This window comes from Homo sapiens, chromosome 21, assembly GCF_000001405.40.
Source record: "Homo sapiens chromosome 21, GRCh38.p14 Primary Assembly".
NCBI classification, from domain to species: domain Eukaryota; kingdom Metazoa; phylum Chordata; class Mammalia; order Primates; family Hominidae; genus Homo; species Homo sapiens.
In genome coordinates, this window is record NC_000021.9 from 23,789,274 (window position 1) to 23,933,452 (window position 144,179).

Here is a 144,179-nt window from a genome sequence, read left to right on the forward strand (position 1 = left end):
TAAATCTAATATGGAAATAGCTTTCGGTATTATAGATATTTTCACAGTATTAAGTATTTTAATCCATGAACATGAGATATTTCTTTCATATATTGTGTCTATTTGATATCTTTCATTGTGTTTGTAGTTTTCAGTGTACAATTATTTTACTTCCTTGGTTAAGTCTATTTCTATATCGTCTATTCTTTTTTGATGTTATTATAACTAAAACCTTTAATTTCCATTTTAGATGTGTTTTGTTAGTACATGGAAACACAACTGACTTTTTTATGTTGATATTGTATCCTGCAACTTTACCAATTCCTCTGGCTAGGTTTTCCAGTGCTATGTTGAATAGAAGTGGTGAGAGTGGACATTCTTCTCTTTTTCCTGATCTTACAGAAAAAGCTTTCACTTTTTCACCATGAAGTATAATGCTCCCTGTGAGCCTACATATATGACCTTTATTATGTTGATGTACATTTAATTATTACTCCCATTAATTCTCCAAAGATGGAGGTCTGGAATTGAAGAAATATGCAAAGGCGCGTAAAATGCAATTTACATACAATTATATGGTAGTAAGTAAATGCTATAAGAATAATGGAGAACAGCAGGGGACAAAAAAGGATAGTGTAGTTGTTGGGAGCTCTTTTCTTGAGGGTGGTCAGATTCTAATTGAACAGAAACATGATGGCAGTTAGGGGACAGGTCATGTGGAGAGCTGACAGAAACCTGTTGCCAACAAGGGAAACAACAAGTCCAGAAGTTTTGAGGAAGCTGTGTGCATGACATGTTTGATGAATAGCAGGAAGGTCAGTAAGGCTAGAGGTGAATGAGGAAAGATAAGTGAAAGGAGATGAGATCTTGCAGGTGGGAAAGTAGTTCATGAGGATTTTTAAGTTATGGTGTGAATCGTGAACTACTACATGCCACAAAAAACTTGCCCATGTGCTAGAGGCTTTGGCCAAACTTTAGCCCAGCTTCTACCTGCACTAGGCCTTGTCCTCACAGTGGCCATAAGCCCTGAGCAATGTTATTCTGCCAAACCACAAAATATAATTCATACCAACCCACATTGTCAAACCATGTTCAGTAATGTTTTACTCACTCTTCTTCTGTAATTTTTCATTTCCTGGTAGCCCCCTTTTTGGTTCCTCAGGCACCCTCTTTTCCCCATCCCTTTCTTTTTTTTTCACATCCCTGTGTCCCTTTATGTTCTCTCTCAGTTCTTCCTTTAAAAACCTTAGTCACCTTTATTTTAGTTGGCATTGAGTTCATTCCATATTGGACTCTGTCTTCCTGTTGTAGGCTGAATGTTTTGTCCCTCAAAATTCATAGGCTAAAATCCTAACCCCAAAGGTGATGGGGACTTTGGAAGGTGATTAGGTCATGAGACTTCTGCCCTCATGAATAGGATCAGTGCCCTTGTAAAAGATGCCCAAGGAATCTCTCTCTCCTGTTCCGCCATATGAGTTCAGTGAGAAAGTGGTATTTACAACATGGGAACCAGACCCTAGCCAGGCACTTAATTTGCCAACATCTTGATCTTGAGCTTCCCAGCCTCCTGGACGGTGAGAAGTACATTTATGTTGCTTATAAGCTACCTAGGTCATGGTGATTTTTTAACAGCAGCCTGAAATGATTAAGACACTTTTCTACTACAATACTTTAAATAAAATTTGTCTTGTTTTTTCACTCTGGTAACCATAAGGATTTTGACCTATATTTCACACAATATGGAAAGTCATTGAAAAGGTTTGGACAAAGAATGACATGTTTGGACAAAGAATGACATAACACAAAGAATGACATGTTTGGACAAAGAATGACATAACACTTGTGTTTTATACAAACATCTCTAGCTATTACAGGAAATAACAGGAGAGCTTCAAAAACAGAGAGACATTTTGAAAGACCATGGGTTTGCTGAATTCTCCTGAGCTAAGTCCAAGGCCTCCTTCAGACCCAGAAGAGCTTTCTTGACATTCAGTACTGAGGCTGGGTTGATTTAAGGAGTAAATACAGCAGAGATTTAGGAGAATTGAATTGCCAAATATAACTGTTCAGTCATTCAGTGTCACAAAGTCCAGTCTCTTCACTTAAGTTGATAAACTTGGGACCAAATTAGCACACATATGGTAAGCAAGATGAGCCTACTCCGAATGGGATTGTGTTTACCCATTGTGATGTTAGGGACACTGTGAAGGACACGTTCTCTTAAAATCTTTAGTCCTCAATTCCTAAAATTCCTCAGTTAGGTATCTATATCTTTGTATTCAGAACTGCTTTATCTACAGTCTACTGTTCTAATTTAAATACACCTAGAAGAATATCATGTAAATGTCACATCTCTTTACTGTGGATACATTTAGGAACACATAGGAAAAGCAGATCAGAATAAAAAACATTGATCCCTGAAAGATGGGAGTAAAAATATGCTGAAATAAGATACAAGTGTTAAAAGCTGGGGATGTCAATGAGTCACAGTCAATCTTTGCCTGCTCACAATTTTGCCAAGGGCTGGCCAGAGAGTAGAATAAAATCTTGAACTAGCTGTAGTCAAAAATAATTTTTTAAATAAATATAAACAGATGCAACAAATTATGAGAAAATTGACTGGAAAATTACTATAGAAAAAATATTTAACAAAGAGTTTTGAGGAAGAATTATAATAATAGCTGAAATTTATTAAGCAGAGCAATTCACATAAGCTAGTTACTGTTCTAAGGTATGTATACATATATTTATATAATGTGTACATGTATGTGTGCACACATGTGTATATATGTGCACATATATATTCATTTCACCTTTATGACAAGCCAATGAGTTAGAAAATATTATTTTACCATTCAATATTTGTAGAAAATAAAACACAGAAAAATTAAAGGACTTACCCAAGACTATGCAGCTAATACCTGACTTGGCAGAATTTGAACACGAGTCTCACTCCAGAGTCTATGAAATGTAACACTGCAAGCATATCTTAAAAGAGCAACATAACATTTTGTTTCCTGCAAATATAGAAACTCTTCATTTCATGTTAACACTTCCTTTTATGTAAATGCAGTCTTTGAGTGCAATTGATAGTAAAATCAGACACACACACACACACACACACACACACACATTCCAATTCTACCTCTCAGGTATCAGTAAAAAGAAAATAAATGTAAAAATGGTTAAGAATAAGATAATAACTGCACTGGGGGAAGTGACTCATTGTATATAAAAGAACTTTGGAAACTATTTGAAGTCTGATAGACCTGGGTTTTTGTTCTTCCTCAGCAAGTTAATAACAGTGACAATAAGTGAGTTCCTTTACTTTTAACAGTCTCGTTTTTTTGGTCTGTAAAATGGTAATGATAACCATCTAAAAATATTGTGTAAAACAAAAATAATATGTATGAAACAGCTGGCACTTAGTAGGCAAACAATGAAGAATATTTGCTGAATAAAAAGTAACCAGGAAAATTTGGTTTTGTTCTCTTTTTAAAGTGTTAATAATGCCACACTGGAAATGGGGATTTTAGTTCCGGCATTAGCTTTTTGATAACAGAATAGAATATCTACTGTGGCCTCTCCCACAAGGAAAGCCTATAACATACTTGGAAAGTTATAGGCTCTCTTACAATGAAAAAGAGAACAAAGAGCCCCAACTAGAAAATATGCCTTCATGTTCTCAATGCATTTTGAATTATAGTAGACCCAAAGGAAAGCAACACTTTACAACCACTCTGGGTAAGTCTCTATTTGTCCTATATACAATGTACATATAATATAATACTACCATTTATTCCATATATTTTAGCTTCTAGAAAACAATCAGGATCTCTGGCTTTAAGAGAAATGGATTTATTGGCAATAAGAGTCTGAATTATCAACTCAAATAAAATAGCAATTTCCCCACAAATCAATCACACACCAGGGAGAAAAACACTGTTCTAAATTATGTAACAAGTGTAAAAAGTGTTTCTAAAGGCTTCATTCAGAATGAAAGCTTTACAATTACTTATATTATCTATGACTTGTATAAACTTTTAGAATGACAAAGTATTTTCTAAGTTCTGTTCACACCCACAAGTTGCATTACATATCCTCAGAAGGATTTGGGTTGGGATATAGGAGAGTAATGTTTAGGCTGCTTGCATTTAATTATTCCATATTTCTTGTAGAAAAGAAAGAACCATATGGCCCTTATAGCAAAATACTGGTCCTTGAAGACCACCATTTGCATTTGTAACTCCTTCATAATTTAAAATAAGCAAAGATGGTCTGTTTCTGTGGAAAGTACACATGTCTGCCTGAATTAATTTTCTTAGATTCTGATTTGAAAAAAAGTACATTTTCTTGTTTTATTCCAATCTTCAATGAAGAAAGATAAAAAATGTAGGGCAAGAAATAAATGGACAAATTTCTAAAGGTGTGTGACATGATTTGGCTCTGTCCTCACCCAAATCTCATCTTGAATTGCAGCTTCCATGTTTCCCACATGTTGTGAGAGGGACCTGGTGGGTGGTAATTGAATCATGGGGGAAGGTTTTTCCAGTGCTGTTCTCATGATAGTAAATAAGTCTCATGAGATCTGATGGTTTTATAAAGGGGAGTTCCCCTGCATACACTCTCTTGCCTGCCGCCATGTAAGATGTGACTTTGCTTCTCCTTTGCCTTCTGCAATGATTGTGAGGCCTCCTCAGCAATACGGAACTGTGAGTCAATTAAAACGCTTTCTTTTATAAATTACCCAGTCTTGGGTATGTCTTTATTAGTATCGTGAGAACTGACAAATACAGTACATGTGTGATTTTTGGAAAAGCATATTGATTTACAGGATGGAGATATAGAGAAAATAATCAACAAGAAAAAAAAACTGAGAGTGTTGGCATTTAAAAATATTTATTGTTCCTCACCTATTTGCATTGGGAAAACTCCAAAAGTTTGAAAACATGCATTGTTGGTTAGGCTGTAGGGGAAGTACTTTGTCATACATTAGCTGGTGAGGATACAAAATGGTTCAACATCTATTATGGAAATTTGTTGATATCTAGCAAAATTGCATATGTTTTTCTGTTTGATCCAGCAATCTTACTTCTAGGAAACTATTCCCAAAATACAAAAGAACAAATACAATGCTATGTAGTCAATGAAACACTGATTGACATAGCAAAAGACTGGAAATAACTCAAATGTTGATAAATATGTAACTGGTTGTTAAATTATGGTAAATACCCAAAAGAGAGTACTGCACAGCTAAAAAAATTATAAAAAACTATTTCTATATAGTATTTAAGGAAAACTTCCAGGATATATTGTCAAGTTAACAAGTTAACTTCCAGGATATATTGTCAAGTTAACTTTAACATAAAGTGGAGAAAAATATTTTTTATTTACAATTCACAATGCTTCATTGTAAATTATATATTCATTTTAATTTTTTAATTTTCTATTTTTCTGGGTATATAGTAAGTTTATACATATGGAATATATTAGATATTTTGATACAAGCATGCAATGTGAAATAAGCACATCATGGAAAACTGGGTGTCCATCCCCTCAAGCATTTATCCATCATGTTACAAACAATCCAATTGTATTATTTTAGTTACTTTAAAATACGTAATTAAGTTATTATGACTATAGTCACCCTGTTGCATATTCAAAACATTTTATATTTTTTAATTTATCTTAATTTTTTTTCTCTTTTTATTATACTTTAATTTCTAGGGTACATGTGCACAATGTACAGGTTTGTTACAAATGTCTACATGTGCCATGTTGGTGTGCTGCACCCATTAACTGGTCATTTACATTAGGTATTTCTCCTAATGCTATCCCTCCCCCACCCCCACCCCCCAACAAGCCCCGGTGTGTGATGTTCCCCACCCTGCGTCCAAGTGTTCTCATTGTTATTATGTTTTAGAAAGTGTTTATTATATTGTCCACGTCTCTATTGTGGGGCTGAGCATAGTGTTTCATAAAGATCTCATAAAGATTTTTCCAATTATTTTGCACAACAAGAATTTAAACTTGAAAAATAAACTTATGAGATTCATTATATATGTCTTCATATCAGTACCAAGTTGGAGAGTTGTAATTTTCATCTTACAACTTTCATGTTAAAACTATACTAAACAGTATGAAATCTAGAATCCAATGTTTATGCCTAAGAGTTTTTTCCATTTTATACTTTTCTTTTGCTTTCCATTATTATCCACTTAGACTGTATGCATTATCTCTATCTTGTGTGATACATTTCTGATTTCTATAAGGAAATGCCAAATATATTGGCAAATGTCATTATTTAAACAGTCTTTATGATAAATTCAACTCAACAACCTAATTTCTCATTTGTTAGTATGACCAAGATTACAAGTAACAACCTTGCAGTTTGTCCAACCATGTGAATGCTTTTTAAAAATTATTGATTAGATGAGGCAATGTTTTATTGTTTTGATAAACAACATAGAAAAACTGTAAACCATAATAAACCATAAATTTGTTTATAAGTTCAATGAACAGCTAAGAGAATATATGTATAATGTAGATTACATATATTTTTGAAAATAGTATACCAATTATAATCAATTTGATTTTCCTTAATAATAATGTAATATAATAGATATACTGAAATAAACATGCAGCTGACAAACATTTCAAGTTTAAGCTTTGTTAAAAATGTCCTTAATGCCAATTTGTTTCAGTGGGAAGAGAAACATAGCAGTGTGTGAAGAGATTGTAAGAAATTACATTTTCTAAATGCTGATCTAGCAATAGTCACTGGCTTCCATCTGGAGCTGTCTGGTAACTAGAATAATCCAAAGGAGATTGACACTGACCATGTAATTTGACCAAATTGGGCAACAAAACAGTCTTGATGGTGTGCAAAATTTTTATATTTTGCTTATTGTATTAATTTTATCCAATTAGATGAGCAATGTGTTTACTGCATTGTCAAAATCAACAATTAACAAGTAATTATCCAGAATATTTTTTCAAATGAATGATTACATCCTCCAGGTTAGCAAATCACTTTAGTTAATTTGGTTATTTCCACTGTTCCACTGTATTTTACATTGCATTGACCAAGAGTGAATGTTTTTATGGCTAGGAGAACATTTAATTACATAACCATGGTCACAGCTACACCAGTGCCCAAAATTCTATTTTTAAAATATGGCCTTTTCTTTGTTCAAAAAACAAAATGTGTCCTGCTTTATATCAACAAACCATTCAAACATAAAGTTGAGCTTTGGATGACAGGCCTAACTAGCCCATAGGGAAAGGAAATGTATATTGTAATGCATGAGACACAAAATATTTTCTTTCTAGTTGAGTATTCGTTGTTGTAATCCTTTAGGGTGAACAGTGCTTCCCCTTACACTGACATTTGAAAAAAAAGTTTACTTTTTTTTTGCTGATGCAATAACACATTAATTCTGAACTAAATGCCCTAATTAGCAACACAAATGTGAGAATATCTGGCTGGTTTATTTATTTATTTATTTATTTATTTATTTATTTATTTATTTATTTATTTTTTGAGACAGAGTCTCGTTCTGTCACCCAGGCTGGAGTGCAGTGGCGTGAACTCTGCTCACTGCAAGCTCCACCTCCAGGGTTCATGCCATTCTCCTGCCTCAGCCTCCCAAGTAGCTGGGACTACAGGAGTCCACTACCATGCCCGGCTAGTTTTTTTCTGTATTTTCAGTAGAGACAGGGTTTCACCGTGTTATCCAGGATGGTCTCGATCTCCTGACCTCATGATCCGCCCATCTCGGCCTCCCAAAGTGCTGGGATTACAGGCGTGAGCCACCGCACCCAGCCCCTATCTGGCTGGGTTTTAAAGCTAAAGCTTGTGTGCTTGGAGAGTACTAAACCCAAAATCTTACCATAAAAAACTTTTGTTCTCATTCAGTAGGGCTATCTAGTAACATGGCGACCAGCATGGTCAGCCTGTGAAGAAATGAGAAATGATTCCTTAACACACTGGTTCTTCCTGGCGTATCCCACCAACTCAATAGTATTTTCATTCAGAGAAATCACTTTTGTTGGTTCTCTTTCCACTGCAATATGGCAACTGTGAAAGGTATTATCATTAGTTTTTTTGTAACTAAAACATTAAATTCCTACCCAGACGTGAGGAGTGGGTGAGGAAATTAATTCTCTGGAGGGAAAGAAACTGTTAATAAACTCATAGTGTGCCTCTTTCACTCCCAGAGATCAGTGGGGAGACATGATGTTCTTTCTGAAAACTTGACGAGTCCAAGAAAAAAGAAATATACATTAATTTCAGAATTTCTGCAAGGCTTTGTAAAACCAAGTGTCGATATCCGAAATTCTGAGACCTGCTGAGACATTTTAAAAGGCCTGCAGAGGATGAGCGCAGTGGCTCACATCTGTAATCCTGGCACTTTGGGAGGCCAAGGTGGGCAGATCACCTGAGGTCAGGAGTTGGAGACCAGCCTGGCCAACACGGTGAAAACCTGTCTCTACTAATAATACAAAAATTAGCCAGGCAGGGGCACGCCTGTAATCCCAGCTACTTGGGAGGCTGAGGAAAGAGGATGGCTTGAACCTGGGAGGCAGAGGTTTCAGTGAGCCAGGATTGCGTCATTGCACACCAGCCTGGGCGACAAGAGCAAAACTTTATCTCAAAAATAAATAAATAAATAAATAAATAAATAAATAAATAAATAAATAAAAGATCTGCATTTCTTTTCTTTTTTTTCCTTTTTTCCTTTTTTTTTTTTTTTTGAGATGGAGTTTCACTCTGTCACCAGGCTGCAGTGCAATGGCGCGATCTCAGCTCACTGCAACCTCCACCTCCTGGGTTCAAACGATTCTCCTGCCTCAGCCTCCTGAGTAGCTGGGACTACTGACTCACGCCACCACGCCCAGCTATTTTTTTTTTTTTTTTGTATTTTTAGTAGAGACGGGGTTTCACCATGTTGGCCCAGATGGTCTCGATTTCCTGACCTCGTGATCTGCTCTCTTTGACCTCCCAAAGTGCTGGGATTACAGCCTGAGCCACTGCACCCTGCCGAAGGTCTGCATGTCTTGTATCTGTTAAGTGACTTTTGGCATTGTTGAGATACACAAGAAAAAGAAGTGAAACGAATATTATCTCTAGGTTCAGGAAATTTAGGATTTTGATATAAGATTTAATAAAAGAAAATTTTTCCTTAAAATGAAATTAGGCAACTTCTACTATGCTGACTCATAGTTGTAGTTTTTTCTTTTTGACCTGTGTGCGTGCATGCACAAGTACATGCATTGAGACTGAAAATTAACACAAGGACACAAAGACCAAACGAATTTGGACATCCAGAGCCCAGATCATACAGCCTGCTGAAGTATGACATGGTTTCATTGTTGCCTGAAGTTTACCTCTAAAATTTACTAATGTGAAATATTTTTAGGTGTGGATGGCCTTGGTGGTAGGTAGGAAAGAATCATAAACTGAGAACAATTTCTGTGGTAGTGAACAAGGTTTCAAAAGAAGTTTGGAAATATGATTAGGGATGATTGATGAACAAAACTCTGAAATTAGGGAGAGAAGGGAAAACTACAAATCAAGAGAGTGACGCTAGAGACCCTCTGAGTAGCAGTTTATGATTTGTGTATGTGTGTTTTTTCCTTGCACTACTACAGTTTAACACAGGCTTTCAAATCGTAGCTATTTCAAAATTCCCTCTAGTTAACCCTAAGCTTTCAGTATTTACATTTGCAAGATTTATGTTAATAGAATTCTGTGGAATTAACCAAGCAGGTTGTTAACCAACAGTTTGAATTTCTTCGCATCACTCTTACCCTGAAACTAATGCCCATGGGAGAAACATCATGTCATGTGGACTTGAGTCCCAGAGTCACACAAAGAGGTAGATAAAAATGCAAAGAATGTCCAAGCAGATCTGAGAGCAAAAGGAAGAGGGACATGGCAGAAGCAGTCACAATATTGACAACTCTGTAGTATACCTGAGGCAAACTAGCCCATTAGGATGAAATACTTGTATAAGGAAAATATCACTTTGAAGACAAGACAGCTGTTTCTTTCTTGCCCACTGATTGTATATTTGGTGTTGAACTGTGTTTTATGATTTCCTCATGAGAAATTTTATCTCATGATTTAACCACAGTAGATGCCAGCTCAGTAGAGGAATAAGAAACATGCCTGTAGAAAGCTATAAACAATGCTGATTTTCTCCACGGCCTTTCCATTTCTATTATAATGCTCACCATGAGCCATTAACCAAAGATTAATACTTTCGATAGCACATAGTGGACAGAGACTGATCTGTTTTATGTGTGAAATTAAATTTCCTCCTCTTTTTAAACTCCTTTGCTTATTTTTGTTGCTATCAGATAATGCGTTAGCAAAATGCTGCAATATTGAAACGTCAATATTCATTTATAAAATTCATTGAGATGCTTTAAATGAATCCAAGTAGCACAAAATAATTTGTATGAAAAAAGCTCCTTGCCTAATCAGACTCATAAATTCGAGTGAACATTTAATCATTTAGGTTTATTTGATTTACTAGCAGTTTATAAGATTCTTTGATGATACAAATGCAGAATAAATAACAGTACAAAAATTAGGAATTTTTCAAATTAAACTCACTGAGTGAGTTTGTTGCACAAATAATGAACATGCAATTAATAGCAAACAATAAAGTATTGGGCCATATTCTATTTCTAAAGGCAATTGAAAAACTAATGAATCATAAGTTGTAAACAAAAATAATAGACTTTTTTATCTTAAAAATTTGCATTATTTCATTTTTGCCTCGTGGATACATGGAAAATGTCATTTATATTGTTTCTTAAATGATATACTCTAAATATATTACATTCAAATACAGCTTTAAGCATGCTATGAAATATTCATGTGATGATTTCACCTCCCCCATTTGTATCCATTAAATGAAATATAATACAACTGATGCTCAAGGGAAATAATTAAAAATCAATACTCTCAGGATTTCCTCTATAAATGAGCAGCGACAGACAATTTTATTTGATAGGTACTAGCAGCAGGGTAACAAAGCAGGATCATTATTTTGTCATTCAAGCACTGCAATACTGGGATAAATTTTGGAAACTGGCTATGTAGATGCTGTTAGAAACACCTACTGTTGTTTTCAAACAAAGACACTCAAAAAGAGCATTTTCAGTGCTGTATCCCCTCATTGAACTTTCCTCACATGTCTGAAAACCAGACAAGATGTCATAGCAGGAAGACGAGGTGAAAATAAATGGGAATTGTTTCATAATGAGAGGGAATGTAGTGTAATGAATAGCGGAGAGAATATTAGACCAAGAAAACCAGAAGTCTGGAAATTTTATCCCGGTTTTCCTGCTGAGTTTCTGTGAGGCCTTAGAAAAAAACAGATAAATCATAAGTTGTAAACAAAAATAATGGACTATTTTTTCTATCTAAAAATTTTACATTGTTTCATTTTTGCCATTCTGGGGCTCACTTTTCTCATCTGTAAAATGAAATGGTGAAATTAATGATTAACAAGGTACCTTCAGCACTTCCCTTGATAACTGCTACTATAATATTAAACACTGCAAAAATCTCATGTTTATAACCAATGCAATTTTACTACAGAAAATTCGGAAATAATGAAAAGAATCTTGGAAGGTTTGAGATGTGAGGAATGAAATTAATAAGGAATGATGTGGAAGAAGAACTAAACTTGTAGGGCAGGGGTCCCCAACCCCCCGCCACAGACCTGTACCAGTCCTTGGCCTGTTAGAAACCGAGGCACACAGCAGGAGGTGACTAGCATTGCAGCCTGAGCTCCTCTTCCTCTTAGATCAATGGCGGAACTAGATTCTCACAGGAGCACAAACCGTATTGTGACCTGTGCATATGAGGAATCCAAGTTGTGTGCTCCTTATTAGAATATAACTAATGCCTGATGATCTGAGGTGAAACAGTTTCATCCTGAAACCATGCCCCCCATTTTTCATGGAAAAATTGTCTTCCATGAAACCGATTCCTATGCCAAAAAGGCTGAGGACCGATGTTGTAGGAAAATATAAAGGATTGATAGAAGGTATTAGTCCATTCTCACGCTGCTATGAAAAAATATCCAAGACTGGGTAATTTATAAAGGAAAGAGGTATAATTGATTCACAGTTCCCCAGGGCTGGGGAAGGCTCAGGAAATGTATAGTCGTGGTGGAAGGTGAAGTAAACACTTCTCTCTTCACACAGTGGCAGGAAGGAGAAGTGCCGAGCAAGGCGGGGGAAGTCCCTTATAAAACCATCAGATCTCAGGAGAATTCACTCACTATCAGGAGAACAGCATGGAGGTAACTGCCCCCATGATTCAATTACCTTTCACTGGGTTCTTGCCATGACTCGTGGGGATTATGGAAACTACGATTCAAGATGATATTTGGGTGGAGTCACAGCCAAACCATATTATAAGGTAATAAGAATACCCTAATAATAGTAATAACAATAATATCTTCACAATAATATCAATGGTTGACTTTTGAAGTGAAAACAGGTCAAAATATTGGAAAATAACCACATATCAGGGAGAGGATGACCAATAAAAATTCAAAAATAAAGAGTTATAAAGTTCTCTGTTTTAAAAAAAGATAGTATAGATTAACTTTAGAGTCTTCTAGGTTAAGTATGGATAGTAAACAGTGGATAACAACTGGTCATCTATGTGAAAAAAATGAAAATGGATCCCTAGTTTCTATAATATACTATTGTTTATCTATAGGGAAAAAATAAAATTAGATCCTCAGTAAGTTCTTACATTAAAAATGGAAATTTAAAAGCAAAAATATTAATATTTTGTTGCTATATAACAAATTCTACAGTCTTTGTTGCTTAAAATCACATTGATTTATGATCTTACAGTTCTGTAGATCAGAACCCCAGGTGATCTCAGATGGTTTCTCTGCTTAGATTCTCACAAAGTCCAGATCAAGGTGCTGGCCAGGTTGGTCTCCAGTCTGGAGGCTCAGGAGAATAACCTGCTTCCAGCCTCATTTAGTTTGTCGGCTGAATTCAGTTCCTTGTGGTTGTAGAACTAAGGTTCCTAAATCCTCACAGGCTGTCAGTCAGGCACCAGTCTCAACTTCTCAATACCACCTACATTTCTCTTCATATGGACCCCCCATGGTCAAGCAACCAAAATCCATCACACCTTTCTAGTCCTTTGAAACTCTCTGGCTTCTTATTCTGCTGCTGCTCTTGCTGCTGCCACTACCTGGAGAAAACTCAGCTTTTAAAGACTTGCTTGATTGAGTAAAGGCCACCCAGCAGAATTTCCAAATATAAAGGTCAATTAAGTTGGGTCTTAAATGATATAGTCAAAATTCCCTCATGGCAATACCTAGTTTAAGGTTTGACTGAAAAAAAAAAGTGGGGAAGGGGCAGCAATGCTGGGAAATAAGCATCTTTAGAATTATGACTGCCACACAAACCTTTTAACATTTTTAGGAAAAAAACACAAGAAGATATGCATGTAACCTAAAGGTGATAAAGACTTTTTTAAAAACAAAAGCAAGCAAACAAACACAACTAAAAATCAACAAATAAATTAATAGATGACATTAAAATACAAAGTTTTTTAAATCTAAAATTTTCTTAACATGGAGAAGTCATTTTCAATATTTAAAACTGACAAAGGAATCATAGTTAAAATATAGGAAGAAGTCTACTAATTAAGTGGAATAAGTACAATAACCCCACACAGAAATGACCAGAAGAGACCATTAGACATGTTACCAAAAAAGAGATCTGAAAAGATTATTAACAAGTCAAAGTATAATCAAATTATTTAGTCACCAGGAAGGACACACTCAGTTCAATAACATTTAATATTACACCTATTAGATTGTCAAACTTAAAGAAAATTTAACGGCACTCATTTTTGGTCATAATTTAGAGAAAACCTTTCATGTCTTAATGATGGAAATCTAAATTAATATAACCAGTTTGTAAAGCGAATTGCAATTATTTTATAAAACTCAGCATAAACATATCCTGTGGCCAAGCAATTCCACACTTTTATGTACTATAGAAAAATTGCTGCCTAAGTGAAGGAGACATGTAAAATAGCAGATTTGGATCATAGCAACTTGTTCATAATAACAAAAATGTGGGTCGGGCGTGGTGGCTCACCCCTGTAATCCCAGTACTTTGGGAGGCCAAGGCAGGTGGATGACAAGGTCAAGAGTTCCAGACCAGCCTGGCCAACACGGTAAAACCCTGTCTCTACCGAAAATATAAAAATTAGCCGGGTATGGTGGCAGGCGCCTGTAATCCCAGCTACTTGTGAGGCGGAGACAGGAGAATTGCTTGAAACCAGAAGGCAGAGGTTGCAGTGAGCCAAGATCGCGCCACTGCACTCACTCCAGCATGGGCAAAAGAGCGAAACTCCACCTCAAAAAAAAAAAAGAAAGAAAGAAAGAAAAGAAATGTGGAAACACCCCAAATTGTACCTAAAGCAGAATGAAATATAAAATGTATTTTATATATGTGTGTGTATATATATATATATATATATGTATTTTTTTTTTTTTTGAGATGGAGTCTCCCTTTGTCGCCCAGGCTGGAGTGCAGTGGCACGATCTCGGCTCACTGCCAGCTCCGCCTCCTGGGTTCACGCCATTCTCCTGCCTCAGCCTCCAGAGTAGCTGGGACTACAGGTGCCTGCCACCACGCCTGGCTAATTTTTTGTATTTTTTAGTAGAGACGGGGTTTCACCGTGTTAGCCAGGATGGTCTCGATCTCCTGACCTCCTGAACTACCTGCCTTGGCCTCCCAAAGTGCTGGGATTACAGGAGTGAGCTGCCGCACCCAGCCAACGTGTAATATATTTATACAATGTGATATTATACAGGCACAATTCTAAAACTTTTGGTTTCAGGACAAACTTACACTCTAACAATGTATTAAGGAGTCCAAAATTCTTTTGTTTTGTGGCTCACGTGCATTGACATTTACTGTATTATTAAAACAGTGAGATTATTTTAATACCTATTCATTATATAAAAATAAGAAACTCATGATATGTTAATATCAATAGCTTATGTTTAAAATATATTTTACAAAAAATTGCTAAGTGGAGTTTTATGTATTTGCATATCTCTTTTATGTCTGTTTTAATAGAAAATAGCTGCTTTGCTTTCAAACTGTTTTTGACATATTGCTCTGGTTAAAGTGTGTGGTGAAGAAAATCTTGTCTCAACACAAATACGTTGTTAAAAATGGGAAGAGTATTTTAATAGATTTTATGTATAATTATTTATATCCTTCCTTGATACTATGTCAATGTCTATGTCAAAATTCTACTAGTGGTAGTTTCTTAAAAATAGTTGAATGGTTTTGTAATATCATGCATTGATCATTCAAAAAATTATTTTGCAGAATTTTTCAAATTTCCAAATTTTGACATATTTCATTTTACAATATAAAAAATTCACATTTGTAATATCTCATCAAAAATGTATCCAAGTATTGAGGTACTGTTGAGCTCAGAGTAGTGGATACATGTTGAGCTCAGAGCAGTGGATACATATTTTCCAAAATTATACATTTATTCTGGAAAGTTGCAACAGTCTCCAATCTGCTTTCCTTCCACTTTCACTCTGCTCTTCTGTTATACAGGGAAGTCAGAAAAATACGATTATATATATTAAGTCATGTCACTCTCCTGATCTAAGCCTACTGAAGGCTTTCCATCTCTCTCAAGATGAAACATAATGTCTTAACTGGATTCCGTCTGCACCCTCATCTGTAACCTATCTTACCCTTCTGTTCCTGTCACTCATTCTGTTTAAGAACAACCAAGTCCCACCCCTACCTTTAGGCCCAGGCATTTACTGTTCCTTCTGCCAAGAATGTTCCTCCAGGTTATCTCCTTCCCTTCATTCACGTCTCAGCTTAAATGTCGTCTCTTCAATGGAGAAGTCCCGATGACCTAATGGAGAATACCAAGGTAAACTATTTTCTGTTCTGTCACTTTGCTTTCAGTTTTTATAGCATGTCTATTTTGTAAATATTTTGGCATGATTACATGTACACATGTATTTTATACATTTAACTTTTCAAACAATATTACATGCATATGTGTATTAATTTTAAATTTATGATCTATGTCCCTCACTTAGTTTATTGGAATCAAGTTTGTTTCTGGTTACTTCATCTCAAATACCTCGAACAGTGCTTGCTCATTTTAAGCACTCATTTTAAGCACTCAATGTATTTTTGTGAATGAATGTGTAAATGCAAGAATGAGTGAAGAATTTCATAAGTGATATGTTTCTTTCAATCAACTTCTTTATTTTTTTCTAATTTTTTTACTTTCTCACTCCATTGCTGATTTTGTATGTGTGTGTGTATGTGTGTGTGTGTGTGTGTGTGTGTACAAATCCCCTCTCCCATTCACTTCTGCTTCCTGTGATTTCTACTGTTCACATTTTTTATTTTCCTGTGGGTCCTAATGAAAGCCTTCTCTCTTTGTGCCTTTCAGGTTTTATACCACTCATCAGCTCTGTACTTCTTGTCTTCTCCATTTGGTTCAGGAAGCTGAGACTAAGTCATAAGCCAGGCTGTGATCTATGTGGTAACCTGAAGCTCTGAAAACTTATAATGAAATCCTGCTCTTCAGCTGTATTTCTAAGAGTGAAAGTTATGGGGAAAAAAAGAAATTCAATGAAAAATAATGGGACAATTGCTAAATTATGAATCACAATGTAATAACCAATCATGATGCAAAATTATTACTCACAGTCTGGCCTTTAGTGCTGACTGGCAATTCCACTATATCTCATAGTCCATGTCTTCTAGGTGACAATCTGGTACTTCTTGCTCTACCTGCAAACCTCTAAAATCACCCTCTTAATCTCAATTGACACCCTCTTCTGATCAACTATAGCTGCATAGCAAACCACCAGAGAGTATGAGATGGAGCTTAAAACAAATTACACTCTCTAGTAACAAATTATTTACAGTATTCCCATAAGAAAAAAAATGGATTATTGTATCAGATGTGGTGGCTTATGTCTATAATCCCAGCACTTTGGGAGGAAGAGGCGAGAGGATCACTTGAGACCAGGAGTTTCAGACCAGCCTGGGCAGTGTAACCAGATCCCATCTCTACCATAAAAGAAAGAAAGACAAAGAGAGAGGAGGAAGGAAGGAAGGAGAGAAAGAAAGAGAGAGAGGGAGAGAGAGAAAGATGAAAGAAAGAAAGAAAAAAAGAAAGAAAGAAAGAAGAAAGAAAGAAAGAAAGAAAGAAAGAAAGAAAGAAAGAAAGAAAGAAAGAAAAAGAGAGAAAGGAAGGAAGGAAGGAAGGAAGAAAACGAAGGAAGGAGGGAGGGAGAGAGGGAGGAAAAAAGAAAAAAGGAAGGAAGGAAGGAAAAGAAAGAAGGAAGGGAGGGAGGGAGGGTGGGTAAGGAAGGAAGAAAGAAAGAGAAAGAAAGAAAGAAGGAAAAGAAAGAAAGAAAGAAAAAGAAAAGAAAGATTGATTCATTCTACCTTTCCAAGGCATGTATAAAGCCTCTGCTCAGTGTGCACTTGCTTGATGCCCAGGATCTCATTGAGAGGTGGCAGCGTGCTGGCAGTCCTCCCAGCCCTCGCTCGCTCTTGGTGCCTCCTCTGCCTGGGCTCCCACTTTGGCGGCACTTGAGGAGGCCTTCGGCCCACCGCTGCACTGTGGGAGCCCCTTTCTGGCCTGGCCAAGGCCAGAGCCGGCCCCCTCAGCTTGCAGGGAGGTGTGGAGGGAGAGGCGTGAGCGGGAACCCGGGCTGCGCGGGGCGCTTGCGGGCCAGCTGGAGTTCCGGGTGGGCGTGGGCTTGGCGGGCCCCGCACGTGGAGCAGCCGGCCGGCCCTGCCGGCCCGGGGAATGAGGGACTTAGCACCCGGGCCAGCAGCTGCGGAGGGTGTACTGGGTCCCCAGCAGTGCCAGCCCACCGGCGCTGCGCTCGATTTCTCACCGGGCCTTAGCTGCCTTCCCGCGGGTCAGGGCTTGGGACCTGCAGCCCGCCATGCCTGAGCCTTCCCCCGCCTCCGTGGGCTCCTGTGCGGCCCAAACCTCCTCGACGAGCGCCACACCCTACTCCACAGCGCCCAGTCCCATCGACCACCCAAGGGCTGAGGAGTGCGGGTGCAAGGCGCGGGACTGGCAGGCAGCTCCACCTGCAGCCCCAGTGTGGGATCCACTGGGTGAAGCCAGCTGGGCTCCTGAGTCTGGTGGGGACGTGGAGAACCTTTATGTCTACCTCAGGGATTGTAAATACACCAGTTGGCACTCCGTATCTAGCTCAAAGTTTGTAAACACACCAATCAGCACCCTGTGTCTAGCTCAGGGTTTGTGAATGCACCAATCCACACTCTGTATCTAGCTACTCTGGTGGGGCCTTGGAGAACCTTTGTGTCCACACTCTGTATCTAGCTAATCTGGTGGGGACTTGGAGAACCTTTGTGTCCATACTCTGTATCTAACTAATCTGGGGGGGATATGGAGAATCTTTGTGTCTAGCTCAGGGATTATAAGCGCACCAATCAGCACCCTGTCAAAACAGACCACTCAGCTCTTCCAATCAGCAGGACGTGGGTGGGGCCAGATAAGAGAATAAAAGCAGGCTGCCCGAGCCAGCAGTGGCAACCGGCTGGGGTCCCCTTCCACACTGTGGAAGCTTTGTTCTTTCGCTCTTTGCAATAAATCTTGCTACTGTTCACTCTTTGGGTCCACACTGCTTTTATGAGCTGTAACACTGACCGCGAAGATCTGCAGCTTCACTCCTGAGCCCAACGAGAGACCACCAGCCCACCGGGAGGAACGAACGACTCCAGAAGCGCCACCTTAAGAGCCGTAACACTCACCGCGAAGGTCTGCAGCTTCACTCCTGAGCCAGCGAGACCACGAACCCACCAGAAGGAAGAAATTCCGAACACATCCGAACATCAGAAGGAACAAACTCCAGACGCGCCACCTTAAGAGCTGTAGCACTCACCGCGAGGGTCCGCGGCTTCATTCTTGAAGTCAGTGAGACCAATAACCCACCAATTCCGGACACATCATCATCTAACTAAATTCAAGTGAGAATGAGGCTCTTTGATTATGGTTCTGGCAATGCAGACACCCTCCTCCAAATTCTGTGTCTTACAGTCTGGAGCACTACGAACTACAAAGAAAAGGTATCTGTCATGTCATACTCCCAACTTTCAATAACATGACAGGTATAGAGTAACCATGATAAAAACAAAACTTCCATTCAAATAGGAGAGCCGAGAGGGATGGAAGGCACATAGAATTCACAGGTTCATAGCAACTTTGAAATCCAGCCAGTCACGTTGACAGTTCCTTGATTGGGACCCAAGTATGTTCCTTAGGAATGATTCGCTGCGAGGTAGGTCCCTCTGCCTGAGTCATTCTCGCATTTGTATGAGAAATCATCTGTGATTGCATCACCTTCCTTTTTTTTTTTTTTTTTTTTTTTTTTGAGACGGAGTCTCACTCTATCGCCCAGGCTGGAGTGCAGTGGCGCCATCTCGGCTCACTGCAAGCTCCGCCTCCCGGGTTCATGCCATTCTCCTGCCTCAGGCCCCCCGAGTAGCTGGGACTACAGGCGCCAGCCAGGACGCCTGGCTAATTTTTGTATTTTTAGTAGAGACGGGGTTTCGCCTTGTTAGCCAGGATGGTCTCAATCTCCTGACCTCGTGATCTGCCCATCTTGGCCTCCCAAAGTGCTGGGTTTACAGGCGTGAGCCACCACGCCTGGCCGAGCATTGATTTTATATTTGAACTCAACTAGTATTTGTACATTTACCTTTTCTCTCAGTTCTTCTGAAAAATAGACCAGTTCTGTCCTTAGAACGTTCTTCTCATAATTTATTGTATATAGTTTATTCACAGAAATAAACTTTTCAAAATTTATTATATGTAGTTTATTCATAGAAATAATTTCAAACTCATTTGCATAGATATACCCATAGTCAGATCCAGTAATATTTTTTATACTACAGTTCAGGCCATAGTTTTGTTAAGATTTCTGTCTCTACATATCATTAGTTATCCTTTTTCTCAGCCTACAATAACATTTTTCTCACTTTCTCCAAGTTTTTGCCGTAACTGCCGATTCCCAAGGCTATAACATAAGTTTAATGTTTTGTCACAGCAGCACTGAATTTCTAGTACTAAATTATTTTTCAAGCATCTAGTTTTATATGAAATAACACTGTAAAAGCAGATTACAAAAACCACAGTCGTTTAATTTATCTGTGTATATATATCTTATGGTTACCTAAGTGAGGGCAGGTTTGTTTTTTCTCACATAATTTCAGCTGGGATGGCTCAACTTGGGCTGGATGATATCCTTCCAAGTTAGCTCACAAACTGGCGAAGGTGTTCAACGGAGTTTCACAGTAGTTATAATACAAATCCAAATGAGACATCTCCATGTAGGGGAAAAAAAAGTCAGCAAATAACCACAGACCTTGGACAAATTCCAATATGCTTCACTCTTACTTTGCATCCTCAGGACATTGCATTCAAAATACAATCTTTATCTCTATTCCCCAGTGCCTCTGTAAGATAAGACAAGAAGACAACACAGAAGAGGAGAGTCCTTCTCAAGGTGCTGCTCACTCCTCAGTCCTTTAATCCAGAATTTTCTCATTCAAAACACCCAAGTAAGAGATTTCCTAACTGAGCTTTTCTTAAATTGATTTCATGAAACTATAGGTTATATTAAGTATCCGAAATGGTATGTAATGATGTGCATTTTTTCTTCAGTGTAAATCCATGGAAAATATCTTTCTTCTGAGTAAATTCAGTGAGTTAACATATAATTAATAAACTGCTTCCATTGCACCCATGTTTTTCCTACTCTCTTCCCTGTCCCTTCATGTCAATATTCCTTTTAAGCTTGTACCCAATTTTTCACCCTAACACATTAGTTGAAATGGATTTCCTCTTTTCTACCTCTATCTATAACTGATTCTTCCAAGACCTTTTTAAGAAACACTGGTATCAGAAGTTCGATACCATCCTGGGCAATGACGAATCTCTCTCTCTCATATTTTGTTGTTGTTGTTTTGTTTTTGAGACGGAGTCTAGCTCTGTCACCTAGGCTGGAGTGCAGTGGCATGATCTCGGCTCACTGCAACTTCCGCCTCCCAGATTCAAGTGATTCTCCTGCCTCAGCCTCTGGAGTAGCTAGGATTACAGACATGAGCCATCATGCCCCGCTAATTTTTGTATTTTTGGTAGAGACAGGGTTTCACCATGTTGGCCAGGCTGGTCTCAAACTCCTGACCTCAAGTGATCTGCCTGCCTTGGCCTCCCAAAGTGCTGGGATTACAGGTGTGAGCCACCATGCCTGGCCTCTACAAAAAATAATTTAAAAATTAGCTGGGCATGATGGTGCACACTTGCTGTTCCAGCTATTTGGGAGGTTGAGGCAGGAGGTCACTTGAGCCTCGGAGGTCAAGACTGTAATGAACCATGATTGCATAGCTGCACCACAGCCTGGGTGACAGAGCAAGACTCTGTCTCAAAAGAAAAAAATAAAGAAGGAAAAAAAAAAAGAAAAAGAAAAGAAATAAAATACTGGTATTATGAGATTTTTTTCCTGTCTTCTGCAGGCCAAACTGATACGCCTTTTCCATACAATGCCTATGCTTCTAATAGTTCCCTTGCACGACAAAATTCAGATTTATGATTCCAAACTGCCTCAATTTTGCAATATCTTTATATTAGTCTTTGTTTCCATGGCTTATACCTGGACTCTGCCTTTTTGTTTGTTTCTTCCAATCTGTTAATCCTTTAGATGACATTCTGATACTTTAAATTTAAATGTTAGTAATACTGATCTGGTCACTATATCTACAATTCCTCCATTTTTCTAGTGTTTTCAATATTTTTGTTATTTAACTAGTATTTGAATATACAATTGGCACAATAATGACATTGGATAAATGTCTGTTCACTGAATGAATTGGTAGATATTTCATCTTCCAAACTAAACTAGAAGTCAATGGTCAGAAAACACTAAATGTTGTTGGACTAAATCAAAGTAAATAAATGAACAGTGTTTGTGTGTGTGTGTGTGTGAGAGAGAGAGAGAGTGAAAAAGAGAAGGAAAGAGAGAGAAAGAGAGAGAAAAGAGGTAAAGTGACAGTGTCCTTAAAACCTGGCGAGATGCTTTAAATTTCTAAATGACCAGCTTTCTCCTAGAAAAAACATTAAACCCTAGAAGAGTTTGATTCAACAGTTTGCTCCTTTTCTAAGACATTTAGATAGGAAAGTTTTCATATGCAGCTGTTTTATTTTTAACCTTTGATTATTACCATTTTAAATGTTAACTCTTGTTCCAACATTGGCCACAATTTTCTGGTCACCTTTATGTCTAATTTATTAGAATTCCTTCCTTGTTTTCCTGACCCTTTTCAGGATTTATATTTCAAAATTTGATCATTTTCTATCTCTGAAGTTTGACATTGCTAATATTAAGCCTTAAAATTAACCTTTAAGTACCTAAGAAGTTTTTAATATTTGCTTTACTTTCTAAATATAAATTACTGTCTTAGCTTGGGATGCTATAACGAAATACTATAGACTGTGTGGCTTAAACAACACAAATTTATTTCTCAGTTCTGGAAGCCAGGAAGTTCAAGATCAAGATGCCAAAACGTTTGATTTCTGGTGAAGGCTCACTTCCTGATTTGTAGACAACTGTCTTCTCACTGTATTCTCACATGGCATAGAAAGCTGAGAGCTCTGGTCTCTTCCTGTTTTCAGAAGGACTCTAATTTCATCACAGCAGCTTTATCCTCATGGCTTTATCTATGCCTAATAACCTCCAAAAACCCCTCCTGCAAATACCAACACATCAAGGGTTAGGACTTCAACATACACATGTTGACCAGAGAAACAAACATTTAGCCTATAACAATGATTTGGATTTATTTATGGAGAAGGAAGCTATAGAAGAATAACTAAAATGCATAAAGGCAAATTGAATGTTCAAAGGGTAAGCATGGGTCTGATTGTTAATATCACTATTAGCTCAGCTACAAATGAGCATCTGGAGCAATAGCATCTCTCTAGGTTTGAAGAGGTGAGCGGCGGTGCCTCAGCGATCTCCTCTGCAGCATAGGAAATGATGGCTGTTTCTTTCCGCTGGAAGCATGGCCACGAAAGCCCTCCTCTGAAAGTGCTCTTGCTGTACTGACTTTGCTTGTCAACAATGTGGCACTCCTCACTTAACAGACACTCCCTACATCAGTATTGGGTGTCCTCTGAAGGAAAACTGAATCTTCCCCACCTCACTTTCCTCTTTATGCCATAACTGAGTTCCGGAATGTGAAAGCCTACACTGCTGGATCTGCTGTGTGGACTTGACCCTGACCAGGGAGCTCCAAAAACCGGTGATGATAACATGATGTAATTGAGAGTGAAAGGAAGGCAACTGAGAGGATAAGAGAACGTAAACAAGAGGTGAGTGTATTCCCGAGTTAGTTATGCAAAAGTGAACATCATTATATCTTTGAAAGTTATTTGTGGGGTTTGGTATTATCTATGAGAAATGTACCTTTTCAGTGCTGAGTACAGAGTGAACCCTCAATATTTTGCTGGTAGTGGTATAGTTGTTCTTGAATGGATCAATGAAAGCAATTGCACAAGGTACTGTTTTGGAAAGAAGAAAATGAATATGCATACAGCAAATGTATAATATTTGAAAGAAAAAGAGGATAATCAATCTATTTAGTACTAATTTTGCATTTAGCACAGTTCATTGGTGACTGACAGTTTGCAATTTTTCTACTAAATGATAATGAGAAAACACAAGTAATTTATATTTTCACCTAAACATCATATTACTTTCTGGTGTCATACGTCCTAAATCCTTTTTTTTTTTAATTTTTTTTTTACAACTTCCTGAATGCACTGCATTTCTTACATTTAATAATGTCAAGACTTTTCTCTGTAGGGTTTACATTTGATTTTGCCACACAATAGACAATTTCTAAGGCAACATATAATTCCAATCCATTAGGCTAATGGATTGCAGCTGCTGTGAACAGTGGGCAGGTCATTTTTCAATAATGAAGTCTAATAACACATAAAAGATAAAGATAAATAAACTGAAAAAAATGACATGACTCTATATATAGCTAATATAAGTGCTTGTTTCTATTTATGTAAAAATTCAGTGTTTTTTTTTTCTTTTTTTCTAGAAAATCCTACTAATTTTACATGGCTAACAGAACTTTTAAAACATGAACATCTAATACATATGAATAATTGCATTATAAAATACTCAAGAAAGTCATTAGAGTAACAGACTTTGCTTTTTATAAATCATGTTTAATCAATATTTTTATTTCCCTCTTTTCAATTTCTATGTGTAATAAATCTATTGTAATTACTCACCTTCACTTATTTATCACACTAGTTGTTATAGATTTTGCTTCTCCAAAGGAGCAAAGCTCCAATTTGCTACCAAATTGGCAAAGCTGTCTGGTGGAACAATCTGTTCACAAGAAGAGTGAGACCTGATACCACAGCAACGCTGCCAGAAGTTCATGATTTTAACTTTGACGGTTTTCTGTCTTCTGTCTGTCTTTCTGAGAAAAGTATATTGTTTTGGCCGGGCGTGGTGGCTCACGCCTATAATCCCAGCACTTTGGGAGGCCGAGGCAGGCAGATCAGGAGGTCAGGAGATCGAGACCATCCTGGCTAACACGGTGAAACCCCGTCTCTACTAAAAATACAAAAAATTACCCGAGCGTGGTGGCGGGTCCTGTAGTCCCAGCTACTCGGGAGGCTGAAGCAGGAGAATGCTGTGAACCCAGGAGGCGGAGCTTGCAGTGAGCAGAGATTGCGCTACTGCACTCCAGCCTGGGTGACAGAGCGAGATTCTGCCTCAAACAAACAAACAAACAAACAAAAAACAAAAACAAAAACAAAAAAAAAGTGTATTGTTTTACTGTTTTCTGAAGCTTAAAAAATGACAAGTTATATATTTATTATTATACCTGACTGTTCTGATCTGAAAACTGAAATCCCCCACCTTGGCTGAAGAATAAAAAGGAAATGCAAAGTACTAAACCCACTGGTTTTAGACCCATATGTTTATATGGGTTCCCAATCAACCATATATTCATTAAAACTGCCTTTCTTAAAATAAATATTCTTCCCCCTTTTTCTATAAAACGTGGCTCTGCCTTCATCGTTGTTAAAATGTATTCCATGGTAGTAGGTAAGTGAAAGTGTCTGTCTTCGTATATAGTAAATGTCTACACTATTTCCATTGTTTATTCTGAGAGGTTTTGTTCTAAACTTATGTTTTTATTCTTCATCAATATCAATTTATATCAATATATTTTTGTATTGTTAATGGAAAAGAAATATACTACTCTGGATGTTTACATATATATCACATTACATATCACCATATTACATATGGTGTGTGTATATATATACACACACAACATATATGTGGAGGGTGTGTGTATATATATATATATATACACACACATATATAAAATACCACATGTGGAGAGTATATATATATATATATATATATATATATATACACTATATGGAGAGAGAGAGAAGGAGACAGTCAGAGAGAAAGAAAGGGGACAAGTCAAGAGCAGAAAAGAGAAAAGAGAAAGAAAAGGAAGAAGAAAGGTTGGGGGAGAGAAGAAAGGATAAGTACTACAGACCTCGAGTTACACAGAATGTTTAATATATATACTTGGTAGGATTTGCACACACATGCACACACACCCAGACACGAGCACACAAGATTCCTAGAGTCGAGAGGAAGGATGTGAGAAAATACAGTTAGTAAAGCCCAACTAGGAATAGAGTATTAGCAACATCTATCTTCCTTAAAGAAATGGAGGTAGAAGAGTGAGATGGGGTATTTTGGAAAATACGAGATGTCTTTATTCTGTGGAAGTGCTGAGATGCCATTATATGAGGATTTTAGTGCGCCCTCCCCACCAGAATTTATGGTGACATGGAGGCTCCAAGGGAGAGAGGGGTTTGGATCTCTCCATACTATAAGAAGAATTAAAATTAATAACAGAAATGTGTCTCTATCACCACCTAGAAGGGGAGTGCTGAGGGTGGTGTGAGTGTGAGAAGCCTGAAAAAGAGTTTCTATGAATTGCAGATGCTGCTGAGAACTGCTGGACCAGCTTCCCTCCTCAGCCAGTCTGAGTGGCCAACACATTGTTGGGGCTCATGCTAGTTCCCACAGAGGGAGCATGTGTAGGTCTGAGGGGACAGCACAGCTGCATGCTGGCCAGCAGCAGGGGTGACAGGAGTGGCAGCATCAGGGCAGAGAGCTCAGGTAGAGCCCACGTGGTCAGCTGCCTGGCTAGAGAGTACAGGTGACCCACATGGAGGGTGTTGCCTGCAGCAGCTCTTGGGTGTGAAGGAGACTAGCCCATCACACTCCATAGGCAAGAGGTCAGAAATGATCTCGTCCTTGGGGGACAGATTTTAGGGAGGGAAGCCAATGAGGAGAGCTCTTATTTATATTTTCTCCCTGGGTGTTCCCCTGGTGCTACATATCAGAAAAGAAAGACCCCCAAGTGGTCAGACAGAAAAGACCCTCAGAGTGTTTTCAACTTCTTCCAAGTGCACATGGGAGGAAGGTGCAGGTGAAAATGCTGGGCGCTTGAGAAGCAAGGATTTAAGACCATACTTTGGCTTAATCTATGGCTGGTCCTCCTCACTCTGAAGTTCATGTACAGTTACTCAGAGCAAATGGGAGGTCACTGGGAACAACATCTGAAGATGAAGCAGCCCAGGACCTGCCCAAATCCAGGGACAACATCTACATGGGTCCATGAGTATGCAGGACGGTGGGGGTGAAGTCCAGTGTTCAAGAGGATAGCATTATTTGGCCCCACCCTGCAACTTCTAAGGAGGGCCCTGTTACAATCACAGCATTTTCCTGGAACTCTTTCAGGAGTGTAAATAATGTGTATTGGGAACATGAGGCTTTCTTTCAATAAGCTTGTCTAGAGATGTTGGGCTGTCACAGTAGATAGAATGGCTAGAAAATGGATTGAAATTTTTACTCTTCATCTGAATAGTTTGACAGCCTACAGACATATGTAATGTTAACCATATGTCATCGCCTTCAAATTCTTTTCAAAATTGCAAAGACGGTATTATTTTAATTGTGTGAACTAATTTTTAAAGAGCCAATTACCTGATTTTTTTTAAATGGCATCTGTATGTACCAGCTAACCTTGCCTAAAGAATTTTAAATTATTTTATAGCTTGAGACCATCTTATACTGTAAAAATTTGAAATCTCCTTCCTAGAAAAACATTTCAAAATAGACTCTCTTAAATGTAGACATTCAATGACATCTAAAGTAAATGGTATTTTAAATTTAGCTAAATAGAGTACTTTAGATTATAACATCCTCTTTCCCACACATCTGTCTCAAGTATAACTGTTAAGATTTTGCTAATACAAACAACTGTGAATGACCTTCTATTAGCAGAAATCAACTTGCAATAAGCTATAAGATAGTACTATAAATTAGTATGATTTGTGGTTATTGTCATTCTTTTTCTAAGGCCTTACAAGACGAGGTTAAAAGTGGGATTGAATTTGGAGAAGCGTTTCTAGGAAGGGGAACTGGTGAGGGGGCCCCTTATCCAGTTTCCTACCTGGGACATACTAAATATTAATAGTTGTGAGCATCTTTTCATGTGCTTATTGGCTACTTGTATAATCTTCTTGGAAGAAGTGTCTATTTAAATCATTTTACATATTATAAAATTTACCATTTTAAAGTATGCAATTCAAGGGTGTTATAGTATACTCACAGTTGTGTAGCCATCATCACAATCTAATTTTAGATTATTTTCACCACTCCAGAAAGAAATCCATTAGCAGTTTCCTCCTCCCATCCTCTCCTCCCTCCAGTTCCTGACGAGCACCAATCTACTTCCAGTCCCTATGAATTTATCTATTATGGCCATTCCACATGAATAGAATCTCACAATATGTGGCCTTTTGTAAAAATTTACTTCACTTAGGTTAATGTTTTCAAGATTAATCTATGTTCTAGCAGGTAACATTTTTCATTGAGGAATAATATCCAATTTGATACATATACCACATTTTGTTTATCTATTCATCAGCTAATGGACATTTGGATTGTTTCAATTTTTTGGCTGTTATGAGTATCATGTACAAGTTTATGTGTGGACATATTTTTATTTCTCTTAGGTATATTCCAAGGAGCAGAATTGCTGAGTCATATGGTTTACCCTTTAGGGAAACTTCCAAACTATTTTTCAAAGTGAGTGTAACATTGTAAAATTCCACCAAATGATGTGTGAAGTTCCAGTATCTCCACATTTTCAACACTTATTATTGTGTTTTCCTAAAATATATTTTAGCTACTTTCGTGGGTATAAAGCAGTAATCTAATGGTTTGGGTTTGCATTTTCCTGAAAATGAATGCAATTGACATCTTTTTAAGTAAATACTTGTCCATGTGGATATCTTCTTTCTGGTAATATTTATTCAAATTCTTTTAACTGTTTTTTAATTCTATTTTTCCATCTTTTAATTGTTGAGTAATGAGTTCTTTATATTCTGGATAGTAAACCCTTATTCCAAAGGGTGCTTGCTTTAGTCAAACTCTTTTCCTTTATCTACTGAGGTTATCAGATAATTTTGTCCTTTATTCTGTTAATACAGGATATAGATTGTTTTTAATTGAATCAGCATTGTTACATCATAGTCTTTTCTTATATACCATTTATCTTAAAATCAAAGAAGAGAAACCTGGGGGAAAATGCCCTCAAGGCAAAAAGTATCTGTCCATCTAACTCAATACAGCATTATCCCAGGATAATCTATATACTTTATTTATTCAAACAAATGATATTTATTCCCTAATACGTACCAGGGGATAAGGAAATCTAAAGGCATAACATTTTTCTCTGGGATTTCACAATGACTAAGGAAGAAAAATGACAATTGTGGCACAATTCTTGTCATTTAAACATGATTTAAACATTACACATCTAGAAAATGCATTCTGAAAATTCTAGCGAAAAAATTTGTAAATTTGTCTTTTTTCTTCTTCTTAGTTTGTTTAAAAAGTATAGTTTATGAGGCCGGGCAAGGTAACTTATGCCTATAATCCCAGCACTTGGGAAGCTGAGGCAGATGGATGACTTGAGGCCAGGAGTTCAAGACCAGCCTGGTCAACATGGCGAAACACTGTCTCTACTAAAAATTAAAAAAAAAAAAAAAAGCTGGGTGTGGTAGCACGCACCTGTGGTCTCAGCTACTTGGAAGGCTGAGGCAGGAGAATCACTTGAGCCTGGGAGGCGGAAGTTGCAGTGAGCCGAGATCCTGCCACTGCACTCCAGCACTCCAGCACTCCAGGCTGGGTGACAGAGTAAGAGTCTTTCTGGAAAAAAAAAAAAAAAAAAAAAAAAAGGTATAGCTTATGGTCCCTTAGAATCTTGAGGAAAATCTAAGAAAATAGAACTAATATGGTAGTACGTATCTTCTTCCATGATAAACTTTATCAGAGTAACTCAAATACAAACCATAGAATAGCAACTAAGCTGTTTTTTTCCATTCTCTTGTTGAAGTGGTTTGAGTCCTTAGCTGGCACCATGATGGATTGGAATTGCAAGAGGGGGAAACATCGAGGAAGGAGAAAGGAAAGAGGTAGCTGGGAGTTAGGGAGAGCCTTTAGACAGGAGAGAAAGTCTTAACAGGGACAACATGTGAAAGGAGGGAGGTAAAAATGGAGATTCATAGAAAAAGATTTCAATGGTAGTGCAGCTCTGAAAATGGAAAGTCTAGAGAAAAGACAGTCTATTAGCATAATTCACTGTTGAGTAGGAGTGACCAAGATTTAGTAACACTTTTATGCTCAACTATTGTCTGGGAGCAAGTATAGTCCAAAATTAAGTATCTTCTAACATATAATAGGGGAGGAAACCTATGGGATCTTGCATTTGGTGATGTGGTTTCAGACCCGAAAGTACAATTGATGATAGAAAAAAAGGACGAACTGGAAGTTATTAAAATTTCAAATTTCTTCTCTGTGGCAATGTTAAGAGAAATAAAAGACGTGCCACAAACTTGAAGAAACTATTTGCAGAGCACATATCTGATAAGGGGCTTGCATCCAAAACTTACAAAAACTAGTATTCAGCAGTATGAAAAAAATTAAAATGGGCAAAAGATACGAAAAGACACCTCACCAAATAAGATACACAGATGTCAAACCCAAGACAAGATGCTCAACATTATTTGTCAATAAGAAATTGCAAATTAGAACAGTGAGATAGCTCTACACACCTAATATAAAGGATAAAATAAAACAACAACAACAATAAAAAAAAACAAAACTCACAATACCAAATGCTGGTGAGGATGTGGAGCAATAGAAACAATGTCCATTGGGCCGGGCAAGGTGGCTCACATCTGTCATCCCAGCATTTTGGGAGGCCAAGGTGGGCAGATCACGAGGTCAGGAGATCGAGACCATCCTGGCTAACACAGTGAAAACCCATCTCTACTAAAAAAATATAAAAAATTAGCCAGGCGTGGTGGCGGGCGCCTGTGGTCCAGCTACTCGGGAGGCTGAGGCAGGAGAATGGCGTGAACCCAGGAGGCGGAGCTTGCAGCGAGACGAGATCGGGACACTGCACTCCAGCCTGGGGGACAGAGTCAGACTCCGTCTCAAAAAAAAAAAAAAAAAAAAAAAAAACAAGAAAAAAAAGAAACCACATCCATTGTTGGTTGGAATGAAGACTAATACAGCCACTTTTTAAGACAGTGTGGAAGTTTCTTACAAAATTAAACATAGCCTTATCAGATATTTCATAGATGGTGCTCCTGGGTACTTACCCAATTGACTTGAAAACTTATGATCACACAAATAATTTTATGTAAGTATTTACAATAACTTTAATTATAATTGCCCCAAACTGGAACAGACCAAGATATCCTGCATAGTGAATGGATAAACAGACTATATACAAAGAAACATTTTCAGCAACAAAAAGAAATGCACTATCATATTATGAGAAGACACGATGAAACCATAAATGCATATTGATAATAAATGATGCCAGTCTGGAAAGGTCCCATAATGTGCAATTCCAATTATATGACATTCTGGAAGGGGCAAAACTATAGAGACAGTAAAAGGATCACTGATTGCCAAGGATTGGAGGAGTGTTGTATGTTAAGGGTTGAGTACTTAAAACATTTAGTACTCACGTACCCCTGAACCTAAAAGTTTTTTTTTTAATTGGGTAATTTTATAGAATGCTGAAACTATTGTGTAAGATACTGTAAAGGTGAATGCAGAGATTATGCATTTGTCAAAATCTGTAGAATTTTACAACACAGTGAATCGTAAGGTATGCGAATTTAAAAATATCATTTAGGCTATGGAGAGATCTGAAGAAGGAAGGCAGACTGGGAAAATCCAGCTATATTACAAATGTCTAAATTAATCTCACAGAAGAAATTGGTGATGCAGGAAAGGTACTGACCTAAGTAACTTTGAAAGTAAGTGCAGTCTGCAAGACTAAAGACAAAATTAACTGCAAATATACCCCCACCACACCACCCAGGGGTGCAGTTAACAATTCCGAAGCTGCTATACATGTATATAGGAATTGAACGATTAAGCTAGTGAATGGCAGATGATGGTTCAAATTTGGAGTAGGCTTTTACAGCAAAACAATAGGAGGAGGCTAGGATGATCCCTGCATAATGGGTTAGAGCTGGAGACATTACTAAGAACTCATGTTTAGCTTAATATGGATACAGTTGATTACATATTAGAAACATTTATTGATATATTAATAGGTGCATACCTAGATTAGTATATGCACATATGTTTCATTTTTTGTCCGCTGAGAGTGGCTAAAATAAATGACACCCCAGTAGTATGAAATATACCTACTGCCCAGATCATAGTTGTTGATATCATAATCCACAAAAAGGAACAGTGTTTCCTGGGGAGATGGCTGAAACTAGGATGAAAGCAGGAAATTTATAAGCCTGAATCACCCTGTAGTGCCTTAAAGTAAGAAAGAGCTAAAAATAAGAAACAAAAATAAACCCATTCCAGAAAACTGAGGTTAGGGGGATGCACAAGGAGCCAACAGGCAAAGCTGAAACAATTTGAGCAACAGTAGTTAAAAAGTGCTTTTGGATGATAACCTGAGGTATAAAATAAACATGCATTTATACTGATATAAATAAATTATTTTGTAAGTTAATAGGGAAGAAGAGATCAAAGAGATAAATCTCTTGCACAGTGGAATACCTAATAATCTATGTAGATACTCTGCCATCAAGGAAGGGAGTATAACTTCTCCCTTCTTTTTTTTTTTTTTTTTTTTTTTTTTGAGACAGAGTCTGGCTCTGTCTCCCAGGCTGGAGTGCAGTGGCACAATCTCGGCTCACTGCAAGCTCCGCCTCCCGGGTTCACACCATTCTCCTGCCTCAGCCTCCCGAGTAGCTGGGACTACGCCTGGCTAATTTTTTTTTGTATTTTTAGTAGAGACGGGGTTTCACCGTGTTAGCCAGGATGGTCCGCCTGCCTCAGCCCCCCAAAGGGCTGGGATTACAAGCGTGAGCCACCGCGCTCAGCCAACTTCTCCCTTCTTAAGAGTCCGCTGTGCATTGTGACTTCAATCCAAAGAGTTCAATATGGAAAGCAAAGGGGCAAAAAAAAAAGACTAATGTTATGGTGGAGAAACTTGACAATCACTACTTCAGTCATGTGATCAACTCTAGGTCAGCAATCATAAATTATGTTAGTGGTATGTTCCCTCAGTACAATGTAATAATCATGGCACTTCATGAACTTCTCTTCCAAACCTATAACTTTAGTCAAATCAAAGAAAAACATCCAAAAAATTCCAGTAAAGCAGCATGCCATAATATACCTAACCATATTCCTCAAAATTCTCAAGGTCACCACCAACAAAGACAGACTGAGATATTGTCAAACTGAAGCCAACAACAAAATGAAACGTGGGATGCTGCAAGGAATCCTGGAAAAAAAAACAAAAAACAAAAAACATCTATAGCACACAGCATCAAGTTCCACCGGCTTTAGTGGATATGCCTAAATTGTTTCCCAATCTTACCACCTACAATTTCATCGACTCTCCAAAACTATCTTGTGAAGTGGAAAGAGAATGGATTTTTTAGTCCACTTTATATTTAGAAAACAACAAAAAAAAATGAATCTTTAATGAATCATTAAGATGAATCAGGACATATTAGTAATATGGAAAACTGGAATTAAATCTGAAGATGTGGCAATCTTGTACTTAAAATAATAGTGCAGTAGCAGCTGTAGAGATTGAGTTGCTGTTGCAGCAGCATAATTGATATCAACATGTCTTAGACGTGAATATAATGTAAATATTGCTAATTCTCTATTTTAGCATACCCTGGAATTATCTTTTTGTGTCATATAGAAGCAATGCAGTAGAGAGCAACCAATCCACCATGATTGTTTCCTGGCATATTTTCTTTAATCATTATCACATAGCCAGCGGATTTATTTCGACCATAATAGCAGATGATTTATTATTTTGAGGCTACAGAATGAGACAGCTGAAAGGGGGTTTTGAAATGGAAATTGTGACATTTACTGTGGGAGCAATGATCTTATACAGAAGCCAGGTGGTGACTGTTTACCATTCAGACAGATGGAGGTCCTGCAGTAGAGTTATTTGTGTGTGTGTGTGTGTGTGCTTATTTTTTTTCTGTTAGAAAAATTAGCTTAAATAATTCAAGTTTCTTTTTTTCTTCCTTGCTAGACTGGTGCACTGTGCAAAACGAAGTATTAAAAGACTTTTTCTACTGAGCAAAATGCAGTTTTGTGTATATCGATTTCCTTTTGTGTCACCGCAATTGTTTTAGCCATTTCAAGTTTTCATAACACTGTAGTGACCAGTTAACATGACCAAATGGTAGTAAGGATCCCATGCAACTATAATTATAAAGATCTATGACAATAATACAATAAACATTTGTCTCAGGAGAATTGCCTAAATTGACTTTCTATGTATCTTTCAGACAGTATGAACATTAAAACAATAATATTAATATTTCTTAAACATTCGGCCTATTTGCTTAGAAATTTTATAGCAAGCCCTACTGCTAAATATTGAATTGAAGAGGTCTTCGCATGTTATAGCCAAATTTACTCTTTGAAGTGTGCGTTAACACTCATTTTGTTAGTTTTTGCGTGTATACCCTGTAGTTATATTCTGAAAAAAAGGTAGATGAATGAAAGTAATAGATAGCTGTTGCTCATACATTTTAATTATGTGAATTATAAGTTTTGATTGTCCACATACAATGTCAGTACTAGAAGGAAACTTTGATTCATCTAATCTAACCAATGTGGTCAAATAAAGCTAAGGATAATGTCATAGATTACGACTTCACTTATTCCATGAAAGTCTAGACTCCACAATCTGATAACCTACACATTTCTAATTTATCAGGCAAATCTGAATAAAAGCCATCATAATGTATGTTTGGCCAAGAGATTGTGATGTGGTCAGAAACTGCCTTGGGGTGTACCACAGTCAGCTCATCTGACAGAAAAGACGCCTGTTCTTGGCCAAAAATTAAAGAAGCATTATATCCTTAAAATTTATGGAATCGTCTTCCTTAACCCAATTGAAAACATAGCTCCTAGATGCATTTTAAAAAAAGGTAATTTTATTTTCTTTTTCTTTTTTCTTTTTTCTTTTTTTTTTGAGACAGAGTCTCACTTTGTTACCCAGGCTAGAGTGCAGTGGCACAATCTCTCTCACTACAACCTCCTCCCAGGTTCAAGTGATCCTCCTGCCTCAGCCCCCCTAGTAGCTGGGATTGCAGGCACCCATCACCACGCCTGGCTAATTTTTGTATTTTTAGTAGAGACAGGGTTTCACCATGTTGACCAGGCTGGTCTCAAACTGCTGACCTCATGTTCTGCCCGCCTCAGGTTCCTAAAGTGCTGGGATTACAGGCGTGAGCCACTGTGCCCGCCTGAGTCCTATATAATATTTTAACTACTTGCTTGTTTTCTCCTTACCTATGCTGAAAAGAAAGATTCATATTAGACTCCTTGATGATAGCCTTTTCAATATGAAACATGAGGCATGCAAAGAAGTAGTAAAATGATATATTAATTAAATCTTAATATTATTAAAGAAGTTTAATTTAGATGGAAAACATTAATTATATGTTTAGTGGAGGCAAGAGACAGTTTACCTGCCATATGTGGAGCATCTAATAGTTTTCCATTTTGTAAAAAGTGTCTCTCTAATTGTACATATAATTAAATGCTTATATATACACTGATTTTAAAGTATCCAGGAATCTACACACTGCATGTTAAAAAATGGGTGTATACTTTTCATGCAAGTTATATCATTTTTTTCTCCTTTTCTTATCTAGGTATTTTGAGATTCCCTCAATGCACTTGTATAACTTGGACATTACAGAAATACTAAAAGAGATACTCACTTGCTAATTATCTTGGTCCCTTCTGGCTGCTTAGCAAAATATCTTAGACTGGACAATTTTTAAACAACATAATGTATTTATCAAGCTTCTAGTGGCTAGGGAGTTCAAGATCAAAGTGTGGAAAGATTCAATGTCTATAAGAACATTTTGTTTCAAAGATGGTGGCAAAAGTTAGGGAAGAGGGAGGGGTAAATAGGCAGGGCACAGGGAGGTTTCAGGGCAGCTAAACTACTCTGAAAATATTATAATGGTGCAAACATGGCTTTATATATTTGCCCAAACCCATAGGTTGCATAATACCAAGATATCTTTGTTGGACTTTGGATGATTATGGTGTGTCAATGTAGACTCATCCCTTTTACTATATATACGACCCTGGTGGGAGATACTGGCAATGGGGGAGTTATGCATGTGTGGGCGTGGAAATGTGTGGGAAACCTTTTATATCTTCTGCTCAATTTTGCTGTGAACCTGAAACATCCCTAAAAATTAAAGTGTATTAAAAGGAAACTAAATAAAACAGACACTAAATGTTTGTAGATAACTCATACATAGATATATCAGTAATTCTATCCGCATGCATCATTGTTATTACTTGACTCAAAAGTTTTAAATAATTCTTTTTGGAAAATGAATCAAGTGACATCTTATTCAAAATGAAAAACTATGTAATAAATCACTGTTGTAATACAGCTTACTCAACTCTGTATTTGTTTTCTATTACCACAAACTTAACATAAATTTGTCTCACAGTTCCATAGGCCAGAAGTCTGAAATGGGTCTTACTTGACAAAGATCAAGGTATAGGCAGGCTGTGTTTCTTTCTGGAAGCTCTAGTAAGTAATTCAGTTCTTTGTAACAACATTCAGGTTCGTGAGAGCATTCAGTTCAGTTTCTTGGGGTTGTAGGTCCCTGTTTCCTTTCTGGTTGCCAGGGACCACCTACCTTCCTTGGCTTACTGCTTTCTTGATCTTCAAAGCCATGAGTGGTAAGCCAAGCCTCTTTCACATTGTTAAATATTTTCTGTCTCTTCTTTTGCATCTCTCTGATGTTCCTATTTTTCTTCTTCCATTTTGAAAGCCTCATGTAATTACTTTGGGCCCCATAGATAATTCAGAATGATCTCCTCATATTAGGATCTACAATGTTAATCACCTCTGGGGTCCTCATTTTGCCATGTATTGTAATGTATTTACAGGTTGTGTGATTAAGGTGTGAACTTTCTGGATGTCAGGCATTATTCTGCCTACCACAAGTTCACATATATTAAATATACTGATATGGTTTGGCTGTGTCCCCACCCAAATCTTTTCTTGAAATTTAGCTCCCATAATCCCCACGTGTCATCGGAGGGACCCCGTGGGAGGTAATTACATCATGAGGGCGGGTTTTTCCTGTGCTGTTCTTGTGTTAGCAAATAAGTCTCATTGGCTCTGATGGTTTTATAAAGGACAGTTTATAAAACTGTGAGGCCTCCCCAGTCATGTGGAACTGTGAGTCCATTAAACCTCTTTCTCTTTGTAAATTACCTAGTCTCAGGTATTTCTTCATAACAGCATGAGAACAGACTAATACATACTTATATAAGTAATTATAAGTATATTATATGTAGTTCAGAAAATAATTTCTAACTTTTCTATGCAATAGAAGATGGGGATTAAAATTCCAGATAATTAAGTTGATACCAGGACCTCACTTTATTTAATCTCTTAAGAGATTAATTAAGCATAAACATTTACATATAGTTAATGGTGGAGATTATGCTGCTATTATAAAAGGTAAAATTTTGATCATCACAAACTATATGGAAATTATTACCCTGAATTTCAGGATAACTATTTATCACAATTAAATAAGCCAGACAAGAAACAGATACTGTAAACAGACAGGGAAGTTCTCTAGGGATTATAGGATTTTAATCAACTTAAGCCATCAGCCTGTTTTATAGCCTCGTGCCCTCTAGCCTGTTTCTTCCTAAATCTTGTGTGGAATTCGGTCACCTAAGTGGGCCACCTAAGCTCCTGGCAGACTCCAGCAACTTATAGATGAACTCGAGTAACTTTCCTTATTCCTGTACTAAAGTCTCCGCCCCAAGAGGAGATATGGTTTTGTTACCATAATATGCCACCTATGTGCAGGCAAAGTGACTCACTGCTTTTGGGCAGCAAAGACTCCTTCTCTACATGTGATGGGCACCCTCTCCCCTCTCCATCACCTCATAAAACCCTCCTGTCACTTACTCTAGGGGAGATACTGCTCTGGAGAATACTCCTAGTTTTCTCCTTCCTTGCCAGGCAATAACACCCCTCTTGAGAAAAACCTGCATCCTTGTGAAGAGTCATTGGTTACTTTCCAGGTGAATGAACCCTGTTTTTGGGGGGTAACAATACCACTTCCCAAAGAAGAACAGGTAATGGAAAAGAATTATGGTAGCAGTCCAGACTTTAGAAGATAGGTTTGATGAACACAGTTGTAGCATTTGAAAATGAAGAAATAAGAAAGATGGCTAAATAACTGGCAGATGTTTGCAGGCTGTCTAGAGGCTACTTGCAGTTACAGGAAAAGACAGAAAAAAGATTTTGGAGAAATTCATATGTAATATATTTTGAAATCAACTGGGATTATGAATAAATTTCAAAAGTATATGTTTTAAAAGAGAATCATAGGCAAAGCAATTGAATTACTAATTACTGTACCTGCATATACACATCAATATAAGTATACAGATATATATGTGTGTATGTTTGTGTGTCTGTGTGTGTGTATGTATATATATATATATATATAATATTTATATGTAAATAGGTCAGGTGCGGTGGCTCGCGCCTGTAATCCCAGCACTTTGGGAGACTGAGGTGGGTGGATCACAAGGTCAGGATTTTTAGACCAGCCTGGCCAACATAGTGAAACCCCGTCTCTACTAAAAATACAAAAAATTAGCTGGGCACAGTGGCATGTGCCTGTAATCCCAGCTACTCGGGAGGCTGAGGCAGGAGAATCGCTTGAACCCAGGAGGCGGAGGTTGCAGTTAGCTGAGATCGCGCCACTGCGCTCCAACCTGGGCGACAGAGTGAGACTCTGTCTCAAAAAATATATATGTAAATATATAGAAAAATATACGAAAAGCATACAAATATATGACTGCACACTAGATATTGACACTCTGCTAATTGCTAATAACATGTATCTATATTTATAAAATTAGTTTCAGGCTCTAAGCAAATGGTTGTTTTTCCAAGGTTATTAGAAATATAATGAACAATAATATTGTATATAAATGCACATAAATTTAGCCTTTTGAAGGCATGCATATATATCTGAATGTGTATATGTATGTACATATTCTTGTATGTGTGTATGTGCATACTCGCCCTTCACAGCATCAAGAACACTGGGAATACTGTATTTCAAAAGTAGAAACAAAAGTCAGTGATTTGGGTAAGAATTGAAGTGATATTAACCAAATGAACATAAAATGCTTAGTGTCTTCTATTTTAGTCATCTTCTAGTAAGTTCTCTGTAGTAGATTTACACATCAGAACTAATAATAAATAAGAAGAAATGAACATGTTACTCTTACGTATGTTTTATTTTGAATTCCAATGTAGATATCTGTGATACATTGAAATAAATCAGTATTTTTTCTTAAATTTCTTAAATTTTCTAATTTATAAAATAATTACGAATATATGATTTCTGATCCACTACCCACATTGCAATTTTATATTTCACTATGGAAGAAAAAATGTCCACCTATTACTTCCACAAGCCCCACAGTAAAGCATTTAGAAAAAGAGAGTTCTCCAGTGCAGTGTTACTTATTTACCATTGATCTAAACAATAGGCAAAGTGAACTATCGTTAATCATATTTATTTCCCTTCTTTGAAGGAAGATCTCATTATTACAAGTCAACTAACAATAAGGGTTTATTACTAGAGAGTCAAAGTTTTTAACATGCAATAGTAAATTTTGTAGATCTATATAGTAATTTCAGGTAATAAGTAATAAGACAGATATAATTTTACAAATCAGTAAATCAAAAATACAGAGCCCATGCAAACTGGGCTACAAAAATCCTGATCGCTACTATTATATATGTAATAAACTCAAACAGTAAATGACATGAGCATTAATGCATCATCTGATTCCAGAATTCCTAAGTTCATTAGCCTTTTTAAAATAAAATTTGACCCTTATGTAATATTAATGATAACCTGCTACATGCATATTTTAAAATACATTTTAATGTTGGTGTCACTGTTTCAACTGTAAAGACAGGGCACATTTTAAAAACCTATATGGACCACAGCAGAATTTAAAACATTACATTGCAGTGGTTGTGATTTTGTTAATAACAAAATCAGCTCTGACATTTTTATTAAAAAGTTTTTTTATTATTATCTAACTAGATACAGACATGCCTTATTTACCTAGAACCACAAATGGACACTCTATCACATAGACCTGCTTTTTCAACTAGCATGTGATTCACTCAAGTCTTAGTCTAGAATCCCCTTGTAACCAGTTTCTGTTGGACTGCTCTGGTAGAACAGTAGTCATGAATAACAAATAAATAAACACTGAAAATCTCTATTTTAAAAGGTGTCTTGATTTTCTATCATAAAAGGAATAAGTGTAGGCCAAAATCTGATTATACATTACTCAAGATAAAATTATATTCTATCTTATACCAGAAAGGACTGCAAAAAGTAAAAATTCCACATTGTTAAGCAGCATTAAATGAGTGCTTCTTATTTACTAAATTATTCTGTTGAGATTCTAATACTATTATAACTTGTTAATTTTCAAATATATCTTTATCACTGGTCTGTAAGCTCCTTAATAATAGGGATTATGCTTTTTATCCCTAAGATTAAGATTTTTATCCCTAAGATCTACACTCTTCACTTTATACTAGATGTTCAATAGATATTTGACTCATAAGTGAATAACCTGAATTTTTAAAACATTAATGAGTTTTTACTTTTTGTGCATTTATCAACTTTAATTAAGAAATTAATTTGGCCAGGCGCAGTGGCTCACACCTATAATCCCAGTACTTTGGGAGGCAAAGGCAGGTGGATGATGAGGTCAGGAGTTGGAGACCAGTCTGGCCAACACAGTGAAATAATGTCTCTACTAAAAATACAAAAAATTAGCCAGGTATGGTGGTGCGCACCTGTAATCTCAGCTACTCGGGAGGCTGAGGAAGGAGAATCACATGAACCCAGGAGGCAGAGTTTACAGTGAGCCAAGTTCACAAAGTTACACTCCAGCCTGGGCAACAGTACGAGACTCTGTCTCAAAATAATAATAATAATTATTATTTATTTATTTATTTATTTACAAATACGTGTTTATTGAATGCTTATAATAGGCAACATTGTAGGGCACAATTGGACATAATTTATACATTTGGGAATAAAGTAGAAAAGCATTTCAAGTAAGTTTAACAGAATAGGAAAGGAACCATGGTTGGGAAAAGTTAAGACATACATGGTAAGGATGGTGGCTCAGTTCAGTCAATATAAAAAAATAGGAATTATGTTTGTGACACCCATACAATAGTCCCATAGAACTGATGTTTATAGTTTCTCTGGAATAAACATAGAAATTGACCCTCCCAGTCTTACAACTTGAAAAAGTTACATTTGTTTTATCTGAGTTCCTTTATCAGGAAATCGACCATCAGGCCTCCCAGATAGTATTAGGGAATGGAAATTTATCAGATCAACTCATGCGGACAAGGAGAAGCCAGACCCCTGGCCCATCATGACTGCCTAACCCACCTTCTGCCGACCAATTGCCTAACCTGTTGACCAACTGCTCTACCTTATCTCTCCCTAAATTCTGTTTTTTCACCCATGGTTACATTTCTTCCCTGCTATATAAACCCCTCATTTTAGTCTGTCAGGGAGATGGATTTGAGACTCCCTTCTCCTTACCAACAGCACTCAAATAATGTCTTCTCCCTTGGCAGTACTTATTATTTCAGTGGATGGCTTTCTGGTCAGGGAGCAGCAGGACACAGACAGAACTCTTGCTGTTTGGGTAACATTTGTAAGGGAATAATATAGTAAAAGTATTTTGAGACCTGGACAATAGACACCTTAAGAGTTGATACATTTGAATATCTTTGATTGTAGACCATGGGAAACGGAGACTGAGAATTTTTGCTGAAATAAAGAAATCCTTAGATTTGTGCTTCAAGAAGTGTAATCTGCCAGTGAAGCATGAAAAGTATCACAGAAACAGAGAATGGAGGCAGAGAGACAAACGTAATGGTTCTGCCTCTATTTCAAACAGAATATTAAGGCCTTAAGGATGGTGGAAATAAAAATGAAGAGATGAAAAGAAATGGTAAATATTACAAAAAATGTATAAATAGAACCTACAAATACAGTAAATGTGGGGAAAATGTACAGAGGTTTAATCAAGCATGAGGCTCACATTTATATAGTAAAACTGACACTAGAATGGATTTCATGTCTTTAGTATCATAAATTTGACGTGGTAAAACATCACAATATTTTTATTCAATGCCACAAGGCATTCGAGTTTGAAAGCTAACCAAGTAGAAAAAAAAATGGTAAAAAGGATAGCTGCCTCAGTTTATAACATATTTTTTCACAGTTTCTCCTGGCATTAACAACAAATAATTCTTCCTTAGGGTGAAAAATGTAGGCAAAACTACTACTTGGCTAAAATTGCTAAATAAGTCAGCCCAGTCTTATCTGGGCCGAACTTGTATTTCTTGGCTAATGGAAGTTGGTTTTGTGTGTATCACCAATCATGAATCTTCTGAAGAGTTTATATTTTCTAAAATTGTATATTTTATGTCTTATATAATAAAATGTATGAGCCTGAAGGTTTGGAGACCAGGTTTTAGAAATAATTTTACACCCTAGTGCTTAAATATGCAATATCCATTCAGTAATTTAGATTAAAAATTACCAAAGCAGGATTCCTCTTGTTACGTTTGTACCATAAGTTAGCTTTGTCTTACTTTCTTCTATATTCTCAATCAGTTTTTGTAGATAAACCCTTTTTTTACTACTGTCAAGTTATATGCATTAAATTTATTAACCAGCAAAAGTATTTAAAGAGGGCCCTGCTAGATACATATTTTATTTTTTTGGCATGCATTTGCATAAGTCTGTCAAAAGAGTATTATGGCTCACTTTTAAACATTCTAGATCCAGATTTTTTCCTTTAAATCTTGTAGGATGCATAGTAGAAAAATCAAATGTTATTACGGTTAAAATATAAAATGATCCACACTAAAATTTTAAAGAGTTTAACTCTTTAAAATAAAGAGAATCAAATTCAAAATCATAGGCGTGTGAAAAGAAGGCTTTTATTTTTTTTTAATAGGGTGAACATAGAAATAAAGAAAAGCACCTGTTTTATTGTTTGCAGCTATGTAGTGGCCTTATTTGGTCTGTCCCATTGGAAAGTGCCTAGTTATATAACTATAAGTTAATTGGCAACCTGCTATTGGTTAAGCTTAACTTTCTTTTTTTTTTTTTTTAAATATAGGCATTTACACAAAACAGCCTAAATTACATTTCACTTATGTTTGCATATCAAACAAGGTTAAGGCCACTTTCAAGGCCTGTCTTTTTCTGCTCAGGGATTATTTTCAGGCCTAGTCTCCATTTCATTTTACTTAAACTGGACCAATGACACATGATTACAAATTAGAAATGTATAAATACAAAGATAACAGTGTGTAGTTTATGAGACAGATAGGCTCATAAACTGCATTTCTTCTCACACCCAACTTATCTCCATGTGGTGCACCTACCTACATCCTAAAGCAAAACCTTAAACGCCTTTAAAATAATCCAATGGAAGGAAAAAGGGGAAAAGAAAAAAGAGAGAGGCAAGAAAGAAGGAAGCACAAGTGATGGTAGTGAAAAGGAGAGACACATCTCTTCAGTTGGAACTTCCTACAGGAGGCTTTGCCAAGCCACCAAGTGATTAATTCAGATTTTGGCTGTGGCTTTCAGGAAAGAACACCTTGGAACTTTACTACTGAAACAGGAAAAGTTCCTTTGTCCCCCTCGCAGGGCGTGCAATGGGGGTGGGGCTCACTTATACAGCACCCCACTGCTCAGACCTCTAGGGGAGCATACAGACGGGCAGTCTGTGGGGGCTCCAACCCTACGGCAGTGTCTAGGGGTGAATGTTTACAGCTCCTGAAGCCCCAGTGGGCGTGTGTTACAGGGTTCTCTTTTAGTTTGGTGTTTATAGGCAGCCTGTGTCAACCAGCTCAATTAGACCCTCTATCTTGTCACAAGGACAGAGGGCTTTCTGTAACCTGGGTTCTTGCCCTGGTGTACTGGAAGAATTGGATTACATGTGGGCTTGGAGAATGAATGCAAAGTTTCATTGAGTGGAAGTAGCTCTCTGCCGATAAGGGAGCCAGATAGGAGATGGATTCCCCTGGAGTTGAGCCACTCGGTGGCCCTGGTTCTCCTCCTACTGCACAGCCAAACTCCACATTGTTCCACCAGTCGGTGGCCTGCTGGCCTGCTGGCGCCTGTCAGCATGCTCTTCTGCTGGCATGCTCTCGTTGACCTGCTGGTGCCTGTCAGCATGCTCTTCTGCTGGCGTGCTCTCGTTGACCAGCCACTTGTGTCTTCTTTCGCTGATGTGTTCTTCACGATGTCCAGCCACTTGTGTCTGCCTGCTAGGGTCTAAGATTTTTTTATAGGCCCAAGATAGGGGCGTGGTGGGCCGTGGTGGTCTTGGGAAATGCAACATTTGGGCACAAAGGCAGGAATGCCTGTCCTCACCTAGGTCCATGGGGGTGTAGCCCTAGCCAGGGATCACACCCTTCTCTACCCAGCACTTCTTCCCACTTCTGTTTCATTTAAAGGGACCATGCTCTTCCCTTCCCAGCACTCCTGTATCACTACTCATAAACAAGACGAATATGCAACAAGGTTAGTTAAAAAAATAAAGTTGTTGGCTGGGTGTGGTGGCTCACGCCTGTAATCCCAGCACTTTGGGAAGTCGAGGCGGGCGGATCACCCGAGGTCAGGAGTTTGAGACCAGCCTGGCCAACATGGTGAAACCCCATCTCTCTAAAAATACAAAATTAGTCAGACGTGGTGGCACATGCCTGTAATCCCAATGACTCGGGAGGCTGAGACAGGAGAATTGCTTGAACCCAGGAGGCAGAGGTTGCAGTGAGCCAAGATCTCACTCCAGTCTGGGCAGAAAAGAGTGAAACTCTGTGTCAATAGTAATAATAATAATAAGGCTGTCATTTTATTCATTTCTAATATACACAAGTAAATAAAGAATAGAAATTCAGCATTGTTTTTCTAAAATCAGAAGACATCCATTAGCCCCTGACCCCTACCCCAACCTGCAAATAGTTAGTAAAGATCAATTATGTTTCAGGCCCACTGGTAAATATTAATCTGGCTGTGTCCTGAAGTAGAAAAGATTGAGACTAATTGAAGAGTCTGGTGGGACTCCAGGATAAGGAATTCTTTAGAAAATTTCTACTAACCCAAGTGTCCTCGGAGACACACTTGGGTTAGCAGAAAGCTGGTAGTAGGGCCTGTCTCAGAGGGCTCTGGGGCACAATGACTGAGAATTTAGGAGAAGCCCACATAGCAACACTGTGCAGTGGCAAAGGATGCCACAGCAATGAGGACTTCCCAATGATGCCACGACAGGTGCAGGTGATAGGGAAAGGAGGCAGAGAAATTCTAGGCAGAAAAGGGCAAGTCCCCATAAAACCTCACCGTCAAGCCTGAAACCACAGCTCAAAGTGAGAACTTATATCCCTATTTTCCGGCCTGAATGTCACCTTTTTCTAAACCAACCATGGACCACCCTGTCCCCATCTTGTGCCGATAAAAACCCCAGACTCAGCCCGTAAAGAGAGAGAAACAACTGGGTGCTAGAGAGTATGGCTGGACATCAGAGAGAAGTGGTTTGACTTCAGAAAGAGAGCTTGATGGTGTAACTCCAGAGAAGAATCCAGCAGGAGATGGCCAGACTTCAGGGGAAGATTAGCTTCCCACCCTATCTTCTTTTCTGCTCCCTTTTGACTAAGAGCCACTTTCATCGGCAATAAAGTCCCCTGCATTTACCATCCTTCAATTCGTTCATGTGACCTAATTTCTCCGGGATACTGGACAAGAGCTCGGGAGCCACGAGTGCAGATACAAAAGAATGTCGCACTGGCCCTTGGCCCTTGCTGGCAGAAGGCAACTGCCTTATGTGAAGAGGCAGAGACCCGCTGAGCAGTTAACACTCAGGCTGTCCACAGACAGCAGAGCTAAAAGAGCACTGTAACACTCTCTCTGGGGATCCAGGGGTCATGGGCACTGCCCAGATGCTGCTGCAGGACCTGCATGGAGTTCGCTCCTGCAGCTCCCAAAAGCTCTTGCCTGGCTCCTGTACCTGCTCCCCTTCACACTCCCTCCCATGGGGGGTGGAACACAGCAGGTCTGAGTGGGTGGAGTTTGCCCTTGCTGGTGCTGAAGTGGCCGGCTGGTTCCATCACTCACGCACTCCAGTTCTCCCCTCATTCACTTACGTGTTTCCTCTATGAGGAGTTGAGAGCTGCAGGCTGAGTGGCCAAGGCAGCCCGTCATGAGTCCCGTGAAGGGATCAGGGAAATATCCTGCTTCAGAGGTCCCAACATAGACCTTCCTGTGACTGTGGGAGCCTGTGCTCCCAGCTATTGAGGTTTAAACACAAAACAGAATCAATCACTAAGATCCTACTTTGTGGCAAACTCATTGAGTTCTATGATTGGGACTAAAATATTTTTGCATTACCATTGAAATTATTTAAATACTTCCTTTATGCTAACAGTTGCTAAACACAACATTCTTGACATATGGCTAAACATATTTAAAATTTATTAACTTTTCATGAGATGAATTATAGTTATATTTTATATGTAAAATATGAAAATGTTCCTCATGCGAGCTTGCTAATTAAAAATATTTTAATGTTATACAATTAAACGTGTAAAGAGAAAAAAAGTCAAAGACTTTACTGTTAAAGAAATGTAGTGGCTGGGCATGGTGGCTCACGCCTGTAATCCCAGCACTTTGGGAGGTTGAGGCAGGGGGATCACCTGAGGTCAGGAGTTCCACACCAGCCTGGCCAACATGGTGAAACCCTGTCTCTACTAAAAATACAAAAATTAGCCAGGCATGGTGGAGGGCACTGGTAATTCCAGCTACTTGAGAGGCTGAGGTAGGAGAATCACTTGAACCCGGGAAGCGGAGGTTGCAGTGAGCTGAGATCACACCACTGCACTCCAGCCTGGACAACAAGGCTAGAGTCCGTCTCAAAAAAAAAAAAAAAAAATTTAGTTAGGAGGATGAATGCCTGTGTGTGCTCCCTGGCGAAAAAAATAAAATATATACTTTGTATAGCTCTAGAGTGGTAAGGGATAAGAGATCTTCAGGGGCATCTAGTCCAGTTTCCATCTGATGTTGAATCACCTATCTAACAAAATGCCAGACATGTGCTCACCTAGGCTGTGCCTGAAAACTTTCAGTGATGCAGACAATATTATGGCTTAAGGTTCTGCTTCTCTAGAGGCAGTCAGAGTTATCCGTGGACAGCTCTGAGTGGTGGAAAATTTCTCTTTACATTTAGCTAAAACTGTGTTCCCTGGAGTTTCATCTTTTTCATTCCAGTTTGAAGCATCAGGGCTATAAGGAACAAATCAAAGGCCTCTTGCACATGAAAGCACTTGGTCTATTTAAGGAGAACTCTCTTATTCCCCTTGAGTTTTCTCTTCTAGAGATTCAATATCCACAGTTTCTTTGAGGAGGCTTCATCTGTCATGTTGTCAATTCCCTTCATAATTTTAGTCTCCTCAGCTCTGAATGTCTTCCACTTTGTCAATATCTTTCTTAAAGTCTGGTGACTTGAATGGAACAAACAGATTCGGCCAAATGACAGGCAGTATACTGTCACTTTCTTTGTCCTGGGCTTCTGTCGCTTTTCTCATTTTACATGTCTATCAGTGTAACCAAGTTCAAAATGGCTTTTTAGGCAGTATGACTTATGATGATTCATGTTGTTAACATGACTCACTGTGGCCTTGTATTGGGTTTGTTGTCCATAAATTGTCAGGATACTTTTTAACCAATACTGCTACTCTTCCCTCTATTTGTGTTAAATCTTGTTTTTCCTTTTTTTTTTTTTTTTTGAGACAGAGTCTCGCTCTGTCACCCAGGCTGGAATGCAGTGGTGCAATCTCGGCTTACTGCAAGCTCCGCCTCCAGGGTTCACGCCATTCTCCTTCCTCAGCCTCCCGAGTAGCTAGGACTACAGGCACCTGCCACCACACCTGGCTATTTTTTTTTTTTTTTGTATTTTTAATAGAGACGGGGTTTCACCGTGTTAGCCAGGATGGACTCGATCTCCTGACCTCGTGATCTGCCCGCCTCGGCCTCCCGAAGTGCTGGGATTATAGGTGTGAGCCACTGCACCCGGCCTAAATCCTTGTTTTTCATCTGAGAACCTCACATTAAATTCAGCTAATTTTTATATATAATCTTAAATTCATCTGTCTGGCTTTCCAAGAAAACCGTTGTCTCCTGGCCCTGTCATTTACTACCTCTCCCAGATTTCAGAAATATTATTAGATTCTAGAGTGCATGATTCTTTGCTCTCAAGTGTCAACCACATAACTTAGCCAAACAGAAAATCACAATCATAATCTAAGGATTTTTTTTTCAAATTGCCTCAGAAAAACTTGATTATCTCAGTTATCTTGCATTTATTCTCTCCACATTTTTATTGTTAAAACCTAGGCAATTAAAAATTGTCTATTGGACTAGAAGCTTCATGCTGTTCTGTGTTTGGGTTTCCGTTGTGTATCTAGGATCTGACAAAGTGAGCACGTGCTGAATATTTATTTAACACATGGGTTATTGATGTTATTTGCATGCTATGCTGGCACATGCTCTACTGCTATGAAAAAGCTGTACATAAATAATTTCTGGTGGTTAGAGACTCTTAGTGGAGTTACCTTATAAAAATATTTGAGTCGATAAGACAAACAAATAAAAACATTCACAGGGTAACTCATCTTAAAATGTTACAGAAAATAGTTACTTAAAACAATCTACCATTTAAATACAAAAAGCACACACATGTTTGACACATAATAAAGATACAGCTGCATTTTCAGGAAGTTGTTTTATAACATCCTAAAAATAGTTCAATTATGATGTTACCGTGTATCAAAGCAGAAAAGGAGAGAACAACTTTAAGCCAATTAAATGGGCATTACAAGCAGCTGTTCCAGAAAAGGCTGCTGGCATTAGAAAAGGCTACTGCTATACAGAAAATTATTTCTTTCCTTTTTTTGTCTCCCTGAAAGATGCAACATATACGGATTCACATCTTCATATGTGGCCTATCTAAGACATAAAATCTTTTAAAAGTGTTTTCTCTATGCTGTCAAAACTCTATGAGCCAGAACTTCATGCAAAATGGTGTTTATTTTGGTGTTTTGTCATCGCTCTCCTAGGTCATTTGAAAACCAGAAAATAATGAGTTTGAGAAAAAAATCCTTGATAGATAAACACTGCATAGAAGAGCGCTTTAAGAATCTAGGACTTGAATAAAGGCTTACCTTTAATTTTAACCAGATTTCTCCATCAGTATCGGCATATGCATGTAAAGAGATATTTCAGGATTTTTAAAAAAACTATTAAGATTCAATACCTCTTGCTAATCAAATACATATATTAAAAATATCATTAAGAATAAGCTTGCAAGCTGATGCTGTTTTCAAATACTAATCATAGCCTTCACAGTACCTGGAACTGACAGGTGCCATTGTGTGAAAATCATGAAATCAAAGAAGCCATATTCATTTTCCCTTGAATGTCACTTAATACTGCAATGACTACATCTTTGACTTAACTACCGCTATTGTGAGCCAATATTTGTGGTTAAATTCTTTCTTTTACATTGAGGGGAATACTCTAATTTACTTTCTGGAGAATAAACAAAAAGAACAGATCTTTCTGATCATAACCTATCGCCTTGCCAATGGTGGTCACTTAAAAGTACTCGTCCAACCGCAATTCCAGGTACAAGTCCAGGTCTGTGAGAATATTCATCAGCTTTCATCTGCAGTGACATTGCTTGCTCTGTGTCACACTAAGGGTGCTTGGGAAGCCTGCATTAGCAGCGATATCAAGACTCTACTCTTTGTTCATGGACTGCAGGGAAATATTTGCACAAAAAATATGATTATTGTAAATATGTTTCAAAAATATTAACATTTACATGTCACTAATTTCAACTTGTTTTAATAAACTGTGATCTGAGTAACATTTTTGCCAAGCACTAAATATTGGAAATACTATTCTTAAAAATGATAATTCATACTAGTTATACTCATTCAAGTACTTGTGTGACTCAAAGTATCATAAATCATAACTACAGAGAGACTTTAAATATCATTAACTTCATTTCCCTCATTTTATAAATAACCTGAAGCCAAGCAAGATTTGTTAGGAAGTAATGTAACCCAAGATGGTGCATCAGTATCCTGACTTCCACACAATTGCATTTTTTTTTTTTTTTGGATGGAGTCTTGCTCTGTTGCCCAGGCCGGAGTGCAGTCGCACAAACTAGGCTCACTGCAAGCTCCGCCTCCTGGGTTCATGCCATTCTCCTGCCTCAGCCTCCCGAGTAGCTGGGACTACAGGCACCCACCATCACGCCCGGCTAATTTTTTTGTATTTTTAGTAGAGACAGGGTTTCACCATGTTAGCCAGGATGGTCTTGATCTCCTGACCTTGTAATCCACCCACCTTGCCCTCCCAAAGTGCTGGGATTACAGGCATGAGCCATCACGCACGGCCACATTTGCACTTTTGTATGTTAACTACCTCTGCAAGGTATGAAAGGTTGAATTATATTCAGGTTTAAATTAAAGAATAAAATAATGTTACTGAAACACCAGGAGTTTTGTCTAGGTCCTGCTGCTTACAACACATAATGCCAGTCATAAAGACAAGAAGTATTGCAGGGAAGAGGCTTCAATCTGGGGCGGCAGCTGAAGAGATGGGAGATCAGTCTCAAATCCATCTCCCTGACTGACTAAAATTAGGGATTTATATGGGAAGGAAGAAATGTAACCATGTATGGGAAAACAGGAGTTAGGGAAGAGTAAAGAAAAGGAATTGGTCAATATGTGGTCAGGTGATCATGATGGGTGAGAGGTCTGGTATCTCCTTGTCAGATGTGGTGATCTGGTGAATGTCAGTTCCTTGATTCTATCTTAAGCCCTGATGGCTGGTTTCCTGAGAAAGGAACTCAGATAAAACAAATGAAGCTTTTCAAGTTTCAAGACTGGGAGGAACAGTTTCTATGTTTATTCAAAGGAAACCACAGACATTGGTTCTATGGGACAGCTTGGGTGGTTTCAGTAACATTTCATAAACCCTGAGCAATGTCCTCAAATGTGTTTTGTTCTACCCACCTAGGGCCCCTGCACAGCTAATTTCTTGTCCAGTTACCTATTTTCTGCCATGTCTGAATGAACCTTTTATTGTCTGTTCCAGGAATGGACCTGAGCCCACTAAATATTATTTCTTAGCCAGCTGACACAATGTAAAGTTTTATGAGCAGGGGATGCTGAAAATACTTTGCAGAAAGAAAGAGCTTTTCTTCTTGGTCTAAGGTGCTCCTCATGGCAGTATCTCACAGTACATAGGGTATCCCCAGTGTCCAGCTCTGCAGTGCAGACGACTTCTCTAGTACTGAGTCATGCTGCACACACTTCTCCAGAAAACAGCTCCTGCAATGGATAGAAGCCAGCAGCCCAAAGCCTACAGGATAAGCCAAAAGCATCCACAGGTTGTTTTGTAGAGGACTTACTCCAGTGGGTCACCTTCGAGTGAATGGCTTTACTTGACACTCTAGAGGGCAGTTTCTGGCAAGTTCTACATGTGTGATGCCTCAGCTACTTCTCTGCCATTCAACAACTGTGCCCTCCCTAACAAGGTCTGACTTTGTCAGGAGAGATCTTGATAGGGAGGGTCTCTCTAACAAGGAGAGAATGGGGACCTGACTCAAGTGCCATTGATTGCCCATTATAGTTTCTATCCTACATTTTTAGAGTTCTTTTTACTTCTTACCAGCCAATTCCTCATTAATCCAATCTCCTAGTATAGTTAACATCCTTTTTCTTTGCTGTTCAAATTGCTCGGCAGTATCTGTCTTCTCATTGCACCCTTACTGATACACTTCTCTTTTCCTGGAAGTTTTAACTCTTCCCATATTTTCTTCATTATTTTATACTCATCTTCCTGAATCCAGCTCAAATGTCACATTCTCAAGAAAGACTTTGAAATTCACCCTGAGATGAATTTATATTTTTTCTTCATTGACCTTATTGTTCCATATACTTTTTTTCATAGCCTTTACCACAGTTTTAATGTTATATATTTCTGTGACTATTTGATTACTCTGCTATTCATCTCAAATTTCTATGAGGGAGGAAACAGTATTTCTGTCTCTTTTTGTCAATGTATATTTAAATCCCTGTACCAGATCTGGCACACTGCGGTACCCTGTAAATATTACTGCAAGAATAAAACAACATCTTTAATAAAGCTTTAGATTGACTCTCAAAGTTTGGAGAACTTCTAGAGAAACAGGGTAGTTTCTGAACTCCTTTTGGAAAAGCAGAGAAGCCCTGAAGATTTAACGACTAAGAATTTAAAAATATCAGGTTGGTGCAAAACCTAATGAAACTACTTTACTTTCAATGGCAAAAACCACAATTACTTTTGCACCAATCTAATAAATAAATCTAAATATTGGTTATGGTAATTAAAATTAAAATTGTCTCTACAGAGTGACCAGTGAGGTAGTATTCTGTCTCTATGACCTATTCTGGTCTTGCTAAAACTTCCACATCATTTCTGGATTCCAAAATCTCTCTCAATTATTTTCTTATTTACATGATTTGAACTTTTTCTTCATACTATAGCCAACTATTAAAATAATATGCAAGTTCCTCAGTATTCTAAAACATACTTCAGCCTGAAAGTACATTTAATGATTTTTTAATTTGATTAGTGAGAGGATAATGAATAGTCACGTAATCTGTTCCTGATTTTTGTAAGCCCAGCACTGACTGTGTATTATCCCATCCTAGTTTTGTCTGATTTTTATTCTTGCCTTTTATTGCTGGTTCTCCTCCGCTCCGCATCTTTACAAGGTTCCTAGTTTGTTTACCAGCCATTTTTCTTTACTCTCCAGAGATTTATTTATAAAATTTTCCTAAGGCTTTTCTTATCTCAACTATTCTATAACTTTTCAAGAAATATTTACTTAATGCCAACTGATTTTTTTTATATTAATGAATCTCCAAAGATTCTTAATTTGATGATTTGACTTGCATATTTTCTTATTTCCACTATAATTCAAATATGATCTAAACATTTTTAAATCTGTAAAGACACATTTTGTAATAAAGATTCCAATATCCTAATGCAGGGGGTAGTCCTAGAGTTACATTATGTATAACTTCATATATCCTATGGGTGCTTAGGATATATAACACTCATTCTCATCAGATGGAAATGCCAATAGTCATGTGAAAATCATCTGTTGTTTTCTCCTCGCTTCATGGCCAAATATTCATCATTCTCATTTCAAGTTAAGATAAAATGTCAAAGCAAATATTTATTTTCCTAAGTCACAAAGTGAAGAGTCTCCAGGTCATAGTTCTTGGTGAAAACTAAAAAAAATTATGCCCAAACTTCACCATGCTGTTATTGTTCTGCCTTCCTTAGACTTCGCTTATTTTGTAACATACAACATGTTTCCCAGTAACTACCAGGTCTAGCTCCTGAATACCTTCTCTTATTCTGATAACTGCCTTTTGTAAATACTCATCTTTTAAGTGCTTTACCTATCAATCCCTCATTTGTTTTACTGAAGTCAATATTGACTGTTTATCTTATTTGTACCACTTCAATTTAATGAATCAACCTACTGATTTTTCTTTTTTCCAAGTTACAATAATGATTATATTTTATCTCTCAAAATATTCTATTTTTATTCTATCCTTTCTTCTTTTAATTTGAAACTTCATATGAGGATGTTTTAAAGTAATAATATCTATTCCATAGAAGGAAATCTTTTAATGGTCACTCTACACTCTAAGATATATGCTTTCTAGAAATAGTAATCCCGACTTTTAAAAATATAATACGTATAGTCATATTTTGCACTACTATGAAAAGATAGATTGATAGATAGATGGGTGGGTAGATAGATAGATAAATAGAGATAAATAACACTGTAGACAAGGTAGCTTAGAGAGCAAACACTTATTTCTCACAGTTCTGGAGGTTGGTAAGTCCAAGATCAAGGCACTAGCGGATTCAGTATCTGGTGAGGATTCTCTTTCTAGTTTGCAGGAAAGTACTGTCTAGATCTTTTCAGTGTATTCTTACTGAATAAAAGAGAGAAAGATCGCTCTCTTTCTCTTTCTATAAGGACACTAATAAGGGGGCTCCACCCTTACAACCTAATTAACTCCAAAAGGTTCCACTTCCCAGTACCATCACATTGATAAGAGAGCTTCACCATGTGAATTTGGGAGGATGGGAGTATTCAATTCACAGCACACAGGAATCCTGAGTAGTTATTTTATCTACTAATCAGCTACACATTGATACAGGAAAAGGACTAGAAGGCAAGTCTAAGCAAGCAATTCTTGGACAAATGGGATTTACTATTAACATATACGGTTTTCACATAAATTGCATGCAAAAAATATGAATACCTTCTGAATTATTACAGCTGATCTGTAGTGTAGTAGTTGACAGTAAGGCTAAGAAATGAGGCCAATATGTATTATTAATAATTTGGGTGTACTTTTCTTTAATGTATAGAAGCATAAAAGTTATTAAAGCAAAGACTGAAAACTCATCTGATGCTCTTTCATCAGGCTTTGCCTAGGTTTTTCAAAAAATATGGATTTGAACTCCAATAATCTAAAACAATGTGTTTTTTTACTTTTTTCCTCAGAAAATTGAAAAAAATCTCTAAATAGAGTCTGACTCAATTTTTTTAAGAATGCCATAGTCACTCCACCCTCTATATAAGGGTATCTTGTGAAAAAATATATAAAATATATTATTTTATATACTAAATGCATTATATATTTATAAATATTTATATACATATAAATTATTTCATTCTCATACCTCCTTATTAAGAGGAGAGTTATGGGGACTATATGTGGAGGAAAATGAGAATGGGGAACATGGAAAATTATCACAATCAGATAATATAAAATGTTTATGGACACTACAATTGCGGAATTTGGTTTAGATAGGTCTTTGTCTATTCCCATGGGATAATAAAGTAGCTTGTGACCAAAAAACTTGTAAAACTCAAGATTTTAAGCATTTGAGAGAAAACACAAATATTTTAATATCCTATGGGTGGAGACAAATGGTGACACAGTAGGATTTGTGGCCATTTTTTAAACGAAATATTTTTGTGGAGAGGATAATAATAGATAGGACATTATCACACTGGGAAATTGATATTGGTAGAAACTACCACCTTATAAGATTTCACAGATTGTCCATTTTGAAAATTATCAGAATCAAAATGGAATCACTTACCTCAAACCCTGGCAAAATTGAGCCAGGGGTCCATGAAGGGAGGATCTTCATGAATGTATGCCTAAAAACAAAACTGTTACAACTGTATTAGTCTGTTTTCACACTGTTATAAATTGCTACCTGACACTAGGTAATTTATTTTAAAAAAAGAGGTTTAATTGACTAATGGTTCCAGAAGCTTAACAGGAAGCATGTTTGGGAGACCTCAGGACATTTCAATCATGGTGGAAGGTAAATAGAAAACAAGTAAGTCTTATAATGGTGGCACAGGAGGGAAAGAGAGGGAGAGAGAGAGAGAGAGCAAGTGGGGAAGTGCCACACACTTTTAAACCATCAGATCTCATGAGAATTCACTGTCATGAGAACACCATCAAGGAAATCACCCCCATGATCCAATCACCTTGCATCAGGTGTCTCCCTCAACATGTAGGGATTGAAATTTGACATAAGATTGGGGTGAGTACAGAGACCCAAACCATATTATTCTGCACATGGACCCTCCCAAATCTCATGTTGTTCTCACATTTCCAAACCAATCATGTCTCCCCAACTGTTACCCAAAATCTTGACTCATTCCAGCATTAACTCAAAAGCCAATAGTCCAAAGTCTCATCTGAGACAAGGTAAGAACCTTATGTCTATGAGACTGTAAAATCAAAAACAAATTAGTTACTTCCAAGATACAATGGGAGTACAGACTTTGGGTAAATACTCCCATTCTAAATGAAAGAAATTGGCCAAAACAAAGGGGCTATAGGCCTTACGCAAGTTTGAAACCCAGCAGGGCAGTGATTAAATCTTAAAGTTCCAAAATCCTCTTTCACTCCATGTCTCACATCTGGGGCTCACTGATGCAAGGGGTGGGCTCCCTAGGCCTTGGGCAACTCTGGCCCTATGGCTATGCAGGATACATCCCCCTTGGCTGCTTTGACAGCCTGGCATTCAGTGTCTGCAGCTTCTCCAAGTACATGGTATAAGCTGTCAGTGGATCTACCATTCTGGGGTTTGGAGGATGGTGGCCCTCTTTTCACTGTACCACTAGGCAGTGCCCCAGTGGAGACTCTTTGTGGGGTCTCCAACCCCATATTTCCCCTCTGTACTGTCCTTGTAGCATTTCTCCATGGGGGCTCAGCCCCCTGCGGCAGACTTCTGCCTGGACATCCAGGAGTTTTCATACATCTTCTGAAATCTAGGCAGAGGCTTCCAAACTATTGCCTTCTGCACACCTGCAGGCCCAACACCACATGGAAGCCACAAAGGTTTGGGGCTTGCACCCTGTGAAGCAATGGCCCAGGTGTACCTTGATGACTTTTAGCCACAGCTCTAGTTGGAGCTGCTGGGATGTAGCGTGCCATGTCCTGAGGCTGCATAGAAGAATTGGGCCCTTGGCCCAGTCCAGGAAACCATTTTTTCCCCTTGGCCTCCAGGCCTGTGACTGGAGGAGCTTCCATGAAGATCTCTGAAATGCCCTGGAGACATTTTCCCCATTTTCTTGGCTATTAACACCCTTCTAGTTACATAAGCAAATTTCTGCAGCAACCTTGAATTTCTCTTCAGGAAATGGGTTTTTCTTTTCTACCACATAATCAGGCTGCAAACTTCCCAAACATTTATGCTCTGCTTCCTCTTTTACTTTTCTGTTTTGTTTTTTTTGTTTTTTGAGATGGAGTCTTGCTCTGTCACCAGGCTGGAGTACAGTGGCACAATCTCAGCTCACTGCAACCTCTGCCTCCTAGGTTCAAGCAATTCTCCTGCCTCAGCCTCCTGAGTAGCTAGGACTACAGGCACATGCCACAACACCCTGCTAATTTTTGCATTTTCAGTAGTCACAGGGTTTCACTATGTTGGCCAGAATTGTCTTGATCTCTTGACCTCAGGATCTGCCTGCCTCGGCCTCCAAAAGTGCCGGAATTACAGGCATAAGCCACCATGCTCGGCCGCTCTGCTTCCTTTTATCTTATTTATTTATTGCTTCTGTTTCAAATACAAGTTCCAATTTCAGACCATCTTTTTCTTCACACGTATGAGCAGGCATACACTTTTAGAAACAGCTAGGTCACATCTTGAATACTTTGTTGCTCAGAAATTTCTTCCGCCAGATACCGTAAATCATCTTTCTCAAGTTCAGTGTTCCACGGATCTCTAGGGCAGGAGCAAAATGCACCCAGTTTTTCCTAAGCATAGCAAGAATGACTTTCACTCTAGTTCCCAACAAGTTCCTCACCTCCATCTGAGACCACCTCAGCCTGGATTTCATTGTCCTTATCACTATCAGCATTTTCATCAAATGCATTCAACAAGTCTCTAGGAAGTTCCAAATTTTCCCACATCTTCCTGTCTTCTTCTGAGCCTTCCAAACTGTTCTAACCTCTGCCTGTTACTCAGTTCCAAAATTGCTTTCACATTTTCAGGTATCTGTATAGTAATGCCCCCCTCTCCCAGTACCAATTTTCTGTATTAGTCTGTTTTCACACTGCTATAAAGAAATACCCGAGACTGGATAATTTATGAAGAAAAGAGGTTTAACTGACTCACATTGCCACAAACTACACAGAAAACATGGCTAGGAGGCCACAGGAAACTTACAATCATGACAGAAGGCAAAGTAGAAGCAAGCATGTCTTACCATGGCAGAGCAGGGAAAAGAGAGAGCGAGCGGGGAGACGCTAGACAATTTCAAACCATCCTATCTCATGAGAACTCACTCACTATCATGAGAACTGCATGCAGGAAACTACCCCCATGATTCAATCACCTCCCACCAGGTCCCTCGTCCAACATATAAAGATTACAATTTGACATGAGATTTGGGCAGAAACACAGAGACAAACTATATTAATAACTTTTCACAAAGACTACCAAAACTTTACACCAAAAATACTTCTGTGAGGACATCTGCCCAGTAACTGCCTGTTCAACCTTGTACTCACACCACCCTTGTTACTGATCCTTGTTGCCAAACTTTCCTTCCTTTATCTCCCTAAATATGCCCATAGCTTACTATGGCATCATATTCCACATTGCAATGTTCACTCCCAAAGAAACATATTATCTTTGGAGAATCTCTGTACATCTGTTATTTAGGTTGACAAAATATGTGTGTGTTTGTGTCAGAGAGGAGTGGGTGTGGATGTGCGTTTTGGTCTATGAAGTTTTACCACATCTGTAGATTTGGATAATCCAAGAACAGACAAGATACAGAACAGTTCTATTACAAGGATCCCCCATGCTATCCTTTTATAGCCATATCCACACACACTCCTATCCCTAAGCCCTGGAAAACATTAATTTGTTCTGCATCTTTATAAACTTTTTACCTCAGGAATGTTATATATGTTACTTTGCAAGCTTTTTTTCTTAACTCAGTGTAATTTCCTTGCATTGAATTCAAGTTGCTTAATGAATCAATAGTTTTCTCCTTTTTTATTGTTGGATAGGATTCCATGGCATGAGTATATGATATGGTTTGGTTCTGTGTCCCCACCTAAATCTCATCATGTACCTCCCATAATTCCCATGTATTGTGGGGTGGACCCGGAGGAAGATAACTGAATCATGGGGCCAGGTCTTTCCCCTGCTATTCTCCTGATAGCGAATGAGTCTCACAACATCTGACAGTTTTACAAAGGGGCATTTCCCTGTACAGACTCTCTTGTCTCTTGCTGTCACCATCTAAGAGGTGACTTTCGCCTTCTGCCATGATTGTGAGCCCCCCTCAGCCACATGGAACTATGAGTCCAATAACCTCTTTTTTTTTTTTTTAATTGCCCAGTCTCAGCTATGTCTTTACCAGCAGCATGAAGGTAGACTAATATGGTATATGACAATTTGTTTAGCATTCACCTGTTGAAGGACATTTGGGCTGTTTCTAGCTACTGGATATTAATTAATAAAGCTGCTATCAACATTCCTGTACAAGTTTTTGTGTGAAAATACATTTTGATTTCATTAGGACAAAAGTCTAAGGAGGGAAACTGCTAGATCATGTGGCAAGAGTATGCTTAGTTTTATATGAAATTGCCAAGCTATTTTCTGGAATGGCTGTGTAATTAAGCATTCCCATTAGCAATGAATGAGTGATTCAGTTTATTTTCAAACTCAGAAAAAAAGATCGTGGTGATTTCACTATTTTTTAAAAATTATAACTGTTGTGATAAGTGTAGTAATATATCATTATTGGTTTAATTTATATTTCCTAGTGACAAACAATGTTGAACAAATTTTTTTGTTGGTTTGTTTGTTTTGAGACGGAGTCTTGCTCTGTCACCCAGGCTGGAGTGCAGTGGCAAGATCTCAGCTCACTGCAATCTCTGCCTCCCAGGTTCACGCCATTCCTCTGCCTCAGCCTCCTGAGTAGCTGGGACTACAGGCGCCCACCACCACACCCGGCTAATTTTTTTGTACTTTTTTTATTAGAGATGGGGTTTCACCGTGTTAGCCAGGATGGTCTCCATCTCCTGACCTCGTGATCCACCCACCTCGGCCTCCCAAAGTGCAGGGATTAGAAGTGTGAGCCACTGCCCCTGGACAGTGTTAAACAACTTTTCATGCATTTATTGGCTGTCTGTCCTCATCAGTGAAATACATGTTCATGTATCTTTCTAATTGAATTATTTTTACTGTGCATTGTTTCGAGTCCTATATACATTCTAGACTCTGGCCCTTTGTTGAGTATGTTGCCTGCAAATATTTTCTCTCAGTCTCTGCCTGGTCTTTTCTTTCTCTTCATGGGGTAACTCAGAGATAAGTTAAAAAACAAACAAACAAACTGATGAGCTCTAGTTAATCAATGGTCTTCAACCATTATTTCTTCAGACTCACAGACACACTCTGCTTTTTGTATCCATATTGAACTCTTATCATAAGAGCAGTGAAGCAATTCCATCAATATTGATCTGTTCTCAAATTCACTGATTCTGTTTCCTTTCATCTCTAGTCTACATTTATCCTATCTAGCAAGCTATTTTTTCCTCCCTGTGATTGTATTGTTTAGTTCTATAATTTCCATTTGGTTCTCTTTAATAACTGATGGAATTATTTGATATTTTCTATTATGTCATCTGTTTCAAAAGAATTTTTAGTTGCTTTTTGCAATTAAAGCATTTTTGTGCTGATTGCTCCTAAATCCTTGTCAGATAATTGCAACCTCTGATTCTGCCCAGTGTTGTCACTTGATAGTGTTTTCTCATTCAAGTTGATGATTTTCCTGATTCGCGGTATAAAATTCTGTCTTTTGTTAGAAGATTACAAGTCCTCCTGAAGTCTTTATTTTAGCAGGTAACCACCTAGTCTAAGTTTAGCAAGCAGAGCCTGGCCTACTTTTATGGACTGTGGTTCCAATGACAACTTCATCTTTAGAGTCTTTATGGTGTTATTTTGATTGCTTGTTGGGTGCCTTATGATACCACTGGGCTCTCACTGGTCTTTACTGGTACTGCCTGGTGGCCAGAAGATGCTTTCCCAGGCCTGGACTCATAGTGCCTCGATCTAGAAAAGGGAGTCTCCAGCCTTTAGAAAGAGTCTTTCCCTGGCAGTGCCACTCATTGTGACAGATTTTTCTCTCGTGGGCGCAGCCCAGTGTCTGGTGTTTTGGGTTGGGGAGGGGAGTCTCAGGCACACAAGAACAAGCATTAGTTGTGGCAGAATTTTCCTTGCTGCTTCTGCTCAGTTGACCAATGTCTCTCGGTAAAGAAGTGAGTCTCTGACCCACAAGGATGGATGGCTTCCTGGGCCAGCCTGGTTATGATGGCAAGATCCCCCTGCCAGTGCTTCGAGACCCCCTAGGTTTCCCTTAATGTGTGTGCCTGTGTGTGGCAGGGGTGAGGGAGGAGTGGGAAGCAACCATAGTCCTTGTTCACTAGCCTTGTCTGCTTTGGTCATCAGCTGGTGTCACTATCAGTCTCCATTCCTGATACTGCTGGGCTGACCTGGTGTTATTGAAAGGACTCTTATTCAATCTGGCAGAGGAATGAGCCTACCTGATCTGCCTTTTGATGCAAAATTGGGGATGGGGAAGCGGTGGGCCTGGCTTGCTTTGTTCTGTTGAGTGGGCATCAAAAGACCTGTTTCTTTAATCCTGAGACCTCTAACATCTGCCTGTCTTTCAGAGTTCTCTCTCTCTTTTTATTTTTTCTCTTACAACTTCCAGTGTTTGTGGTTGTACGTAGTTGAGAGGATCAAGAATAAACAGGCCTATCCTAACTTATCTGAACCAGAAATAATTTTATCTTCTTTTAAATTACACTAGGACCCCCAAAAAGCACACCTGCTGGTAGTATCCTTAAAAGTGAGAATAATCTTTACATAAAATGTTGGTTTTATGATCACATAAAATAATACTTAAAGTGGTAGCTTTAATTATCATTATCTTTATTATGTTATTATTGTTGTCATTTTATCATTATTATTAATATATTATCAAAAGTTGTTGAAAATAGTCATAGAATTCTAGATCTTTTGACAAAGTGTAATTATAAAACATTAGTATTGGCCAGGCGCGGTGGCTCATGCCTATAATCCCAGCATCTTGAGAGGTCGAGGTGGGCGAATTGCTTGAGGTCAGGAATTCAAGACCAGCCTGGCCAACATGATGAAACCCCGTCTCTACTGAAAATACCAAAATTAGCTGGGTGGGGTGGTGGGCACTTGTATTCTTAGCTACTTGGGACACTGAGGCAGAAGAGTCACTTGAACCCGGGAGGTGGAGGTTGCAGCGAGCCAAAATCGTTCCACTGCACTCCTGCCTCAGCAAGAGAGTAAGACTCCATCTCAATAAAATAAAATAAAATAAAATAAAACAGTAGTATTATATTAAAGTACATACCAAAAGAGTCTAATTTAATGATAACACAACAGGAACAGAGAAGAGCATATAAATCTCACCTATTATCTATTTAACCAATACTAAAAACAACAGTGAAAATTAAAATATTGGAAGTTCCTAAAATTTTGAAATACTCTGAACAACTTAGAGGAAATTTTAGTTTTCATAAAATAATTAAGAAGTAATACTTATATTAATTTTAATATTTATATTCTTCACCTAATTAAAGCTGAATTATGAAATACAACTGTCACTCAAACATTTTAGGTTTATATTTACTGTATTCATATACGTTTTTGTTTCAGAAATGTTTATTGGAAGTAGTATAAATTTCTATGAGGAAAGACTTGAAAAGTTTTATCTGTGACCCCAAGAAGATCACAGTCAATGTGAAGTAGGCTAAAAATGGTCCAAGAGCCCATTTTAGAAAAATAACAGTCTTTGTTCAAAAAATACCTTGAAATCATTAGATATATTACAAGAAGCCTTAAGTATAGAGTCTGGAAAAGACATTGAAACAAAGACACAGCTAGACTCTTCTGCACAAGTCTTCTGCGTATCAGTCAAATATAAAATGAAGAAAAATAAAGATTGAAAAGCTAAAAAAAAATTGTATGCAATTATATTCCAGATATATTAGGTCTTAATTAATGTATTGATGATTTCAATAATAAAATGCCCATTGTTGTCTAAGCAAAAAACAAAACAAAAAAAACAGCTGTGAAAGAGGCAACAGGAAATTTGTAAAAAGAGTAGATCCCAGGGAATGGAGCAGGAAACTGAAGCTTTTAAATAAGGGAGCCAGTAAGATATTTCTGATAATTGGTTAGGCAAAGTGCTTTTAAGAACTGTGTTAACTAACATTCAACTTGAAGTTTTTTATGATGACATGATGTAAACCTTATTCATTATCCTATTCCATCAATGGACTTAACACATAATTTTGGAGGAATGTGAAAGAATTTTCATAGTGTCTAGAATGTAGTGATTAGCAAACAGTGTATATGGAACATTGTGATAACCCACACACTTAAAACAGTTCTTTGAAAATAGTCTTAGCTGAGATAACTGGGAGAAGCATAATATCTCATTTTTTTCCAAGAATTATTTGCAATAATGAAACAGATACTGGGTCCCTTAGAATACAACATTTGGCATTTTGGTCAATTGCATTTGAAATACACTGTGAAAATTGTTCGGTATTACATGGTAATTCCTGCTACATTGGAATCAGGACCAAGATTATTGGACCATGATAAATGACCTTATGTCTGCTTGGAGAAGTCAAGTTTTTATAGGTAATGCTTCAGCTGAAATTGAAAAGTATGTATGACTCTGTCAGGTAGACAAGGAAAAGGCAAAACGTTTCAGAAAGATAAAATGACCTGACAAAGTGTAGAGGCATGAAAGGAATAGGTATATGGAAGCAGGTAGTTTTTGGCATGGCTTGAGTATAAGAGACAGATGGAGAAGAATGAGAAGTTGGAGCTTGGGATGATAGGAACTCTCAATGTCAAGTTAAGCATGATACAAATAAAACTTTATTTTATAGGCAATAGAGAACTGGAGATCCTTAAACACTTTTAAAGAAAGAAGGCATGTGCCCTATCTTAACTGTTGGAAAAGTAAGTCATGCATGTATATAGTATAGTTGGGAGGAAGGTAATGCCAGCAAAAAATAAGAGTAGACTATGAGAGAATTCCATTTAATTGATGATAGGTGTCTAAAGTAGAACAGAATAGAGCCACAGAAGTAGAAGGAATTGGTGGATGTTGAAACATTGCTAATGAGACTAGAAAAAGACTGTCCACAGAGATCTGAGACAATCTGGAAGATGTTGATGGCTTTCACCAATTTCCAAAATAAATACGTAAGACAGTATAAGCTTTGATGAGGTAGGATGAAAAGACTGAATTCAGCTTGAGGACTCTGTGGAATATGTACATTGTCAGTAATCAGGTGATCCAGAACTGTCTAGGAAGGCTGATGTTTTCTATCCAGGAAAAAAGATAAGTGACTAGTTGTCAGCAGGTAGTTGAAGGTTACAGTCTAAATGAGATGACTCAAGTAGATTTGTAAAGTGAAAAGAAAACTGGGAAGAAGATCAAGCTCTGCTGCACACCAAATGCACCAAAATAAGTATTCTTTCCTGGGCTGGAGATTTGGGAAGGTCTAAAACATAAGGGAAGAAGCAGGAGTAGAGAAAAAACAAAAAAAGCGTGTCAATAATCAAAAACTTGATCAATATATCAGAAGTTGCAGAGAAGTCAGGTAAGATAAGGCCTGAAGTGCACCCTTTGGATTAGTGCATGTAAAGACACTGGTGACTTTATAAAAAAATAATTTCAGCGAAATAGTAAGAGCTGGTTCTGGGATGAAGTATGTTGAGCCATCAAGGTACAGGGAGAAGGTAATGGCAGTGGCTGGTTAATTTCCTAAAGAGCATGTCTATGAGTAGAAAAGATAATTTCACTTCAAATAATATCATAAATGAAGAAATTTTTTTTCTGATATTGCTATCTGAGAGCAATTTGAAGTCAGCAGGCAGAGAGAGAGAAAATGAGAGAGGGAGAGAGAGAGAGAGAGAGGAGAGAAGAGAAGCTGAAGGTATCGGAAAGAAAGGAGATACTTAATGCAGTGTGGTGTGGAGAAGATAACAGTAGATGAGGCCATCCTGAAGGTGGCAGTAAAGATCACAAAGTACCCACATTAAGTTTTAAGACAAACTTGTAAAACCAGAAGGAAGAAAGTCAGAACATTTAGATGTATGTATAATTTGATGTTTAAGAGTTTAGGGTCTTTCCACATTCAAGTCTTGATTTTTACTGTGAAATAGAATAAAAGCAATCTCTTGAAGATGAGGAGGCCAAAAATTATCTACTTGAGAAGAGTGATAAAATTTTGAAATAGCCAGGCAGATGGGAAATACATCTGACAAGGGTGGTATTATAGGATTTGTAGAACAAAACTAAAATTAAATATCATAAAATTGAAGTGGCAGAAACCCACAAAATTATACATTTTTTTCCAACAGCTTTCAGAAGATGGGCATAGGACTGATAAATGCAGCTGGCAAAAGTCTACCACATTTGGGCTTTGTATAGCAAGGACATCAGAAGAACAGCATCGTCAGAAGGGAGGGTACAGTGATTATGGTGGAACTGCATTATAAACTCCAGGCTTTTTGGAAAAACCAAGTTCTTAGACAAAAGAAAAGCTAATAGACATTAAAAGAGATAGAAGTCAAGAGAGTATTGATTAGAGTAAGGGCTGACGTGTAAGCATGGTTGGCAGACCCACCCCTAATATTTAAGGTGCCCGGGGCCAGAATGTTATTAGAGCTCCTTCTATTACTTACCTAAATATTTGAAAGTAGTAAATCAAGACAAATTATTAATGCAATGTGATTGATGCTACTTTGACAATTTATCCTTATAAAAGCATGAAAGAGGGAAGTTCCACTTCAATATGTGGTGGTTCAGGAAGAGCCATTCCTTAGACCCTGATGTCCATTCCTCTCATCCCAGCCTCAGCTCCATCCCATGCTGAGGGAGATCTGACCACACGTGTGTCACGCAGGTTCTTGTGCCCAACATCCTTTACAACCTTCTCAAATGGCTTGTGTCTAAGGACGTGGATACCACAAATGGGTCCTCTGAGGAGAAAAGAGCTTCATAAAAAATCTGTGCAGGCTACAGAGGCAGGAACAAGGCCAGTTAAGCCAGGAATTCCAGCATCCTGTTATTCAGCGTATAATCTGAGAAGGAGGTGCAAGGTCTCCAAGTGAGCACTTATACTTGGCCCCACAAACTCTTCACCCCTCAGAAGGGGTGTAGTATAAAAAGGGAAGACTAAGGCCTTGCAAAGAAGACCCTCTTTTGGGGTCCAAGGGGTAACATTGGTAGGATAAGGATTAAGATTATTAATGATTCCAATGTGGAATACCAGGGTTGAACATTCAATAGGTAGGACATTCATGATAACAGAAAGAGATGTAAGACATGTGTGCTTAAGAGATTGAATCATTAAACTCTATATATTTTATTGAATCATTGAAATATACATATATTTGAATCATTGGAAAAAGGTATATATATATGTATATATATGTATATTTATATCAGGTTACGGCACTAAAGAACCTTCATGAAGCTAGGTCTCCAGATTAATCTACTGTCAGATACTCGAGTCTTCAAGGTGAGAACAAGAGTTTGAGTGGAGAGGACCTGGTGAAATGGGAGCAAAAGACTTTGACAGGTGAGGAGAAATGTCGAGGTTCAGTAAAGGGTGATAATGGGCAGGAAGGGATGACACAACCAAAGTACAGAAGAAGTTTGGGTTAAAGCTGACATAGAATCTTTGCAAGAGACTAGGAAAAGGAAGCTGTCACTGCTTTAGAGTCCTGTCATCATCAGGGCATGGGCAAATAAGCATTCATTATTCTAGGGAGAAGAGATGGGTTTCAGTGAGGGAAAAAACCCAGAAGCAAAGAGGATGAGCTCGAGGAGCAGAGAATTGCTAACACACTTTGGTAGAAGCCATGACTACTTCCACATGTATACATATGTAACTAACCTGCACATTGTGCACATATACCCTAAAACTTAAAGTATAATAATAATAAAATAAAAAAAAGACTTGGAAATGAAAAGAATAAGATAAAAAAAAGGAAGCCATGACTACTCTGTCACTTTCATTACCAGTCCCTGCACAGCACTGGAGCAATATGTATACATAACAAACATTGGTTAAGTTTATGAATTATTTGATATTATTTCTATCAGCCAGATCTTCTCAAGGTTGAACAAAATAGCCTTAAAAAATCATAGTTTTTCCAGTCATAGCCGGCTCTAGAAAATTAGTTCATAGGAAGATTGCAGAGCTCTGGAAAAGAGAAGGTGAGTAGTAGAGGTCTTTTTAGTTCTCTTTCAGAATTTTATGTCTATCATAATAATTTGGGTAATGTAAATTTCAATCACCCAGTATTTAAGAAAACGGAAGAAGATAAAATGTGCTATATCCTTTATATATTTTGCAAATAATTATTGTGGAGCTGGTTTTAACTATTGATTTTGTGATTAATAATAATAATAACTGCATTTAGGTTATGAAATAACACAGAGCCCTACTAGGATTTTCATAGTTGAATTTTTTTAATCCAGAAGAATATGACAACAAAATAATTACTGAAGTAACTAAAAAAAATTATTATTGACTTATATTCTCCCTAGCCAAATATCTATAACAATGTTTTTCTAAATGTAAATACTAATATAATAATGAAGTCATAAAATAAATCTTGTGGGTCATAAGCTGATTTTTAAACTTATAACAATGTATCACAGACTTTAAAATGATGTTTAAAGAGAAATTCTAGCATTCATCTACTTATTTATCCACCTGCATGTATTGAGTGCCTGCTCTAAATGCCAAGTGCTCTGCTGTAATTGGAAGTAGAATGCTGAACCTGGTAAGTAAGGATACTCCTTTTACAGAGCTGAAACCTGCAGCATGCAATACTGAGAGGTGAAGGCAGCTGGACTTCCTGGGTGAGTGGGGACTTGGAGAACTTTTCTGTCTAGCTAAAGGTTTGTAAACGCACCAATCAGCAATCTGTAAAAATGCATCCATCTGCGCTCTGTGTCTAGCTAAAGGTTTGTAAACGCTCCAATCAGCACTCTGTAAAAACTGACCAATCAGCGATCTGTAAAACGGACCAGTCAGTGCTCTGTAAAATGGACCAATCAGCAGGACGTGGGCAGGGCCAAATAAGGGAATAAACGCTGGCCACCCGAGCCCACGGAGGCAACCCACTTGGGTGCTACTCCACGCTGTGGAAGTTTTGTTCTTTCCCTCTTCGCAATAAGTCTTGCTGCTGCTCAGTATTTGGGTCTGCGCTACCTTTATGAGCTGTAGCACTCCCCACGAAGGTCTGCAGCTTCACTCCTGAAGCCAGCAACACCACGAACCTACCGGGAGGAACAAACAACTCCAGAGGCACCACCATTAAGAGCTGTTAACACTCACTGCGAAGGTCTCCGGCTTCACTCCTGAAGTCAGTGAGACCTCGAACCCACCCGAAGGAAGAAACTCCAGACAGATCTGAACATCTGAAGGAATAAACTCCGGACACACCATCTTTAAGAACTGTAACACTCACCGCGAGGGGCCGCAGCTGCGTTCTTGAAGTCAGCGAGACCAAGAGCCCACTGGAAGGAACCAATTCCGGACACAGTATGATAACCCCTAGCCACGTGTGGCTACTGAGCTCTTGAAATATGGCTACTCCAAATTGAGACTTGCTGAAAGCATAAGATAGTCAATTTTTCAATGATAGTATGAAAAAAGACAAAGTATTGAATTGATAATTTTATATTGATTACATGTTGGAATAATTATATTTTGGATATATTGGGCTAAATGACACATTAACTCATTTCATCTGTTTCAATTTAAAAAATACTGCTGCTAGAAAATTTTTAAGGAAATGTGTGGCTTCATTTGTGGCTTGCATTATGTTTCTATTGAACGGATAGCACAGGCTTTGGGTCTAAGGGTAAAACAGATAGTTAAGCAAACAATTGCGATATGGTGTACTAAGTACTATGGAAGGGAAATATAAGCTGTCAATGGGAGAAAAACATTACCTAATTTAAAATAGTAAAGAAAAGCTTTTCAAGAGGTGGAATGTTTAAATATATACTTAAATAATGGGTAAGAATGGGCCAGAAAAAAAAGCTAGGGTAGTATATACTCAAAAGTAGAAAAACAAGAATCAAGAAGCAAAACATCTGCATTTGATAAACTAAAAGAAATATAATGGCTCACACCTGTAATCTCAACATTTTGGGAGGCCAGGGCGGGTGGATCACGAGGTCAGGAATTCGAGGCCAGCCTGGCCAACATGGTGAATCCCCGTCTCTACTAAAAAAAATACAAAAACTAGCCAGGCATGGTGGCGGGCACCTGCAATCCCAGCTACTTGGGAGGCTGAGGCAGGAGAATCGCTTGAAACAGAAAGGCAGAGGTTGCAGTGAGTCAAGATCACGCCACTGCACTGCAGCCTGGGCAACAAGAGCGAAACTCCATCTCAGAAAAGAAAAAAAAAAAAATTATACACACACACACACACACACACACACACACATATATATATATATATATATATATATATATATATATATATATATATATAATGTAGAGAATAATGAATGAGAGTGGTAGGGACCAGTGAGGCAAGAAAGGGTTGGAGCATCAACGATTTTTAGAAGCACTGTAAGAAGACTGGTTTTTATAGTAAGATCAATGAAAAGTCACTGAAGGATTCTAATCAGGTTAAGATATTACCAGATTTCCTTCTTTGAAAGATCATTCTGGCAGTAAAACAGAAAATGGATTAGAGGAAAACAACACTGATCTTTTCGAAGGTACTGAGCATGAGGATGAAAAACATGCCTTTTGTCTTTGTTATTGGTTGAAGGTGGAGGGCAAGGGAGGCAGAGGGAGCAGGAGCAAACCTTTAGAGAAAGCGTTTTTTGTGGTTTCTTCAAGAAGTGGGAGAGAGAGTAAACGGGTTTAGGCTTGGCTAGTTGAATGATTTCAGTGGGCTCTGAATTTCATGGCTGTCTCTATTTGTCTGTTATTAGGCCCTGGAGTGATAGGGCAGCAGAATATCTACTCTGAACTAAGAGCATAACAAAGGAGGTGGAAGAGGCGCCAGGATAGCTCCCATATTTGGAGTGTTATCATTCAAGTACACACTGGCACCAGGGTCCCTGAGGCTTGCTCATTGAGGTTGTCAACACTGCAAGAAGGAGTTTTTGTGGCAGAACAGACATTGATTGGAGATGCTGGCAAGGTAGATAAGTAATGAGTCTGGGGCTCTGTAGAGATATTCAGGCAGGGGACAAAATTATACATGAGCTTTTAATGAGTAAATAGTTTTGAGAACATATATATACACATATGGTTTATGTGTATATATATAATTTATATATAATTATAATTATAACCATACAATATTATATATAATTATAATATTTATGCATAAATATTATATAATTAATAATACATAATATATTATTATTTATATATTATGTATTATAATTATATATAAAAGTATGTATTATAATTATATAAAATTATATATTTATAATTATATAAAATTATATATTTATAACATTAAATACTTATGTATATATCAATAATATGTGATGAAATATTAATATATTGTGTATTAATATATTAGTATATAAATAATATATAATATATTGTTATCAATATATTAATATATAAATAATATATAATATATTGTTATCAATATATTAATATATAAATAATATATAATATATTGTTATCAATATATTAATATATAAATAATATATTGTTATCAATATATTAATATATAAATAATATATTGTTATCAATACATTAATATATGCTAATAATATAACAATATATTATCAATAATATATAAAATATAATAATTATATGTCTGATGATTGTATATATATTGTATATGTATACATACAAGCCATAACTGTTCTCGACTACTCATTGAAAGCTCATGCATAACTATTTTATATATACATAAATATAATTATATATATAATTGTCTAAGAAATGTGGAAAAAAATGAAAGAAAATAAGTCTTAGCCCAAATCTCAAGAATAATTTTAGAATTTTAGATGTTGTTTCTTGATACTATCAGAGCCAATGCTTGTTTTTTTTTTCGTATTAAACATATTGAAATGTTTTCCTTTACTATATAAAACTTAAATACATGGTTAATATAACCAACAAACCTACATAAGGTAACTTTCAAATGTCCCACCTGGCATACACTTAAGTAATAAAACTTTAAACAATTATCTAATTATAGAATCCAACTGATTTGTATATACTGCACATATACATTATGTTTTTTTGCATAGTTTTAAGATAAATGGAATTTTCCAGGTAGAGAAACTTGACTGGGTATCACCATACCTTCTCATGCCTGTCATTCCAGCACTTTGGGAGGCTGAGGCAGGAGGATTGCTTGAGGCCAGGAATCCAAGACCAATCTGAGCAACATACTGAGAGCGTGTCTCTACAGAAAACATAATAGTAAACAAAAGTTGTGTGGCAACTTGAGGAAAATTATTTAATTCAAAACTTCAATATGTGTAGTTCCATCAGTTTGGAAAATCATCCCACCAGTGGCAACACTGTTAGTGGCACTGAATCGCTAACACACAGCTCTATTGGTCTGGTTGATAGGTCTGCGTTCACTGTGATTCTACATAGAAGGGGAAAATCTGGCTTCCCCATTATTTATTTGCTGTGTGTAGACTTTTCCTAGCATTTGCATGTGTGTGTGTGTGTGTGTGTGTGTGTGTGTGTGTATTTTTAGACGGAGTCTCAGTCTGTAGCCCAGGCTGGAGTGCAGTGGGGCGATCTCAGCTCACTGCAACCTGTGCCTCCCAGGTTCAAGTGATTCTCCTGCCTCAGCCTCCCAACTAGCTGGTACTACAGGCGTGTGCCACCACGTTGAGCTAATTTTTTGTATTTTTAGTAGAGACAGAGTTTCACCGTGTTGGCCAGGATGGTCTCAATCTCCTGACCTCATGATCCACCTGCCTTGGCATGAGCCACCACTCCCGGGTACCTTTGCATATCAAAAGATACATTTCATTATAGACTATTTCTCTTTAATTCATTTCCTTTCTGCAGTACTACCCTTGTTTTGCAGGATGTCTAGTTTCCCCCAACCCACTCTCTCAGTGAATGCTGGTAGTCCGACACTATAATTCTTATAATACGTAAATGTACTCCCAACAATTTTCAAAAGCCTCTGCAGGGAGATATCCAACTACTAATTTAGAGAATGTATAGATCTTTTAAGGAGTATTTTTAAATGTAGATTTCATTATTACTCAGGCAGGGTGAAGCCAAGAGACCAGAAGATGATGGTCATTGAAAAGAGATTTTGTTACAGTTCAAGAGAAGCAAGCACAACATGCCATGCCTTCATCTTCTGCTATGATTGTAAGCTTCCTGAGGCCCTCACCAGAAGTGGATGATGGCTTTACCCTTCTTGTACAGTTTGCAGAATGTGAACAAAAGAAACTTCTTTTCTTCATAAATTACCCAGTCTCAGGTATTCCTTTAGAACAAGGCAAAACAGATTGGCCCGGCGTGGTGACTCACGCCTGTAATCCCAGCACTTTGGAAGGCCAAGGCGGGAGGATCACGAGGTCAGGAGATCAGGACCATCCTGGCTAACACAGTGAAACCCCATCTCTACTAAAAATACAAAAAATTAGCTGGATGTGGTGGCATGCGCCTGTAATCCCAGCACTGGGGAGGCTTAGGAGAATCACTTGAACCCGGGAGGCAGAGGTTGCAGTGAGCCAAGATCGTGCCACCGCACTCCAGCCTGGACAACAGAGTAAGATTCTGTCTCAAAAACAAAACAAAACAAAAAAAACAATGCAAAACAGACTAACACAGCATTAGAATAAAAAGACAGCATTAGAATAAAAAGACATTGTTAATACAAAGAGACGGCAAACAGAAGGCCGGAAATGTGGGACTAAAACCAGGAGGACTTGGTCTCCTGGAAGACAAAAGAGGAGATCTTTTCAAGGAATGAGAACCAACACTGTTAGGTGATTTTTAGGGTCAAATACGATAAAGGCTTGAGATGGTTAAACTAAACATAACAACGGGCAGATAATTTTAACCTGATATCAGTATGAGTTGAATTATGAAGAGGAAATCTGATTTCTGAGGTCAGAGAAAAGAGGAAATAGAAACAGTGGGCATGTGCTCTTTTACCCTGAGAATTCTACCTATGCCAGCGAGGGAGGAACTTGTTAGCCAGAACAAACTGCCATGTCCAGAAAAGATTTTTTTAAAATTTGTTCATTTTATTTTTAGTTCAGCTAGAAGGCAAAAATTAAGCATGTGTAAAAGCTTACAGGAAGGAAGACGTTTGTGGAGAGTGGTAGGTTAAATATACAGACAGGAAATAATCGGTTTTCTTCAGAAAATGTGGAAGGCAAGCAATGAAGGGCACACATTTTTTTTTAAGTGAGCTTTCTTCAGTTCCAGGGGAAAATGATTTTATTCTAACAGAAAACAAGAAAAAAACAGATCAGATGAAGGTTCATAAAAATTTGTAACTTTGAGGGCGGGAGACTGAGGGAGTGGTCTTCTGGCAGGTTTTATTTTATTCCTTTTTTCCCCTAAGAATTAGATAAACTCACCAGATAAGAATAAGGTAGGTGAAAAAAGGATCCTAAATTTAAGAAGAATTTAGGAAGTTAGAAATAGCTGTGTGGAGACTGAGAGAGACAGCCAATTAGAGAAATAAATCCCCAAAAGGGTGGAGAGCATCTAAAGAATGTAGTAGGTATATTTAAAATTTTATTACAAGCTTTTTCTGCTTCTTAAAGGATAAAAAAAACAAGTGTACTGAGAATATATCATTTCAAATGAAACAGCATATAAAAGATTTTCATAATAACTGTAAAAAAGATGATATAGTTTTACAGGATTAGGCATCAGTAATGAAGAAGAATATAGGCCAAATCTGAAAGTCATGTCCTCAGGATGAATCTTAAACACTTACAATGTATGTAACTCATTCACATCAAACCCAAGAAGTTAGAAACTGCTTTGAAACAGCACGTCATATAACTAGAATTATGGTTTTTCAATTACAGGGGTTGATTCTTATATTCAATTTTAGTTGTCATGGTGGATTGTTCTCATAGCATATGTAAAAAGGAAAAGAAAATGAATATCCACACCAAATTTGTAGCAGTTGAATTACAATAAGTTTGATGAATTCTGCACAATATTAACCAAAGAATTGTGTTATGTTTGCAAAAGGCTTACACATTTGCATAAACTGACAGGAACAAAGAGACTACCTCTTTATGCATATCCCTATTTTCCTTTACCGATGTTCACATTGAGCAAGGGAATGCAAGCCCAGGGCTCGAAGGAAGGAAGGGCATTATGATAGGTTTTTAAAATAACAACTGCCTCTTTCAGCAGTTATTTTTCTTTAAGGAGCCAAAAACTAAAATTTAAACCTTCATTCTGTCCCAAGCACAACTGAGGAACTTGCCATCACAAATTGAAATCAACAATCATTTAGACACCTGTTCAGTGCTGTGGAGCCACAAAGATGGCAAACCACAAAGAAGCAAATTATGAAATTCTGGAGACAGCAAAGTATATAGACATTATCCCTGAAGAATGCGGGGTTTGGGAGTTCTGACCTCCATGCAGTCAAAGATCCACGTATAACTTTGACTTCGCAAAAATTTAACTACTAATAACCTACTGTTGACCAGAAGCCTTAATGATAACATAAACAGTTGATTAACAAAATGTTTTGTATGTGTTATATAGTGTATTATTACAATAAAGTAAGCTAGAGAACTGAACATGTTATTAAGAAAATCATAAGGAAGAGGAAGTATATTTACTATTTATTATGTGGAAATGGATCATCATAAAAGGTCTTCATCCTGGTCATCTTAACATTGAGTAGAGTAAGGAGGAGGAAGAGAAGAGGCTGATCTTACTGGCTCAGGGGTGGCAGAGGTAGAAGAAAATCCACATATACGCTGACCTTCAGAGTTAAAACCCATATTGTTCAAGGGTCAACTGTATAACTGACAACTACAACCATAACTAAGAATTATAAGTTAGTGATTAAAAAGGTGAGCTTCAGAATTAGGTATAGCTAGTTGGTGTTACCCACTATAAACTGTGTGACAATGGGTAAGATACTTATTCATCCTAAATCTCAGGTTTGCTTGTCTGTAAAATGAGCAGGATAACATTCACTTCCATAAGATAGGGTACCAGTAAGTGAAGTAAGTATTAAAGTGCCTCTTATGATATCCTTCACATATTAGCCATTAACAAATAGAAACTGAAGCAATACATAAGAGTGTTGAAGACATTAATTCAGTCTAAATGCAGTGGGGTGCAGAAAGGAAGGGTGTTTCCTTTCCCAGATCCCAATGCTAGCTAAGGCTAAGTACAAAATCTGTATCATGGGCTAGGCATGGTGTGGCTCACGCCTGTAATACCAGCACTTTGGGAGGCCAAGGCGGGTGGATCACGAGGTCAGGAGATCGAAACCATCCTGGCTAACACGGTGAAAACCCATCTCTACTAAAAATACAAAAAATTAGCCAGGTGTGGTGGTGGGCGCCTGTAGCCCCAGACGCTTGGGAGGCTGAGGCAAGAGAATTGCTTGAACCCAGGAGGCAGAGGTTGCAGTGAGTGGAGATCGCACCACTGCACTCCAGCCTGGGTGACAGAACGAGACTCCGTCTCAAAAAAAAATAAAATAAATCTGAATTATGTCCAATCAAAATACACACACACACACACACACACACACACACACACACACACACACTCCCTCTCTCTCTCTCTCTCTCTCTTCCAAAAACTCAGTTTTAAAGTTGGTGTCGGCTTTACCACATTGAAAAATAAATTCCCTGATGCAGGTCACCTCCCCTGATAAAGGCTTTTTTTTCATTTTGGGAGCTACATATGTACAATTTTTCTATCAGAAAATCCCCCACCTTCAAACATCTAAATTACATCAGCTATAATCTGATCTCTCCTAATTTACTTTAACAGCAACAAAAACCATATTTCTGTCATCAGTGCTTATATCTCTGCCATGACAAATACCAGTAGAAAAAAATAATAGTCTCTTGGATTTAGCCTCAAACTTACAACACATCTCTTTGGGTTCATGACCTAATACAAAACTTGTGAATATAAATTTACTCACAAACACATCTATTACCTCAACAGTCTATCCCTTCCAAATGAACCTGTACAAGTTAAAAACACAAAATGGAAATATATACATATATATCTATCTATCTATATATCTATCTATCTATCTCTCTCTCTCTCTCTATATATATATATATATAGAACTCCAACTATTCCCTTTCTGCTGTGTACTGACAGTTTGTGTCTCATCAAAATTCAAATGTTGAAGCCCTGATTCCCAACATGATGGTATTAGAGAGTGGGGCCTGTGGGAAATACTTAAGTCATGAGAGTGGAACCCTATTGATGGGATCAGTTCCCCCTAACAAGAGATGCCAGAGAGCTTGTTTCCATGTTCTCTGCCCTCTGTCATATGAGGATACAATCAGAAGATTGCTATCTGCAAACTAGGAAGAGTGCTCTCCTTAGACATTTGATTTGCTGGCACCTTAATCTTAGCCTTTTCAGCCTCCAGACCTGTGAGAAACCACTGTTTGTGGTTTAAGCCATCCAGTCTAGGGCAACAGAGACCTCCTTCTATCCTAACTGAGCAATTAGACTTAATAATCTTGAAACTCACTCACTACGTGACTAATGTACCTTGTCTATTCAGTGTATTTCCCATTAGATTTGTTCATATCACTGTCCCCTCTTTAAGTATTATGAACCTAAGAAAAAAATATTTTTGTATGGAAATACAAACTGTGTGATTTATGAAATTATATTTTGACATTTTCCTTATTGTAATCATACAAAACAGTATATACCTAATGTGTGAACCGGCTGTAACTGGGTAGTTAAGCAGGTCACACATAAAAAATAGTAAAAATAGCTCCTAAATCCAAATTTTCAGAGAGAAGGGAGACCACATAATTGCATTCAAATGAAAGTTTAAATGGACATTTTAGTGTGTTGTTCATGAATTTTGGTTACAAGGAGCAATGTAGACACACATTGATTCTTTAAAAGATGGAACCATAGAGGATAAGAAAGAAGGCCGTGGAACACAATGGTAACCCACTCATTTCAAATAGGTGATGGAAAGATGAATTATTCATTTAATAGTGTTAGAAGAATTGGAAAGCCATCTGGAAGAAAATCATTTTGTGTTTTAATTTGCACCAAAATAATTTTAGATTGACAAGTTATCTATATTATATTTGCAAAAAAAAGGAGAAATCTTTAAAGTACAAGAACAAAGATTGAGGATTATTTATTAAAATGTCAGAGTAGGTAGCACTTCAAAAAGCAAAATTAAAAGCTGTAAAAAAAAAGACTACACTTAAATAATTTTATCACAAAGGCAAAAGACCAACAACAAATGGGGTAAAATATTTTTACCTAATATATCAAAAAGACTTGTAGTTTATTTAACACATAAAGAACACCTTCATACAAATAACGAAATCTTAATATATATACACAGACAGTTCATCAAAAATAAAATGCAAATTTTTAAAAAAATACGTATAATTTCACATATGTGTTTCAAATAAAATTGATTTTTACCTCGTACATTGCAAACATCAGAAATAGTTTGATAATTTTTGAGCAGTTGTGGAGAGTCGGGGCGTAGGTATGTAGATAGGGAAAATAGAAATTTCTGTAAGCTGCTGAAGATAATGTAAATTGGCTTGACCACTGTGAGAAGCAATTTGACAATATTTGCCTGGGAATTCAATGCAATGTTATACCCTCATCTATATTATAATATAATCTTACACCCTCATCTATATTTTGAAAAATGACATTCTGTTATTTTTGTAGTATCTCTCATGGCTGTTACTAGTGGGGATGAGATGTCACAGAGACTCTTTGCTTACATTTCTGACCCTATCATCTACACCTGCTCAGAAAACATTTGAAAATCCGCTGTCTTTGGAGTCAGAAAATATGTTTAATTTCTAGAACAAGTAAATAATACTCTCTTCACTTTATTTTTTTCATCTTAAAATTTAGAACATTACAATTTTTCACATTACTGCTGTATTAAGATAAAATATATAAATTGGTATGTAGTATTCTTCATATTTACCTAATAATTCATTTTTTATTCATTCATTCACCAAAGCATTTTCAACATGAAGATCCAGCTAATGCTCATTATCATTCGTCATGAAATAGAATAATCTCTACACTTGAAATAAAAGAATTCAATACAAAATCTTAAATATTACTTCTCAATTTCATAATGTATGACTGTACTAGAGTTCCTAAAGGTTGGCATTCAGGATTTCATGCAATGATAGCAATGTAGTAGAGTTTTTATTATAATCCCTGAGACGTTATTGGCATTTTGTAGGCAGGAGCCAGAGGTGCTGATTTTCATTCAGTGTGTGGGGTCAGAACCAACCAATGAAGATTTATTCCATTGAACGTGCTAATAGTACACATGTTGAAACATGCCTATAGACAGACCATTTCAACTGAAAAATGTAAAAGATATATATTATCCAGAGATGTTAAGGAATTTGTCCAGGTCACCTACTGAGTCAATTGCGTACTCCAAGATGAGAATCTGATGTTCTTGTCCAGCTCATGAATGTTCAAAAAAACTGTTTTATTAATCGTTTTCCTCCCTCCCTCCCTCCCTCTCTCCCTCCCTCCCTCCCTTCCTTCTTTCCTTCCTTCCTTCCTTCTTTCCTTCCTTCCTTCCTTCCTCTTTCCTTCTTTCCTTCCCTCTTTCCCTATCTCTCTGCTTTCCTGTCTCATTTTTAACTCCTCAATTTCTTATTTTCTTTCATTTTTTTCTTCCTTCTTCTCTCGAATTTCAAATTTATATCGTACAAAAACACAAAAACACTTTTCTTTCATTTAGCAAACATAAAAGATACCTTTCATTTATTTAGAAAGAAAGAAATGAGGAGCCAGTCCCGGTAGCTCATGCCAGTAATCCCAGCACTGTGGGAAGTCGAAGCAGACGGATCACGAGGTCAAGAGATGGAGAACATCCTGGCCAACATAGTGAAACCCTGTCTCTACTAAAAATACAAAAATTAGCAGGGCATGGTGGTGCGTGCCTGTAATCCCAGCTACTTGGGAGGCTGAGGCAGGAGAATCACTTGAACCCAGGAGGCGCAGGTTGCAGTGAGCCAAGATCATGCCATTGCACTCCAACCTGGTGACAGAGCTGGACTCTGTCTTGAAAAAAAAAAATATATATATATATAGAAACAAAGGAATGAGTTGCACACAGTGGCTCATGCCTGTAATTCCAGCACTTTGGGAGGCTGAGGCGGGTGGATCACTTGACGTCAGGAGTTCTAGACCAGCCTGGCCAACATAGTGAAACCCCGTCTCTACTAAAAATACAAAAATTAGCCAGGAGTGGTGGCACATGCCTGTAGTCCCAGCTACTCAGGAGGCCGAGGCAGGAGAATTGCTTGAACCTGGGAGGCGGAGGTTGCAGTGAGCTGAGATTGTACTACTACACTCTAGCCTGGTCCACAGAGCAAGACTCCATCTCAAAAGAAAAAAAAAAAAGAAATGAAAGGTTTCTCTTATGTTTGCTAAATGTAATTTCTGTTACTCTCACTACAATTGACTGCCATACAAACCAATTGTCTTAGTATCAAAAGACAGACAATTGGTTTGTATGGTAGTCAACTGCAGTGATAGTAACAGAAATGAAAGAAATTGCTCTGAGAGGCTGATTGTAGTCCTGTACTTCACCTTTTCCAATCTTCTGCTTCCTCACAGGTTTATCTCTCCATCCTCCTAAATTCAGTTGCTTATTCCCCAGAATACATGATAGGACATCTGTGGTGGCTTCTTCTGAGATTTATTTAGCCAGACTTTCATTAAAATAGCAACTGAATTGACTCAATAAAATGTTGCTTATCTTAATAAAGCTCTTTAGAGCTTTGCAAATTTGCATTTAATACTCTTTAGTGTCATTATGGCATTAATAATCTGTGCCCAAAGAGCAATAAAAAAAAACTTTATACTTTGTATTTAATAGAGGTAGCTTCATAACCCTTCATTTTCACGCAACTTGGGCTTTTAAATTACCAGACAGAAAAAGGCAGAATATTCATATGCAAAATGTGGTCAAGTCTCAACGATAATACTACTTAGGCTGAATGAATCTGAGGCTTCTAGGATATCAGCCTCCTTATATTACCCAATTGAAGAAAATAATCCATATCCATTTTCGCAAGCTTGTAACATGCACATCAACATCTCTTTAAGAAGAAATTGCTTTAGAGTCTCTTGAAATATTCTCATTGCTCTTAAGAATGAGATAGGAAGAGAGCAAAGAGAAGTAGGGATGAAGCTGTAAGTAAATGAGATGATATATTGGCTGATGCTTTAAGATAAGTCTTTCAAACCCATATGCTTAAATAAATTATTAAATGGAATAAGAAAATGTTATGACTGACTTTGGCACCTTGCTCCCATCTCTTTACATCTAGTTTCTCCTGGCAGATTCTATTGGCATTTGTAGCATAAGTGAAAATGAAAGAAATATTGAGAAATATTTCAAATCTAGATTTCAAATAGCCACAGTTTGGTGACAAAACTCTCTCTTTGACCCAGCTGTAGCCAGGCTCCTCTAAGCACACTTACAGAGTAGGCCTTGACCTTAGCCGCCTATCCTTGTCTGATATGCATAGTCCAGTCTTAGCAAGGTTCTCCTTAGTTTAGAAAGAATCCCTGACCTCTGATACCGGATGACTCTCCATATCTGATCAGGTTTCTCATCTGCCATCTTTGTTGTCTATGTCTTTGGCCTGCCCTTCAGCAAGAATCCAATTAAGTTGGTTTAGCAAGAATTCCTCTATCTTTGATGCCTCCTCTTAGCAACTTTCCATCCACTGACCTTCTCACTCTCCTCTTTAGCTATAAATATCCAGCTATCTTTACTACAGTCAAAGTTGACCCCCATTTCTTTCCCCGATAGCAGTAGTCTTGAATAAACCCTTCTTTACTGTTTTAATTACTGTCTGAATAATTTTTGGCTTCCCCATTTCCAGAAGCAACTGTGTTAAGGTAAATATGTAGTTATTTAGATGTACTGAGCAGACCAATATGGTGGCCAAGAACGCTGATGCAGGATGTCTTATATATGCACAGTCTTAAAGTTGTTTTACAGTGTAGCCAAAAAACAATTCCAGGAAATATTTGTTACTTTCCTGGGCTGTAGAATACAGTATAGTGGGAAAGTCCTTTACATCGCCTAGAGTTTAAAGTCCATTTAGATGAAAATCAAGGTGTGTGTTTAGAAACAGGAGGGAATGCTTAGAAAGCTCCAGAAATGACACAACCCCCAGACTCTGCATTTGTTAAGTGTGTCATGTATGTTGCAACACAGGTTTTCCCTGGACTGCACTTGAAACAGCCACCATCTCAGGTTTGCTATGAGATCAAGGTGGATTTTTCCAAATGAAAGATGTCTAATGAAAATGGAGATAAACCCTTGTAGCCACACTTCTTAACACCTACAGAATACCATCTCCAGCAAATCAACCAGAAGCATCTGCCAGTAAAACAACAGAGACGTGAGAAAAACAAAAAAAGACTCAAAAAACAAATTTGAAGGCAAATACCTCAAATTTGGACCAGGACAATAAAAGAACATGCTTTTTACATGCAAAAAAAATAAATAAAAATAAGGCCAATGTACATGGAGATGTGCACAGCAAGGGTGTGAGCTGAAGGAAAACAATCTTGACATTAAGCAGGAGTGTGAGTGAAGAACACGTCTATGGACTGACTATAAGGCAGCAAAGGCTGAAACAGGTTCAAGTTCCCACTGTGGGAGAGCTCCCTGACAGAGGAAAGGCAGTTTCTGGTGTTCCACGGAAGAAGGAAGAAAACAAAACCCTCGTTGAAGCAGGATGGCAGGAGCCAGTGACGAAAATCAGAATAACTTGCAGCAATATTTTTTTTCTTTTTCCTTTTTTAAAATAGCCGCTCTAAAGCAACTTTTCTGACAAGCAGTGTACGGAAAGGCATAGAAGAGGATTAAATATTTTCTAGACCAGTATCAATTCAGTTAGATACAAGTTGAGAAAAATATGATGCTTTGACCCACATGGTAATGTTTATTTTGCACTATTAATTTTTGCACTATTAAAGCATTTACTTATATTGTAATACTTGGCGACAAAACTCTCTCTTTGACCCAGCTGTAGCCAGGCTCCTCTAAGCACACTTACAGAGTAGGCCTTGACCTTAGCCGCCCATCCTTGCCTGATGTGCATAGTCCAGTCTTAGCAAGAGTTCTCCTTAGTTTAGAAAGAATCCCTGACCTCTGATACCGGATGACTCTCCATATCTGATCAGGTTTCTCATCTCCCATCTTTGTTTTCTGTGTCTTTGGCCTGCCCTTCAGCAAGAATCCAATTAAGTTGGTTTAGCAAGAATTCCTCTATCTTTGATGCCTCCTCTTAGCAACTTTCCAACCACCGACCTTCTCACTCTCCTCTTTAGCTATAAGTCTCCAGCTATCTTTGCTACAGTCAAAGTTGACCCCCATTTCTTTCCCCGATAGCAGTAGTCTTGAATAAACCCTTCTTTACTGTTTTAATTACTGTCTGAATAAATTTTGTCTTTAACATTGACCCTATTTATATTTCTAGTGATGTGTTGAAAAAGGACCTCAAAATGCCTGCCTGGCAGGATTTCAGAATTGTCATTTGCAAATGTGCAAATCCCATTTTCCGCATTCTTATTTGTTTTTTGTTGTTGTTTGTTTGTTTTGTTTTGAGACAGAGTCTCACCCTGTCACCCAGCAGGAGTGCAATGGCACAATTTCTGCTCACTGCAACCTCTGCCTCCTGGGTTCAAGGGATTCTCCTGCCTCAGCTTCAACAGTAGCTGGGATTAGAGGCATGCGCCACCACACCCAACTAATTTTTTGTATCTTTAGTAGAGACGGGATTTCACCATGTTGACCAGGCTGGTGTTGAACTCCTGACCTCGTGATCCGACCACTTTAGCCTCCAAAGAGCCGAGATTACAGGCGCGAACCACCGCGCCTGGCCCCATTTTCCTCATTCTTAATGAGACTGTTTATTGCAGTTGTGATGACTCTTTTCTATATGTGTATACTAGGCATGTGAGGGTAGAAGGTGGTGAGGGGGATATGGCTAGAGAGAAAATACAACCTTTTTATTTGTTGGCTCCACAGAATAAAATAAGTTGTGTGGAGACTACCATAATACCCTAGATTTAGACCCTAGTGCTGTAACTGAATTGGGTTTTTCTTGGGGGGTGAAGGGAGGTGAATAGAAAGGAATTTGCTTTTCACATGTAAAGGAGACTACATTGAACATTTGAGACCAGAAGACTAGACTTTTGGTAGTCTACACAGATTGCATTTTGGGTGTAAATTCCGAATTCCCATTGCTGGGGAATAATTGTACTTTTCTCCTTGCTGGCCCCAGTTCTGGCTGTATGTCTTGTTTTGCCTGGGGAATGGTGAGCAAAAATGATATGTACCACCTCTGCCAGATGGTGAAGAGCCAGTATGTAGCTTGCCATGACTTTCCTTCGCTGGCTATAGTGTATGGAAGGAGGTATATTGATGGAGCTCAGGGCACACTGCTCCAAATTACAGCACCTTGGCATTTAAGAAAACAGCAGAAGCAGGAAGGTTACTTTCACTTTTCTTCCCTGAAGGAGGGCATAAGCTTAGGAAAGATTTTCTGACATTCCCCTAAAGAGTGCCATGAGACCCTTATGCCAAAGGGCTTTCCCTATACCGGGAGGAAAGGAACATCCTTATCTATGAAGTCACAGGATCAAAGAGAAGAATCTAAACAAACAGGCCACTTCATAAACCTAGCATAAAAATAAGCAAATTTAACTTTTTCTTCTGGTCTTCATTTCCTTAGGGAGGCTTCCATGTCATACAAAACTTATATTAAATAAATGTATATGCTTGTATCCTGTCAATCTTGTCTTTTGCTGAAGAAGTCTCGGCCATGAAACTAGCATGAATGAGAAAAATATATTTTTCTTCCCCTAGATTATCAAAGTTAGATGTCTATCAATAATATCTCTGAACAACAATGATAAGCAGAGGGCCTTGCTGGACCTAGTTAAACATGCTTCACTTGCAAAGAATAAACCTTGTCTTATAAACCAATTGGATTTGGGGGTTGTTTGTAATGCAACAAAATCTCTTACATCCTATATGATCCAGAAAGAAAATATAGATAATTCACCATCAAATAGAATGCCTTAGAGGTTTGAGAAAAGATAATCAGAGTATAAAATGACAGTAAATATAAAATAAATGTACATAGCCTACTCCTTAATCTTTTTGTTCAATATCCAAACCTTTCCTCATAATATTGGTGTGTGGATAAATTTAAAAAAGAATACCATTCAAAACTGACAGCTTTTCAGGATCATGCTATCCTAGCATCAGGTCGTCTGGACTTTAGAGACCAAAATATTAATAATGGAATTCTGGATATCAGATAATTCTAATCAGTGAATTAGTGATGAAGACAGTGAATTAATCACGAAAAATATTCAATCAATGTCATTAGAGTTTAGGTTGAGAGGTAAAAAGTACTTAAAAGAGAATGCCAGAGTTGAAATGGAGCAAGTTAATTAATAAATAATAATGATACATCAATAAATAGGAATCCCCAATGCCAATCTTTCTCATGGTAAGAATGGTCAAGATCCATGGGTCTATAATATGTGTGGCCAGAACATCATGGAGAGTTCTTGCTGAAGGTTGTGCAAAAGATTATTGGGCCTTATGTGGAGGTCTCCTATTAATAATTTTAGGAAATGTCACAAGTACTGGAAGACAACATCCAAATATTCATTACATTGAGCTTAAGAACTCTCACTTTTTTTTTTTTTTTTTTTTTTTTTTTGAGATAGAGTCTCACTCTGTCTCCAAGGCTGGGGTGCAGTGGCGCGATCTCAGCTCAGTGCAACCTCCGCCTCCCGGGTTCAAGTGATTCCCCTGCCTCAGCCTCCCAAGTAGCTGGGACTACAGGCGCACACCAGCACACCTGGCACCTGGCTAATTTTTGGTATTTTAGTAGAGATGGGGTTTCACCATGTTGGCCAGGATGGTCTAGATCTCCTGACTTTGTGATCTGCCCACCTTGGCCTCCCAAAGTGCTGGGATTTACAGGCATGAGCCACCGCACCTGGCCAAGAACTCTCACTTTTACATAACAGAAAGTTTTACTCTCTGCATCCAAGGGAGGACAGTTATCTGCTCTTGAGGCCGAGAGAGTAAAGAAAAGAAAGTAACATGAGCAAGTCTAACTCTTCATGCAATTGAGCATAGCAAAAATAACATGTTTGGGTGCTTAAAAGCCCTGATTTTGAATTCATGCTCCAAAACTGTCAACAAATATGCTGAGCTTTACAAAAAAAAAAAAAAAAAAGCTATTCAAGATCCCTTCTTTGAAAATTTAGAAATGCTTTATGCTTCTTTTGTAACTAGTTAAGACACGCTTGCGTATTATTTTGTTATAGTTTCTATTTTCTGAGATTACATTTAAAAAAATAGTGTGAAGGAAGGGTGTGCATCCTTGATAGAACAGTAGATGTAAAGATGCATTCAATTCCTGAGTAGCTATGGAAAAAAACCCAGGCATGTACTTGTCAAGGCAAGAGTTCTAAAGTATTTTGTTTTATTTACCCAATCTCTTAAAACTAAGAAGTAATTGTCTTTTAGGAAATACTTTTATTCTTCAATTAAATAACAATAATAGCTGTATGGAGACAGAAGCAACATTTCGTCATTGAGATTAAGAGTTGCATATAGGGTATTTAGTTTGTTTCCACACAATTCAAGTGAAGTCTGTGAATATGTCTTGGTGTAGGCAAAATGATTTTTCTGTTGAAATAAAGGCTTTTCTTCTCTGATGAACATAGATTTGTGCAGAGCCAGGTACCTGCAGATTCCCAGTTACATAATGAAAATGTGAGTGAAAGGCAGGCTGGTGTTCTGGCTTTTGTTTCATTCCCTGAACTAAATATATCTCTGAAATTATCAACATCTATTTGTACTTATATAATAAAAAATAAAAATTATGCTCTTCTCACCTTCTCAGAAACTAGAGTGATTGTAATTCATAGTACATATAAATGCATAGTACTGTGTACACATGTAATATATATAAAAAGCTGAAACGTACAAAAGATCTTCATCTGTCTCGCTTATACTCACCTGAAATTGAGCTAAAATTAAGGCAAAAGATTGATACAAATATCTATTCACAAAGGCTTGAGTTTTTATAAAAGTTTCAATTCCACTCACTGAAATAGTTTATCTATATGTACACTGGCCAAATCATAAAATCTTATTCCAGAAGCATAATGAGCAAAACCTGAAGATCAAAAATGGATACAGATAATTCTCAAAGAAAGCCAGCAGAGAATATTCATTCTCAGTAGTCTCCACTGAGGCTAGTGTGAACAGAACAACTGTGGAATTAACACTAATACAAATGGAATCAGTCTATTTATAGAGACTGATAAAAACTTCAGCCTAATTAAATTTAAAGGAGTTTAATTGAGTAATGAGCGATTCACAAATCAGGCAGACCCAGAATCGCAGCAGTTTACAGAGACTCCAGCACAGCCATGTGGTGGAAGATCTATAGACAAAAGCGGAAAATGACATACAGAAATCAGAAGTGAAGTTCAGAAACAGCTGGATTGGTTACACCTGGCGTTTGCCTTATTTGAGCAGTTTGGACACTCAGCAGTGTATGAGCGGTTGAAGTACGGCCACCGGGATTGGCCAAGACTCAGCTATCGTTACAGGTGCATACTCCTAACTTACATTTTCAATTCTGTCTACCAATTAAGCTAGGTCGCAGTTCGTCCACAAGGACTCAAATATGGAAGTACAGAGTCCTTCTCGGGCCATATTTAGTTTGCTTTAACAAGACTATTTATAGAGCACTATATAACACGTCCAGCAATCAATAGACTGTTTGGTTTTATTTCTATAGAATGTTTTATTGCCTGAATTATTCCCCCCACCACAACCTGGAACTCCTATGCTGAAGTCTTAATTCCCGGTAACCCAGAGTGTGCTTGTATTTGGAGATGGGATCTTTAAAGTGGTAAGTGAGGGAAAATGAAGTCATATGTGTGTGGGCTAATTCAAATGTGACCCTTGTCCTTTTAGGAACAAGAGATTAGGACGCAGACAACACAGACTTAAGAGGTGATCATGTGAGGATACAGCAATAAGATGACCATCTATAAGCCAAAGATAGGCCTCAGAATGAAATCAACCCTGTTGACACCTGAATCTCCAGAACTGTGAGAAATAAATTTTCATGGCCGTGTGCGGTGGCTCCTGCCTGTAATCCCAGCACTTTGGGAGGCCAAGGCGGGTGGATTACTTGAGGTCAGGAGTTTGAGACCAGCCTGGTCAACATGGTGAAACCCTGTCTCTACTAAAACTACAAAAGTAACCAGGCATGGTGGCTCACGCCTGTAGTTCCAGCTCTTTGGGTGGCAGAGGCAGGAGAATCGCTTGAACCCAGGAGGCGAAGGTTGCAGTGAGCCAAGATTGCACCATTGCACCCCAGTCTGGGGGACAGAGCAAGACTCTGTCAAATGAAAGGAAACGAAAGGAAAGGAGAGGAGGGGAGAGGAGAGGAGAGGGGAGGGGAGGGGAGGGGAGGGGAGGGGAAAGGAAAGTTGTTTAAACCACTGGTCTGAGGTCCTTTGTTATGGAGTTGCTAACCCTCTCACACAAAAGGGAGTTTCTTATCTTTTCTCAACTTTCACAGTAAAATCTTCATATCCACCATTCCTGGGAACACTTGAATAACAATGTTTGAATGAGGTGAAGTATTTGTATTGATTTTGGTATGTTTTTTGTTTATATCTAATATATATGGCATTTTAGAAAACATTTCTTAAAGTTAAGTATTTCAATAATGAAGACATTTCAGTATAACTTGTTGAATGTTGTGACAAGTCAGAACGTCACTTGGTTAACAGCTGTGGTAGATTGCAAAGTCAGGCATAGTCTTGCATCCCTTCTTGAATTCACTCTGTGTTTCCTTCCACTAAGAGATGGAATCTGTACTTCACATTTGCATCTGGGCAGGTCTGTGACTTGCCTTGTCAGAAAAAGTACAGCAGAGATAAGAGTGTGTCGGTTCCCAACATAAACTTTCAGAAGCCCTCTGCACTTCTCTCTTTGGCATGAAAGTTGTCCTCTCCATGAGCGAAAACCTGGATGATGAGACATGTGGCTTAGTCATCCTCTTTACATGAGCCAACCAACTGCCAAGTGCCACCGACCTGAATTAAGCTATGTTGACTTTCCAGTTCCCTCCCCATCCATGAACTGAATGCAGACAAAAATGAGAAAGCCCAGCTAAGATTGCACAAACCTCATCTAGCTCAGAAGAAATATCCAGCAAGCCTGTGGACTTCTGAGCATTAATAAATGACTTTTGGCCAGGCACGGTGGCTCATGCCTATAATCCTAGCACTTTGGGAGGATGAGGAGGGTAGATCACCTGAGGTTGGGAGTTTGAAACCAGCCTGACCAACCTGGAGAAACCTCGTCTCTACTAAAAATACAAAATTAGCCATGTATGGTGGCACACGCCTGTAATTCCAGCTACTTGGGAGGCTGAGGCAGGAGAATCACTTGAACTTGGGATGTGGAGGTTGCAGTGAGCCAAGATCGCGCCATTGCACTCCAGCCTGGGTGACAAGAGTGAAACTTCGTCTCAAAAAATAAATAAATAAAAAATAAATATAATAAATAAAGAAATAAATAAATGACTGTTATCTAGCCACTGAGTCCTAGGGTATTTTGTTACATGGTATAGGTAGCTATTACTGGAGCCAGTTATGCTTTTTATCTGGCATTTCTTTTGCTTTGTTACACTTTTGGGTAGATTTTTATTGTCATCTACTTAAGCTCCTTTATTTTAATGTAATCTAAAAGTCATTATATCCACTTATCTAAAGTTATTTCTATAGCATGACTTAGAATATGTTACTTTAAGTGTATACTAATCCCTTGTTAAAGATGACAGAAATTCCACTCCATCAACGGACCTTTTCTATGTAATCAATTAATCTCCTTTAGCTAAAAGTACACATAGGCACACACATACACACATATCAAAAATAGAAGTTAAATTATTTATTATTTAGCAATATTTAGAAAATGAACTACTGAAATCAATGTTTGAATGATGCTGGGTTGGGTTATAGATCTTTTTCTTTTTTTTTTTTTTTGAGACGGAGTCTTGTTCTGTCTGTTGCCCAGGCTGGAGTGCAGTGGCACAATCTTGGCTCACTGCAACCTCCTCCTCCCGGGTTCAAGCAATTCTCCTGCCTCAGCCTCCCGAGCAGCTGGGACTATAGGTGCACGCCACCATGCCCAGCTAATTTTTGTATTTTTAGTAGAGATGGGGTTTCATCACATTGGACAGGCTGGTCTCGAACTCCTGACCTTGTGATCCAGCCGCCACAGCCTCCCAAAGTGCTGGGATTACAGGCGTGAGCCACGGTGCCTGGCCGGGTTATAGATCTTTATGGGTTATTTTTTTCACTACTAGTTTAAAACCAAGAATCTCTTTAATCATGTTACTATGCACTGTAATTCCTCCCAGAGTTTATTATGCATACTTGAAGCTCAACCAATGTTTGCTTCCTGGATGAATTAATTTGAAAGGAAATGTGAAAAGTACTCTGATTTCTCATTTAGTTTTATCCTCCACGTAAATCATCAGGACTATGAATGCAGTTTGAATTTAATCATGAATCTTCCTTGAATGTATAAATACATGAAAGCTGATGACATGCCCAAGAAACAAGCAGATAAGAACTATGGACCCTTATTTATAAATGATCTTTCTAATGTAGAAGATAGTGGAGGTATCACCCTTCCCAAAGCTCACTACTACTTTGGGTTTGCTTGAAACACAAAGCTTATCAATGGTCAACTAGTCAGGTCCCCAGTCAATATGATCCAGCCTCCCATTAATAAGCTATTTGGATCCCTAAGGTTGAGGTTGGTGTGGGTTCCTCTGTCGTAGATTTGATATACTTTATTTCTGTAGAGCTGTGGAAGTACAAGCCTGGAAATTTCTAATACTGTCTTATTACTATCTCCATGCAACTTAACATTTAGATTTATCCCCCCTTAGAACTTTTCTGCACTCATCCTCCAGTTCATCACTACATGCACTTCCTTAGCTGTGCCCTGACACTGCCTAGTATTTGAAGCTGTCTCCACTGTTACACTCAATATGTTCTTTTCAATTATTAGTCACTGGCTGTATTTGCTAGGGCTGCTCTAAGCACGTACCACAGAGTTCGTTGCTTTAAAAACAGCAATTTATTGAAGCTAGAACTCCAAAATCAAGGTGTTGGCAGGGTTTGTCCCTTCTATGGCCTGCAATGGGAGGGTCAGCCCCAAACTTTGTTCCTTCATTTGTGGATGGTCATCTTAACATTTATTTTGCACTAACAATCTTTGCACTATTAAAACATTTACTTATATTGTACTATTTACTTAGTGACAAAGGCTCCCTCTCTTTAACCAAACATTAGCCATGCTCCTCTCTATGTTATATATTAGCCACATCTTCTCTCTATGTCTCTCTGTGGTCATCTTCTCTCTATGTCTTTACATCATCTCCCTATGTGTGGTTTGATATCTATATTCCCCCTTTTTATAAGGACACCAGTCATGTTAGATTAGGGTCCACATTAACGACCTCACTTTAATTCGATTATCTCGGTGTCTTTACAAGACACTGTCTCCACATAAGGTCATACTCTGAGGTATTGAGGGTTAGGACTTCAACATATGATTTTTAGGAGGGTAAAATTCAGCCCATAACACCGATTATAATTTTAAATTGATGGTACTGATTACATGAACTTGATTTTTTTGTATTATTATTACTGAGATTGAAAAACAAAATAAATGCTAAATAGAAGCCCAATATAATCTAAGGATTCAAAGTGAAAAAATATCAGATATGCTTTTCTCCCACTCTCCTCTACTTTGCCATTTTGGCATACAAAACAGCTCTCTTAATTCGGTTTTGTTTGGTTTTCATGGTTGAAATGCTAAGATCAGAGGGTTAAGAAAGTTAAAATACAAGAAGGTATATAAGTAGAATATCTAAGATCAAGGAAATAAGCAATATATCCTTGAATTGATTGTGATGAATTTTTAAGATTAGAGTTGTTTAAATTTACAGAAAAGTTGCAAGGATACTGTGGAGAGTTTTACCATACACCTCACCCAGAGTCTCATATTGTTAAAATCTTACATGAATTATTACAGAGCATTTGTCATGACTAAAAACTCAACATTAGTACGATAATATCAATGTAGTCTACACTTACTTTGGATTTGACCATTTTACTAGTTTTCCCTTAATGACTGTTTTCTATTCCAGGGTACTCTCAGGAAAACCCATCATCCTTAGATTTCATATATTTGTATTTTCTTCTGGTCTGTAACCATTTCTCAGACTTTCTTGACTTTTACAGTTTTGAGGTTCCTGGTCAGATATTTTGTAGAGCAATCCTCAATGTGGGTTCTTTCCATGTTTCTCTCCTGTTCAGACTGCTGTTATGGGTTTGGGGGACCAATGCCACAGAGGTGACGTGCCCTTCTTGTCACATCCAATCAGGCGTGCTTGCTATCACTATGACTTATGACTGATGGTGTTAGTCTTTATTACTTGGCAAAGGTCGTGACTGATTTAAAAGACTTGCTAATACCTGCTTGGGAAACATTTTATCTGAGGAAATAGGCAAAGTTGTTCTACCAATTATTTAGGTATTTTTAAGCCAACTTTGGTTTTAAATAACCTATTAGGTCTTCAGGTTTAGCTATTTTTAATACCTTAAAATTATTAAGATTTTTATATTATGTTTGTTCTTACAATAAAGGTTGTATTGGGGGTAGGAGATCATGTGAATAATTCTTCAGCATTAACTATTGAATATTATGTTGTTTCCATGGATAAAGTTTTACATATAAATGTCTAATATAAGGTATTAGCAATGTTAGTTGCATCTATCTTAGTAATGTTATGTTTTATTTATTTTAATGAATAAACTTGCTATATACCATTAGTAGGCTTTCATTTCAGAGAGGCAGTAGTGTATAAGAGGTTTAAATGTCAGAATTTAAATCTAATGTACTTAAATCCAATCCTTACTATCTATGACTTACTAACTATGAGATCTTGGGCAGGTCCGTTAATTTATCTGAGTGTATTAGTCACGGTTCTCTATAGAAACAGAACCAATAGTATATAAAAATATAGATTGATTGATAGAGATACGTAAGAGAGAATTTATTACGGGAATTGGCTCACATGCATATGGAGGCTGAGAAGTCCCATAAGCTGCTTCTGCAAGCTGAAAAACCGGAAAAGCCGGTGGTGTAATTTAAGTCCAAATCTGAAGGCCTTAGAACCAGGGGAGCTGATGATGTAACATCCAGTACAAGGCCAAAGGCCTAAAAACCCGGGGGCTGCTGGTGTAAATCCTAGATTGCAGAGGTCCAAGAACCAGTGGCTCCAATGCCCAATGGTGGGAAATGTATGTCCCATTTTCAGAAGAGACAGAATGAATTTAACCTTCCTCCACCTTTTTGTTCTAGTCTGCCTTCAACAGTTGGAAGATGCCCATCCACACTGGGGAGGGTGGATTTTTTTTTTTTTTTTTTTTTTTTTGAGATGGAGTCTCACTCTGTTGCCAGGCTGAAGTACAGTGGTGAGATCTCGGCTCACGCAACCTCCGGCTCATAATATATTATATAATATATAATATATCATATATTATATGTAATATATAATATATCATATAATATATATCATATATGATATATATTATATGATATATTATATATCATATATGATATATATTATATGATATAATATATATCATATAATGTATATTATATTTAATATATATACAAGAATGATACATACAAAAATTGGCAGGACATGATGGTGTGCAACTATAGTCTCAGCAACTTGGAAAGCTGAAGTGGGAGGATCCTTTGAGCCTGGGAGGCGGAGGTTGCAGTGAGCTGAAATTGTGCCACTACACTCTAGCCTGGGTGACTGAGTGAGGCCTTTTCTCAAAGTAAATAAATAAATAAGTAAATAATAAGAAAACAAGATGGCAATAAAAGACAGGCAGAAGGGAAGGTGTGGTGTTTACTGCATTCTTAAGCATATAGATTTTTAAAATAAATTAGGATTAGTCAGACATCTTTAATCTTGTGACTGCTTTGGTTATCCTTTTTTTTTTTTTTCCTTTACACTTTGGTAGAAATAGATTTGACACAAAGTAAGTTGTGAAAGCATGTGGCCATTGCTTTCTCAGGAAAGTTAGATAAAAATAACCTGAATACTTTATAGGAATAGGGTAATAAATGCAGCTGCAGTCTTAAAATAGTGCACATTGCATTTCTGAGCTGTATGTATTCTACTTCTTAAATATGCCTATTAGTTATTATGTAAGTTAGAAAAACAGTAAGCAAAATGCGGCATTGAAAACAGCATAAATTCAAAAGAGTGCAAACTATGGCAATCTACTATAAATGGTAAATAGGGGAATTAATCTTGCTAGTTGGTCATAAGGGTGCTATTTCCAGTGTGCCCTATAGTGCTGGTCCACTTCATTTTGCTCTAGCATAAATCTCTTTCTCAGTGGAAATAATAGCATGCCCTCTCCAAATGTAAGGAGCACCGAGTCAAAAGATAAAGCAAAATTAGCATGATCTGGAGATTAATGTCAAAAGAAGGTAAGAACATATATCAAGCTTGATTTACTCTAAATGATTGTTCATTTTGATTCAGATTAGCACACATGAATATGTGTTGTACTGTTGAAAAGATCAATCATAGAAAGAATTAAGAGACGTGCAATAGAAAAATTAGAAATATGAGAACTGGTTTCTATTGTAAAATTTGGGCCTACATCAACCTGTGTCAAAATCACCATACAAAACCTATAGCTTTATATCTAACTCCATTAGTAAATTTTTAGTTCATCATAGAGCCAAGAGGTAGAAATGCCAGTATTGCTATATTAAAATCTAATACTGATATTAAATATTAAAATATATTATTAATATCTAATATTCCTTCCCATTAAAAGTTGAAGAACATTTTAAACTTTTTTTATCAGAAACTGTGGGTATAAGCAAATTTTCACATATCAGGCCATTTTAGCATGATTAGATATGAGTCCATCTGCCTACACTTGCCAGGTATTCTTTTTATTTTTTCTTTTTTTACTGAGATGGAGTCTCCCTCTGTCACCCAGGCTGGAGTGCAGTGGCATGATCTCTGCTCACTGCAACTTCCACCTCCTGGGTTCAAGCAATTCTCCTGCCTCAGCATCCTGAATAGCTAGGATTACAGGAGTGCACCACCACGACCGGCTAATTTTTGTATTTTTAGTAGAGATGGGGTCTCGCCATGTTGGCCAGGCTGGTCTCGAACTCCTGACCTCATGATCCACCCGTCTCAGCCTCCCAAAGTGCTCGGATTACAGGCATGAGCCACCGTGCCTGGCCGCCAGGTATTCTTTTTAGCTATCCTTTCAAAACTTCAGTCAACATTCTGTATTATTAATGCATAATGCATGCTTGTTCCTAATATCAATTCATGGCTTTGCAAATATGAATTATCTACCATTAATATGTGAACCCCAAATATCTGAGACAGGAGTCAGTTAACTTAGAAAGTTTATTTTGCCAGGGTTAAGGATGCATGCCCATGACAGCCTCAGGAGTTCCCGAAGACATGTGCCCAAGGTGGTCAGAGCACAGCTTGGTTTTATACATTTTAGGGAGACAGGAGACATCAATCAACATATGTAAGATGAACATTGGTTAGGTCCGGAAAGGTGGAGCAACTGGAAGCAAAGGTAGGACTACTTAAAGTGAGGAGAGGGCTTCCGGGTCACAGGTAGATAAGAGACAAATGCTTGCATTCTTCAGAATTTCTGATTAGCTTCTACAAAGGAGGCAACCAGATATGCATTTTACTTACTTATTTATTTATTTTGAGTTGGAGTCTTGCTCTGTCACCCAGGCTGGAGTGCAATGGCATGATCTTTGGCTAATTGCAACCTCCACCTTCTGGGTTCAAGCAATTCTCCTGCCTCAGCCTCCCGAGTAGCTGGGATTACAGGCGCCCACCACCACCCCCAGCTAATTTTTGTATTTTTAGTAGAGATGGGGTTTCACCTTACTGGCCAGGCTGGCCTCTTGGTCAGGCTGGTCTCGAACTCCTGACCTCATGATCCGCCCACCTTGCCCTCCCAAAGTGCTGGGATTATAGGGGTGAGCCATCATGCCCAGCCAGGTATGTATTTTTTTCAGTGAGTAGAGAGGTGACTTAGAATAGAATGGGAGGCAGATTGGCCCTAAGCAGTTCCCGGCTTGACTTTTCTCTTTAGCTTAGTGATTTTGGGGCCCCAAGAATTATTTTCCTTTCACAGATATAAAACCCACACCATAATTCTGTGTCTAAAGGTTTAATAGTTATAAAACATTACCGCAAATGAGGAAAGAAGGTGCAGATTCTCATTTCTGCCTTCATTTCTCTCTTACGAGAGATTCTCAAAATTTCTGATGTATCACACGTGAAAATAGATTGGAGAACATTCTATTTTCTTGTTTTGGATGATGTAACAAGTATAAAAATGCACCATTCACACCTCCTACTAGAGGGAGCAGAATGACAGCCCCAGCTGTCGCTTCTCCAGAACTACCACGGCATTCATGCCAAGGTCAGGCTTTCTGTGGGCAGCTTCCAGTTGATGACTGCACAGTGGAGATACTAACGCAGACCCATTTCTGCAAGACACAGAACTCCTCAAATGGGAGACTTGAGCTTGAGGATTCCTTTATGGGCTTGATCAAAACTTTCCTGAAACTGTGCTGAGGTTCAAGACACTTTCTACTCTTTCCCTCTCCTTCAGTTTTCAGAAATGAAACTCATTCTGATTGTTCTGCTTACCCCTGGCTCCTTCAACATGTTGAACAAGTATTTCCTCCAATAAATCACTTGCATATCTAATTTCATTTTGGATTCTGCTTCTAGAGGAAACCAAACTAACATATCATTTTCAATGTATCAGTCTTCATCACTGATGTATTCAAAATGTATATATTAGGGAATCATACCTTTACCTTAGCATAACTCTGTGAGTCAAGGAAAATCAAGCATTGCATTTAATTTATTCAACTATTCAAACACTCAATAATTATCGAGGCCTTGCTATGTGTTAGACGTAGATAGTCAACGTAGATAGTCTCTCACATAGTACCTTCATAATTCATATGGTCACAGAGTTGTAATTACTGGCATGATAGGAATTTTCAACTCTACTTTTATGAGAATCAAATAAAATCTCAGAGATCTTTTTAAATTTACTTTTTTTGTTGTTTATATTTTCATGCGTAGTTCATTTAGGTAAAACAACAGTTTGGGCGGGCTTCAAACAGTTGCTTCAACTAGACTATGCTCTATTCAGCTCTCATTTACTTGGACTAGCTCACCTAGCAGCACAGTCTTGTTTAGCCAGTTCTTCTGTTCCAGCTGAGAGGTCTCCCCAGTAGAACCATAACTCTTCCATCATAGCTGGGTTCCTCAGGCTCAGCACTAAGGATATTTGCACTAGATGACTCTTTGTTGGTGAATTTCCTCTGTATTTTATAGCATCCTTGGCCTCTACCCGCTAGATGACAGTAGCAACACTCCAGTTGTGACAATCAGAAAGCTTTCAAGAAATTGCCAAATATTCCCGGGGGAGTAAACTTGCACTCCTGTGAGTATCAATCTTTGTAAGAATTCCTTGAACAGGCTGGGCGCGGTGGCTCACGCCTGTAATCCCACAACTTTGGGAGGCCGAGGCGGGCGGATCACGAGGTCAGGAGATGGAGACCATCCTGGCTAACATGGTGAAACCCCGTCTCTACTAAAAATGCAAAAAATTAACCAGGCATGGTGGCGGGCGCCTGTAGTCCCAGCTACTCGGCAGGTTGAGGCAGGAGAATGGCGTGAACCCGGGAGGTGGAGCAATTCCATGAAGAACAATAAAGGTTTAGTTGAGAATGACTGGCCACAATATAAAATAATTATTTGTTAAGTAGTTAAATGTAGTATGAAAATGTATGTGTGAGTATGCGTGTGCCACCTCTGTCTTAATGTATGTGCTTTCTCTGAGTCCGCTCTGCCTGTTATTTGATCCTTAGTTCTATGTCGTGCTCTTAGTTCTGATAGATTTTTGATTTAGATTTTTGAATGGAAACATTAATTCCTACTGGTCTAATCTTTTTTTTGTATCAGGATGAAAAGTCTATCAATAGATAATTCTGCATTTCTGTCTTCATTTCCTCAAGGTTCAGAACTTTAAATACACATTTTTAATCAATTACTTTTATTTCCATTTTTAATTAACTATTAAATTAATGAATACTTACTGAGTTTCGTCAAGGTTCAGAACTTTAAATACATATTTTTAATAAATTACTTTTATTTCCATTTTTATTTAACTATTTATTAAATTAATGAATACTTACTGAATTTCTCTTATGTGCCACTCTGTATCAGGTACTTGGGACACATAGGTGAATGAAAGGAAACAAAATATCTTGTCCTTATCAAGTTTGCATTCCAGTGTACCTGAGAAAGTGTATGCAGATGTTCACTCTCCTCAATGTATGCCAACGGGAAACACATTGAAATTCCAAGCAATGGCTTCTTATTTTGCACTGATCGGGTTGGTGGTGGTGGTGGTGGGGGCAGGTGGGTGATGAAGGCTGGGTTATGGATAAAAAAGGTCTTTAAAAAAAGGGTTTAGTGACCATATTTACTAGAGATGCACACGAATGCACACAAACTTTTGATACGGAAGTGCTGGGAAGGGAAGAGCGTGGTCCCTTTAAATGATATGGAAGGGGGAAGGGAAGTGCTGGGTAGAGGCGGTCATGGTCCCCGGCTAGGGCTCTATCCCAGGGACCTCGGTCTTCGCGCCCAAAAGTGGCATTTTCCAAGACTACCTTGGCCCACCACGCCCCTATCCTGGGCTTATAAAAACCCAAGACCCTAGCAAGGCAGAGACATGAGCTGCTGGACAGCCAGAGGAATACATTGGTGGAAGAAGACAAACAGCTGGACATTGAGAAGACTTTGAGGGGAGCATGCCTGCGGAAGAGCACACCGCCAGATGCCCGGACACCAGCAGGCCACTGACCAACAGGCCATGACCAGCGGAACGATGTGGAGTTTGGCCAGGGCAGATGGAGGAGAGCCCGGGGCCACCAAGCAGCCCAATTCCACGGGAAAACCATCTGTCTTCTGGCTCCCCCATCTGCTGAGAGCTACTTCCACTCAATAAAACCTTGCACTCATTCTCCGATTCCAGGTGTGATCCAATTCTTCTGGTACACCAAGGCAAGAACCCCAGGATACAGGAAGTCCTCTGTCCTTGCAACAAGGCAGAGGGTCTAATTGAGCTGGTTAACACAAGCCGCCTATAGATGGCAAAATTAAAAGAGCAAAACAAAAAGAGCACCCTGTAACACACGCCCACTGGGGCTTCAGGAGCTGTAAACATTCACCCCTAGACACTGCCGTGGGGTCGGAGCCCGACAGCCTGCCCGTCTGTATGCTCCCCTAGAGGTCTGAGCAGCGGGGCGCTGAAGAAGCGAGCCACACCCCCATTGCACACCCTACAAGGGGGACAAGGGAACCTTTCCAGTTTCACTTTCACATTGAGTACTATTTCAAAAGGCCTTGAAAACTCAATACTGATTTTCTGTTTTGCCTTAATTAACTGTATCTCAGCCTCCCACAGCCACTAGCTTTTCTGTGTAACTATTTCTTACATTATTACGCATCAGGCCAGTACATAATAGCAAAAACTGTGATGCACCTGGAGAAAGAAAAGGAAAAACAGACATAGGTTGAAGCCCTCCGGGATAGGACACTTGCCGCTTATTTGCTGAGTATCTACTTTATAATCATGATACTTAAAGTCACGCCTTCTGAAAAGAGGAAGCAGATGTGGCTGCAAGAATTTATGTAAACTACTTTCTAAGAGGCTATGGATACATACATTGTGATGTTTCCATCTCCCATTTAATCCTTGGGAAATCACATCATTTACAGATATTTATGGCTCTTTTCAGCTTTAACATTCAATAATTTAACTAAAATTAGAAGTTAACAAAAGTCACTGAGACTAGAATTTCTTAATTTTATTTCTTTATGTATGAATATTTACTAATATGTAAATTTTCTTGTAAGTTCTGAATCCTACCTTCTTTTTAAGGCACACAGATTTGTCCTTTGTAGAAGAACTGCGCACAAAATAAGGTTATCACAGAAACATATAAGCCAATAGTAATTATGATATAAAATGCTATATTATAAAGGGCTTGGCATGATTTAATTTCTTATTTTTGTATTTTTCAAAGAGTAATATAAAGCATTTCTCTAAGCAACAGAGCATACATGCATTTTACAACTTTGTTTCCTTTTATCAAATGAAAATGGATTCAATATCAGATTTGTGGCATAAAATCTGATAAATCTATGAAGTCTCAATGAACTAAAACGGCAAATCATATTATTTTACTTCATTCCTAAAGAAAAAAGACTCCTCTATCTTTCTCAGTCTTACATTTTATACACACACACAGTCACACATACACACACATATCAAAGCTTTATTAAAAATAAAACAAAATGCCCCCTCAACTTGCCATGTGCAATAAACAAAGTTTATGTCCTCTCAAAATTCTTATGTTGAAATCCTAATCCCCATAGTGATGGCATTTGAGAGTGGGGCTTTTGAGAGGTGATCAAGGCTCTTCTTGAATGGAATTAATGCCCCTATGAAAGAGACCTCAGAAAAATCCCTTGTCTTTTCCAGTTTGTGAAGATACAGAGAGAAAACGTCTGTCTATGTGGAAGGAGGTCCTCTCCAGCGCATCATCTGCCAGCTCCTTGACTTAGGACCCTCCAGCCTCTAGAACTGAGAAATAAATATCTGTTGTGTATTACCAGTCTACAGCATTTTTGTTATAGTAGCCCAAATAGACTGAGACACCAGAGGTTAGTGCACATATAACTTCAGTCCATCCTTTCCATGAATATATGGTGTTTATGGTAAAAATCAATATGAAGCCATGGTTGGTCACTCAATAAAGAAAATAAAAGTAACTGTCTTTTGTAAAATATGCTTGCTAGTTACAGGTTTGGACTTAAATGTTCTACCATCTTTTCAACTTGATTTAAAAGAAAACATTAACAGAAAGTTAACCAGAAAATTTAATTAATATCCCGATTTCTAAGTATCTCCATTTCACACCATTCTCACCACTCTAGAAAGTAGCCACCTAGAAAGTAGTTTACGTACCTTTTGCAGCCACAACCGCTGCCTCTTTTCAGAAGTCAAGACTTTACATATCACAATTCTAAATTAGATGCTCAGCAAAGAAGCTGCACGGGTGCTATCCTGGAGTTTCAACCTATGTCTGCTTCTTTTTCTTTCTCCAGATGCATGGAGGTTTCTGCTATTATGTACTGGCCCAATGTGTAATAATGTAAGAAATAGTTGAACAGAAAGCTAGAGGCTATGGGAGGCAAAGATGAAATTAATCAAGGCAAATGGGAAAATCAGTATTGAGTTGAAAAGACTTTTCATAAGAAAGAAAACATTAACAGAAAGTTAACCAGAAAATTTGATTAATATCACAGTTCCTAAATTTCTCCACTTCATGCCATTCTTTTATCTATTTCAATTGTATGTCATCTTACCATACAATTGAAATATATAAAAGTCTTTACACCTAAATATTAATAGTAAAACACTGCAATTTAAAAGGAAAATGGAAAAAGAGAAAATAATTTGTTCGGAAGAACATTAACTCTCAGAAATAAGAGGCCACAACTATAAAAACAATTCCAGTCCAATTACCAGTTACAATGTTATTAAAAGTGTGGTCCCTTGATCTGAGTGTTGAGATGAAGTTACACGTCTTAAAGTTCAAATAAAAATAATTTTGAAAAGTAACATTTAAAAGGCCCTGGTAAAGCATTATAAAATACTCTATGAGTTTTCAACATTTCTACACAATCATGAGTATATTTAATGTTATATTTCCATGATCTCTTAAAAAATATTTTCAAAACATGGTGTGAGACCTCAAAGGGACAATTTTGTGAAAGTTACATTCCAAACCATAGTTCTGCAGAAATGTGTACTGTTACACTGCTACCAAGTGGCACTTTGGTACTAAAAAGAAAGATTTACCTGAACAATGATCAGTAGTGGTTCAGCACATTGCTTTCAATCAGCAATATTTCTTGAATGACTCTCACAGGACAGACCATGATGCACGGCCACTCTCATACATTATTTTCTGAAGGTAGAGAATAGTTATTCCTCCAAGAAAAACATGCCAAAGGCGAGCATGTAACTGTAACAAACCCAGAGGAAAAACAATTTACAGTGACTCTAGTTTGGTGGAAATGGTCAGATGGAACCTGATTAGAATATGAAATAAATAATTGAGTATGATTTTGTAGTCTACTAAAATACAATAAAGGAACTAAAATGAGTGTGATAGTTAATAGTGAGTGTTAACTTGATTGGATTGTAGGATACAAAGTATTATTCCTGGGTGTGTCTGTGTGGGTGTTGCTGAAAGAGATTAACATTTGAGTCAGTGCGCTGGGGAAGGCGGATCCACCCTTAATCTAGTGAGCACAATCTAATCAGCTTCCAGCAAACATGAAGTAGGCAGAAAAACATGAAAAAGAGAGGCAGGCCTAGCCTCCCAGCCTACATCTTTCTACTGTTCTGGATGCTTCCTGATCTCGAACAACAGACTCCAAGTTCTTCAGTTTTGGGACCCGGACTGGCTCTCCTTCCTCCTCAGCTTGCAGACAGCCTGTTGTGGGACCTTGTGATCATGTAAGTTAACACTTAATAAACTCATATATAAATATATATATATATATATATATATATATATATATATATATATATATATATATGCACCACTGCGCCCAGCTAATTTTTGTATTTTTTGTAGAGATGGGGTTTCACCATGTTGGCCAGGATGGTCTCAACCTCTTGACCTCATGATCCACCCGCCTCAGCCTCCCAAAGTACTGAGATTACAGGCGAGAGCTACCATGCTTGGACAAGACTGACCTTTTTTAATTAGCTAATTCCCATGAAAATTATCCAAGTTGTTGCGCATATCAATAGTTCATTCCTTTTTATCACTAAGTACTATTCCATAAGTTACTTTTTTTTAAAGTTTATTTTATTTTTTTCTTTTTTATTTATAAAATAAATAAAAAATATAAAAATAAAATATGAAATAATATATATATATAATATAAAAAAAAATAGAATCTTTTCTTATACTCCGCCTCCTGGGTTCAAGTGATTCTCCTGCCTCAGCCTCCCAAGTAGCTGGGATTACAGGCATCCGCCACCACACCTGGCTAATTTTTTGTATTTTTAGTAGTGATGGGGTTTCACCATGTATGTATGGGAGTTTATATATATCCTATTAGTTCTGTCCCTTTAAGAGAACCCTGACTAATACAATGAGTATGCTGCCAGCATGAGCTAGTGTAATTAAATAAATAAGATTAATGTGACACAAGAAGCCTTTAAAACTATTTTATCAAACACGTGACATATTTATATTTTCTACTGCAGGAAGCAAATGAAATAACACTTGTTTACCAAGAAATTGTTACAGGATATATGTATCATTCAGGAAGTAGATGTTCAAAAAAATTAATGTTCTTCTTGAATACTAATAAATTCAAGATTTTTAGAAATGTACATTCAGGTTTGTGAGGAATATGACAATCTCCAAAGTTATGATTGAAATTCTCTGATACCAGAAGCTTCTCCCATTCAAATGATATTTCACATACAGCACATAGCCTAGGGCAAGGCCTGGGAAGTGAATTCTTCTCAGCAACTCTTGCTAGTTGTTTGCTTGATGTCTCCAAATAACATATGTAAGTAGTTTTCTTTTTATTTTAATCTTCATACCTACAAAAATATATTTTCTTGGTCAGGCGAGGTGGCTCACGCCTGTAATCCCAGCACTTTGGGAGGCTGAGGTGGGCAGATCACAGGGTCAGGAGATACAGACCATCCTGGCTAACATGGTGAAACCCCGACTCTACTAAAAAAATATAAAAAATTAGCCAGGGGTGGTGGCACACAACTGTAGTCCCAGCTACTTGGGAGGCTAAGGTGGGAGAATCGCTTGAACCCGGGAGGGGAGGTTGCAGTGAGCCGAGATCACGCCACTGCACTCCAGCCTGGGCAATAGCACAAGACTCCATCTCAAAACATATATATATATATTTTTTTTTCTCTATCAATTTCGTCATTCTTATTAATGCCATTTCAAAATTTAGCTGCCATCTATATAATCCCCAGAGATGTATATTGAAATAAAAAATAATTGTGAAAATGACTTCAGCAACTTCATAGCTGATACCACTTTTTGAAAAGTAGAATATCATTAAGACAGGCTATATATTGGCTTAACAGCTACCAACATGTATCCTTTAGAAACACAGCTTAGTTTCAAGCCCATTTATGTAGCAGGGAGAAAATTATTATTATTATTATTATTATTATTATTATTATTATTATTATTATTTTGAGATGGAGTCTCTCTCTGTCACCCAGGCTGGAGTGCGGTGGCACTATCTCGGCTCACTGCAAGCTCTGCCTCCCGGGTTCACACCATTCTCCTGCCTCAGCCTCCCAAGTAGCTGGGACTACAGGCGCCCACCACCACGCCCGGCTAATTTTTTGTATTTTTAGTGGAGACGGAGTTTCACCGTGTTAGCCAGGATGGTCTCGATCTCCTGACCTCGTGATCTGCCTGCCTTGGCCTCTCAAAGTGCTGGGATTACAGGCGTGAGCCATCGCGCCTGGACGGGAGAAATTATTTTTAAGTTATCAGCATGTATTTTTGTTGTTAGAGGCAGATTTTTTGTCTTTATATTTTGTAGCTGTTAAAATATAAAATGTAAACACAAATAAAACATTGGTTGTTTGCACCTTTGGGGTGAAAGTTGAAGTTCATCTCTAGACAGACCCCTTTTTCATTTAAGGGATGGATCACTTTGGTGAGCTGATATGGTAAGCAGACACTATAATTCTCAGGGAAGCTTTAACTGGTGGCTGAGAAAGCTATGTCTTCTATCGTGATTATCTAATGTGCCCCTAAGCAACACAAAACACAGAATAACAATGCCCTCTGAAGGAAGTGGTGTTTCTAAAAATCAGTCATTCAGGGTCAAACCAAGACAGTGGGCTTTACTCTGGGTTAAGGGAGAACTCATTTCTCTTTCCGAATCCAAGGGATGGAGCCTGTACTCCAGAGAGGGCCAAAACAGTTGAACTGGACTCCTGAAGAGTGAAAGCTGACCCTTGGAGAATAGGGGGCGGCTGGAGGGAGTGGAGGGAATAATGAAGCAAAGACAGTAAGGAATCCTGATGAAGGAGGAACAGAGATTCCTCGGAATCAATTGCTTTGCATGTTTTTATTTATTTTTATTATAATTTTATTCTAATATTACCATTTTTTCAGTAGATTATTTTTGTTTAATTTTGCTTTTTATACTACAGTCCTATCTTGGCTTTGCTTTGGGAAGTGGAGCGTGTGTGTGTATGTGTGTGTTTGTTGTGTGCACTCAGGTGCATGAGTATTAAGAGAGGAGGATTCAGGTATGACTTTTCTTGTGATACAATGATATATGCACAGGGACGCTGACTGAGGACATGGTTTCAAAAGAGTACAAGTGAATATCAGAGTAGAAGTGTCAAGCAAGAGATGACAAGCAACTACTTAGGGTGAATTTCTTAAACATATACTCATTCCTGGGATTCCATATGATTACCACAGACAGGACCTTATAGAAGTCAGGGCCATACAGCTATCACACAGGGACATCACCCAAGCTGTGTTCTAAATTACCTGGTTTATAAGGACAGTGGTGGCTTCTGAACATCTTTTAAGAAGACGTCAAAATTAGGCAGAAGAAACTGAAACCCAAAAAGCCATTTGTTCCCCAAGCCCTCCTTCCACTTGCCAATATTTCCCAGAAAATAAGCAACCTAGAAAACCCTGTTCTTGCTGGAATCTTTCTGTTACAACAATTATAAAGTCCACTTTTTCTATAGATCAGCCTGTCTTATTCTATCACTAATACAATAATCAGAAATTGCATCTTCACATGGATTGAGATCAAAATGGGAGGAAACAGTTTTGAAAAAACAAACAAACAATAAACCTGAAGAAGCTTGAGACCATATTTCAACTGCAGCATCGGTTTTTGTTCTGCTTTGCCTTGTGATATTTTTCTTGAGTGTGAGGAAGAATTAGAATCAATAAATAAAACTGTTGACCTGGACTCACATCAAAAAGGCTGCCAGGTCAGCGAACATCATCAGCTAAAGATAAAAGAACTTCTTTACTTTGGATAGGACATTTATAACTGCTTTGTCACCTGTATGTTTTAATCCTGTTTGTGGTTGTTGTTGTTGTTAATTCCCTACTGTGTTACATGTTTTAGGCAGGCAATTTAGTTTAAATTGCTCATCCTGTTTGTTTTGTTATTTTGTGGGCTATGTATGGATTTTAGTCATTGGCAAGGAACTCTGATGTAAATAAGGGAACAATAGAAACCTAGAATAAATTGACTGACATGAAATCATCCGCCAAGGTCACAATGTCTTATATATCACAAAAACAATAAATCGATATGAGTCTGGGCAGGCAAGTTATATGTTTCTATTTGGAGTCAAGGTGTATTGAATCATCCCAAAGAGGAAATTATCTTTAATCTCTGTGGGTTAAAAAATATAAAACACACTCAGGAATTCAAACTAAGTGAAAATGCATTTTGGAGGAACTACGTACATTTCTTCAAATCATTAATAATATTTTAATACTGTGCTAATAAGTTTTAATAATTTTGGTAATTAGGATGATTATCCTGAAAAATACTGCATATACCCTTATTAGATTGCATCTTGAATATTGCTTTATGAATAATCTGTTTATTCTCAATGCTTGAAAAAATTAAACAATGCTTTAAACAAAAATTAAAGGTTTTATTTTTAATTAAAAAAATATTGATTTACAAGATATTCCCAAAATCATGCAGAAAGATCTTGTGTAGCTTTCATTCAGTTTCTCCCAGTGGATACCCAACTATAGTCCAATGTTTAAGTTAGGAAATTGGCCTTGATATCAGTGTTTGTAGCATATGATGCCGCTTTATCACATGTATAGTTTTGTGTAATGACCATATCAATCAAGGTACACTACTACTCCATCACAACAAAGCTCGCTCTTACATGCTTTCTCTTTATACTCACACTCATTTCCCTCCCTTCGCTTCACCCCTGTGGTGGTTAATTTTGTGTGTCAATTTCACTGGGCTTTAGGTTGTGCAAGCATCTGGTGAAACATCATTTCTAGTTGTGTCTGTGGAGGGGTTTCTGGATGAAATTAACATTTGAGTCAGTAAATTGATAAAAACAGATTTCCACCCCCAATGTGGATGGACCACATTCAATCCACTGGGCATTAACAGCCTGAGTAAGAAAGAATTCTTTCTCCGCACGACTGTCTTTAAACTGAATGCCAGCTTTCTCCTGTCTTTGGATTCAGATTCAGATTCAGACTGGAACTATACCCTAAGCTCCACTGGGCTTTCAACTTACCAACTGCAGATCTTGGACTTCTCAGCCTCCATAATTATGTGAGCCAATTCCTTAAAGTAAACCTCTTATCTAGCTAGATCTAGAACCCATTGGTTTTGTTTCTCTGGAGAACCTCAACAGACATAATTTCTGATCCTTAACAATCACTAATCTTTTTTTCCATTTATATAGTTTTTTTTTTTCTTTTGAGACGGAGTCTTCCTCTGCCCCAGGAGTACAGTGGCACGATCTCGGCTCACTGCAACCTCCACTTCCTGAGTTCAAGTGATTCTCCTGACTCAGCCTCCTGAGAAGCTGGGACTAGAGACGCGCGACACCATGCCCAGCTAATTTTTGTATTTTTAGTAGAGATGGGGTTTCACCATGTTGGCCAGGATGGTTTCGATCTCTTGACCTTGTGATCCACCCACCTTGGCCTCCCAAAGTACTGGGATTACAGGTGTGAGACACCATGCCTGGCCAAGACGGACCTTTTTTAAATTAGCTAATGCCCATAAAAATTACCTAAGTTGCAGTGCATATCAATAGTTCATTCCTTTTTATCACTAAGTACTATTCCACAAGTTATCTTTTTTCAAAGTTTAATTTCTTTCTCTTTTATTTATAAAATAAATAGAATCTTTTCTTAGACTAAAACAAAACATCCCAAATTAGCACATTATACACACACACATGCACACTCACACATACATACATAAAGTTCATGCACACACAATAGCATACAGATCCACCTGCCCTTATACATTATTTTGGACTGATTTAATTTATTTTTGCATTCCTAAGTGCTTATATTTTAATTATTTCAGATAGTGCCCTTTTTAAAACTGAGATTTCATTGATTCCTTCAATGGCCATATATCTTATTAAACAATTATAACTCTCTTCAAGATCTGCCCTCAAAATTCCCTAATGACCTTCTGACCAATCATCAACCAATAATGAATAGGGGATATGCTGGGCCTAGTGAGGAAGAATAGGGATTATCCCCTGGAGGAACTTGAGGATGTGGTATCTATCTATCTATCTATCTATCTATCTATCTATCTATCTATCTGTCTGTCTATCTATTTAACTATCTATCTAGATACACATATGAGATAGAAGAGTATTTTTGGACTGAATTCTGTGGTACTAGATAAGTATATTGTAACATAAAGTTGAATTAAAAATAGTTTATCAATATGGGAACATACTCCTTTGACAAAAGTTTTAACATATTAGTAAACATCCTGGGTAAAAGTACTCATGGGCTCCTAGAATACCCCTTGAAAACTTGGAAAATTAATGTTGCACACTAGTTGAAGCAGAATACCATGAGTGTCGTGGCAGTGAAGATAAATTCAAAACTTCAGAGGAGAAAGTTCAGAAACTTGTTGACTGTGTATCAGAGTAAGACTCAGAGGAAGTTCTGCTTACCAAAGCAGTAAAAGATTATCGGTATGGAGGGAACCGAGATTATTGGGAAGTTCAAAAGTGCTTTCTATAGAACTGACAGTAGAAAATGTTATTACATAACTGGGCTCCCTCATGGCAATGTGGATAATAAGATCTCTAAATAATAGAAACTGAATAATGGTGAATACCAGCAGAAATTAGGTGAGTGCAGATATGTGGATGACAAGAATAAGGTAGCATTCAGGAGATTCCCATTCATACGCAACTGTGGAGATGTCTAATACAAGACAGTGTTCCTCAAAGCAAGATACATGGGCAGCCAATAAAACAATATAAAAAAGATACCGAGATTGGGTAGTGGAGAAAACTGAATAAATAATAACCCCCCAAAGAGAAGAGAGAGGTAAAGCAAGACACAATTACAGAAGAAAGAAGGTGAGGTGACCCATGCAGAGAGCTTTGAAAATGGAGGCAGGTTAATGAGCTTCAGAATGCAAGGAGTAGAATTCTAGAAGCTCGAAAAGGCAAGGAAAGAGAGTCTCTCCTAGGGCCTCCTGGGTAAGCTGGTCCGGCACATACCTTGGCTTCAACGTAATTAAGCTAACTTCAGACTTCTGGCTTCCAGAACTCTCAGAAAAGAAATATGTCTTGTTTTAAGTTACTGAGCTTATGGTAATTGGTTCAGGCAGCCGTAGCAATCTAGTACTAATACTCAGAAAGCTCAAGGGAGTCAGAAAATAAAGTCACAGGTTTTTGCCCAGTTTGTAGACTTATCCCACTTTTCAATGCAGAACACAGGGGCTAAAGGCAAAGCTGGGTCTCTATGAGGAAGGAACTTGCAATCCACAAGGCTAGAATGTTCTATAGCAATTCCCCTAATTTCTCAGGGGTATCCATGAACCATTACTTGCTCAAACATAAATTGGGAAAGGAAAACACCCAGATCTTTAGAGGATTTGGGGACAAACTGACATTCACATCAAGAGATACAAAATACTACCATGTCCCCTTTCCTATACTGAGTACTAATGAGCATGAGGTTCAGAGCATAGTGGGTCCCTTTTATCTACAAAACTACCTAGTATTCAGGGCCTTGTTCTCTGAATTATAACAGAAATGGATTAAGGTGATATATAAAAGGTTACTCATATCAGGCTCTTGAGCTGTAAGGGAATAGTTATGTATTCGTCCATTCTCGCATTGCTATAAAGAACTACCCGAGACTGGATCATTTATAAAGAAAATAAGCTTAATTGGCTCACAGTTCTGCAGGCTGTATAGGAAGCATGGTGAGGAGGCCTCAGAAAACTTACAATCATAGCAGAAGGCAAAGAGGAAGAAGTCACATGTTACATTGCCAGAGCAGGAGGAAGAGTGAGGAAGAGGAGGGGCTATACATTTTTAAACAGCCAGATCTCCTGAGAACTCACGCTCACAAGAACAGCAAGGGAGGAAATCTACCCCCATGATCCAGTCACCTCCTATCAGGCCCCTTCTCCAACACCAGGGATTACAATTCAACATGAGATTTGGGCAGGGACACAAATCCAAACCATATAATTCCACCATGGCCCCTCCAAAATCTCCTATCCTTCTCACATTTCAAAATACAATCATGCCTTCCAAACAATCCTCAAAAGTCTTAACTCATCCCAGCATTTACTCACATGTCCACAGTTCAAAGTCTCATCTGAGTTAAGACAAATCCCTTCTGCCTATAAGCCTGTAAAATCAAAAACAGGTTAGTTAACTTCCAAGATACAATGGAGGTACAGGCATTTGTTATAAACACTTACATTCCGAGAGGGAGAAATTGGTCAAAACCAAGAAGCTACAGGCCCTATGAAAGTCCAGAACCCAGCAGGGCAGCCATTAAGTCTTAAGACTCCAAAATAATCTCATTTGACTCCATGTCTCACATCTAGGCCACACTGATGCAAGGAGACGGCTCCTAAGAGCAGCTCCAGCCATGTGGCTCTGTAGGATACAGCCTCTGAAGCTGCCCTCATGGGCTGGCATTGAGTGCCTGCAGCTTTTCCAGTTGCACGATGCAAGCTGTTGGCAGATCTACCATTCTGGGATCTGGAGGATGGTGGCTACCTTCTCACAGCTTCACTAGGTGAAGCCCCAGTGGGAACTCTTTGTGGGGGCTCCAACCCCACATTTCCTCTCCACACTGCCCAAGCATAGGTTCTCCATGAGGGCTCTATCCTTACAGCAGACTGCTGCCTAGACATCTAGGTATTTCCATACATCTTCTGAAATCAAGTGAGAGGCTTCCAAGGCTCAACTCTCACACTCTGCACACCCACAGGCTTCATACCATGTGGAAGCCCCCAAAGGCTTATGGCTTGCACCCTCTGAAGCAAAAGCCTGAGCTGTACCTTAGGCCCTTTTAGCCATGGCTGGAGCGATGAAGGCTGTGATGGATGCAGAGCATGTCCCAAGGCTGCACAGAGGAGTAGGGCCCTGGGCCTGGGTCACAAAACCATTCTTCCCTCCTAGGCCTCCAGGCCTGTGATAAGAGAGGCTGCTGCAGTTCAGAGACATTTGTCTCTGAAATGCCTTCTAGCAATTTTCCCTATTGTATTGGCTATTAACATTCGGCTCCTTTTTATTTAGGCAAATTTCTGCAGCTGGCTTGAATTCCTTCCCACAAAATGGGTTTGTTTTTTTCTACTGCATGGTCAGGCTGCAAATTTTCCAAACTTTTATGCTGTGCTTCCCTTTTAAATACAAGTTCCAGTTTCAGGTCATTTTGCTCATGCATAAGAAAAGTGACCTTTGCTACAGTTTCCAACACGTTCCTCATCTCCAAGCCCTCCTCAACCAGGACTTCATTGTCCATATCACTAGCAGCATTTTCATCACAACAATTTAACAAGCCTCTAGGAAGTTCCAAGTTTTCCCTCATCTCCCTGTCTTCTTCTGATCCCTCCAAACTCTTCCAACCTCTGCCCATTAACCAGGTCCAAAGCTGCTTCCGCATTTTCAGGTACCTTTAATACAATGTCCCACTCCTAGTACCAATTTTCTTCATTAGTCCAATTTCACATTGCTATAAGTAACTACCTGAGACTGGATATTTTATAAGGAAAAGAGGTTTAATTGGCTCACCGTTCACAGGCCATATAGGAAGCATGGCTGAGGAGGCCTCAGGAAACTCATGGCAGAAGGCAAAGCAGCAGGAGTCACATTTTACATGGCTGGAGTAGGAGGAGGACAGAGAAGGTGGAGGTGCTACACACTTTCAAATAACCAGATCTCACACGAACTCACTCATGATGACAAGAACAGCAAGGAAGAAAACTGCCCCCATGATCAAATCACCTCCCACCAAGCCCCTCCTCCAACACAGGATTACAATTTGACATGAGATTTTGGCAGGGACACAAATGCAAAGCATATCAAGCTATAATAGTGGGAAGGCCAAGTGGAAGTTTCTGAAACTTCACACAACCCCAGAGAGTAAATAAAAAACATTTCTCCCAGGAAAATGGTGGAGATTAATGGCACCACTGAAGTCTTCGACAATTAGGGTTGTGATCTCCATCAGATTTTGATTTAATTCACCAGTCTGACACTACTAAAAGTAGGTGGAACACAGCGGTTAACAGTGGACTACTATAAATAATCAAGTAGTAGCCTCCATGAAACTGCTATGTCAGACGTGGCAGGGCAGAAGAGAGCATGGTTTCTAGCATCTGCAATAAGTTTCATGATCTTATGAATGGATACATTTTTATCACTATCAGAAGAGAGCATCAGAAATTGTTCTCAGCAAGGTGAAATTGACAAGAGGATAAATTTATTATATTGTTCCATGTCTACATTCTCACTCTTTGTTATAATTTAGTCCTGTTATAATTTAGACTGAATAGTCCAGAGAGCATTACAATAGGTCACTATATTGATGACACGATGTTAATTAAACCAGATAAGCCAGAGGTAACAAAATGTTGGAGAACTTAGTAAGAAACATTGGCTCTAGAGTGTATGGATGATGGACTAGCACTTAAGGTGGCCCTTGGGATCCTTACCTGATGGTATTTTTGCTTCTTTGTAATCACTTCCCCTTGAGCCTGAGCAGGTCTGAGATTTGCTACTAATAAATAGGACATGGCAAAGGTGACAGGTTGTCAGTGATTACACGTACAAGACTATGTTACATACAATTTTTGGAACTCACTTGCTAAAGACTTTTTTCTTTCTCTTGCTGACTTTGAAGAAGAAATTTGTCAGGTTGTTAGCTTTTTGTGGAGTTTCAGATGCAGGAACTGAAGGAAGCATCTGGTAAACAGCCAGAGAGACACCAGAGCTCTTGGTATCACAACCTTCAAAACCTTGAACTTTCTCAACAACCACATGAGCTCAGAAGAGGACCCCAAGGCCTTAGATGAGACTACATTTCCAGCCAACAGACCAATTATAGTCTCAATAGAGCAGACATCTATGTCATGGCCAGACACCTAACTCCCAGTAAAATAATAAATGCATGTTTTAAGCTGTTAAATTTGTGCAAATACTGTCACTAAGTGACAGATTGTTAATACAGCAGAAGATGAACACTCAAAAGATCTAGTGACCCAACATATTGGTGAGGTTTTAAAAGATCTAGTGATCTTGGGAAGAGGGAGAGATTGACAAACATTTTTATATGAGCCAGATAGCAAATATTTTAGCCTTTGCAATACGTAAGTTCCCTATTAAAACTACTCAATTCAGCTGTTGCAATGCCAAACAAATAGAAAATACACAAGCAAATGAGTGTGCTGGGCATGATGTCCTACCTAAAATAGGGAATAAATGTGTAGGTTTCTCATTTCCCAATGACAAAAAGTCAGCTATATAATATGGTCTATATAGTATAGTCTTGGATCTATATTACTTTGTATAACTCTTCAAGTTCTGAAGGCATCAATGTTCTACAGTTGTTAATAATGTTAAAAAACCATTTACCACATAGCATGAGAAATCCTGGCCCCCAACTTTGTGTGAGGCCTAGAGTAGGAAAGTCCAGTCCAGGTTGCAGTACAAGTAGCCCTGCCTCTTGACCTAAACTTTATATTACTAGAATGTTCTGTGGTTTGAAAGGTGGTAAGTGGAATTTATGAGGTAGCCTTAAATCAAAATGTAGTCCCTTAGGGTTCAAGGCCATGTCATCTGCATCAGAAAAGTATACAACATTTGAAAACCAGCTCCTAGAATGTGGGCCCACGTTCAGACGGAGCACCTAACAATGGATCATTAAAATACTCTGCAGTGGAGAATACCATAGGAGCTAGTTCTGTTAGATCCACAAAGGCATAGATCAAATGGGTAAGATACAATTCAGGATTTGGTAGAAGTGTTATATCTGGTGTCAGACATGAGCAGAACCATGGGGCCTAGGTATCATTTGTAGCAGGAACCCCACATGTCACCATCGCTGCTTCACTAGTGCCTCTACCACTGCTCATTTCCATGGCTTTATAGGAGATGCTTTATGACCAGATGATGGAGGATGTAAAAAACCTAGCTTGGCACAAAGATGAGTCAATAAGTGTGTGTAATCCATAAATAAGTGTGCGTAATCCATAAGCTCAATAAGTGTGTGTAATCCATAAATGGATGTGGTTGTACTACAGCTCTCACTTGGGAGAACTTGGGAGACTGCTGTGGGATTATGGCTTCCCAAGGTGCTGTGATGAGCAGTGCATTTGGTCATCAAATATAGAGGAAAAGACAACAGGCACATGGTAAATATATAAATACACTGACTGGTAATAAATAGTGCCCTGACCAGTTGGCCATAGACCTTAAAGGAGAATTAAAGATTAGAAAAATCCAGGAAAATAAAGTAAGAGGAGGAGTCATATTAGATGGAATTGTGAAAATATTCATGAAGTGTGAATATCTTTTTAGCTCATTTTTTTATAGACACCTGAAATGATTAACCAGAAGAAAGCAATAAAAAATTAGTCAGGATGTCAGGACAACTTATTTATTTGACATCAGCCAACTTCTATCATCTGCCACCACATGTGCCATAATGGGTGAGTGAATGAAATAATTATTATGTCATAGATGAAGACATAATAACCTGTGCTTACTCACCAAGACTAATCTAGTTGTTGATACCACTGAATGTTCAACCAGCTATCCACAGAGACCAACCCTTAGTCCCTAAAATGAATGTTCGTCTTTGAGACAAACTATCTACTCACTAGCCAGTTGATTACACTAAACCCCTTCAACACTGGAAATGATCATTTACTATTTTTACTGGAAACAACTTGTATTCTAGATACAGGTTTTTCTTTCCTACCTGTAGCAACTTGCTTAGTTCTACTAACTGAGGAATTACAGAGAGTTTTGCTCAACAACCCAGGATTCCACATAACATCGTATAAGATTAAGGGATCCATTCAACAGCAAGGAGAAGGGAGAGGGAGTTTTAGGTAGGTAGGTAATCATGGAGTACTTGATCCAGTCATATTTCATATCACAATGTATCCACTTGTCTGTTGGAACACTGAAATGCCCCCCACTTTTTTTTTTTTTTTTTTTTTTGAGATGGAGTTTCACTCTTGTTGCCCAGGCTGGAATGCAATGGTGCAATCTTGGCTCATTGCAACCTCTGCCTCCTGGGCTCAAGCAATTCCCCTGCCTCAGCCTCCTGAGTAGCTTGGATTATAGGCATGCACCACCATGCCTTGTTAATTTTGTATTTTTAGTAAGGGCGGGGTTTCTTCATGTTGGTCAGGCTGGTCTTGAACTCCTGAGCTCAGGTGATCTGCCTGCCTCGGCCTCCCAAAGTGCTGGGATTACAGGCATGAGCCACCGTGCCTGGCCCCTGAAATGCCCTCTTAAAAATGAAGCTGAAATGCCATCTTAAGGACAACTTGTGATGATCAGGCATCTTCCAGGTTAAACTGTATACCCTTAATTATGAGCCTGTCGATGATTATCTGTTCTACATCTACTATGCAGAATACATGCACCTAGAAATAAAAGGGGAGGGGGAGGAAATGAGTGACCACTTAACATTGATCAAGTGGCACACATGGGGAATTTGTTCTTTTTACAAGTCCAGATTTCTGGTCTCCAGAGGGAAAATGTTTCCACCATTGGATACAATAAGACTCGTCTTAAACTTTTCTAGAAAGGGCCTTAAACCCCTTAGTGATGAAGGCTTGAGTTACCTCAATAGTCATACCACCTACATGAGCAGAGCCGCTAACTCAGGGCAAGTGAAAACTTGAAGTTAGGTGACCAGGCAGGTGATGAGTATCAAAAATGGCTTCAAGATCAACTGCAGCAGCATAGCCTTTAGTCCCTTCCATGAAACATAAGAAAGAAACCTAGAGTAGCTCAGTTTAGGACAAATATTAAAAGATACATGTGACTATGAATGATGCAAGGGGTGGACTATAGTGGATACTCTGGTTTTCTGGCCAGATGATCCTCTTCAGGGCTGACACATCCACACCCCTTCTGTTACTTTTTATTTTTATTTTTATTTTTTTTTTGAGACAGAGTCTTGGTCTGTCGCCCAGGCTGCAGTGCAGTGGCGCGATCTCAGCTCACTGCAAGCTCCACCTCCCGGGTTCACGCCGTTCTCCTGCCTCAGCCTCCGGAGTAGCTGAGACTACAGGGGCCCACCACCACGCCCAGCTTTTTTTTTTTTTTTTTTGTATTTTTAGTAGAGACGGGGTTTCACTGTGTTGGCCAGGTTGGTCTCCATCTCCTGACCTCATGGATCAGCCCGCCTCGGCCTCCCAAAGTGATGGGATTACAGGCGTAGTCACCACGCCCGGCCGCCTTCTGTTATTAATATCAGCTGCCAAAAGCTCTCAGTTGCATCCGTCAACAGAAATTAGCCTTAGCCACAGGAAACTGACTCAAACAATGTTTCATTCCTTCCCAAGGTGGCTTTCAGTCATTGTTTGGCTGATGTTGTGCTATCAAGACCCAGCTGCTTTGCTTCAATTTGAAAAAGACTCTAATCTGAAGAACCATCACAGCTTCAGAGTTGTCAGAACACACACAATTCTTGATTATATTGGTGCAGTTCATGGTGCCCCCAAATAATTAGAATAGTAACATCAAAGATCACTAATCAAAGGTCATCATCATAGATACAGTGAAAAAGTTTGAAAATATTGTGAAAATTACCAAAATGTGACCCAGAGATATGGATTGAGCACGTGCTGTTGGAAAAACTGCCACTGATATATTTGCTCTGTTGTGTTGCCACAAACCTTTAATTTATTAAAAAAAAAAAAAAAAAAAAAAAAAAAGCACGGTATCTGTGAAGCCCAATAAAGACAGGCATGATAAAACTAGGTATACCTGTACTTATTTCTGATGGCTTCAAATAAATTTTTTAAGAAGTATATTGCTCCATTTTTCAGGGTCATGAGTCTAATTTACCAAATTTTAAAGCAAATATTTTATATTCAGCTACACAGATAAATTTAATTTGTAATTTGAAATGCACTCCACAAAATGCTTGTTGATAAAAATCCATTATAAGTTAGTTGGTACCATGTATTTATAAATAAATGGTAGATTATCTCCTTTCTCCATAAATTACCATTTTAATAGAGTATTTGACAACCCTGAGAGATTAAACCGTTTGTATACAATTTTCAATTCTTTGTGATTTTTAGTAATAATTTTTAAAGAAATATTAACAAAATGGTCTTTACTAACTAAAATATGTGCAATACTATTTCTTTGTCTTCTGAAATTAATGTGTAGGGAAGAAATGTCAAATTCCAAAACTATCTTAATCTAATACATTAAGTGATTATTTAAAAATCATTTTAATCAGAATTATCACTCAGTGTATTACATGTCCTAATATCTTCTCACCACCTATTTTTGCCCCCTTGGCAAAAATAAGAAAAGACAGAAAATGAGGTCCTTTTATACTGAAATGAAAACTTCAAAGGTGTTATTGACCGTTTCACATCACATCAAGACTATATTGATTCTGGTCCAGACAAACTATTGGTAATCAAGAGCAAGTTTAGAGTGATTGTAGAAGATGTGAATTTTTCTACGTCAGCAAAAGAAAAAAAAAAGGCGAGTCAGGTTTATTATTTTATTTTATTTTATTTTATTATACTTTAAGTTTTAGGGTACATGTGCACAACGTGCAGTTTAGTTACATATGTATACATGTGCCATGTTGGTGTGCTGAACCTAGTAACTCGTCATTTAACATTAGGAATATCTCCTAATGCTATCCCTCCCCCCTCCCCCCACCCCACAACAGGCCCCAGTGTGTGATGTTCCCCTTCCTGTGTCCATGTGTTCTCATTGTTCAATTCCCACCTATGAGTGAGAACATGCAGTGCTTGGTTTTTTGTCCTTGTAATAGTTTACTGAGAATGATGGTTTCCAGCTTCATCCATGTCCCTACAAAGGACATGAACTCATCATTTTTTATGGCTGCATAGTATTCCATGGTTTATATGTGCTGCATTTTCTTAATCCAATCTATCATTGTTGGACATTTGGCTTGGTTCCAAGTCTTTGCTATTGTGAATAGTGCCACAATAAATATATGTGTGCATGTGTCTTTATAGCAGCATGTTTTATAATCCTTTGGGTATATAACCAGTAATGGGATTGCTGGGTCAAATGGTATTGCTAGTTCTAGATCCCTGAGGAATTGCCACACTGACTTCCACAATGGTTGAACTAGTTTACAGTCCCACCAACAGTGTAAAAGTGTTCCTATTTCTCCACATCTTCTCCAGCACCTGTTGTTTCCACGAGTCAGGTTTTGTAAGACTTGTAGATGATACCTCCTTTGTAATGGCAATTTCAGAAGACATTGTGTTTATAAGTGTGGCATTGCCCAAGCAGCACACAAGAGTGTCAGTGCCAGAGATGTGTCCCCATCACTCACCTGCTTTGGGTGATGAGTTCTGCAGTTTCTATACAGACTAAATCTGCTACAGTCTCCTTCAAAAACCTAGAATTTCCTTGTTGCCACACATAATCTCTCTTTTGGTAGGATGATTATAAGCCTAACACCATAGGAAGTTCCTAATTTTGCAATTACATTATTTTTTACCATGTAAAGTATGACTCAATTATCTACTGAAATGTCCATTTCTGAATTCTCATATATCCTTGTGAGGCAAAGAAATTATAGCACATTAGAGACCCAATATTTAATGAGGTCTAAAGCAATAAAATACCTATAGCTACCTTGTAAAATATGGTAAATTGACTTTATTTTTTTTTTTTGAGACAGAGTCTCACTCTGTTGCCCAGGCTGGAGTGCAGTGGTGCAATCTCAGCTCACTGCAAACTCTACCTCCTGGGTTGAAGCGATTCCTGTGCCTCAGCCTCCTGAGTAGCTGGCATTACAGGCATGCATCACCACGCCCAGCTAATTTTCGTATTTTTAGTAGAGATGGGGTTTCACCATGCTGGCCAGGCTGTTCTCGAACTCCTGACCTCAAGTGACCCACTCACCTCAGCCTCCCAAAGTGCTGAGATTACTGGCGTGAGCCACCGCACCCGGCCTGTAAATTGACTTTAATACTAACATAACATGTCAAAACACTGATAACCGCCAGCATTATTTTACAGATTATACATTATATTATATTATGCTATGTGTCTCTATTAGAGTATATACACAGTAGTATAATATATACAAATATATATGCGTATATTTATACATACATACATATGTACACCTGTTTCAATCATTCATTTATTTTTTATTCATTAAAAATATTTATTAAAATACTAACATGGGACAGGCACTGTGAGGTATCAAGTTACCAAGAAAGCCATGGTATCTGCCTTCACAAAATTTACAATTTAGTGAAGATGATAAGAGTTAATATTATTAGAAAGACTATTACCAGCATATACTCGTCACCGGGTTAAATATTTCCTTGTATTATCTGATATAACCTTTAAAAGATTATTGGTCAATAATATAATTAAATCTTAGAAAGGAAACCTATCTAGAGTCTTTCAGTTAACAAACAGCATGAAACTAGGTTCATATTAACACAGTCTAGGTGCTCATTCCATAAACAAGGTCTATGGTTATTCAGACCAGAGACTGAGAATATTGAGCACCCTGGGCTCAATAATGAGCTCTAATAATATGAGAATATTTATTAAGCATCTTCAATGTACCAGAGACCATAACAGAAACTGGGAATAGAATAAATTAATAAGACAAGTTACTGATTTTTTTAGAACTTATACTCTAAAAAGAAAGATAGAGTAAACAAATAAAAATAATTTCAGGTACGGATACATTTTATGCATGGAATAAAGTGAGGTGAGTGTTAGAGAGATAATTTCAAGAAGGTTATTTTACATAGGGTTGTCCGAGGACTCCTCTGTAAGAGAGTAACATCTGAGAGGAGTCCCAAATGATGTGAAGATAGAATTTCTGTGAAAGCCTTGGTGGAAGATCAAGGAGACAGACCTGGAACTGGGAACAAGTTCCCTGTGTTTAAGGAGCACCAGGAAGGCCAGGGCCAACAAAGGTGAATGAGTGGAGAGTGATTGGAGATGAGCGACCCTCTTCAACACAGGTTAAATCATATTGGGTCTTGTTGACAATGACAAATGGGTTTAGATTAGACTTAGAGTCAATAAGAACCACCATTGATCAATGGAATTGTTATGACATTCAGCAAAAGGCTTAGTTATATCAGGGCAGAATGAAACAGCTATTGATTATAAAAATGGAAGTAAAAAAATAGGAGGAAGAAAGAGTCATGATCAAAATTATATTTCCTGGATTTGTGATAAACATTTCAGATGATTAATAATAAGAACTAATGAAGGTATTAATAATAATAATAACAGTTTGATGGAAACATAAAGTCAATTTATGTTAAAAATGCCATATTATCTTCTTTTGATCACATCATGCATACATGTGAAAAAAATATTTCATGACATTAAAAAAAGTTTGCAATGCAGAGAAGTACAAGATAATAATTTAAAAAACATAAAACAAAATAAAATCTTGAAACAGCAACTGAAGCCTGAGGATGGGGCAAAAGAGATAAAAGAAAACCTTAGAGTCCCACACACTCTGGACTTTCAGTTTTCATGCTCTAGAATGGGGCAGGAAATCTGAGATGGCAAGTAGTTGAAGGCAACTGCTCTTTAAAACTGTAGTCCAGGGCAGCAAAGTAAAGAGAAAGATCTCCCAAAGTGCATGGCCGGGTGTGGTGGCTCATGCCTGTAATCCCAGCACTTAGGAGGCCGAGGCAGGTGGATCACTTGAGGCAAGAGTTTGAGACCAGCCTGGCCAACATGGCGAAACCCTGTCTCTACTAAAAATACAAAACTTTTCCAGGCGTGGCGGTGGGTGCCCATAATCCCAGCTACTGAGGCAGGAGAATAGTTTGAAGCCAGGAGGTGGAGGTTGCAGTGAGATAGCGCCATTGCACTCCACCCTGGGCAACAGAGTGAGACTCAGTCTCAAAAGAAAAACAAAAAGTGCAGAAAGCTAGGGGTGGGATTAGAGAGCCAGAAAAATTCACCAACTACTCACAAAGTGGTTGTGGAGCAGACTCAGTTATAGCCTGTTTTTTCTTGCTTATCATGTACTTTCTTTCTTCTTATTCACCATATGCCTTCATAATACACCAATTTGTATTTTCTGATAAATAATTTTGTTTTTAAAAGAAAAAAAAGAAGAATACCATGTTGCTTGAAACTCTCTGTTATTCTAGCTTTCAGTGTCAAAACAGCATAGAAAAAGGGTTGATCTTCGGTTGGTGTCATATGAAGCTGGATCTATTATCTGTCTCCCAATTCAGGTCAGGTGATAACTCAGTAATATGACGGGCGATGCCTTTGTCTTTTGTTGACTTAGACAAACATTCTAAACCTGGCCACCTGATCCCTGAAATCAAAAAAGGACTCTATTGTTACTGTCTAATGTGTCATGGATTATTTAGATTTCTTGTTCTTGGTGAGATTTGCCTCGATTTTCCTGGCCATAAACCTGCCAGAATCTTCAATGAAACCAAGTTCCAGATACTTCACATGTTTATGTTCTGCAGTGTTTGGGTCACTTTCCTTCTTGTATGGCAGAGAAGGGGCCAGCCGTGGTAGCCATGAAGATTTTCCATTTCATTGTCTCTCAGGACTAGCTTATTATTGAGCTGCATCTTTAGGGCCAGTTAGAAACACTCTATAAGGTTTACATAAGACAAGCACATTGTGATCAAAGTTCTGTAAATATTTACCTGGTAATTCCCCCAAAAAGTGAGAATTAAAAAAATAAACCAGGATATTCTTGCAGTAGGATAATGGGTTATATTCGAGTCCCTCTTACCCTTTCTACTTAAAAAATGTTGTTATTTTGTTTCTTTAGAGTGTCCATCCTCATCTTCGGAGCCTTTCAAACTTTACCGTTATCTTGCATTTCTTCTATTTTGCCTCTTATTGGTAAGGCAGACTGCATAAGGTACACATTGTAATATGGCTTTTCTTATGCTGATTTTAACTTACTTTGTATATTTATATATGAGTATACTTTAACCATTGTGGAATTTGTTTTTCTGTACTGTATGAAATAAATATACATTTCTTTTATTGGAACAAATAGCCAAATTTAGAACTATTGAATGGATCACATGTTGTTCTGATTGGAAATTAAATTTTTATCATTAAATTTTATTCTATACATAGACAACTGATTCTAAACTACTGTTTTGTTCCATTGATTAATTTGTTCCAATACTACTCTTGTTTAGTTATTATTGTGTACCTATACAACACTTTATCATAGTTTTTTAGTATGTTTTTATATCTGATCAAGAATGTTCTTCATTGTTTTCTGGTAATACATCCACTACAAATAAAAGATAAATGTTTAAGATGATGGATATCCCAATTTTCTGATTTAATCATTATACATTGTGTGCAGTTATCAAAATATCACATGTAGCCCCAAAATACGTACAACTATTATATAGCGATAAAAAGTTTAAAAACTTTATATTTGGAAGCTTAAAAAACAAAAGTAAATTTTATTTTTCTTGCCCATTTTCCCCTCCTATGAACATCAACATCATAACAGGGTCTACGAAATTTCTGTCGGGATTTTTAGTAACATTTAATTGAATATACAGTTTGACAGGGAGAAGACTGATTGCTTGAAATTAAAGTATTTCTAGTCACAGACATGACCTATCTCTCCCTCCCAAGAGTCAATTTATTTTTGTCACTTATTAGATATTTATACGTCTTCATATATAACTTAAAGATTTCATATCAAACCTATTTCTAAAAAGTCATCTATTTTTTTTCAACAAATAGGATCTTTCTATAAAAATATATAGGTCATTGTGACTTTTTGTTGTGATGTTTTATTTTGGACATTGATATTGCATCTGACTTATTGGCTGAACTAATTTATAAGACCTACTATTGTGTCAGTTTATTGTTTTTGTAGATATTACATGAAAATTGTGAAAATTTAGCAAAATAACCTAAAAAAGGCAAATAAGAATTCCAAAGGGAAGCAAAATTGTACTGCAACTGATAAATATATTTGGGAAGATTTGATTATCAAGTTTAATTTTGTTAAATCTCTAATTACTAAGGTATTTTGTCCCAAAGTCATAATTTACAAAAAAAAAATTGTGTGAGGGAAAGGTCATTTTTACCAGATGTCACTTAAGGGCAGAGAGTACCTACAGCCCACTTATTCTTCTCTATATCATTTATGAAATGTTTCCCCAGATATTACCTTGTTTCAATTAAATGCTATTAAATATGAAATACTGCAAGAATTTAAATTTGTCTGCTTTGTAAGCGTATACATGTCCATATGTTAATATATCTTTCTAGTTCTTATTCTTCTCTTGATAAAACAACAAAATAATAAAACAGCAATTTGAGGAAAAGCAGAAAAACACAAGTTCATGTGCAAAGCCCTTTCTGCTCTTCGTACTCTTATTAGCCAATCTGTGCAGTCAAAATCATTGTCCCTCCTAAGAGGTGGTAAATGTGTTCCTGTTGTGTAAATAAACCAGGGATGGTGAGGTAACTGAGTCAAGTATTTGTAATGTAGCAACTCCATATTTTGTAGCTCAATTTTTTTAAAAAATTAGATTTTATTTCTAAGTGTCATTTGAATTTTGTGGAGAAAGCAAGCTAATTTATTGGACTTTGCCCCATTCAGTACTGAAAGTTATTTTAATTTCCAAAATCATCTAAAACACTAATTGCAACTGTTAGAGGCTTGCTGTGTTTATTGTTACTGTAAACTCATTTAATTATTAGTTCCTTATAAATTGCAAATATTTATAGGGGTAGATAGCCATCTCTTAAGCTGCCTTTCTGTAGCCAGTAGAATGAACTACATACTATCAAAGGACCCAATTTGCAAAATATAATGAATTTACTATGCATTAAAGAAACTCTTCCTCCAGTAAGTTTTCCTCTGACCTGAAAATTACAAAATATTACCAAAAACATTAAATTATCTTTCATATAATGACCTCCAAATAAGTACTTTTTTCAGACTCTGAAAAATATGCCATTTTGAAAAATGGTTTTTTTTATTATGGTAAAATATACAAAACAATTTACACTTTAACCATTTTTAAGGAGACATTTTAGTGGCTTTGAGGACATTAATATTTTTACAATTAATTCATTTATTTTAATTGACAAATAAGAATTGTACATTCTTATTATGTACATGTGCCAAAGACACTTAAATCAAGATAAAGTACATGTATTATTTCAGTCCATGACACTAAAGAGAGATATTGGTTGGAGGTCTGCTTTCTTGCCTTTATTATTATCTAACACCTTGTATCATTAACATCACCTGGAGCTTATGAGAGCTGCTGAATCTCGAACCCTACCCCAGACCTACTGAATTAGAAACTCTGATGGTAGAAGCAGCAATGTGCATTCCCAACATCCCTACAAGTTATTCAGACAAACAATAAAGTTTGATAAACACTGGACTAAGTAATGATCCACTCTTCATGAAGGAGCTTACATTCCTCGTGGGATGATATAAACAAATGGATACCTAACCAAGAATGGAAGTACAGGCATTACTTCTGAAAGAAAATAGTGTGGAAGAAAACAAAACCTCCTATTCTACTCTAGGTAGAATTCATTGACTCATTAATTTCAGGGGATACTATGATAATAACTACTTATTTATTTATCTTTATTGCTGATTTACAAAGTAGTTTTCAGTTTACAGATGTGAAGGCTCAAAGAATTAAAAACTACATCAATTGCCAAAATCACACATCTAGAAATAAAAGTCAGTGTTTAAAACCCATCACCCCTGGCCCACCCACCTCTTGCAAAGCTACATTCCTTCTGCCAGATTTCAGGGCCTTCACTTCAAGACAAGCTTATGGCAACCTACAAAGACAATTTAAAAGGCCTGTTCAGAATAGATGAGACACTTGTCTGAGGATGGTTCTAGATGATTATGTTATTTATAGTAGATGTATTGTTAGGTTGTTTTTTTCAACACACTTCATTTTCTTATGATTGTCATAGATCCTCAAAATCTCCACATAAAAGATCTAGCGTCCAAATTCCACTAAATTGTAACTGTTTGCTTGTCACTATTTCAACCCAGATCCTTTAGCACTGTAACAATCACTTTTTAAGAAACTAAAAAATTCACTGAGATTTTCCTCCCTTGCAAAAACAATGCATCAACACACACATAAATATGTGTTCAACCAATATTGTTCATAAAAAGGCAGATCAGTTTCCTAAACAGAAAAATTATTGACCACTCTGGGCTCAATGCCTGTGAGGGTGGGGAACTCTGAACCTCACTCTTCTTCTCTTTGTATCATTAGAATTCAATTAGGAGACTTTTTTTTTTTTTTTTTTTTTTGAGACGGAGTTTCGCTCTGTCGCCCAGGCTGGAGTGCAGTGGCGCGATCTCGACTCACTGCAAGCTCCGCCTCCCGGGTTCACGCCATTCTCCTGCCTCAGCCTCCCCTGTAGCTGGGACTACAGGCGCGCGCCACCATGCCCGGCTAATTTTTGTATTTTTAGTAGAGACGGGGTTTCACCGTGTTAGCCAGGATGGTCTCGATCTCCTGACCTCGTGATCCGCCCGTCTCGGCCTCCCAAAGTGCTGGGATTACAGGCGTGAGCCACCGCGCCCGGCCGGAGACTTTTTATTTAATGATATTCCAAAGGGCTCATACGATTTGAATTAGGATTTTTCGGGGTGGATGCAAATCAGTTGGTCCCATCTTCATACCATCTCTAGCAATGTCCTTGTTTATTAATTCCACAATTTCTCACACTCGCTCCCCTTAACTGAGTTTTAGGAAAATGAATTTGTCTTTCCTCTTTTTATCCTTAGCCTAACCCATATGAGGTGCAATACCTTTCTGCTGAGTGAACATTACATAAAATAGTTTAATTCCTATTTTATAATTACTGTAAAAAAAAGAAAATTGAAAACTTCTGCTATTACATTGACAATATTCCTCTTCTACCTTGAGATTTGATGGATATAAAACACAAATACCCAGTGCTATTATGTTCTGATCATTTATACACTTATTTTATCTTTATATCCATATAATGTAGGTACTGTTACCATCTCCATTCTACCAATGAGGAATGGAGACTCAGAATGGCTTTGTATACTGCCCAAGTTCATTTATTCACTAAGCAATGGGGTCAAGATTTAATTTTGGCAGACTTGTTCTAGAATTCGTGAAGATTCTTGTTGGACAGTCAACTTTACAATTCTGCCAGTCTGGAATTATTCTGTTGCCTTCAGTCAGAGCTGGAAATTTGTTGGGTTATTACTTTTTCAGTTATTCAATTTAAAAAATTATTAACATAGTTTAGGAAGTAATTGTTTATTTTTATTAATAAAATATTGTTATAGTCAATAATTATGTTTTAAAAATATTAATGCACTTCTTCATAACCATAAATTTTAATTTCCACCTTAACATACAATATATGGTTTAAATGTTAAGTATAAACTATTATTGAAAATGATGGAACTGAAACACAGCCTTGAAATTCCAATGCCAAAGTGATTTGTAAACTTCTATAAATTACATTAAAAGCACTAACAACTGAATCCATTCACAAAATAGTCAACACAGTGGTTCTATTGCAGTCATCTTCACAATCAATTCAGCCCAATGAGAAAAGACCCATCAATCAATCAGCCAGACATTTAATCAAAACACACAATAAAAAAATATATCAGAACAAGGATCTGAAATGAATTGAACTTTGATTACTTGAATACCAAAGATGCATGAGGTTTGAGAGCTGAGTTGCCGCTTTATCAAACAAAAGATGGAGCTACTTTCTTTTTCTATGAACTGGATTGCCCTGCGTTACTCAGAATGGAGTTTGTATCAACCAATCAATTTTCTAAAAAGCAATTATTTCTCCCCAAATGTTTACAAATAACAAAGTGCATAAGAGAAAACGGTATAATACATATTTTGTTTTAAAAAAGTGTCTGCAGAAACTCATACTTTTTTTAAAGTACAAATTACCAAATGTCAGAAAATACCAAATCAGAAACAAGATGAAATAAAATTGTACTGAAAATATTGATTTCTGGCATGCTCATTTGGCCCAGATTCAGGCAGCAAAGTGTGTGGTTTCTTATCTGAGATCCTAAGAGTCTTACAAGCTTTATTACAAGCTGTACAGCTGCAGGAACATCAACAATTTTGTCACCTCTTTCAAGTTCACTAAATAGTAATAAATTTTTTGTTTGTTTGTTTAGTTAAGAACAGCTTTGTTTTCGTTAAGCCAGTAAGTCCCACAACATTTTTAAGCACTGGACTGAATATCACTCGATAGCTAATCTTTATGGTTAATCACTGAATTAGGAACGATTTGCATTACTTAAAAGCAAGTAAATAATTACCTTCCACTGGGGAAGTAGCTAAAAGTTGGAGGTGGGTTTGGACTTAAGTTTTAAAATATAGTAGGGAAATGAACTGAATTCTGTTGCTGAACAAATTCATCACACCTCTTCAAAAATATATGAGTAACATTGTTTTCTAACTTAATTTTATTATTCTGTGATGGGGTGCCATATTACTTTGAAAATAATTGTCTTCCAAATCCAGCTACAAGAATTAAAGTGCAAATGAACTTCAGCCAAACCTCTAAGGAGAGTCCTATATGAGAGTCAACCATATGAGAGTCAACTACATTTGTGAGTCTGAATCACTAGTTCAAGTTTCATCCATATTTTGTGGAATTCCGACCACAACATCCCATCAAGAAGGTACTAGCACCCTTTCCTTGCAGTGGAGGTTTATGTAAAGCTCTGTCATCCAAACTGGATCCAAGTGAGTAAAGAGTGTTGACAAGTTCCTTTGCTCATACGAATAAGCAATACCTTCAAATAGAAATGTTTTTTTTTTCAGCCTAATGCTATTTCTATTGGGTTTTGGGCTGCTTCTAGTATTTTGAGAATTGGGCATACTTCAGTACGTTGGTTGTCCCCAAAATCTCATTCCCAATATAGTTAGCATAGACATATGAGCACCTTCTTTCACTGTTGGTCAGTCAATCGCACACTTTCTGTTATAAGATAAATAAGTTCTGAGATCTAATACACAGCCATGATAATTATAGTTAATAAGGCTTTATTGTTTACTTGAAATTTGCTAAGAGACTAGAGCTCTAGCATTCTCAATACACATATACAAAATATATCCATGTGTCGTGATAGATATGTTGATTAATTTGATTGTGGCAATTATTACACAATGTATACAGATGTCAAATCATCATGTGGTACATCTTGAATATATATAATTTTTTTTTGTTGATTATCCTCAATAAAGCTGGAAAAAATTGAAAAAAAAAATGTAGTCAACCAGGAACAATGGCTCCAACAGAGCACCCAGAAAATTTAGGCAAAGACTTCTCCTTCCTTCACTTCTTTTGTCCTTCCTCCACTTCTTTTGGTAAACATTTTCCTTCACATATTTTCCAGTAGAGAACACTATTCTTGTTCATCCCAGACCAAAGAAATAGCTTGAAAACTTGATATGCTGCTTCCTACTGATACAGACAGGAAAACGGTAAATACTGGGTAGAAGTGGGCCATTCCCTGGCAAAGGCCCCACCCTTAAGCCTGGACTCCTGTGACCCCAAATGGGAACAGGCATTCCTGTTTTTGTACCCAAAAAGTTACCGGTTGGCCCCCCATGACTCCGTATCCTGTACCCATATACCCATATAAACTGCAAAGCCCAGCTCCAGAAGGGGATAAGAAGATGAACAGAAAAGCAGAAGAATGGCAGAACAACACAGCAGAAAGAAGAAGTGTCTGAACACCAAGAGGAGTTCAGCTGTGGGCTGTCAGAGAGGAGATTGTCTGCTGGAGGGCCAAACTCTAGGGGAAGATTATCTTCCCACTCCAGCCCCCTTCCAGCTCCCCATCCATCCTGCTGAGAGCCACCTCCACAACACAAAACAACCCTTGCATTCACCGTCCTTCAAGTCCGTGTGTGACCTGATCCTTCCAGGATGCCGAACAAGAGCTCTAGAATACAGAAAGCTGTCACACTGGCCCTCAGAGATACAGAAAGCTGTCACACTGCCCCTCTGCCCTTGCAAAAAAGCAGAGGGTCCACTGAGCTGTTTAACACTTAAGCCATCTGCAGACAGCAAAACTAAAAGAGTGCACTGTAACACTGCCCACTTGGGCTTCGGGGGTTGCAGCACCTACTCCTAGATGCTACCATGGGGCCAGAGCCCAGAAGTGCTCACCCTAGCTCCCGTTCCTGCCCATCTGCATGCTATCCCTTCTATAAGGAGTTTGAGCACTGGTGGTGGCCTAATAAGCGTCACCCCTGTTGAACATCCTACGACTGGGGTCAGGGAACTCTCCCATTTCACTACTAAACCTATCAGACAAGAGTTTCTCTATTATTGCTTTGAAAACATACTAGTGAAGGGTATAGCACTAAGCAGGGAACTTTGAGGCAAAGGAGCGACCCATGATTAGAGCTACAAAGAACTAAATTATACTCAGCCAGAGACAAAAGTCATATCGCAGCCTTTTGCCTTGGATCTTACCCAAATGCCCAGCATCCTTTTGGCCCTGCCCCTATTTATTTTATATTTTTGACATATTTTTATTCTGAAAACCTCATCCACTGCTGAATTCTGGATCTGGCTTCGGGAAAGTTCCCAACCTTCTCTGTGCTTCAGGGTCACCAATAGTAAAATAAGAGTTATGATGTTACCAGCCTCCTAGGTGATTTAATAAATGTAACCTGTTTCAAACAATACCATAGTAAGAATGATTTCAATCAACATTAGATAGTGCCAGTTTTGTCTTTTACACTTGTTGAAGCATCCAGCAAATATGAGTGATCAGATTACTATACAATTGTTAAAACTTGAGTATCATGGACATTGACCTATTGACCAAAATAAGCACTTCATTCTCAGAGAATTCAAATCACTGTGATTTGCCCAAGTGACCAGAGCTCCCAAATGGAGAAAATGAGACCAAGTATCTTTATGTTTAGTCCAAATCTCTTTCTAGAGTACTCTGTTAAACCAATATATTAGACATTTTCTACAGTTGCCAAGAGAACCAATCTGTGAGATTTACTATAGGTTCACACTTTGATTCTTTGGTGTCAGACTGCCAATAAGAGGGAAGGTGCAGGTTCTCTAATACCTTCTTGTGGATGAGTGTTAGTAGCACTAGTGATAGTAGTGGCAAAAGTAGCTATCTTACTGGTCTTAGGCATCATGTCCTTTATGATAATCTCACAACTGATGCTCAGAATGACCTTGTGAGGTGTATGCTATTACTACTTATCAAATAGGAGACTGGAGTTTAGGAAGGCTAAGTAACTTCCCCACAGTCAAATCTGTACAATGGAAGCCTCTAAGCCTTGATGGGGTTTCAAGGTTTCTTATTTCTCGGAGCTATTTTTCACAGATATGGAAAATCCCTGAAAATGGAAAAGGATGTCTAAGGTAAGGGATTTATCTGACTATAAGACTGTAAAATTCCTATTAAAATCATAGGATTTAGATTTGAAAAAAAATGAGTGAATCATGATTCTCAACTTTTAATTTGGTTAAATGGAACATAAAGGTAGGAAAGATTGAGCCATCTGTACAGGGTCACCCACCTAATTAGTAATAGAAGCAAAATTACAATATATATTCTCTCTTCTTATGTAAGTACTCCCTCTTTATTATATTTCTTCCTTCCCTACTCCCAAAATCAACTTTTTCTATTTCTATGGAAAGCAAGTTTTTGCTTTTGTGGATTTTCACAGAACATGACTCAAGGTAGAATTAAAGTCACTCCAAAACCAAAGTCAATTTTTGACTTCTAGACTTAGTCTATGGGTTTCCTTTTTTTTTTTTCCCAAAGCCTTCCTCCCCTCACTAACATCCATATACAGTGTGAAATCCTCTTCAAGATTGTTTACCAGACACATCTCTATATGTCAAGCCTCAAACATGTAGCCCCAATCCAGATCTAGAAACAACCCATGGTTTCTCAAAGATCCACAATATAGGTGTGCAAACTAAATTTTAAAGTAAGTGTCACAATGAAACTGGACCCCTATCTCTCACCATATACAAAGTTACCTCAGGATGAATTAATGACTTAAATGTAAGACTTTAAACTCTAAAAATACTAAAAGAAAACCTAGGAAAACCTCTTCTGAATACCGTCCAACACTCATGACTGAAATGTTGAAAACAAGCGCAGCATAAACAAAAACAGTCAAATGGGACTTTAAACTAAAAAGCTTCTGCACAGCAAAAGAAATAATCAGCGGAGTGAACAGAGAAGCTGCACAATGAAAGAAAATATTTGCAAATTATACATCTGACAGAGGACTAATATCCAGAATCTACAATGAACTCAAACAACTCAACTAAGAAAACCAAAAAACCCTATTAAAAATGAGACAAATGACATAAACAGACATTTTCAAAAGAAGAAATACAAATGGCCAACAAATATTTGAAAAAAAAATGCTCAACATTGCTATTCATCAGGGAAAAGCAAATTGAAACCACAATGAAATATCATCGCTTACCAATCAGAATGGCTATTAATAAAAAGTAGAAAAAAAATAACATGTTGGCAAAGATTGAGAGAGAAGGAAACAGTCATATACACTGTTGATGGGACTGTAAATTAGTACACATTCTATGGAAAAGAGCATGGAGATTTCTTAAAGAACTAAAAATAGAACTACCATTTCATCCAGCAATCTCACCACTGTGCATATACCCAAAGGGAAAAAAAAATACTAGCACTCGTATGCTTATCACAGCATTATTCACAAGAAAAAAATTATGGAATCAACTTAACTGTCCATCAACAGATGATTGGATAAAGAAAATGTGGTATATATTTATATACCATGAAACACTAATCAATCATAAAATAAGAATAAAATCATGTGTTTTGCAGCAACATGGATGCAACTGGAGGCCATTATCTTAACTTAAAAACCCACAGAAACAGAGCATCAAATATCGCATGTTCTTACTTATAAAAGGGAGCAAAATAATGTGTACACCTAGACACAGAATGTAGAAAAACAGACATTGGAGACATGGAAGAGTGGAAGAGTGTGTGCTTGTGGGGGTGTGGGATAAGAAATTACTTAATATGTACAATGTGCATTATTTGTGTGATGGTTTCACTAAAAGCATGGACTTCACCACTGTGTAATATACCCATGTATCAAAACTTTACTTATACCCCCTAAATATATATAAATACAAAAAAAATTCTAAAAACTCAGTTTCAGGAGATACGTTGCTTGAATTTAGAAAATAGAATTCATTCTACTATATTTCATAGGTTAAACAATGAAAGAAGAAAGCAAATATAAATTCAAAACACCTTCATATGCAAGTATAGGTAGAAAAACATGACTATACATAAACTGTAGAAATCACTACAGGGAGGGCAATGAAACTAATGCCATGAAAGAACAGTTTATTTATTATATTTACTTTAAAATGGTCAATGTTTGATGTAGAATGTAAGACCTTGCCTACATTAGGAATATGAAAAAAACTGTTCTGCAAAAGAAGAAGGAACAAATAGTTTGTTCTTCCAGAGAGAAGAGAAGAGAGAGGATAAACAAAACTCAGAGACATAAAGCCAGTTGGATGGCAGAAGACTTCAGGCTACAGTATTGGACCATTTCCCTATGTTACCATCTTCCCCAGTCAATCTGTAAACTCATAAAATTCTTGAGGGTAATGATTTCTGGAAATAAAAGATATCAATCCCTCACTGAAATTATTATGCGGTAGAACAGTGGAATATGAGCACATAAAGTCAGAAAGAAACACGTACAACTAACCTAGAGAATTTAACTGTAACTGCTACAAAGCCACAGCATTGAGATATGGTCAGTTCTCAAAGAAACACATGGTAATTCTCAGAGAAACAAGAAGCCCCCCTTCAAGAGTTTTCTCCAAGTTGAAAATTCATTTATTGCATCAGAAATTAAGACTATGAGCTCTAGAGAGAGACCCTCTGCATTTTAATCCTGACTCTGCCACTACTGATCTGTAAAACCTTGGTTAATGTTCTTAAGCTCTATGTACCTCTGTAAAATGGAAATAATAACAGTCTCTTCATTTTAAGGTTCTTTTAAGTATTAAACAAACCAATGAGAGAGAAGGCAGTTAGCGGCTGGCTAGGCAGGTAGAGAGGAAGGGTCTCGGGAGAGAAAAAGCACCTATGGGATCGCACCTCCACCACCCCTGTAGCTAGTAGGAGGAAATGTGGTTAAGAATTTCCTCTTAAGCCAAAATGTTTGCTCAGAAGGGACTGTCCCAACTTAGGCGCAGGTGCAATAAATCAACTAAATGTCCTTATCTTGACCTAGAGCTAATTAACATATCACTAGCATTGCAGCTTTAGCCCCTCCATAGGTTTCCCTTAGGCACTCAAGGGTAATAACCAAGGTGGAGTAGCTATGGCCAACACCAGGCATGCGCAGATGCAACACTCCCGGTGGGGAACTTAATCTTTCCTATTCAGGCGGAACCCAAAGAAGACTTCCTCGCTTCTGCCACATAAAATACCCAGAACTCAGCCCCATTTCTGGAAACCATCTTTCAGTTCCTCTCATTGCTGAGAACTTTTCTGTCACTTAATAAATCCTACTGTACTCACTCTTTGGTGTCCCTGTGCCTTAGTCTTCTTAGTTGTGGGTCAAAAACTTGGAATTCACTAAAGGAGTAAGAAGGAGTAAGAAGACTGTTAACAACCACATACTGCATTTATAAGAGTGTCTGGCCCACTGGGAGGCCGAGGCAGGTGGATCACGAGGTCAGAAGATCGAGACCATCATGGATAGCACAGTGAAACCCTGTCTCTACTAAAAAAAAATACAAAAAATTAACCGGGCGTGGTGGCCGGTGCCGTAGTCCCAGCTACTCGGGAGCCTGAGGCAGGAGAATGGCGTGAACCCGGGAGGCAGAGCTTGCAGTGAGCCGAGATTGCTCCACTGCACTTCAGCCTGGGCAACAGAGCAAGAGATTCTGTCTCAAAAAAAAAAAAAAGAGGGTCTGGTGCAGAATATACTAAACTTGTTAGCTATTATCATTAATAGTAAATTTTCCAACACCATTTTATAACCTGTTTCCCTACAACTAGCAATTTGGCATACAGGAGTTCAGGCCTCACCATATTAGGTCAATATTCCAATTTAATGGTATCTTATCCTCTGATTACACACTTTAGCCTATGCAGCTGTGTCACATGGTTACCATGTTATTCAGCTTCCAGATTCCTGCCTCCTTATCAATCCCAAATGTATTAAATATATTTTCTTCCTCTGTTCAGTCTTTGGATTTGCAAATTGCTATGTGTCTCCATTATGGTCAGACAACATAATACAGTTTCCCAGGCCAGCTGGGAGGATTGTCACACTGCCTTGTTCTCTAGGATCACCTCTACAAGAGTAAAAAATAATAACAACATCTATCCTTCATTTTTCTTATATATTTCTCAAGATTACTTTCCCCAATTGTCACTTTCTTTCACACATGAATTCTCATTTATGACCTTCATGTCTGCTGTTTTCTTTCAGTAACAATCAGATCACAAAACTTATCAAGATCACCCAACCTAAGAATACCTCCTCAATCTAATTTCTCTCCAGATAACATTTTACTATTATAGTTTTCAATAGGATAGTCCATTCACCTTTCTTTGCCATCAAATTATTTGGCATGTTGAAATCTGATTTCTATATCAGTAACATTTAGACAGTTGTTAAAACCCGTTAGAAAAGACCATTTGTGTGTATAGGGGTGTGTGTGTGTATGTGTATGCATGAGTGTATGTGACATGAGTACCTGCATATATGTGTTTCCTTGTCTCTTATCCTTTTATATCTGTGACATGTGTCATTGTGGACTCAACTGTCCTTTTTGAAACTCTCTTTCCCTTTGACATCTGTGACACCAAATATTTTTCTCTCTCTCTGACTTCTTTACTTAGACTTCAGAGTGATGAGTTTATTGTAAATCTGCTCCTTACCTTGCTTACAAGATTGATTCTTATTTTGACACCTTCCTTATCTTTTTTAGGTTAATGCTTACTATTGGTTTGAATCATCTTTATATTTTTATCTTAATCACTGAAAAGTTTTGATATGGCTATTCACTGTTAAATACATTTTGCTTGACACATTTTTTTTACTTTATTCAGTCTCCTCCTGAAACTAGAGCTCTGAGTTACCTGTACCATGGATTGTTAATAGACCACCTTGTTATTCAGGATATGGTCCAAGAGCCATCTGGGAGACATAGCCCAGGATCCTGACAGTTCCCATCTTGGATGCTGACTCTAGAATCCTAGTTCCAGACACCACTGAACATCCCTTGCAGGCATTTTAGAAAGTGACCAGAAAACTAGAAGATCTGGTGTGGCTGCTAAGACATTCACATCCAAGGGAATCAGCAAACGCTTTATATTAACATGTGTGGCTTTTATTTATTTATTTATTTTTTGAGATGGAGTCTCGCTCTGTCGCCAGGCTGGAGTGCAGTGGCATGATCTCAACTCACTGCAACCTCTGCCTCCTGGGTAAAAGCAATTCTCCTGCCTCAGCCTCCTGAGTAGCTGGGACTACAGGAGCGTGCCACCAAGCCCAGCTACTTTTTGTATTTTCAGTAGAGACGGGGTTTCACCATGTTGGCCAGGATGGTCTCGATATCTTGACCTCATGATCCTCCCGCCTAAGCCTCCCAAAGTGCTGGGATTACAGGCACGTGTGTGTGTTTTTTAAAGATTGTAAAGATGTGAATGAGTTTTCATTTATCATTTTTGAATATACAGGAAAAGTAAATGAATTTATGCTGTGCATTGTCAAAGGAGAATTCTCATAAAAACACAAAACCTTTTCACAATCCTAATGAAAGAACATTAAGTCTGATTCCATCATTTTACCACAAAGAAGACAGAAAATTTCCAAAGTCCTACTGTTAGTAGATATTCTAGCTGACTCAGTTCAGTGTTGCTATGATTAAACAAGAGTGAGTTCCCTAAAAGTAAATGTTATAAGAAATCTTAAGTATTATTTTCTTATGTTTCTAGCCTAATAAAGTGCTTTTATTAAAGCACTTTATTTAAAGGCATTATTGATATTTCATTATGTTCAACAGATGGAGTTAATGTGAATGTTTACTCTTCAGATATCTTTTCATTTAATATACAAAGATATAGAAAACAGAAGAGAATTGTGGGAAAAAATGTATATTACAAATGAAATTTGAGTTGGCTTACAAGGAAAGCATAGATAAGACCTATACTCGCAGGAGAGGTTAAGTCAAAACCACACAATAAAAGGCAGTTGTAGAGAAATGGGCAGTGATACTAGGATCACTTAGCTAAGCAAAGCAGTAACGGATGAGTAGAGAACTAGTCTGAATGTGCCTGCAATCACAGTACTAGAAAAAATCAAGTCAGTTGAATGGTATATATTTTGTGCAAGGTACAACAGCTTGATGAAAGCAGCATTTTTTTTTTTAACAACATTGGAGTTAGTCACCAAAAATATTGATCAAAGTAACAATATTGTCATTAACAACACTTGGTCTGAGAAGCTTATGAATTTTTTTGAATTTTACAAAAAACAATCAGCATGTAGCTTTTTCATAAATTGTCCTTTAATGAAATACTGATATGATGGTGTCATGAGGTAGGATCATGAAGGGAATTGTTAGTTGTTCACTACTGTGATCAAATGACAAGGATCAAGTATCTTTCTCGGATCACTACTTTCAAATTGAATGTTGCTTCAGTTGGTGTTCTGAGAAAAGTAATTGACATGGTTATTAGAACTAAACTTTCCAGGTGGGTGGGCTGGACTTACATAGACATCAGAGGGAATGCCTGAAGGGAAAGAAGACTTTCCTCAGAAAGCAGTTGTTGATGAGCTCCCAGCTCACATCCTTGCTTAAACTCTGGGTAACATAAATAAAAGGCTACAGCTTAGAGTACGGAAGAGCTTCTTTTGTCATTTTGCAGAATAATGAATCTCAATTAGTCACTGAGGTGGAAGACCATAACAGTTCAAGTGATGATTGTTCATTTGTTTTAATAAAAGGCTGGACACTTTATGGCCAAATCTGATATTCTTGACTTCATAGGCATTTGTGCCATTAGTGGTGGCCCTTGTTGGAACCTGATTGACACTAGTTTTTATTAGGTCCTGAGGACTGAGAATAAATGGAGCTTCATCAGTCACTCTGCACTTGCTAATTCTGTGGGAATATGTCAGCCAACTTTGAGAAAACCTGGTTAATTGTTAGAGACTTTCTGTTGAAAAATGATTTCAGTTGGTTACAGCTAGAGATAATATTCACTGAGAACAGTCACTGAACCTGGATTTGGGTAGAGGATCTTGAAAAGTTAAAAGAAGAAATTTCTTATTAAAAAAGATTATCTTCAACTAATAAGATTGTATTTTATTTTATTTTATTTTATTTTATTTTTGAGCTGGAACCTCGCTCTGTCGCCCAGGCTGGAGTGCAGTGGAGAACTCGGCTCATTGCGAGCTCCATCTCCTGGGTTCATGCCATTCTCCTGCCTCAGCCTCCAGAGTAGCTGGGACTACAGGTGCCCGCCACCACACCTGGCTAATTTTTTTGTATTTTTAGTAGAGACAGGGTTTCACTATGTTAGCCAGGATGGTCTCGATCTCCTGATCTCATGATCTGCCTGCCTCAGCCTCCCAAAGTGCTGGGATTACAGGCGTAAGCCACCATGCCCAGCCCAAAAGATTGTAAATTGTTCTTCCGACTATAAAGTTTACTAGTCAGCAATAAATGAATTAGATTTCTTTTTCTTTGATGAAGTGACTCAGTATTTTTACATATGCTCCAAATAAAAAATTCAGAAAGTAGTGTAAATAATCTTTCAGAAAGAAGGCTTTTCAAAAGCAAAGATACTACAATGAAAGTAGTATTGGCAATAGTGCTCTGCTTTCACAGATTTCTGTGTAGGAATATTTTCAATCAAGTAATATTTTTATGAGCTCCTTTCAAGTATTCATCAATTTAAACTAAATCCTAACTAGATTAGAAAATGCAGTGTATTTTAAAGTTATTCTCAATTCTGCAATCTTTGCTTGAGATTCTGTTAATTTTTTTAAACTTCTGAGTTTTACATAGAGTAGTAAATATATCCTGGCTATATTATACCATTAAAATTGTAATATTGGAGTATAAAAATTAAAATCCTTGGGATCAGACACTAAATTTCATAATAAAATATCCTTCCTAGTAGCAATGTGTAATAAGAAAGCATTTTTAACCTAGAGAGATTGTTTCCCAGTGTTGTTATCTTCTTCATTTTGGAAGGAAACCATATCAGCACAAAACATAATTCAATGCTCAGTTTATTGAAAGTTATTTTATTTAAATTAAATATATGTGTAATAATTAATGATTAGCAAATTAAATGATCATTAAAATAAAATTTTAATCTATTTTATTTTGAATGATATGAAACATGCTCCTTACTTAATGTTAAGTGAAGAAAAGAGAGTACAGAATGACATTTTAACCATAGCCAACCGTGGGAATAGATAGAATTGTTCTTTTCTCCTTTCTTTTTTCTATCTCTTCTAATTCTACCTTAATGAACTTAATGGCTTAGTAGGTGTAAAATGATGATCTTGTGTTTGTTATAGTAAAAGTAAAAACCTATCAATGTACTTTTTAAAAAGCATCCTATGTTTATGAATATAGTCTCATTCCAACTGGGTCTCACATATATTCACATATTTCATTTTAGAAATTGTTCCCACATCTTCTGAAAATTAGAGATTGTGATTTATATGAGGTTAGACAGGCAAAGCAGCTATGTATAATTCAATATATTGTTTACCTTACAAGAGCACCCTGCCCTTCATCCACCTGTGAAACCACAGGTTTGCATCTACCCAGGGAGATGAAGGGGAGAAGTGATTTTTGATAATTTGTACAAAGGCACAGTATAAACTGGTGGGAGCCTTGTAAACAAATATTTTCTCTATATTAATATACACTTCTTTTTTTTTTTTTTTGAGACAGAGTCTTGCTCTGTCTCCAGGATGGAGTGCAGTGATGCAATCTCAGCTCACTGCAACCTCTGCCTCCTGGGTTCAAATGACTCTCCTGCCTCAGCCTCCTGAGTAGCTGAGACTACAGGTGTGTGCCACCACACCCAGCTAATTTTTGTATTTCTAGTAGAGACAGGGTTTCACCATGTTGGCCAGGATGGTCTTGATCTCTTGACGTCATGATCTGCCCACTTTGGGCTCCCAAAGTACTGGAATTACAGGCGTGAGCCACCGCGCCTGGCTGATTTGCATTTCTTTCATGACCAGTGATGATGAGTTTAGAATGGCAATCATTAAAAAGTCAGGAAACAACAGATGCTAGAGAGGATGTGGAGAAATAGGAATGCTTTTACACCGTTGGTGGGAGTGTAAATTAGTTCAACCATTGTAGAAGACAGTGTGGCAAATCCTCGAGGATCTAGAACCAGAAATACCATTTGACCCAGCAATCCCATTACTGGGTATATACCCAAAGAATTATAAATCATTCTACTACAAAGACACATGCACACATATGTTTACTGCAGCATTATTCACAATACCAAAGACTTGGAACCAACCCAAATGCCCATCAATGATAGGCTAGATAAAGAAAATGTGACACATATACACCATGGAATGCTATGCATCCATAAAAAAGGATGCATTCATGTCCTTTGCAGGGACATGGATGAAGCTGGAAACCATCATTCACAGGAAACTAACACAGGAACAGAAAACCAAATAGCACATGTTCTCACTCATAAGTGGAAGTTGAACAACGAGAACACATGGTCACAGGGAAGGGAACATCACACACCGGGGCCTGTCGGAGGGTGGGGGGCAAGGAGAGGGTGAGCATTAGGAGAAATACCTAATGTAGATGAGGGCTTGATGGGTGCAGGAAACCACCATGGCACGTGTATACCTATGTAACAAACCTGCACATTCTGCACATGTATCCCAGAACTTAAAGTATAATGAAAAAAAAATTAAAGTAAAAAAATAAAATATTGAAAAATAAAAAAAGATACATTTGCAGGATGACACTTGTCAAAGTGTACACATTTTCCAGTTAATACCTGCAAAATGCTAAAAATATAATCCTTTAAATGTGAATTTAAGATGTGGAAGTGTTGGGTACAAGTAAAGTTGAATCTGCCTTCACCTCTCACACTCACCTGCATCAGAAGGACTACATCTTCCAACTAAAAAGAAAGGATATATTTCTGATCTCTGTTGAGCTGCTATTTAAATTCATTTTCTGGGAGGTATGTTTTTGAAGGTGATTTTTAATGTCATGTACAGAGGGTAGAGAAAAGTATTAGAGTCATCCAATTTACAAGGATGGATTTGATGAGAATTGTGTTTATAATAAGGATTATGTTAAGCACATCACATGCATCCTACTACTGTTCTAATATTTCTAAGTCATTTTTATACTTATTACCAACATGTTTTCTTAATATTTTCAAATCAACGTAGTTGAAACGCTGAGGATGGTAAGCATTTGCCCACATGCTTATTTCCAATTTGTCTGGCTCATCCCATCTTTCTTTTCAGAATTTTCGATTATTATAGACATCACACAAAATGTGAAGATAGTGCCCCACAGTGTATTGTACTCTGTGCTTGCTAACACACAATATCTACAGAAGGTATAAATAAAAATTGATTAGGAAGGGTTTTACCTGCCATCTGGAAGTCCACTATCAGGCTTCAATGAATAGCTTTTAACACTTACAGACTCTAATATCCTGGCTCTTTATGATAATATTCTAAGGGCAAATATAGTTCATAGTTTCTTTTTTTCCCTTTTAGTCTATTAACCTATTACAGTTTTGATTTCAATTACCTTGTAATGCATATAAAAATAAATTACAGAGAGAAAATATTACAGAGAGGTTTAACAAGTTAATGGTAAATTAAATTCATACTCTTCTTCATTATGCAAATTTGCAAGCTGCGGAACATTTAGCACTCTCTCCTGGATAGCACTCAACATTTTACATGCAGATAAGTCAGCAGCTCTAATGAACTTTTGCCTTTCCCACGCATTAATTCAAGAAATACATACTGAAGTTTTTCCAATTGCTTTACAAACTATAGGTAGGGTAAAAGCCAGCTCACTACTTCATACAGAGCATTAATTTCTAGTCATGTGAGTTAGAGTGTTCCTTCTGAAAAAAGATTATTGTGATGAGAAAAGAAATGCTAGTGTTAATTTAAAATTAAAATTTTTGAATGCACTCACTTATTTCTCATTAGAGATTATAAGATCATTGAGCAAACACACACATTTTCTTGTCATAATTAATAGATATTACTTTCTTATCTTGCAATAGTTTCCACTTATATACTTTAATTCTGGTAGTATCAAAACATAATAAATTAGTTTCTATTTATTAACACTGAAATTTTCCAAGCAACAATTGTTTTTTCAAACTAACAATCTAAATCTTATTCTAAATCTACTTTTTCTCAAATTGGCTTATAGGTTGAGATGCAGAATCATCTTATACTTCTATCAATTTGAAAAATGTTGGTTCTAAATTGCCTTAACGAAGATAACCTTAACATTTTCTGTATAACTTCAATTAATTTCTTAAAGTTTAATCTCAAAGTCTTCGAAGGACATTCAAGCAACTTGAAAGTATAATAAAGGTTAGTATATTCAGAGGTAAAAGTAGAGCAGAAAGAACATTTTTTTTCATGGATATTGTAAAAGAAAAATTAAACAGGGAAAAATGAATGAAAGAGAAAGAAAGAGGGAGGGGGGAACAGGAAGGGAGGAAGGAAAAGGAAAGAGGGAAAAAGGGAAATGAAGGAGTGAAGGAAGAAAGGGCAGAAGAAAGGATAGAAGAGAGGGAGGAAGGAAAAGGAAAGAGGGAAAAAGGGAAATGAAGCAGTGAAGGAAGAAAGGGCAGAAGAAAGGATAGAAGAGAGGGAGGAAGGCAAGCTCTTTCAAAGTTACTTTTAGTTTTTAAAAAGTAAAACGGATAAATGTAAATGAAGATAGTTATAGTTACAGATATAGATATAGATGTAATTTTAGCTAGAGGATCAGTTACTCTAGGTTCAGAAAAAAACAAAACAACAACAAAATAACATGAAAAAAACCCCTGCTTTTTCTATTGCATACTTTTACTCCCATGGAGTAAAAACTGATTTTTACCATTATCTCTCAATAAGATTACCCTCATATCCTTAGTCAATACAACTCCATTTTGGCAAAATATACATACTTATACTACCTTTCCTGATGTTTGCAGATCTTTAGAGCTACCCAAATGAATACTAGTTGTAGTTCTATATATCATTTTTGATTTTGATTACCTACCAAAACTATATCACATTCCACTTGATAAGGTAGACATAGTAGAAGATGGGCCTAACTATTTGAATGTACAGCCAACATTTGTTTGAAAATTAACTTTACTTTGTCTAAAACACACCAAAAAATTGTGGTTCTCCAAATTTTAAGCCAAAAAGTACAGTTTAAAAGCTAATGGCCATAATTATCAATTTTTGGCCAAAATTATCAGTTGAGTTATATGGGTTCTCTAAGTAATTCTCTGAGAATGATTAGTTTTGGAACCGATTTTTTTTTCCTGACATTAAAAAGCTCATGCTAGAACATACTTCCATGGAATTATTAGCCATTCTATATGGAGTTTTTAGGCTTTAAAAGTGTTTATAAAACAGAATATATATATCCTCTAATCTCAAGTGTCCTTTGATTCTAATTGTTAAGAATTCTGAAGGCGTCACAGGGCATGGTAGCTCACACCTGTAATCCCAACACTTTTGGAGACTGAGGCGGACGGAGCACTTTAGGCCAGGAGTTTGAGACCAGTCTGGCCAACATGGTGTAGCCCCCTTCTACTAAAAGTACAAAAATTACCTGGTTGTGGTGGCGCACTCCTGTAATTCCAGCTTCTCGGGAGGATGAGGCATGAAAATCACTTGAACCCAGGAGGCAGAGATTGCAGTGGGCCGAGATTGCATCACTGCACTCCAGCATGGGAGACAGAGTGAGATTCTGTCTCAAAAAAAAAAAAAGAAAGAAATTCTGAAGGCTCTAACTAACCTACTTTCAAACTCAGTTAGCCTGCGACACTGCTACAGTTTCATGGAAGCTGACAGAAGACATGAGATTCCTGGCTCTGGTTTTATTATTCACAGCAAAAGAAGTAACTAAAGTGAAAGCATATTCACGTCCATTCTGAGACCCAGTTCCCACAAAGAGAATGAAGTTCAGCCTAGACATTTACACACACAGTGGGCTGTGTCACAGGAAGAAACATTTATCTTAGGGAATCTGCCACTTTGCAGCATTGGGTAAGTAAGCCTCTTTGTCAGAGAAGGAGAAGATGTTACTTCACCCTCAAGATTGCTCACTGCAAACACAACCTTGGAAGTGTCCCAGGTAGAGTGGTCAGAGACTTACCTTTAATTCTCCAAATTAAAAGAAAAACTTATATTGTCGACTCTGCTACAAAATGTAAAGTATATAACATTATTCTAACATGAAAGTATCTTGCTGTTTCTTCTGACACGGAGACCAGAAGTAGATGAAGACCAAATAGAAAGTAAGAGAGAGAGGTAGACTGAGAATGATCACACTTGCTATAATAAGGCAACCATTAGTGGAAATCTCTAGGGATTCTGGAGATCCATCTAAAAGGAGAACGAATACTGTCCAAGAGTGATGGCAACAATTGTGTTCTAATACTTTTTATGGAAGTATTCCAAAGTACCATGAATTATTTATTACATGCTAGCTACCTAATTATAGTTAATTCTGATGTTTCTTTTTTCAAAATCTGTATGAAAAATATATTGATGTCAGTTTTCAGTTCTTAATATGGTGAACAAAACTAGAAGGAAAATAAAATAGTTTTTCAAAGTTGCTTATTTGGAAATCTATAGCTCAAGCTGGGATTGAGTTTAGCACTTAGAAAGATACACCTGCATTTTTGTATTATAGCACAAGAGTTGCTGTGTGGGTTGGAAGCTGGCAGAGCTGAATGCTTAGGCATGTCTACAATTAAGGGCAGTAAGCTCTTTTACTGCCTGGCTTTTTGGACACTGTGTATAATGATGCACGTTTAAGCCAATTTTCAAGTCAGGTATTCATACTTGTTTACGTGATGCTCTTCACACAGAAAACTAACAACTTTATTGCCTTTCTTCATTGACCTACTTTTTTTCCTCCCATTTATCCGCCTGAATGAATTGAAAAACAGGTAGAAGAGGCATACATCTCTGAAAACAAAGGACTTGTGTTTCATCTTAAGTGTTATATTGTTTATAGAATGCAGACAATAATTTAACCTCTTTCCAGTAGCACCAACCTAACTTGCCCCCAGGACATGAAACATTGAAGCACAAGATGAAATTGTATTATTGTGGAACCACTCATGACTGAATAAGCCTGCAAGCCCCTGCATTCACTCCACTGCTTTATTTTGATGCTTTGTTATGAGCTTTGAAGTGGAAAAGAAAATGAGCTCTTTGAAAAATACAAGAAACTGAATGTCATTAACCTCGTCACTTTATGAA

General features: G+C 37.7%; 1 long non-coding RNA gene and 1 pseudogene across 2 annotated transcripts, besides 2 other annotated features; both read left to right on the forward strand.

The window, feature by feature from the left end:
* Positions 22,783 to 23,982: an enhancer, noted in NCBI's record as "BRD4-independent group 4 enhancer chr21:25184373-25185572 (GRCh37/hg19 assembly coordinates)". NCBI's record gives its function as "activates an origin of replication core promoter dependent on BRD2, P300/CBP, MED14 and CDK7 cofactors, and independent of BRD4, by STARR-seq in HCT116 cells {active_cell/tissue: HCT116}" and the evidence as "EXISTENCE:reporter gene assay evidence [ECO:0000049][PMID:35650434]".
* Positions 23,344 to 87,127, forward strand: LOC105372750 (uncharacterized). 2 transcript variants are annotated; one of them, XR_937612.2, is made up of 5 exons: positions 23,344 to 23,464; positions 66,162 to 66,294; positions 69,684 to 69,895; positions 71,959 to 72,066; positions 86,966 to 87,127. It is a non-coding gene; the product is annotated as an uncharacterized LOC105372750 (long non-coding RNA). The 2 variants fall into 2 exon arrangements; XR_937613.2 differs by lacking the exon at positions 69,684 to 69,895.
* VN2R20P (vomeronasal 2 receptor 20 pseudogene) lies at positions 120,853 to 121,083 on the forward strand (annotated as a pseudogene).
* Positions 135,828 to 136,028: a silencer, noted in NCBI's record as "peak4384 fragment used in MPRA reporter construct". NCBI's record gives its function as "represses an SCP1 promoter by STARR-seq MPRAs in K562 erythroleukemia cells {active_cell/tissue: K562}" and the evidence as "EXISTENCE:reporter gene assay evidence [ECO:0000049][PMID:32103011]".